At 45.7% G+C, this 144,179-nt stretch overlaps 1 protein-coding gene and 1 long non-coding RNA gene across 7 annotated transcripts; one reads left to right on the top strand and one right to left on the bottom strand.

Moving 5' to 3' along the window:
• Positions 1-33,458: 33,458 nt before the first annotated feature.
• Positions 33,459-46,278, bottom strand: LOC105876256 (uncharacterized). The gene is made up of 4 exons (XR_012915965.1): positions 45,969-46,278; positions 39,567-39,751; positions 36,115-36,314; positions 33,459-34,552 (listed from the first exon to the last, which is right to left on the bottom strand). It is a non-coding gene; the product is annotated as an uncharacterized LOC105876256 (long non-coding RNA).
• A 455-nt stretch (positions 46,279-46,733) lies between these two features.
• Positions 46,734-133,114, top strand: PRKX (protein kinase cAMP-dependent X-linked catalytic subunit). Of its 6 annotated transcripts, none has more exons than XM_075999401.1 (10): positions 65,070-65,158; positions 72,581-72,712; positions 77,054-77,222; positions 87,934-88,197; positions 101,652-101,771; positions 110,515-110,610; positions 116,108-116,165; positions 121,077-121,154; positions 123,338-123,486; positions 128,348-133,114. In XM_075999401.1, the coding sequence occupies exons 2-9, from the start codon at positions 72,691-72,693 to the stop codon at positions 123,461-123,463; spliced, it is 933 nt and encodes a 310-aa protein (XP_075855516.1). In that variant the 5' UTR covers positions 65,070-65,158; positions 72,581-72,690; the 3' UTR covers positions 123,464-123,486; positions 128,348-133,114. The 6 variants fall into 6 exon arrangements, with proteins under 6 accessions (XP_012629342.1, XP_012629340.1, XP_075855515.1 ...); XM_075999402.1 differs by having other exon boundaries at positions 65,077-65,158; positions 72,584-72,712; XM_012773888.3 differs by lacking the exons at positions 65,070-65,158; positions 72,581-72,712 and adding an exon at positions 46,734-47,120.
• Positions 133,115-144,179: the final 11,065 nt, after the last annotated feature.

Below are 144,179 nucleotides of genomic sequence, written 5' to 3'. Positions count from 1 at the left end.
AGTAAATATGCACCACATAAAAACCCATGCACACTACACATGCATGCATGCCTACCAACATGTGACATGCATGCATACACATACCTATGCACTATACATCCATGCACACATGTGCACACACTAAACACATACACACATGCACACATCTGCACTAGGTGCACAATGTACACACTCCATGCACACCGCACATGCACACACCACACAGGAGCACACATACACAGCACAGCTGTGCACACACTCATACCCACCATACACGTGCACATACATCCACCTCACATGCACACACATGTGTGCACACACATGTACACATATGCATATGCACACACTCACACACGTGCACCACCTCACCACTTGCCCCTGGGAGGGTGAGGGGATGCGATTTTCTCTGTGCCCCTGGGCACCGTGTGTGCAATGAACCGACACCCAGAGGCGGGCAGAGACGGGCACCTGCCCATCGGGAAACCCAAGTCTCAGCCGTCGCTTCACGCTCCAGGGGCACGGTGCCGCGGACACCAGACGCCCTCTCGGTTCTCACGCCCCCACCCGTCAGCGGTCCGGTCCTGGTTTGACACCCCGCAGGCCTACGCCCCGTTTCTGTTCTTGTTTCGAAGACCCTACGTGGAACCTGCTGCCCTGGGCCCCGAGAGGAAGAATGTCATGGTTAAGAAACCTTTCTCTTTGTGAAGATCAATTCCATGTCGCTACTCCAACTGTGCAACAGTTACCCGGCAATGCACGTGTAATTATGACATTCTGACTCTGCTAATGGACGTGCAGCAATTTTCAGTCTTATTAGGTTTTCTTTCTTCCCTGCGTTTAAAATTCACATTTGAATGAAAGGTCCCAGATGCCTATTGAAAACCAGAGGTGCTCTGTGGTTGTAAAGAGATGGGTGAGGACGACATGTACCTTTGACTCTCGTTTCTCCAAAAACCCTCACTGAACTACAAACACGGAAATATTAATACAAACACGCTTGGCAGTGAAAGTAGGGTGTGAGTGTGGGTGGGACGTCATTCTAAATCGGACATTTCTACTGTTATCTGAGAAACAGAAAGAAGAAGTAATTAGGTGAAATTTGAAGCCACGATGTTTGCATTTTTTATTACGCTCAATATTTACTTTTTTTTTTTTTCAAAGACAGGGTCTCACTCTGTCACCCTGGCTCACTGCGGCCTCCAACTCCTGGGCTTGAGCGATCCTCCTGCCCCAGCCTCCCGAGTAGCTGGGACTACAGTGCTCAAAATCACGCCCGGATAATTTTTAATACTGTTTTTTTGTACTCAGGCTGGCCTCAAACTCCTGACCTCAAGCGATCCTCCCGCCTCAGCCTCCCAGAGTGCTGGGATTACAAGGCGTAAACCAGGGCACCCAGCCTATAAACGTTTTGAGCATGCAGTCAATATGCCTACAATCACGATTGCCAATGAATATATTATCTATCAATAAGGCTTATTTTCTGCTCTTTGGTAAATGAAATCAATATACGTAAAACTTGTAATATTTTTCCATACCCAAATAGATCACCTATACTTCCCCCCAGGGGAGCATACCTCCTTCTTTATAAACCACTCATCTAGAAGAGTCTGTGAAAGAAAAGAGGAAGTAGCAGCCTCAACTTACCTTGAAGTCCACCCCTACATACCTACCACAAGATAGATCATTCCAACACCCAAAACACTCCCAGCCTCAGATGCTTCTACAAATGAAGGAACCCAACTATTGTGATGTTTTCCTCCCAATAGCCCCCAAAACCAACCACTCAATTGCCTGACCTCTGCCCAGCCTCACATTTCCTGCACCTCTCTCTGCATGCACTTCGGTTCTTCTCGCCCTGGTTTTGAGGACTGTGCCTAAATATCCCATACCGAGTATGTCAGAGGTTGTTCCGGGCACCACTGGTCGCTGGTATCGAATGGGAAAATCTGGATCCCGCCTACCCATCCCTTCTCCGAACACAGGCAACGATCTCCGTGACGACAGGACGCCCGGAATCCGCTCCGGTGCCTTTCCACGGTGGGGGGAGCAGGGGCTGAGAACCGCGTGTTTCTTCTTATCAGCCGACTTTTTGGTTGAAATCACGGATTCTTGTGGTCTTTGTCCAGACTGATGAATCTCCGGGCTGCAGGAGTGCCCCACACGTTTGCGATTCCAGCAGGAACCCAAACCGAGCCGGTTCTTATTTACAATAAAGGTGCGTAAGTGCTGGTCTACACTAGACTGCACTGGTGAATCAATAAATGACAGAACAAAACACTTGTCTGACTCTATCTGAGCTTATATGGTGTTTGTGTGAACACCCAGGGTGAGATTCGGTGCTTGAAAAAAAATTAGCTGATCCACATCTAGAGCCAAAATAGGAAAAAAGAAATAGTCCTACGTCTGGCAATTTTTCTCAAGAAAGAATTCAAAGCAAGAGGACACATCTAAGAGAATACCAAAAAATGTTAAAGAAAAAAAAAAATAGGCCAGGCTTGAGTGGTGGCTCAAGCCTGTAATCCTAGCACTCAGGGAAGTCGAGGCGGGAGGATTGCTTGAGGTCAGGAGTTTGAGACCAGCCCGAGCAAGAGAGAGACCCACTTCTCTACTAAAAATAGAAAATTTAGCCTGGCATGGTGACATGTGCCTATAGTCCCAGCTACTCAGGAGGCTGAGGCAGGAGGATCGCTTGAGCCCAGGAGTTGGAGGCTGCTGTGAGCTAGGCTGACGCCACGGCACTCTAGCTGGGGTGACAGAGTGAGACTCTGTCTCACAAAAGAATGAAAGAAAGAAAGAAAGAAAGAAAGAAAGAAAGAAAGAAAGAAAGAAAGAAAGAAAGAAAGAAAGAAAGAAAGAAAATGCTAGTAATAGTTGGAATTCATCTATATGTTCAACACTGAGGAAATATTTAAGTAATTTTTTTCAATCAGCAAATAAACATCGTATAGGTTTGTGATGTACTGAGTTATGTTATCCATAGAGGACTGGCTGAATGAAGCTAATTAACATATATAAGCATTACCTCACACACTCATCATGTTCTTTTTTAATCTACTCACCAATTTCCATTATTGTTAATTTTATTATTTTATTATTGTTAACTATAGTTACTATGTTGTTCTACGGTCAAGTTGAATTGCTCTATCATAGATGCCATCAAACACCATAAATATTAGGACTTGGATGGAACAGAGGAAAATGATGTGTCTTAGTGAAAGTTAGGAATCACAGCATTGGGGTAAGAGGTTAATATGTGGGTCACACGGATGGTCCTTCCAACGCCATATAGTACCCCACAAGCTGAGTGGCCTTGGCAAAGAAACATCTCTGGGCCAGGCATGGTGGCTCACACTTGTAATCCTAGCATACAGGGAGGCTGAGGCGGGAGGATCACTCAATGTCAGGAGTTTGAAACCAGACTGAGCAAGAGCGAGACCCCCGTCTCTATTAAAAACAGAAAGAAATTAATTGGACAACTAAAAATATACAGAAAAAAAAAAAAAATCAGCCGGGCATGGTGGCGCATGGCTGTAGTCCCAGCTACTCGGGAGGCTGAGGCAGGAGGATCGCTTGAGCCCAGGAGTTGGAGGTTGCTGTGAGCGAGCCTGATGCCTTGGCACTCTACCCCGGGCAACAAAGTGAGACTCTGTCTTGAAAAAAGAAAAAAAGAAAGAGAAAGAAAGAGAGAGAGAGAGAGAGAGAGAGAGAGAGAGAGAGAGAGAGAGAGAGAGAGAAAGAAAGAAAGAAAGAAAGAAAGAAAGAAAGAAAGAAAGAAAGAAAGAAAGAAAGAAAGAAAGAAAGAAAGAAAGAAAGATGAAGGAAGGAAGGAAGGAAGGAAGGAAGGAAGGAAGGAAGGAAGGAAGGAAGGAGGGAGGGAGGGAGGGAGGGAGGGAGGGAGGGAGGGAGGGAGGGAGGGAGGGAGGAAGGAAGGAAGGAAAAGAAAAGAAACATCTCTAAGCCACAGATTCTTTCTCTGCAAAGTGGCAGAAAATAATCACAGAAACTCGAACCCACTGCAAAATGACGGTCATCACGGAGCCAGGTGGGCAAGGGCATTGTGAGGGGGCAGGGGGGAGGGGGGCACGGGCAATATATGTAACCTTAACAATTGTACCCCCATAATACGCTAAAATGAAAATAAAAATAATAAAAAAAAGAACTTGAAGTATGAAAGTCGTGATGCTATTGGTCTCATCACATTTTACTCTTATTTCATTTTACTCTATTTCATTTCCATAACAGGATGGTAGGGTATGAGGGTTTTAGTTATGTTTTTGTTTTTCCCTTTGGTTTTGTTTATTTCTTTAAGAGATTTATTTTTTCATTGTTGTGGCTTTTCAAGAGACTTTCCAGATGAGGCGTCCATCCAGCTCATGTATTAAACATAAGAATGGTGTATCACAGGCTCATCAATGACTCTGTCATTTCCAGCAGGGCTGTGCATGTCACGGGGTCACTGTCAGTCAAGCGATGCTTGCCTTGGGCTAGAAGGGGTCCGGCCTCAATCCTTCCAGCTACACCTCAATCATAAAATGGGTAATAAAGTCGGGCAGGTTGGCATTTTCCCCGTTGCAGGCGAGACGGGAGTCTCCCCTGGCATCCTATCCGGCTCGCAACTGGGTCTCCTTTCCGAACACCTGTCACTGTTGATCGGCGCAAGGAAAATAACGGAATGGAGTGTGCTAGTCAAGCATGCCTCTCCTTTCTGCCAATCCTTAGTGCTGCAACCTCTGCAAACACTGTATGTCTATTCGAATATGCACACATAACAGATTTAAGTCATTTTTGAAACTTGGTCCCAGGAAGCTGTTTGCAAATACAAATACCTACCAGGCAGGTTACACTTCATATACACTGAGTACCAGGTAGGGAAGTTGCAATTGTCTTGTTAACTCACAGAAGGTTAACAGTTAGCAAAAAAAAAAAAAAAAAAGTTTCATTCTGTAGATGCACCCATAGAGACAGAAAATGCATGAGCCATGGCCAAGGTCTGGGGGAGACAAACAGTCTCCCTTTGGGGTGATGGAAATGTTTTGGAAGGAGACAGAGGTCATTGTTGTACGACACTGTGAATGTGCTCTGTGTCAGCAAATTTCACACTTTAAAAATCATTCATTTTGCATGATGTGACTTTCACTGCAATTAAAAAAAAAATCTTCTAAATTCCTGTATCCTTGTCTCAAATTTGATCAAAAGAGGCAAGTATTAAAACATAAAGCCAGCCATGCAAGAAGAAGAGACTAGATTGGAATATGTAAAATGTTAAGGAAAGAAAAAACATTAACCTAGAATTCTGTACCATGCTAAAATTATCCTTCAGAAGTAAAACAAAAACAAAGGAAAAATAATACTCGGCCTAAAATATAATTTTATATGTTGCATACTATTCCATATGGATGGCTTATAATATGTTTAATAAATTCCTTATTTTCAAAAAAAAAACAAAACAAAACATAAAGCCAGCAACATTTTGCTACCCCATATTGATGTCAATCGTCCCCTTGAATCATCTGTAAATTCAATATGGCAAGGGTGAGTGACAGCCCCAAGAACAGACCCCGAAACAGCGGGGCTTGTGGAATGGCCAGAATGCCCATCTGCTACATTGGCAAAAATATCAGCCACGGGCAGAGAGCCCGGCACTGCCTCAGGGAGAGGTCAGCGTCTCGTCCCAGCAAATGCACTGAAGTGAATGAACTTCAGCGGTGGCAGACATTGGTATATTTTATGTGCTCCATCATGGGGCAGAGTTATACCATGGACGCACCACTCCGTGGAACCAAATAGTCCAACTCAACTTTGCAATGACGCTTCGGCACTTCGGCTTCACGGCACTCTGGTTACAGATTAAAAAATTAAAAACAGGCAAAAGGCAAAACTATGGAGAAACAAAAGATCAGTGGTTGCCAAGGGCCTGGGGGAGGGAGGGAGGGAGGGAGGGAGGGAGGGAGGGAGGGAGGGAGGGAGGGAGGGAGCAGGAATAGGTGGAAGGTAAGTGATTTGGGGAGTGTTGAAACTGTTCCATATGATACTGCGATGACCATGCAAGCCATTCCCTATTTGTCGAAACCCACAGAACTGCCCAGCACTGAAGGTGAGCCCTCATGGAAACCGTGCACTCACTTGGGTTAATAGCAATGCAACAGTAGCAGCTCAGCAATTGCAACAAATGTATGGCACTGTTGCAACCTCTTCTTGACAGGGGAAACTTTATGTCTATATGGGAAAGGTGGGTACATGGGAACTCTTCGTACTTTCTGGTTATTTTTTCTATAAACCTGAAGCTGATTAAAAAAAAAATAAAAGTCTATTCGTTTTAAAGACAGAATAAAGCTGAAAAATAAATAAATACAATAGACACACACACAAACAAACAAGAAAAAAACCTTGCCCCACACATTTGACCTCCTGCGATTCTTTTAATCGCAAGCATTATGGGGCAAAAATAAAAGATGATTGAAAAAATGCATGGGGCCGTTATGTTTTTAGTGGGACCAAAAAAAAAAAAAAAATGCGTGTGACTTCATCTGGAGCTCTGAATATCTAAGCTCTGGGATTCTTGGAAGAGCCAGGCTGGACATCACCCAGGTGATGGAGTGCTTCTTCAGGACAATTTGTATATTCGTGCACACATTCACCTGCTTGAAATTTTCTGCTTTTGTCTGAACATCATGATTTCCACGCTTTGGATCATTGCACAGAAATTAACATATCAGATGCTTAGAAGTTTGAGGCCAATTTCAAAAACGAACAGACATCCTCAGAGTGGATATCTCTTGGCAAATATATCATTTAGGGTTCTGCAAATGCTGATTTTCTAAATAGCATCCATTTTTTTTTAAATATTAAACACTCAATGTGCTTAGCAAACAATGTCCTTACATTTTATAAGTGCATGCAGAGTGGTTCCTACATTTTTAGAAAAGATCTAGTTCTAATATTACTTTTTGAATGAGGAAAAAAAAATCCTTAAAAAGCAAAAAAAAACAGCAAAGGGTATTTATCTAAAATGATTGGATGCCCCAAACCAGTCTTCCTTATTTCTATACACTAGCCAAATGTGGGTTTTAAGACACAATGAAAATATATATTTTTCAGGCTGCATTCTCACTTTTCAAACCCAAAGGAAGCATGTTGCTCTGGATGCATGGTAGAATTTGGTAGAAATTATTTTAGTTTTGTTAATGACATAAATTCCTACCTAACCACATTCTGAAATATTCAAGCATTGTTTAGGGTTGGGGGGGGGAGTATCCATTTTTCAAAAGTGCATTATAGAGTGTTTAAGCAACTGATTTTTTTTTTTGGCCATTTATGTTCACTTTTAAAATCACTTAATCTGTCCAGCACATATTAAGCCACATTCAAGACCCACTAGGATGGAAACAAAGACACGATTCTGTGAAATTCATAACCATTGACTGTCGGTTGGAGGAAACACCTGGGAAATTAATAATCTATTTGATACCACTAATTTGAAACAGGCAAAAACATTGCTCTCCTTTTCTTTCTTCTGAGTCATTCCTCCGACATGACAACGTTCATTTTGGGGCAGACTCAAGCATGTTCAGTCAAAGAAAACCATTATGTTGCCAAGTTGTCTTCAATCCTCTCCTATCATTTCTCATCATTTAATAATAATAATAATAAAACCTCAGTTAAAAAGTTAAGGCGAATATCATCAAAACTTAAAACTTTATGTTTCAAGGGATATCACTAAGAAAGTAAAAAGCCAACCCACATGGTTGGGAGAAAACATTTGCAAGTCATATATCTGATAAAAAAAAAAAAAAAAAAACAAACTTGCATCCAGAATATATAAAGAATGCTTATAACTCAACAATAAAAATATATATTTAAAAAAAATCAATTTAAAAGTGAGCAAAGAATTGGAATAGTGCATTTCTCCAGAAAGGTACACAAATGAATTCAAATGTTGCATTGGACAGAAAGGGGAAGATATCCTACCTCTACGGAGACCTTGCTGTCTTTGTGATCTCTCTTCCCAGCCAATGAGCAGGACATATAGGGCCTTCCCTACTAGTGACTGGATTATTCTAAAAGACAGAAATAAAACCCAGATGATGACAGCATGAAACAGACATGTTAGATAAACCCCTTCGCTAACATTGAATAATATCTACTGATAGGCAAATTTAAATGCTTCTTTCCTGTATTCTATGCTACAGATTCAACTCTCAGATTTAAAATTGCTCTAATGATGCTCCATGCTGTATACTAAGGGTACAAGGGCCAGCGACCTGTTTTTGTAAAGTTTTACGGGAACACAGGTGTGCCCATCCCTCAGGTATTGCCGACGGCTGCTTCCTGCTGTCTTGACAGGGTCTGAACTGTTGCAACAGAGACTGCACTGCCTGCAAAGCCAAAAATATTTCGTCTGTGGCCCTACGCAGAAAAAATTTGCCCAGCCCTGCTAAACGACATGAACTGGACCCAGATTTTGCAGAAATTGCTAGCGTAAGAAGGAAAGAAAAACAAAACAAAACAAAACAAAAGAAATGGGCAGTTGTGAGTTCAGGGAGAGTCCTGCAATTTTGTGAGATCACTGACCAAAAGGGGTTCCCCGGCTCTGACGCCACCCCAGGCCTGGCTGGCTATCCCAGAGCACGGCGTGTTGCATGCGGCAGAGACTGAGTATAGAAACGGTAACCACTCAAGACCTGCAGCAACCAGCCGAGGAAATCAATCCACTGTCTGTAGCAACCGGTCCAGAAAGCCAGCCTACTGTTTATTTACAAGACAGGTGTGTAGTCAGATTACCACCTCCAGTGCCAGCCCAGAAACTAAACAATCACCCCTGTAACATGTTTAACACGTTTAACATTGTTAAACACTGTAGCAATGCTGTAACATTGTAATGACATTGTTACAAACGTTGTTACAAAATTGTTGCAAAAATTGTGACAAAAATTGTAACAACATTGTTAAACTATAACATGTTTAACATTGTTAAACGGTCCATATCATTGGTTAGTTACTAAATGCCAAACATTATGGTAAGCTTTTTCCATAAAATATCATGCCCCCAAACAACCATGACTTGTTGAAGCACTGGCAGCTTCCCTGATTTTTGTCACCGGTTCCAGCTCAGGATGGACCAGAGAAATGCAAATCTATGGTGAGACACCTACAGTTCTTGCACCACCAGCCTCCCATCAGGGTGTATCCAAAGACTTCTTTTTTCTCCACTGTAAGGCTTTCCCACACCCCTGGCTGCCTTTGATTCTCTGCAAGATTCTTTTCAGTGGGTGGATAGGTGGGTGGGTGGGTGGCTGATGGATGGATGGATGGATGGATGGATGGATGACTAGATAATAGATGGATGATGGAACGATTAATGAATAGATGATGGATGGATGGATAAGGGAATCAATGGATCCTTGAGTGGATGGATGATGGATGAATGGGCACATGAATATATGGTGGATCAATGGATGGATGGATGGGTAGATGGATAGATCAATGAATAGATGGATAGATGGATGATAGATAGATTAATGAATAGATAGATGATAAATACATAGCGAATGGATTATAGATGGATGAATAGATATGGATAAGTGCATGGATGAATGGATGGATGGATCCATGGATGGATGGGTGATGGATGAATGGGTGGATGGATATATAATGGATAAATGGATGGATGGATGGATGATGGATGGATGAATAGATTGTGGGTGGGTGCATGGATAGATTGGTGCCTAGGTAATGGATGGATGGATGAGTGGATGGATGGATCCATGGGTGGATGGATGGATATATAACAGATAAATGGATGAATGGATGATGGATGGATGAATGGATGAATAGATAATAGATGAATGAATGAATATATAATGGATGGATTAATGAATAGATGCTGGATGGATGGATAAATGAATGGACAGATCCATGGATGGATGGATAATGGATGAATGAGCATATGAATGTATAATGGATAAATGGATGGATGGATGGGTAGATGGATAGACGGATGGATGATGGATGGATTAATGAATGGATGGATGGATGGATGGATAATGGATGGAAGATAGGTGAATAGAGAACGGATAAGTGGGTGGATAGGTGAATAGATAATGGATGGATGATGGATGGATAGATGGATATATCATGGATGGATGGATGAATGGGTGTGTAAGGGAATATGTAGATGGATGATGATGGCTGAACCCTTGCTATGGCAATCTCTTCACCTGTTCTCATTTCGTTGGTGTTTTCTTGTTTCCACCAGGCAAAGCAGCAAGAACTGGCAATGGGCGCAAAATTCACAATTAGGTCAGCAGCTGAGTCTCGGACAGAGGTGGGAGAAGGCAAACGAGGGCTGTAATGTAGGACCGAGACGAAGCCCACCGAGAGAGAGTCTCAGGGGCCAAGTCTGACATCTATCTCCTAGCACATAGGTTGGTCCGTATTTTGAGAGTTCTGGAGAAGATGACAGAGCTACTCAGAGGGTGAGAAATTTCTGGGTTGTCAGCTACTGACATGTCCTGGGTTTAAACCATAATTCTTTCTACAGGTGGAGACCTGCATCTGCCCGGGCCCAGTCTGAGCTGAACACAGAGACAGAGGGCTGTGGTGTCTGTGGCTGGGAGGGGCTGAGAAAGTCAAAGACCATACGAAACAAACAAAAACGGAGGAAACCCCCCCACCCAGGGCGGGGGGTTGTTGATTCAACCACAGAGAAGCGAGAGAGAAGCCCAAGCTTAAAAAATAGAAATGCTTACAAAATAGTCCTTCTCTTTTTCTCTTTCTTAAAGGAACCGACTTGTTTTTGAAAGGAACTGAGAAATTGGGAAAAAACAGACTACAGCTTCGTTATAAACAGGAACATTGACAATTTCCCTAACCCCAAGTAAACTGCCTGTGTCAGGTATTACAACTTTTTACAAGCCAGCGAGGTGCTAAGAAGCTCACTCTTGATCTGAGTAACAGGGTACCCAGTCTGCTTTCGGATGACTACGCTTTGTATGATTTTACATTTTCACCACTCTTCATACTCATCTGCAAATAGATGGATTTTTTTTAATACCTTTTGACATGTGTTTAAATAGTGCCTAAACCTGCAAAATCCAGCCCAAACAGCACTGGCTTATGTCAGAGGGCATGTGGAACTAGGCATGGCAATATACTTAACCTTAACATTTGTACCCCCATAATATGCTGAAATAAAAAGTAAAATAAAAACACATAAAACATATATTTATGAATGCTATTCTTATATTACTATTAATTACTTACTAAGTGCCAAACATAAGAAAATGCATACAGTCCGTATCATTGGTTAGTTACTAAATACCAAACATCATGGTAAGCTCTTTCCATAAAATATCTCGTCTTGATTTCACAAAAATCTCCTGAGATGCAATGCCACAATCTAACCCTACATCGGTTGGATTTTAAGGCTCGTTTTCCCAACACTGGCAGTCTCATAAAAACATACATATAAATGTTATTCCTATATGTGTGCTTAAGTGTTGATCAGTTAACACCAATTTGCTGGTGAGACCAGGTGATGCTAGTTTTTCCATTCTTGGGATGCTTCACTTAGTAGAATGCACTCCAGCTCTATCCAGGATAATACAATAGGTGCTAGATCACCCTTGTTTCTTGTAGTTGGGTAGAACTCCATGGTGTACATATACCACATTTTATTAATCCACTCATGTATTGACGGGCACTTGAAATTTAAAAAATACATAAAACATTGGGGGGGGGGAAATGCTCCTTTGAGAACCACAGCTACCTTTGAAGAAAAAAGAATCTATTGCAATGGAAACCTTGGTGTTCTGTGGGGTGCCCCAGTGGGCTATGTGTTTTGGGGAGCAAAAGGCGGGGAGATGTGGGTGAATTCTCAAAATCAGTGGAGAAGAGATCAAGTAGGAAACCCCAGGGGCCCAGAGGAACCGGATAGAAACAGGATGGTGCATTGCAAACTCTTTGTCTGCCCTCCCTCTCCCGGCCCCACTTGTTGTGTCTGTAATGCTACACCAGGAAGCCTCCATGGGTGTGGTCTCTTTGCTTAGAAAGTTGCAGAAGAAGGCAGCCTTGGGGACAGATCCTGGGGTGTGGGTGGAAGCCTAGCCCTAAAGGAGAAGGCATCTATAACAAGCTAGCCTTCCTCCCCGCTGTCCCCACAGGGAATTCACAAAAATCGGAAAACAGATTGCAATCTCCATGAACAATACAAACAAAGGCTTGAGACAATTTTACCTCCACTTCAGGGGAGCCAGGTGTCCCAGCTGACATGGACACATAGATGCTCGTTTATCCACGTGTGGGCACACACACATGTGCATAATCTCTTATACGGTCTCATCTAACATTACACGTTGAATGTAAGATTCACCTACATTAATTACACAGTGGTGAGATATCAGTGTCAGGGCTAGACCTGGAACCTTTGGAATGTCAATTCTTTTCCACGAAGCCATCCATCTTCCATCACCCTTCCATCCATGGATCCATCCATCTTTCATTCATCTATTTATCCATCTATACATCGATTATCTAACCATTCATCTACCCATTATCTACCTATTCACCCATCATTGATCTATCCATCCATCCAACTATCCATCCATCTACCATTCATTTATGTATCCATCCATCTATCCATCCATTATCTATCCATCCACCATCCATCTATCCATCCATCTATCCATCCATCTACTATTCATCTATGTATCCATCCATCTATCCATCCATTATCTATCCATCCATCATCCATCCATCCATTATCTAACCACTGATCTACCCATTATCAATGAGTTGAATGGGTGGGTGGATGGGTGGATGGGTGGATTGATGGATGAGTGAGTGGGTGCGTGGTGGATGGATGGATGGGTGGATGGATGGATGGATGAGTGGGTGGGTGAATGGATGTGTGGGTGGATGTGTGGTGGATGGGTGTATTTATGGATGGGTAGATGTATGGGTGGATAGATGGGTGAATGCATGGATGTGTGGGTGGATGGATGGGTGGTTGGGTGTGTGTATGTATGGGTGGGTGGATGGGAGGATGGGCGTATGTTGAATGGGTGGGTGGGTGGATGGGTGGATGTATGCATGGATGGATGGATGGATGTGGGGGGGATGGGGGGATTGGGTAGATGGATGGATGGGTAGGTGGGTGGATACATGGGTGGTTGGGTAGATATTCTGCTGTGGTCCTATCAGAAGGAAAAGAGAGAGAGAGTATGTGTGTGTGTGTGTATGTGCATGGACACACCAGAGGAAATAGTGATTGAGCAAGAAACCAAAAGCTATCACCCTCCAAACAGGAAGTTAATAGACACCATCTAAAGCTAAGAAACACAACAGATTTCTGGGTTGGATACATGGTTACATGGTTGGTTAGATGGATGGATGGATGGGTAGCTTCCCCTTGGGGATATTTTCGCCTATCATTTCTTCAAATAAGACCACAGTCTCCCCTGGAACTCATGCTACATGGAGATCAGCACATCTGGATCAATACTTAGTGTCTCAATTTTGATTGAACACTTGGACTCTCTTTGTATTTTATGTGGAAAATTCTGAGAGAGTCCTGGACTTGATCCACAAGTCCCCAAGTTGAAAATGGGGGATCACGCCCACTTCTTCAGGGCTTTGCTACGCTTTCTGGTTTACCGAGAATTCTTCTTTGTTTAATTTTAAATTTAGTTTTCATGATTGTCAAAGGGGTACATACAAAGCTCAAAACAGGAAACGGGGCCTCAAGTTTATGTTTTATCTCAACGTTCATTCTTCTTCTTCCCCCTCCCCTAAGATTTACATTTCAAGAAAACATTTTTGCCCAGAAATCTGTTGTGTTTCTTAGCTTTAGATGGTGTCTATTAACTTCCTGTTTGGAGGGTGATAGCTTTTGGTTTCTTGCTCAATCACTATTTCCTCTGGTGTGTCCATGCACATGCACACACACACACACACACACACACACTCTCTTTTCCTTCTATTGACTAAATGAATACTACAGGCTACATTATGTGAATTCTGTAAATGCTGAGATGTGCTCAAGCTCCCTTCCTCGCATAATTCCTTGCATTTCCTGGAATTACCTCCTTTTCCTTGCTTGCCATTTAAAATTCTTTCCGCAGATTTATTCTATCAATAATACCGTGAGTCCCTCGCAGAGACACTCAGCCACATCTGGGTAGTCTCATGAGTTTGTTGCACACAGCGTCCGGGCACCCTACAACCTAAGGCTTTCTGAGACACAACCACAGCTGTTGTCCCTCGATTTCCCCTTTCCAAACTACCTGCATGTGCCCATCCTAGTTCCTTACAGTGCCTCGAATGGATGCCTCGTTCTCTCTGCAGCTCGGTGTCCTTGGCTTGTTGGAGAATGTGAATAATGATAGTCACGCCCATTAAACGCAAAAAAAAAAATGGGCATGAAATGTTAAAGACAGTTTCCTACTCACAGAGCACAGGATGTTATTTTTATTGCCATCCTTGAGAATTTCCTCCCAGAAAATTCCTCAAGAATTCCTTTATTTCTTTATCCTGAATTCCAAGTCTCTCTCATGCTTGGTACACCCTGATGGTTTTTGGACTGCGTTGGCCAGTGGATTCCCAGCAAGGGTGCATGGAAATTGGCATTATGAGTGAGACACCCTGCATCTGCAGAACACCAGCCTTCGTGTTCGGTCTCTCGTGTGGCATGCCTGGCTGGGTGTGAAGTCCTCAACATTTCCCGCCAAAATAGTGAAGGCATTCGCTGTTAGCTCTGAGCTTCCAGTGCTATTGTGCCGAAGTGCAGTCCCTTTTTCCCTCAACCCTTTGCATATTTATCTCTCCCCTCCCTCCTTCTCTCTCTCCCTCTGTTAATCTCTCTCTATTATTCTATAGCTTCTTCTCTTCATTGCAACCATGTAACACCGTAAGGCTCATTCCTCTCCCAATCTCCGGGGGTCCCAGAAGCCAAGAGGTTCTCCTCTTCTTGAATCTTGATCGCTTTTAAAACGTTCTCACGTCGAACCATTTATCTATCTCCTCTTCTCTCAGGCACATAAGCAAGCTTGATTTAATGTCTCCAATTTGCTAGGTAGCACGTTTGAGGAGGAGGAGGAGGAGAAATATTTGCACCTCTGGATGCTAATTAATGTTGACATTGATGGATCCTGTCTGCCCACTTAATGAACGAGAGCTCTGACAGCTCCTGTTTTAGGTCACCGTGCTAGCAGTCAGAAATAATTGTGTTTACCCTGGCCCAGCTCATAAATCTTAATGAGAAATGCAGGTTTATAAACAACAAAAAAAATTGAGCTTGTTGTTAAATATAGCTGATTTAATACAATCATTTATCTTTCCTCCCTCTGTGTGTGTGTCTTTCTCTCTCTCTCTCTCTCTCTCTCTGTGTGTGTGTGTGTGTGTCTTCTTTCTCTCTGTCTTCCCTTCCTTGAAACCTGTGTAGGCTGAAATTAAAGGCAAAGCCAAGGACAAAAAGAATATGTGAGAACACAGCATACAAAAGACAGGGGTGACATTTTCAAAGCTTGGAGGAAGATGGGTGCTTTGTCTGAAAGTTTGTGTCTTCCCCAAATTTCTATGTTGAAACCCTCTCCCTTAGGGTGATATTAGGAGGCAGGGCAGTGATGAGGTCCCGAGGGTGGAGCCTCGTGGATGGGAATCAGTGTCCTTATAATAAAAGGGACCCCAGAGAGCTCCCTCACCCCTTCTACTACGTAAGGACATGGTGAGAAGGCGCCGTCTGTGAACCGAGATGTGAGTCCCCACCAGACACAGCCCCTGCCACGCCGGGATCTTGCACTTCCACATAAGCTAGTACCGTGTGTCCCCCAAAATAAGACAGGGTCTCATATTTATTTTTCCTCAAGAAGACACCCTCGGGCTTATTTTCAGGGGGTGTGTTATTTTCCCCTCAAAGCCTCAGCCTGCAGCACGCACAGGACGGCCGGGACCCGACAGGGGGATCCGACCTTGCTGGTGGGGCTGCCCGCACCTTCCCGGCCACCTCTGGGACAGCAGCTGTCATGACGGGGCAGATGAGAAGGGCTGCTCGTGTTCTTTCCCGCTCCACGACGACACGCACGGGTTGTGCAGACGTGCTGCGCAGCCACGCCCGTCACTAGGGCTGATTTTCAGGGTAAGGCTTCTATTGCACACATGCTTAGAAATCCTGCTAGGGCTTATTTTATGGGGAAGTCCTATTTTTGCGGAAACAGGGTAGTAACTTGTCATGGTAGTAGGACAGAGATGACCGCAATGAACTAACAGCGACAGGGAAACCAACAAGAAACAAGCCCCAGAATTCTTGAAAAATATCAGGCATCAGAGGCAGCAGGTGCCTGTTGAGGGGCAGAAACAGGGCTGGACACAAGAAGTTTGCATGAAAGTCCTTGTAAGAAATCTCCTCCCACTCCTTGCAGCCCACTGAATGCATCTGGCCGACTTTGGCCAACAACTGGGAAGATGTTCTTTGCAATCAGTGATGAACAAGCACAGGTGTAGATTTGTGGATGCCAGGAAGGGTTGAGGGCAAAGGTAAGACACTGTGCTTAAAAAAAAAAAAAAAAAAGAGGATATTAAGAGAAAGCCTGATACTCCTAGATTATGTGATTCAAAGAACCAAAAACAGGGACGCAAAGAAATTCAGGTACACGCATATTCATAGCAGCATTGCTCACAATAGCCAAGACATGGAATAGCCCTAATGCTGAGAGACAGATGTTTAGATAAAGAAAATGTGACGCCTACACCCGGTGAAATATTATTCAGCCTTAAAACAGAATGAAGCACAGACACCTGCTACCATACGGATGAACCTTAGAAACACGTGCGGTAAAAGACACGAGACACAAAAGGTCACGTATTATAGGAATCCATTTGCACGAAATGTGAGGAACAGGCAAATGCACAGAGGCAGAAAACAGACTGGTGGTGACCAAGGGTTGGCAGGAGGACTGCTTAACAGGCACCAGGAATCCTTCTGGGGTGGTGGAAATGCTCTGGGTCTCTGTAGATTGGTTGTTGAAGAACATTGCAAATATACGAGATGAGGCGGGGCGCAGTGGCTCACGCCAGTAGTCCCAGCACTGTGGGAGGCCCAGGCGGGAGGATCCTTTGAGCTCAGGAGTTCGAGACCAGCCTGAGCAAGAGCGAGACCCCGTCCATCTCTCCTAAAAAACAGAAAGAAATTAGCTGGACAACTAAAAATATATAGAAAAAATTAGCCGGGCATGGTGGCGCACGCCTGTAGTCCCAGTAACTCGGGAGGCTGAGGCAGGAGGATCGCTTGAGCCCAGGAGTTGGAGGCTGCAATGAGCTAGGCTGATGCCACGGCACTCACTCTAGCCTGGGCAACAGAGTGAGACTCTGTCTCAAAAAATAAAAAAAATAGGCCGGGCGCTGTGGCTCACGCCTGTAATCCTAGCTCTTGGGAGGCTGAGGCGGGCGGATTGCTCAAGGTCAGGAGTTCGAAACCAGCCTGAGCGAGACCCTGTCTCTACTATAAAATAGAAAGAAATTAATTGGCCAACTGATATATATATAAAAAATTAGCCGGGCATGGTGGCGCATGCCTGTAGTCCCAGCTACCCGGGAGGCTGAGGCAGAAGGATCACTCAAGCCCAGGAGTTTGAGGTTGCTGTGAGCTAGGCTGACGCCACGGCACTCACTGTAGCCTGGGCAACAAAGCGAGACTCTGTCTCAAAAAAAAAAAAAATAAATAAAAAAATAAAATAAAATAAAAACTTATATGAGATGATTCAGCATCATTTGCTTTAAAATGGTTAATATTATCATATGTGAATTTCACCAGAGAGAGAGAGAGAGAGCATGTATGTTGTGTGTTGACATACCCAGCAACCTCCTCCTGCAAGGCATCCATGTGTCACGAATTCCTCTGTAAGGAACTGAATCAAGAGAGGAAGAAATGTTGCAGAGGTAGCAAAACATGGAGAATGCTCACGTGCTCATGATGCCGTCACCCAGGGCGTGGCGTCCACGGGCAGCAAGCCTTGGACCCGTCCACAGGCTCTGAAACAAGCATGTGCAGCAAATCACAGGCCATGTGAGGAAACCCCCGTGCAAAAGCAAACAGAGTAAAGGCAGGCTTCGGAGGAGGAACAAAAGGAGGTTGAGAAACTTCAAATAAAGCCAGGGATTCCCAAGAGAACTAAGAATTAAGCAGGCCGGGTGCAGTGGCTCACCCAGCACCTTGGGAGGCCGAGGCAAGAGGATCGCTTGAAGCCAGGAGTTCGAGATCAGCCTGGGCAACATAGAGAGACCCCCCCCCCCCGCTCTACAAAAATAAAAATGAAAAGAAAAACAATAAAGAAAAGCAAAGAAATTTTTTAAACATAATAAAAAAGAAAAAGCACAAATTGAATGATATTTTAAAAATTTTGGAAACCAAGAAGGAGCTCTTGGAATTCAAATGGAACAAGTATACACAGACTGGCTTGAAGACAGAGGTAAACAGAGATAGAAATAAATAGGACAGTGAAACGAAAAAGAAAAGAGGGGAGATAAGAAGAAAGACAGGTTGAGTCTGCCTAATAATAGGAGTTTCAGAAAAAAGAAAGAGAGAAACAGAGGATGGATGCGATCAAAATAACATCCCAAGAAAATATTTCAGAAGAGAAGGATTTGAGCTGCAGACTGAAGGTGCCCATGCAGAGACAGGGAGAGGAGAAATTAGGTGACAGGCACCTGTGCACAGGTAGACACTTGGGGCTCACGTCTTAGCCAGGTAAGCCTCGAGCTGAACACCTGTCCTATCAAGATAGAAAGCCTCGAGGATGCTTAGAAACCTGGTGCAGAAATGGAGATAAAATGCAGGTGATTCAAATATACCAGGTGTAAAACAAGCAAGCGAATACATCACCTTTGGCTGCATCATTATTTTACTTGACAGAAGACATGAAAGGGCGACTTGCTCAGTATTGCCAGACAGAGTAAAAACATCACAGTCTTTCTCAGCAATCTTTCAAGAAGGTTACTGAACTGTGTGCATATCCATTACCAGCCACAGTGAGACCAGGACAGGTCACCCTTCTCAGAAACTTTTCAGAGAATTTACAGAAGTGCCGTAAAGTGGAAATCACAGCTTGAAGTGGAGTGGTTCTGTGGGTGGGTTGTCTGCGTGGCGATTCTCTGAACACCCAGACTGTGCCCAGTCACTCTGGGTCTGGAGGTCGCAGAACACGAACGGCTGATCGGAAACTCGTGGAGTTTTTTCCTCCTAAGTTGTCTGAGAGCCTTGAAATGTGAACTGTGCCTTATATAAGGTGGTCAAAAGGGTTTTGCTTCGTGTGTAACTATTGAATACAAAAATAATCATGATCCACCAGGCGCGGTGGCTCACGCCTGTAATCCCAGCACTCTGGGAGGCCGAGGCGGGAGGATCGCTTGAGCTCAGGAGTTCGAGACCTGCCTGAACAAGAGCGAGATCCCCATCTCTACTAAAAAATAGAAAAATTAGCTGGGTGTGGTGGTGCACACCAGTAGTCCCAGTTACTCGGGAGGCTGAGGCAGGAGGATCGCTCGAGCCCAGGAGTTGGAGGCTGCCGTGAGCTATGAAGACACCACTACACTCCAGTCCAGGAGATAGAGCAAGACCTTGTCTCAAAACACAAAACCAAAAAAAAAAAAAAAAAAATCCCCCAAAACAAACAAACAAAACCCACCATTATCCTTAACATGAATGATCAAAAATCCCTAAAATAAAATAACCCCAAACCCCAAAAGTTAAGACAAAAGCAACTCAAAGGAGTTGGCTCTATTGTAGCTCTTGCATGCATTTCTACAACTGAGGTTGGATGTCTCAACATAATTTCTGGGGGACGTGCAGAAATGTTGCCTGACATTCCACGAATTCCATAAAAGCTGGGAGGAGGTGGCAGGGATGGGAGATCACAGATCGGATCTTAATCGTTCGGGAGGAATGACACCAAAAGTTACCCGCTGAGTTAGTCTGAAATAACGGTAGTTAGCAGCACGGTGGGTTCAAAGCCGGGACTGAAGCAACGCAGGGTCACGCACAGTCTGCCCGGGGAGCCTGACTGTCACATACCCGGCACACATGGCCCCGTCTCCCCTGTAAGAAGCTTCCCTGGGAATCCTCACATCTCACAGAATCGGGGAGTCTCCACCCAAGAAGAGCTTCCCCTTTTCGTATTAATATCTATAAGGCCAGCACAGACCTATGCATATCCTACACCCACAAATAATTTTTACTGGATTGACATGTTGAAAAAAAAATTCCCTTCTTGAAAATGCTTAACACATCGTTTTGGGGAGTAGCGTGGATGTCAGCATGTATGAAAAAAAAAAAAGCGAAGTCTATACTCAAAGTGGTGCGATTCAAAGGGAAATGAAAGATGAGGAAGGTTTATTCTAGTTCGTGGCTGTGTGTGAAATGCCTGGTGCGTTCATTTACCCCTTAACCAGGGGTCCTCAAACTTTTTAAACAGGGGCCAGTCCACCATCCCTCAGACCGTGGGAGGGCCGTTGGAGAGTGGGGCCCACATTCCACACATGCGCACTGTGGGTCCGGGACCAGTCGGCTGCTAAGCAGGACACCCGGCCAGATAAATGTCCTCGGCGGGCCGCATGTGGCCTGCGGGCCGTAGTTTGAGGACGCCTGCCTTAAACATTAACTGAACAGCTACTGCGTGCAACGAGGTGAAATCATAGGCAAGGGCTTTAATCTGATTCAATTCTACCTGAAATCTGTGCAGGAAGAAAAAAAACGACACACTGCCCTGACCTTACCCGAGCTAGCTAGCACCCAGCAGCTTTTAACTGCACACTCACCACTGTCTTTCCTTGGTGGAGACAGCGGGCTGCAAGGGAGGGCGAGAACCGTGTGTGTGCCTACACCGCAGGTGCACACAATTTTTTCTGGAAAGGGCTAGATGGTAAATGCAGGCTCCCTAGACCTGGGGGAGTCTTGCAGTTTGGTCTGCAAGACTCAGGGACTCCTAGCACCCTGCAGTGCGGAAGTGTTTTCCCCCCTGACAGAAGGAGAGAAAGCTCTTCTGAGTAATCCCAGGAGGACGGACTCTAGGCATACCTGGGAAAAACAATTCTGGCAGCTGTGGTGGGGGGAGGGGGTGGGCGTGTCACCTTTTAAAGAGAAACCTCCAGGAAGGTGGAGACACACCTGTGCTCAGAGCCCAGTGCTTGCGGTCCTGGTTAGGAGATGCAGCTGCAGAGATAAGGAGAGAAAGGTTCAGACGCCAAGGTTGCTCATATCAGCAAAGTCAAGGAAAAACAAAAGGAAGAAAAAGATAACGTCTAAATTAGGGCCTCAGACGGTGGGACAGAAATACAGAAATGTTTACTTTTCAAAGAAATATCTTGAGAAAGACAATTAGTTACCTGGGGTGCAGGGGAGTGGGTAGGGTGTAGAAATAAATTAACTTTTTTTTTTTTTTATCACTTTTAGGCCCTGAGATTTTACAAGCAAGCAATAAAAATTAAGAAAGCCTGCTTGAAAATCATGTTCTATTGGAAATATACAGACTTGCTTTAATACAGGGGACTCATTTTCCACCAAGACCAGACGCTATATGACTTACTTTGGTTACTAGAATTTTAGGTGACTTTATTAAATACATAAAAATAATGAAAATGGATGCATAAAATAAACAATAAGTTGTTGTCATTCTTCAAAGCACAAGCTATTCTAAAATAGCTTTGCATGACATGAGGTCTAGCTGTCGTCTTGCCCCGAGAAAGATCAGAGACAACACATTTGACAGATGTCCAATTGTACAGGGGATATATTGTTTAGCCAAACAGGAAAAAATACATATATTAAAAGGAAAACAAGCTGGTTTTCAACCTATTTTACCACTAGCTATAATTCTGAAGTTATTTTCTTCGTGGATATTTCTGTTCCTGCTGTGTTCTTATTTAGAAATTATGATGGACTTTTTGTCACATTTACTTGGTGTTAAAATTGCTGAAAAATCCTGACCACCACTGTTAATATCCCACTATTCAATATGATGTGCAGTAAGTGCTTCCATAGACAGGTTTAATCAGATTAAGGAAGCTTGCATTTATTCCTAGTTCATTAAATCATGAATGGATGTTCAATTGTATCACAGCTATGCTCTATATCCATTGATAAGAAATGGTTTTTTTTTTAAATTTTCTCCTTTAATATGTTAGTGTTTAAAGTACAATCATAGATCATCTAGTGTTGTTCAACATTTTCACTCTTAAAACACTGATCTGTAGGCCGGGCGCGGTGGCTCACGCCTGTCATCCTAGCACTCTGGGAGGCTGAGGCAGGTGGATTGCTCAAAGTCAAGAGTTCGAAACCAGCCTGAGCAAGAGCAAGACACCGTCTCTACTATAAATAGAAAGAAATTAATTGGCCAACTAATATATGTATAGAAAAAAATTAGCCAGGCATGGTGGCACATGCCTGTAATCCCAGCTACTCGGGAGGCTGAGGCAGGAGGATGGCTGGAGCCCAGGAGTTTGAGGTTGCTGTGAGTGAGGCTGACGCCATGGCACTCACTCTAGCCTGGGCAACAGAGTGGGACTCTGTCTCAAAAAAAAAAAAAAAAAAAAAAGACTGGTCTATAATTTCTTTTCTCATACTTGCTTTTCTGGGTTTGGTTATCAAAATATTGTTGGTCTCATGCAATACCTTACAGATGTTGTTTTTTTTCCTACTGTCTGGAGGTTTGGATAATACTGGTATTTCCAGTATTTTCTGGACCCTGATATTTCTGGAACCAGTATTTTCTGGAATACTGGTATTTCTGGTATTTTCTGGAACCTGATAGCAAAAAACCACCTGGGCCAGACATTTTCTTGGTGAGAAGCTTTTGAACCACCGAGTCAAGTTATTAAATTTCTATAATACTTTAATACTAATATTAAAGTATTAAAGTACTAATAGTAATATTAAATATTAAAGTACTAATAGTAATATTTAATACTAAATTATTAAATTTCTATAGATAATATAATAATCTATTTTGGATTTTCTGTATCTACTAGAGTTAGTTTTGCTTAAAACATACAGTTCTATGAATGTGTCCAGCTTTTTAAATGTTCTAAGACAGAGTCATTCATAATATCATCTTGTTTTGTTTATAAACTCAGCTACCTCTGGAGTTGAACACCCTTGTTCTTCTTAAAATTATTCACTGGAATGTTCTATTTCTTTTATTTCCAGACTTACTAAACTGTGTCCATTCTATTCATTATTTTACTTAGTTTATTTTTCATTGTAGTACAAACTAAAATTTTATTTAAAATACAAGCCAGGTGCGGTGGCTCACGCCTGTCATCCTAGCACTCTGGGAGGCTGAGGCAGGCGGATCGCTTGAGCTCAGCAGTTCGAGACCAGCCTGAGCAAGAGACCCCATCTCTACTATAAATAGAAAGAAATTAGCCAAACAACTAAAAGTAGAAAAAAATTAGCCGGGCATGGTGGCGCATGCCTGTAGTCCCAGCTACTCGGGAGGCTGAGGCAGGAGGATCGCCTAAGCCCAAGAGTTTGAGGTTGCTGTGAGCTAGGCTGACGCCACGGCACTCTAGCCTGGGTGACAAAGCGAGACTCTGTCTCAAAAAAAAAAAGAAAAAAGAGTACAATGAATGTATTAAAACGAAATGTTAAACTTTAAGTCAAATTAATTTTGCTGAAATTAAATTCAATCTAATAAAAGTTAACTTTACCAAAATTAATTTTAACCTAATGAAAATGAATTTTATTGAAATATAATTTATTCTAAAATCAATGTTATTAAAATTAAAGGCTTTTAATTTTGGCTACCTCGACCCTCTCTTTTTCATTCGTTTTCTAACTCAGTGAACTCTGCTGTTTTTTCGTTTGTTTCTTTCTTCCTACGCTTCTTTGTGTGTGTGATGCCGTTGTTCCTTTTCCGACTTCTCGAGCCGGACGCAGTAGAAGGCACACGCAGCTGTAAATTCCCCTCTGTGCCCCGAAGCTTCCGAAATGTTGACACGAGTTCCAAGCGGTCAAAAAAGAGGAGCTTCTTGCAAGTGTTTTCTTAGGAAGCCGAGATTGTCTGGGTCAACACCACCACCGCCAGGCGGGTCTAAAAGATAAACCCTCCGCTGCCCAGGAAGGCCACCCTAGGCTCCGTTCTCTGCAGTGAATTTGGAAAGAAGAACTGACAGTTTGTGCACTTTTAGGAGAACATCTGAGCACCAGCTCTGCAGAAGCCCTGAGATCCTCAGCGTACGGACCTCAGCCGTTCGATGAGCCACAGCAACAGGCAGGTGGAAGTGAGTCCCCTTAAGTCTGTGCTGAAAAGCATCCCTAAGCACATGGCGAAATGAGCAAACACGGCACGAACAAAACCCAGGAGGGAACACACTCCTCAGGGCAGGGGACGTCATGCCTGCGTTTTTTGCACTTGGATCAGACGATGCAGTGGAGGCTCTCCAAGAGTTGGCCAATTAATTTCTTTCTATTTTTAGTAGAGATGGGGTCTCGCTCTTGCTCAGGCTGGTTTCGAACTCCTGACCTTGAGTGATCCTCCCGCCTCGGCCTCCCAGAGTGCTAGGATTACAGGTGTGAGCCGCCACGCCCCGCCCTTGTCCACCTCTCTTAAACACAAATGTATTTAATCTAAAGAGAATAGCGTGTCTAACGTCATTGGAAGCTCTTCTTGGAGATATAAACACACACTCACATAAAGAAAATTTTACTTAATTTAAAAGCACCTATACTTTAAAAACCCTCTGTTGTTTTCCTTTTTTTTTTTTTCTTTTTCCACAAACCACTGCCACAGCACTATAATTACTTCACTAATGCAAGGGAGAAAACAGCACAAATTCCTTTCCTACAAAGAGTGTGTGCCCTTTATTTGGAAAACTTCTAATTATATAGACATTAGACTTGTGATGGCCATTTTATGATGCACAGGATTAGATGGCTGGTATAATTATAGCAACCGCTTAAGCCTGCATTAAAACCTCGCAATTGCCTGTTGGGCTGGGCGAAACTCAAGCGAGCTGATGATGCCTCCAGCTCATGGATGCTCAATCAATCCTGCCCAGATAGAGGCGTTTCAAAATAAAGGAACTGCACCAGCAGCAAAAAGCAGCATAGAACGAGGAAAAAGCCAACGTAGCACATGGAAAAGACAGCCATGTGACTATCCTCGCTGTTTCTCTCTTCGGAAAGAGGCAAACCGTCCAGGTGGCAGAAGTAGGACTGCATCCAAGGCTATCTGGAGAGAGGACTCATGCATTTTATTCCTTCATGAAAAGCGAATAGTACAGGCAAATTTCTTTGTCTCCTTGATAGAAAAATCCATCGAAGGGTGTGAGTATGACATAGCAGAATTCTAAGATGTCCTCAATCAAATGGTGTCCCTCCAAGCATATATCTCCCTGGAGTCTGGGTATGAGACCTTATTTGGAAAAAAAAAAACCAAAAGGTCCCTGCAGATGTAAATAAATTAAGGACTGCAAGGTGAGGCCATTCTGGATTAGGGAGGGCGCTAAACCCAGTGACAGGTGTCCTCGTGAGAGACGGCAGAGGAGACATAGACGCAGAGGTGAAGCCACCTGGAGACAGAGGCAGAGGCGGGAGTGACGCTGCAGCCACAAGCCCAGGGGCGCCTGGAGTCCCCGGGAGCCGGGAGAGGCGGAAAGAATCTTCTTACGCAACACAGCTAACCAACACAGCGGGGAAACCAAAATGACCAGATGTGAAACGTGAACGATTTTCCTCCACCTCTCACTATATGAAATGAAGGTGAGTGCCTCCTAAAAAGAGTTTTACGGACAACGTATGTTTGCATAGTACCTGTTCTCGCAGTTTCTCTATTTCAGGAACTTTGTTTCCAAAGCATAATATTGCAGGAAAACCCAGTAAGGAGGAAGGAGCCCTTCGACAGGGGGAGAGATTGCAACAGTGTTTCTCCGGAGGCAGCTCGGGAAATCATGTCGGTCGACTTTCAAGTGTTCATTACCTTTCGCCATGTGATTCCAGGTATGGGGAATTGTTGTAAGAAAATGTTCAGAAAGCCGAGCACAATGTATGTAACAGGCTGTTCAGCGCAGCATTAAGCATGATAGGGAGACACTGAAAAAATAGTAAATGTCCCAGCTTGAGGGGATGAGGAAATGCCACACATGCACACCCATGGTGGGACACTCAGCAGCTGCAAACCGAGGGAAAGACAGCAACAGAATACACACGCATATTAGATAAATAGATAAGATAGGTTGATGCTTAGAAAGACACAAAGCTAGAGGGACATACAGATTGATAGATACATAGATATATACAGATAAATGATTGATAGACACTAATACATTGATGCATAGACAGATACATATATAGATAGATGATTGATAGATGCATAGATACATAGATGCATAAGTAGATACATAGATAGATGCAATATATATCGATGATTGACAGATTAAACAGATGAAAGATGATAAATAGGTAGATAGATAAATAGGTATAGATTAGATGAAAAATGGATAGATACAGATTAGATTGGTAGGGTTGATGATGATTAAGACAGATGATAGAGAAATAATAGATAGATGGATGCTAGATACATATGGATAGATATATTCATATATAAATACATGATAACTAGATGGATGGATGGATGGATAAATAGATGGATGGATAGATGGGTGGATGGATGAGTGGATGGATAGATAGATGGATGGATGGATGGATGGATAGATGGATGGATGGATGGATGATGAATAGATGGATGGATGGATGGATGGGTGGATGGATGGATAGATGGATGGATGGATGATGAATAGATGGATGGATGATAGATGGGTGGATGAATGGATGGATGAATAGATGGATGGATAGATGGATGGATGGATGGATGGATGGATAGATGGATGGATGGATGAATGGATGGATGTGTAGATACATGGATGATGCTACCTGCCTCACTGCTGTCTTAATAAAAGTTGGCTCAGACAGTGCAGATGTTAATTAGACACTGTTTCACCATTTTAAATTACTTCTTTAAATTTAATTTATCAGCATAATAACCGCAATTCATTTCTGAACCTGTAAGCCGCCTTCTTTCTTTCCCCGAACAATGTTTAAATGGGATACTAAATAAACATAGACAGCAATGTTGTTTTTTCATGGAATTTGGGGATGTTTTGTCCATTGGCTTTATGTGTTGAAAGAACTTCCAGGTCAATAGAACTCAAACAAGTTAGATAAGAGACACTAAGCTGCCCCATCTGTTATCTCTAAGAGATAAGCGATGACATTAATAATAATAAAAGCTGATGACGTAAACTGAAGTTTAATGCCCAAAACATAGGAACTGAAGAAACACAAAAAGGACATTTGTGAGTCTGCGGACTCCACGAGGTGAATCAGCTCAAATCTCATTAACGTTTCGGCACCGCAGTCGAAATAGTTTAAAGAGCAATCTTATCTGTCACACTGTTTGTGTATAGAAAACCGTTCCCCATGGAGGCATCACTTCTTGGGAGGCAATCTTCACCCTGGAAAGAAAACTTTGGAAGTTTTGAAGCAGCAACTCTCAGTGAAAAGCTGTGTTTGATATCTTCCCAAAGAAAACTTAAGATGTCCTTAGTAAATCCAATCGCATTTTCAGGAATCATAGCAATGAGCTTTAGAGGCTCTTAGAGGTGTTGAGTGCAGTGTTTGTGCTAGTGAATTTATCTAAGAGCAACTTGCAAATGCAAGTAATGCAACATTACCTACATACGTGCCAGCAAAAATAGGTTGAAAACTCCTCCTATTTATCCCTTCTATTTATAGAGCTTTTACAACTTAAAATTACACAAACACGGCATTGTTTCCTCTCCCCCCGCCATGACTTTGGCATTGCATTTCTCAGCCGGTACAAGGTTCCACGCAAATATACTCTTGGCACCCGTCAACGCAGTCTCTCTCCTGGGCGAAAAAGACAAGCTTGGGATAAGTTTTATAAAACACGTCGGTCCACGGTCTGTAGCAGGAGAGATAGATTGTTATGGAATCCGCGTCTTTTCTGCGAAATATACAGCTCTGAAAATGATGTTGCGTTCTCCCTGGGGAGCAAAAATGACTTGCCTTATCCCCTTGCTCATAGAAAAATATTTACGCATGTCTCCACTGGCCTTGTAACGGATCTCTTTCTAAACATGCTTTCCCCCCCCCAAAGATCTGCACCAAGCACATTAGCAAGCACGGGGGCTCCCCTGTGGCAGGTGTTGGACTCTTACAAGGAAGGTCTCAATGTCTATCCACTTCCTCATTTGCATTGCAAAGTAGGACTTGATCCAGCTCTACCCGGGACTGACCTCACCACCGCTAATCAAAAAGCTAAGTCAACGCGTCTGCACTATTTTTTAACGCCCATCCCTCAGGATGATGGGAAGAAATCCAGCGTCTTTGCCAAATAATTCTGCCCGGCCCTTGCCTCGATTCTATCCTCAGCAACCTTGATTTTAATTTTCACAAGTGCACGTGGGCAACAGTGGAAGAAAAGGATGAGCAGAGTTTTTGGAAACAAGCCTGGCCCCTCTGAGCCCCGTAGAGCTAGGCTGAAACCCTGAGCATTTCAGCCTATGCCACAAGGGCCCAGAATAACAAACTCTCCACTGCGGGGGGTGGGGGGGAACACCAACGCCCCCCCTTTTTCATGAAGGACTTTAACTAGTACAGGAGAGGTGCCCTCTTTGTAGTCTGCATCTGGGATCCTACTGTTGGCTGTAGATGCAATTCTAGAAAAAACATTGAGAGCTAGAAAATTGGTATAGCATTCATGTAAGTATTCATGTAAGGGGTGTGCATTTTCCCAAAAACAATAATCACTGATACAAGGCTTATTTACAAATGTATATATGTATACATATATATGTATATATGTATTTATATATATGTATATATAAACATATATAAAAATATATGTAATATGCATATTAACTGATTCATTCTTCTTTTTTTTTCTGAAAGACTAAGTCTTTTTTATTCCAAGGTCATTTTTTAAATTAGATATAATTAATAGACACTATAGAAAGTACAGATTTTCCTAGCACTCTGGGAGGCCGAGGCAGGTGGATCGCTCGAGGTCAGGAGTTGGAGACCAGCCTGAGCAAGAGCGAGACTCCGTCTCTACTATAAATAGAAAGAAATTAATTGGCCAACTAAAAATATATACAAAAAATTAGCTGGGTGTGGTGGCGCATGCCTGTAGTTCCAGTTACTCGGGAGGCTGAGGCAGGAGGATCGCTCGAGCCCAGGAGTTTGAGGTTGCTGTGAGCGAGGCTGACGCCGCGGCACTCACTCTAACCTGGGAAACAGAGTGAGACTCTGTCTCAAAAAAAGAAAGCACAGACTTTAAATGTACAGTTTGATGTGTTTTAACAAACATATGCATCCTAACCATCACAGAGAACTTTTTCATCAAACCCTAAAATTTCCCTTTAATTTAAAAAAAAATTAAAAAAAAAATTGATCTGTAATTTACATTCAGCAAAAACACAAATTTTAAATTCACAATTCCTGAAGACTATTGTTTTAACCTTTTGTTTTTAGTTCACTGAATCCACATTGCCATTTTATGCTGTTATATACATGAGAACACTCATTTTCCTCTGCTAAGATGCCCTTTTTCCTTCTGATAATATCTGCTCACTTTCCGAGTTACAGTTTTAACAGCATTCCCTTTTCTACGCCTCTCTCATACCCACGCCTCCACCATTCGTTAACTTTTCTCTAATATCTTTAGTAATTGCCACTTTGTTTTGGTTTTTGTACCCATTGACCACCCTCGTTGCAGTCTCATGGCCATGGTGTGTGCAAAACCTCTTTGTTCGCTTTTCTCACTTCACGTCTAGCCTCTTCCTAGGCAGGCAGCTAGTGCTTGGGATTATGTTTGTTGAATAAACAGCTGCGTGGTGCCAAAGGCATAGGTTAGTGCCTTGCAGAGCATCCTCCAATATAAAGCAATTTCATAACACGGGAGTATATACAGAAGTGAGGAAGCTGAGAAGCTTCCTTATCGTTTGTTGATTGACTTCCTTGCTCCCTTCAAGGACAGGAAATATTGCTGCCAGGGTCACAGTGGGGGGGTCGACTGGGGTGAAGGTCAGGAATGGTTATGAGCCTATATTCATGGACCTCAACCAGTAGCAAAGGAACCTTCAGACTCCTGAACGTTGCCGAGTTTGGTGTGTCTAGGAGCAGGTGTCTGTTTTTTTGTTGTTGTTGTTTTTTTTAACGGGAAGAGGGTCTGTACATTGTATCGAATTCTCAGAGAGATCTAATCCAAGACAAGGTGGTGCGGTGGGCTCACCCCAAACTGGGCGGCTCAAGACAACAGGAATGTAGCCCCTCATGAGGCCAGAAGTCCAAAATCGAGGCGTTGGCATAGTCTGTTCCTTTTGGACCCTCTAGAGGAGACTCTCTGTTGCAGGCCTCCCTCCCGGCTGCTCCTGGCTCCTGGCGGTTATCCCTGGCGGCCCACGGTGTGTAGACCACGTCAGTCTGATCTCTGCATGCATCCCTACCCCTGAGCATTCTCTCCTGCAGGAGTTTCCAAGTCTGAATCATGCAAGGACACTGCTCATCCCTGCATTTAGGGTCTGCCTACTTCATCCAGGATGAAGATGTTAGGACGACTCCCTTAATTAAATTTGCAAAGACCCTTTTTTCCCCAAATAAGGTCACCTTTACAATTCAAGTGGGCATTTGTCTTTTTTTGTAGGGGGAGTGGAGAGAACTTTCAACCCACTTCATGGTCCCTTAACCACTTGGGCACGGCGCTCACTGGCTGCGACCCCTCGCCCACAGCCGGCACTCACGGTCCGCACGTGGTTTGTGCTGTGCATTGACGACGCGTCCGTTTTGCTCTTGTGTGATGAGGAAAGCTTGAAAGCCCTGAAAGCTTGTTTTACTTCACAGGCAGCTTTACTTGTCATGTAAATCAGAATAGGTAACATAGACATATATGTTTTCGTTGCGTTATTTTTTAAATGTTCACAATTGTATTGTGATAAATGAAAAATTAGAAAAAGTCATATCACGGCTGTCGGCTAAAGTCGCCGTGCGCGTTCATGCGTGGCTGTCAACTATAGTTGATGCTCGGACCGAAGTGGTTAAAGAAAAGATCACAACCTCATGTTCATTCACGTGGCAAATACATGAGGAAACCTCGACCACTTCCACCCCAGATTGTTGGATGCTCTGCCAGGAATTCACGAGAATCCAGACACCTTTTGATTTCTTCATGATGAAGGAATCTTTGATCCCTGATAAGCATTTTCAAGTCCTATAATTTTGGTCCACACTGTTAAGTCTAAATGGCTTCATGGTCAGCATTAAAATGCCTTCTATTTTCAAATCAAAAGCACAATGAGATATCAGCTAACTCCAGTGAGAATGGCTTTTATCAAAAAGTCCCCAAACAACAAATGCTGGCGTGGATACAGAGAGATACGAACACTCTTACACTGCTGGTGGGACTGCAAACTAGTGCAACCTCTGTGGAAAGTACTGTGGAGATACCTCAAAGAACTAAAAGTAGAACTACCACTTGATCCAGCAATCCTACTACTGGGCATCTACCCAAAGGAAAAAAAGACATTCTATAAAAAAGACATTTGCACTCGAATGTTTATAGCAGCACAATTCACAATTGCAAAGATGTGGAAACACCCCAAGTGCCCATCAATGCATGAGTGGATTAATAAAATGCAGTATATGTACACCATGGAGTTCTACTCAGCCACAAAAAACAATGGTGATCTAGCACCTCTTGTGTTATTCTGGATGGAACTGGAGCCCATTCTACTTAGTGAAGTATCACAAGAATGGAAAAACAAGCACCACATATACTCACCATGAAATTGGTTTCACTGATCAACACCTAAGTGCACATGTAGGAATAACATTCATTGGAAATCAAGCAGGTGGGAGGGGGAGGAGGGATGGGTAAATTCACACCTAACAGGTACAGTGCACACTGTCTGGGGGATGGGCACCCTTGTACCTTTGACTCAAATGGTACAAAAGCAATTTATGTAACAAAAACCTTTGTACCCCGATAACATTCTGAAAAAAAAAATGTATATTACATTCACATCTACAACAGGCCCAATAATAGAACTATACACACATTTTAAAAAATTGAAAATAAATAAAATGCCTTTCTCTTCCCTCACAGAAGATGCTGGATGCTCTGACGGAATCAGTCCCAGCCTAAATCTGTGCATCTGAGTTCCTGGAACAATCCCGTGAAGGATCTTTTGGAAATCTCAGATTCTTTCCACATTCTCCGGCCAGCCCAGAGGCTCCGTTCCCTTGTCATAGCTGAAGCTTGACTGTACACCGCTTGGTAAACATCAGCTCTGCGAATCTATAGACAGCAGGCTCCGTTCGCGTCTAAACTTGCTTCAGTTGGGTGTTTGCCAGGGACATCACACCGCAGAATGTCCCCATGCTGTGAAGGTCTCTTGCGTTTTGCATTTAACCCGCAAGTTTATCTGCAAAGTTTGCATCATCTTTCTCCTTGCCCAGGGTTGAAGCCATTTGGCGAAACCCAAAACAAATGACACCAAGCGCTCCCTTGGTATAAAACGTTCCTGCTTGCTACGTAAAAGCACCCTTCTACCAGTCATCGTTGTGGTTAGTCCCAGCTGCGTGCATGCCAAATACTTCCTGGTCTGGGTGCTATTATATTTCCATATCTGTCTGCATCTGACAGCATTCTTGCTCGCTGGGCATGCTCAGAATCTCTCTTTGTTCCTTTAACATCTCAGATGGACTGTTTCGGGGAGCACTGCGCAAACAGAATTTTCTGTCTTTACTTAGGACTGCATCTTTATCATGTAAGACTGCTCTGAATCATGCTTTCTGGGCTCTGAGGTCCTTCGCTGCTATTGATACTGACTCATTCACTGATAGTGATTTTTCTAATTGCCGTGTGCAGCCATGCCTTGTGCAACTTTCAAAAGACAAAAAAAAAAAAAACCCACAAAACAGAAACTCTGCAGCTCTTTCTTTCTTTCTTTCTTTCTTTCTTTCTTTCTTTCTTTCTTTCTTTCTTTCTTTCTTTCTTTCTTTCTTTCTTTCTTTCTTTCTTTCTTTCTTTCTTGAGACAGAGTCTCACTCTGTTGCCCAGGCTAGAGTGAGTGCCATGGCATCAGCCTAGCTCACAGCAACCTCAAACTCCTGGGCCCAAGCGATCCTCCTGCCTCAGCTTCCTCTCGAGTAGCTGGAACTACAGGCATGCGCCACTACACCCGGCTAATTTTTTGTATATATTTTTAGTTGGCCAATTAATTTCTTTCTATTTATAATAGAGACAGGGGTCTCACTCTTGCTCAGGCATACAAACCTTGGTCTTGAACTCCTGACCTTGAGCGATCCTCCCGCCTCGGCCTCCCAGAGTGCTAGGATGACAGGCGTGAGCCACCGCGCGCCCGGCCATCTCTGTAGCTTTTTCATTGCTACATCTTCTTCCCAAGAATACAAGAATAGTCTGCACATCTGGAGTAAAAGCATAGTTTTAGGCACAGGAACATCCTCAAAGATGCAGCACTATCTCCAAATTCCACATACATCTCAGCGGACACAGTGCTGCTCGGTCTGACTTCTAACAGGGACCACCTCAGGCACTGCACATGGGAATGTGTTTTATGACTTCTTCCAACAGGGTCGACTCTGTTGTAATGATACCCACACTGGGAATTGAGTTCTTCATATCAATCTAGCGGATGGGCCCAACCCGTACCTTTGATCTCCGGAGCTGCCCAGAAAAAGTTGCTGAATTAGAGAGATTGTCCAAGGTTTGTATGCCAAGTGGACCCACCCAGTTCTCCTCTGGCCTTCTGTTTGTCGGGGATACTGTTTCATTCTTTTGCCCTGCTGCTTCTACAGGCTCTGGAAACAAAAGCCTCTGTTTGGAAGTGTTATTTCTTTCCTCCTAGGTCAAATGCCTTGGGGCCCGGGGTAGTGGTGGGAGAACTTCACTACACACCCAACAGAGGATTCCAGAAATACTTTATTACAGTTCTTACAAAGATACGTCTCCCTCAGCTTCTGCTATACAAAGGTTGCTCACTTGCAAACTGACAAAATCCCAGTGAATCGGGAGTTTCCTCTAGCTTTGTCTTGCCTCCCCCAGCCCCAGATGCAAACCAAGGAGAAAACAAAGGGTTAGTTGCTTGGGATTATCTTCCAAGCACAGAGGCGGGTATTATCTTTAACACCAGTCAAGAATTTCCCTTAGAAGTTAGCAGGGTGGTTTATTTGTCTCCTAGTTTGACATTCCTTTCCCATACCTATCTCGAGGTATCTTGCAATGAGAACTGTTCACATAAATTCAACAATAAATAAACAGTCACTAGTGGAGTGAGTTATTCAAGAGCCTGTAATTTTTAGTACCGTGTGGGCTGGTCTAATTATACCCAAGAAGCTATGAAAAGTTAACACAGGGGAGAGATGTTTCACTTTGTCTGCTATGGAATGCATACCTTTTTCTTTTCTTTCTTTCTTTTTTTTTTTTCTACAGCGTCTTCATTTTATTTGTTCATCTTGCGTTTGTCATCTTCATCGATACACACAGAACTGCAGGAACAGCAAACACAAATCTGAAGTGTGTGTCTAGACCTACTTTGCACGGTTCATTTTTCTATCATGACACGTTGTCAGCTCTGTGGGATGATCATATCACTAATGCCATCTCTCCGCCTGGAAAAACACCACTGCCCAACTAGTTGGATAGCATGCCCTTGGAGACGTGTTTGTTTACAGTGGCGGTGGGATTTCTACCGTGTCATCAGTCTGCTGAGCCCTCATTTGTTTTATCATCCTGAGAAACTCTTGGAGACAGGTGGAAAGTGGGTCTCGGGTATCCAATACCAGACCATTACTAGCTTGGCAGGTAACACAATTCAAATACTACTCTGAAATAACATTTCCCAGTAGGAAACTCAAACCGAAAAGAAGAGAGAGTGAGATAAAAAGGAAAAGTTCCATCTGCTTCCCCGTTGGACCCTCTACCCTGATTTTTCTCCTTGGGAGATCCACTGAGAATTTTCTGTGACTACAGAATCCTATATGCTCTTGTAAAAATAAAATCCCAAGCAAACAAAATAAATTCAAATGAATCCTGTGGTGCCAATAAATACACTTGCAATAAAATAAATGCAAATCAATCCTATGGTGCAGATAAATACACTTGCAAGAAAATATTAATACATAAATCGATCCTATGATATGGTCTGTTCGTTTTCAATAAAATGTTGAGATGATTTCACAAATACATATATATATGTATATATATATACAGAAATCATCATAGATTTTTAAAAATGGCTACACAATAGTCTATGGTAAGGGCCTATACTGATTTATTTTTCTGTTTATTTAGTTATTTATTTTTGAGACAGGGTCTTACTCTGTCGCCCAGGATAGAATGCAGTACTGTCATCATAGCTCACTGCAATCTCACTCCTAGGCTCCAGCAATCCTCCTGCCTCAGCCTCCCGAGTAGCTGGGACTACAGGTGCTTGCCACTATGCCCAGGTAATTTTTTCTATTTGTTGTAGAGATGGGGTCTGGCCGTGTTTGCTCATGCTGGTCTCAAACTCCTGATCTCAAAGAATCCTACCACCTCAGCCTCCCAAGTGCTAGGATGACAGACATAAGCCACCATGCCACGCCTCTTTTTCAGTATGTGTATATATATATATATATATATATATATATATATATATATATATATATATATATTTTAATGACATACACTTTATTTCTTAGAGCAGTTTTAAATTTACGGACGAATTAAACAGAAAGCACAGACAGTTCCCATACACCCCACTCTCACCCTGCACACAGATTTCCCTTATCATTAACATCTTGCATTCTTGTGTTGCATTTGTTACAATCAATGAACTCACCTGGACACATCAGTATGACCCATAGCCCACAGTTTACATTAGGGTTCACTCATCAGTGTTGTATATAGTCCATGGGTTCTGACAGATACATAATGTCATCTATCTACCATGACAGTACATATTTAATTTACTTTATTGATGTTATTTTTCTCCCATAGCTCCAATAACCCTTTCTCCCCCACCCCTACCTGCTCTGAGGTCTCAGTTCTCAACATGCATCAGACTTACCTGGGGACATTGTAAAAATGTCATGCATGCTCCTTTGAGATGTAATTCAGATGGTCTCTGGTTGGGCTCAGGCTTGTGTAGCATTTTTTCTTTTGATGTTCCAGGTCATTTTCAGGGTTCATGGGGTAGGTAACAGCCACCACAGGGCTCACCTTTTGGCCTTTGCTCTTAACTCAGCAGGCAGACAGATCTTTGTGAAACTAAACAGATCAGATCACATTTCTGCTCAAAATTTGACAATACCTCTGAACTGGACTCAAGGTTGCCAAAGGAAGTACAGGACACCGGTTGAATTTGAATGTCACAAAAACCGTGAATGCTTTTTTTTTTTTTTTTTACTATAAATATGTCCCAAAGATTGCACAGAACATACTTCTGCTAAACTTCATGGTTTATCTGACATTCAAATTCAACTGGGCAATGAGTATAAGTATATCCCAAAGATTTATGAGCTATACTTCCACTAAAAATCAAATTCAACTAGGTTTTGGCATGAGGGTGCCCAAACATTGCACAGAACATGCTTATACTAAGATATAATAGTTATTTCTTGTTTACCTGAAATTCAGTTCAACTGTGTGTTCGGCACAAGTATGTCCCAATTATTACTTGGGACATACTTATATTTAAAAAATACATTGTTTATCTGACATTCAAATTTAATGGGCATCCTGTATTTTTATTTGCTCAATCTGGCAACATCTCTCAGAGTAAAAGGCAAGGATCTTACAGGAGCCTTCAGGTCCACCCACCTGCTCATGACCCTACCTGCCCCAGAGGTTGTTCCCAGCTGTCCAGGCAAGTCAGACATATACCCCCTCCAAGAGCCTTGATATCACCAGACACCTCCTCACTCACTTCTTCTTCCTTAAGGGTGATAAAATTTGCCCTCCGGAAGACCTCCTACCCGTCATGATTTCCATCCACCCATCCCTCCATATACCCATCTATCCATCCATCTATCCACCCATCCATCTACCCACCCACCCATCGATCTACCCACCCACCCATCCATCTACCCACCCACCCATCCATCCTTCACCCACTCATCCACAAACCCATCCACCCATCCATCCACCCACCCATCCATCCATCCATCCATCCTCCCAGCCATCCACCCACCAATCCATCCATCTATCCATCCATCCATCTACCCATCCATTCATCCATCCATCCATCTACCCATCCATTTATACATCCATCTATCCACCCATCCATCTACCCACTCACTTATCTATCCTTCACCCACTCATCCACAAACCCATCCATCCATCTAGCCATCCATCCTTCTAGCCATCCAGCCACCAATCCATCCATCTATCCATCCATCCATCTACCCATCCATTCATCAATCTATCCATCCATCCATCCATCCATCCACCCGTCCATTCATCCATCCATCCATCATCCATCCATCCATCCACCCATCCATCCACCCACCCATCCATCCATCCATGCATCCACCCATCCATCCGTCTATCCATCTACCCATCCATCCATATATCCATCTACCCATCCATCCATCCATCCATCCATCCATCCACCCATCCATCCACCCACCCATCCATCCATCCATGCATCCACCCATCCATCCATCTATCCATCCATCTACCCATCCATCCATCCATCCATCCATCATCCATTCATCCATCCACCCATCCATCCACCCACCCATCCATCCATCCATGCATCCACCCATCCATCCATCTATCCATCCATCTACCCATCCATCCATATATCCATCTATCCATCCATCCATCCATCCATCCATCCATCCATCCACCCATTCATCCACCCACCCATCCATCTATCCATGCATCCACCCATTCATCCATCTATCCATCTATCCACCCATCCATCTATCCTATCTTTCTTCCTATCTATGATCTGTCTACACCTGCGCTGAGGAGCTGCTGAGGTCCAAGTGCCTCAAATCAAGAGGTCTATGAACATAATGTTTATGGGACTGGCAGGGGATGGCAAAGATATTTTCCATGTTCACATTTGCCTTTCAAATTAGCTTCTGTACTTTAAAATTATGCACATTTCAAATGTGTATGCAGACATATATACAAACATATACACAAGCACACATAAATGTGTTTTAACATAAACATGTGTATATGTCGGCTTATATATCTTTAGGTTTGCATAAATATACACATATGTATTTCTGTTTATATATGTATATGTATGTACATATTTGCATGTGTGTTTTTATATATGTCTACATATATATTTATTTTTCCCCTAGGCTATATAGACACAAATGTGCCATTTAAAAAAAAATGGTTTCTTGGCCAGGTCTGGTGGCTCACGCCTGTAATCCTAGCACTCTGGGAGGCCTAGGCAGGAGGATCGCTCAACATCAGGAGTTCGAAATCAGCTTGAGCAAGAGCGAGACCCTGTCTCTACTAAAAATAGAAAGAAATTAATTGGCCAACTAAAAATACATAGAGAAAATTAGCTAGGCATGGGAGGCTGGAAGATCGCTTGGGCCCCAGAGTTTAAGGTTGCCATGAGCTAGGCTGACACCACAGCACTCTGGCCCAGGGAATGGAGTGAGACTCTGTCTCAAAAAAAAAAAAAAAAGGTTTCTTAGAAAAGGCTTCTTTTTCTAAACTTATATTATTTCATATAAACTTAATATAAAACATATTTAAAACTTATAATAATGCAATCTTATACTATAAATATATTTATTATTATATCTTTAAAGTCCATATATTTATTCTAATATATTATGGTTCCATTTTTTTCTCTCATTAGCGACACATCTTTCTCAACTCTTTTTTTCCTTAATTTTTTTTTGTTTGTTTCAGCATGTTACGGGGGTACACATTTTTAAGCATACGTTTTTACACATTGAGAGTTCATTTTCACATAAGGAGCCAAGAAGAAACCCAGGGTATCTACTTTTTCTTTAAATTTAAGTCACTAAGCAGTTGTCTGCAAGACATCGATTGGGTCTAGCTCTGTTCTCTCCAACTGTTTAAAAAGTCACAAGCCTTATGGATGCCTTCCAGACTGCAGTGCAATCCATTTCTCAATCTCCTTCTCTCCTCTCCGATAACCAAACGATTCCAAAATCCTGCCTACGTCCGGTCTCATGACAAATCTTATTTTCTAGAACTTTAGGATCCCTGTCTCACTCCCATCCTCCCAGATATACTTTAACTTCCCTTGCTCAAGTTCTGACGCGCCCCTTGATGGGATGACCCAGTGGTAAGTCATCTTAGAGGGAAGAATTCCAGAGGCAGACGTTTCTCTCCAAGGTCAGGGTATGCGTTTTTTCTTTCATCACATCTTCCTAAGGTCCTTTGGGAGTACTCAAGTTTCCCTCCTTGTGAGTCATCAATACCCTAATACTGATAAGTATTGATGACCGACTACCGTTAGTCAGCCATGAAACACTGGGGCTTGTGGATAAGACGTGATAAATGTTATCTTACCTTTCTCCTAGAAAGTGGCATAAACAACAGAGTCATCACTTTCTTCTAGCAGGGACTTAAGAGAGCTCTAACCCAATCCATCATTTTCCAAAAGCTGGTTTCCAGATCTCCCAGTTTTTCTCTCTCATGGAATCATTTATGTGTGTCCTGAGGTCTGCATGTTCGTGACAGTAAAATGATACATGCTTGCAGAGAAAAGGAGAATACAATTTAAAATGAAGACTTTTTTTTATAATCCAGATGCATTCCTGACATTTTCCTACCATTTTTATTTTTTAATTACTTTTAATTTTTTTTTTCATTTCAGCATATTCCGGGGGTACAAATGTGTAGGTTACATCTATTGCTTTTGCCCCATCTGAGTCAGAGCTTCAAGCGTGCCCATCCCAAAGACAGTGCCCACCGCACCCATTAGGTGTGAATATGCCCATCCCCTCCTCCTCTTCCCACCTGCCCGACACCCGATGAATGTTACTACTATATGTGCACTTAAGTGTTGAGCAGTTAGTACCAGTTTGATGGTGAGTCCATGTGGTGCTCATTTTAGGTCATTTTCTATATCATTAAGATTGGAATATACTATACAATATGGACTGCTGCCTGCATTTCTTAAAAATCTAACTATGATTTTTCCATTTTGTGCGCCACATTTAGGAAGAGTTTGAAGATTTCCTCATGTAAACATGCCAGTATAAATGTATGTGTTCTCCTAATTTTGGATGCTGAAAGGTATCTCTGTTTCTCTATCATCAAAACTGCCTAGAATATTGGGGTGACCATGAAGCTTTTGCTGTACTCTGGAATTTGATTTTGATAAATAAATTCCTACATAGAGAACGAGTGGACCAAAACATAGGATCATTGTTCACACCACAGGGCTTTGTACTAATGGACATTACAATCAAAAACATGTAATAACCTTCGTGCCAGCATTCCATCTTTTCAGTGCTCAGTGGATTAAAAAAAAAAAAAAGAAAGAAAACAAAACAATGAGCTGCTACATTTGTTTGAGCCACCACATTTTTTAGCTGCATTTCTTTGATTACTGTTTATTATAAACAATTTTTCTCTGTGTGCAAATGACCCATAGCTATGTCCTTTTAAAAGTTTTAAATGCATTTATTAGTATCCTTATTTTCATTATTTATTTTGGCTGTCCTTTTTACTCTTTTCAAAAATTCATCTATTACCATCCTTTCACCGTTCATGACTTTGACCATTCATTTCCCGCACTGTGCATGCTTGCCATAAAAGGGCTGTCAATTTACTTATATTCCAATAACTCTCTTGACCTTTTTTAACTAGTCAGGTCTAATGCATCCTTACCCCTGCAGTTCCAGCTCTGTGCAGCTTAGAGAAAGTCCTTCCAAGCTCACCCAGGGAGTGGACAACTGGCAGTATTATTTTCCTTTTAGTCTTACTGTTTTACGTTTCCCATCCATTTCACTCTAATACTACTGGTATTTATTTTAGTTCTTTTTCTTCTGATGCCTTTGTGGTATTTTTACATATAGTACAAGGTGGGAATCTAAATTAGCTTTTTTCCCCTAAAAATAGAGAACTGTTGATACTCGTTTGTTATTTATTATGTCTGCAGACATAATGGGACTTGATGTGTTATAATTCACCTCATGTTATACTATGTTGCACTTTATCTGTGCAACATCGATGTGCTATAATTTATCTCATGTTACTATGTTGCACTTTATCTCATGTACATAAAGTGACTTGATGTGTCATAATTCACCTTGTGTTACTATGTTGTACTTTATCTGATGTTACTATGTTGCACATAACAACAACATTGGTGTGCTATAATTTATCTCATGTTACTATGTTGCACTTTGAGTTACTTACAGCCTCCTGGGACCAGTTCAAAGCACACCAGAAAAAAGAAAGAGCAGAAACCACCTAATTCAGATGCATTCCAAGTGATAAAGTCAGCTTTGTATATTCTAGGATGTAGCTCCTTGGTTAAGGGCTTCTGCCCACTTCTTTGCCATCCCAGTGTCGAGATTGTAAAGATCTAATTAAAGGAAAGCTCATTAACAGACACTAAAGAACAGAATGCTAAAGTGTCCACGATTAACTTATTTTGAAGTCATTTTACTTTTTAACTTACTCCCCTACTCCTTAATCATTATCATTAGTCTTTGGGTAAAATGTTACCTTTGAGGTTCAAATCCAGAAATCCAATTACACAACAACCACATGGGCACATAACATTAACTTCCCTTTTGGAAGAAGGATTGTTCTTTCCTGTGCATTTGTTTACCTTTTGGGAAGAGCCATTCACCTGCATTCCTTCGATAGGTACCTTAGATTTTCCACAAACCTTGCCAGGATGCCAGAAAAAAAAACTCTCAGGTATCTCTCGGGTGAGGGCTAAACTCACCATCTGCTAATTTAATAATGAATGTTTACTAGCAAAGACAAAGATAATATCTTCCACGCTTTCCTATCGGTTTTTCTTTGGGATGACTTGAGAAAAGCCAATAATGTTTAGAAACATTATTTTTGGAGGTCAGCTCTGGACACAATGAATGAAATTGCCTTGCTTGTATCCTTCTACTTGTGCAGATTTTTAAAACTTCAATTTGCAGAGAGAGGGGCTTAGGGTTTTGTGTGGTTTTACCTACTGATGGATTGGTCGATTTTAACTGGATGACTTATCACCCAGCTATTTGACCATCCAGGGACAAATTCACTAAGGAGGAATTAGTCCTTTTAAGTCCATGCAGAAGAATTCAAGACCTCCCTCTAATTTGGAGACTGGCTGTCTTCTGTCCTGGGGAGCTTCATTTCACTCAAAACAGGGCTGTTTCTAAACCAGCCTCACCCTAGATGAGGTGAGATGCTGTCCGGCTTGAACACACACGTAGGGTCAGGACCCTTCTCCGACAAGTCACGTTGGGGAGCTGTTTTAAAAAGACGTCCCACCACCGGATGTTTTATCTCTAGAGAATCGGGCTCCGAAATACGGCACACAGAGTGCCTGTTGAAGACTGTGAAGAAGGATGGTGACTCAGCTGGGCTCTGGCCGCAGCCGGCCTCTGATAACTGTGCGTATGCTTATAATTATAAAATAAATCTCATCTTCCTACATTAGTCACGACCGGCATGACCTTATCAGCAGATACACTGAGCACGGGCAGCGACCCATTCCATTCCCAGGGTCGAGTAGACACTCAACGAAAGGCATTGCCTTAATCATGCTAAGATCTGACTACCGAAGTCTGAAACTGTCTCTCTGTAACTAAACATCTCTCTCACTCCCTGCCTGCCGTCCAAGCCCAGATCTTAAGCGCACACATCCTTAGGCAGGGATCAGCAGTTTCCCACCCAGGCTGGGTCCCCAGGGGACAGTTCCTGTCACTATATTTAGCTCTTGGAGGACATTCATGCTTGGTCATGTAACATGCTTGGTCAATTAACAACACCACGCTTATTTCCAAATATCTGTTTGGTTGGGTACGTGGCAACAGGAATATATATATATATATACATGCAAATATGCACACACATTCATGCTTGGTCAGATAACACTATCCAAATATCTGTTTAGGTGGGTAAGTGGCAACAGGCATATATATATATATATATATATATATATATATATATATATGCAAATATGCACACACATTCATGCTTGGTCAGATAACACTATCCAAATATCTATTTAGGTGGGTAAGTGGCAACAGGCATATATATATATATATACACACAAATATGCATACACATTCATGCTTGGTCAGATAACACTATCCAAATATCTGTTTAGATGGGTAAGTGGCAACAGGCATATATATATATATATATATGTATATACATATACACAAATATGCACACACGCTTGGTCAGATAACAGTATACTTATTTCCAAATATCTGTTTAGGAGGGTAAGTGGCAACAGGCATATATATATATATATACATATATATATATACACAAATATGCATACACATTCATGCTCGGTTAGATAACACTATCCAAATATCTGTTTAGGTGGGTAAGTGGCAACAGGCATATATATATATATATATATATATATATATATATGCACACACGCTTGGTCAGATAACAGTATGCTTATTTCCAATATCTGTTTAGGAGGGTAAGTGGCAATAGGCATATATATATATATATATATATATATATATACACACACATACATACACACACAAATATGCACACACATTCATGCTTGGTCAGATAACAGTATGCTTATTTCCAAATATCTGTTGTTTAGGAGGGTAAGTGGCAAAAGAAATATATATACATATATATGCACACACATTCATGCTTGGTCAAATAACAACACCACGTTTATTTCTGAATATCTGTTTTAAGAGTGTAAGTGGCAACGGGAATATATATATATATGTATGTATATATATATATATATATATGCAAATATGCACACACATTCATGCTTGGTCAGTTAACAATATGCTTATTTCCAAATATCTGTTCAGGTGGGTAGATGGCAACAGGCACATACATGCACAAATACAAACACACACAGTATATACACGCTCAAAGAAGCGTTCAGATGCCTTTCACAGAGTTCCAACTGGGATTTCCCTCACATCTAACAACTCCTGCACCTACCACTGTGTTGCATGTATAGTTCTCTCTGGCTAGGGGTAGGGCCTCATTCCTTCTGGATGACAGAGCTCGGGTGTTTCCTCACTCACTCCACCACCAAATAACACTGCATCATAAAGAGAGTAATGGCCCTTTAATGTCTAGTTTACAGGGATTTTCCTTTTTTGTCTCTAAAGTAATAGGCTGTGGTTTTGGACGGAGTTTTATGTCCTTCCAGATGAAAGCTGCTTTGCAAAGCAAGGTGCCGCCAAACGTGCTGGGGATATTTATGCAAAGAGGTAGGGATGTGGTGAGACTTAGGGTGAGAGAGGCGGACTACGACCAACCCGGCCACCCAAGCAGAGTGGGGGTACTGCAAATTCCTCTGTCACATTCTCCGTCCTGGGTGCAATGCAGTGGCACCCGGACATCTCTAATTAATTAGCTTGTGACCCCGGAGCCTTGACGAAAGGCCTTTTCATTAGCCAGCAACGTGGCATTAACAAGGTCAGATCCAGGCGAGGGGCGCGCGGGCTCTGCGGGGAGACGCCTGTGGTCACCAAACCGAACCCCAGCAGGGCCTGGTGGCCCAAGCCGCGCGGGGACGTGTCTTTGCCCAACACGTCCGAACCAGGCAGGGCTCAGGGGTATTGGGGCCCCGCAGGGGGCGCGCGCTTTTCCGCATTCCAGCTCACAATTTGGCAGAGAGAGTAAGAGAGGGAGTCAAGCCTTAGGGAAATGCCACCCACAAAATGCAGGTTGGGGGTGGGGCGCGGCTGGCAGCCTGGGGCCAGAAAGCCACACCCAGAACTGGGTTCAGACTTCCCGTCGCCCCCTCTTAGTGGGCTGCGCTACAACGATGGCGCGGCCTGGTCCCCTTAAAAACGCATCCCTTCTGACCTGGCCCTGCGGCCTAGCCTTTCTGAAAGACCCCCTGACCTGGGAGGAGTGAAGGACAGGACGCTCCCTCCAGTGGCAAAATCGCTGAGAATCCCTCAGAACGAGGTGGCAAGAAGCACTTTCCCCGAAAGCTGCTCCAAGTTTGGTCGCTGGACGCTCTGCAAGCCCGACAGGAGCGCAGCGCCTAGGCCGTCGCCAGCCAGGCCGGCTGCAGAACGCTCTGCATTTTCGCCGGATCCCCTGGCAAAAGGGTGTCCAGACGCCCAGTTCTATTTGCATTTCAAATAAACACGAGGAGGTTTTTTTTTTTTTTTTTAGGATCAGTGGTACGTGCAGATATTGCCTGAGACATACTTAAACCCGAAACAGAGAACATCTTTGTGTATCGGAACTTCAACCCCAAGTGGACCCATTGCATTGCTTTCTCTAACAGCGGCCGGTGTGTGTAAAACCAGCGGCGAGGCCGGGCGCGGTGGCTCACGCCTGTAATCCCAGCACTCTGGGAGGCCGAGGCGGGCGGATTGCTCGAGGTCGGGAGTTCGAGACCAGCCTGAGCAAGAGCGAGACCCCGTCTCTACTAAAAATAGAAAGAAATGAATTGGCCAACTAATATATATATATAGAAAAAATTAGCCGGGCATGGTGGCGCATGCCTGTAGTCTCAGCTACTCGGGAGGCTGAGGCAGGATCGCTTGAGCCCAGGAGTTGGAGGTTGCTGTGAGCTAGGCTGACGCCACTGCACTCACTCTAACCTGGGCAACAGAGTGAGACTGTCTCAAAAAAAAATAAAAATAAATAAAAATAAAACCAGTGGCCGGTCGAGTTGCAGGCCCCGCACTCCGTTGCTCCAGATCTCAAATCTGTCTCTCCCTATTAAAAATATATATATTCACTTTAACATGATTATAGACTCACAGGAAGCTGCAGAGGAACGTGTAGAGAAGTCCCCTCACACCCATGCCTCTTGCAAACTTCAAATCTTGAACCACTTTGCTCTTGCGCCAACAGCAAAACCAGGAAGCTGGTTTTTTATTCGTCCACTATTTTTATTCGCCAGACCTGACACCCCTAGCCCGGATTCGCGCGCACACGGCTCGGTTTACACAGGCTTCCACGCGCGTTACACTCCATTTTCAGTTTTGTATTTCAACTTTACTTTGCTCCGAGCCACGCCCTCCCCGTCCCCCAATCTTCCGGGCTGGGGCGCAGCGACCCGGCTGGCAAGCCCGAGCGTCCCCAGGGGAAAGTCCGCCCGGGCCCCACCCCGGGGCGCAGCGGGGCGCGGAGGGGGCGCGGGCGCCTCCCCAACGCCCCGCGTCCTGCCCGGGCGCCGGAGCAGCCCCCACGCGCCACCCTCACGGCTCCTGGGCGGGGTCGCGCCGGGGGCGGAGCGCGGCGGCGAAGGCGACGCCCCCAGCCCCGCAGGCAGGGCCCGGGCGGGGACCAACGCCAGGACACGCCCAGGCGGCTTCCGCCCGGCCCCCCGTGAGCGCGCGCCGGGCCAGCGCGGGTGGCGGCGGGCGCGGGACGCGAGGAATGAACAGGGAGCCGGGCGCCCGCGGCCGGGACCCCGCCTCGCCCCCGCCAGCCCGGGCCGCGCCCCCAGCCGCGGCCGCGCCGCCGCCCCCGCCGCCGCCCGGCGCTCCGTGCCCGCCCCCCGAGGCCGGCGGCTACTCCCACCAGCTGCTGCTGCTGCTGCTCCAGTGAGCGCCGCCCGCGCCCGCCATTGTCCGCGGCGCCCCGCCAGCTGCGCCCGGCCGCGGACCCGGAGCGGGGGGCGCGCCTGGGTGGCCGCCGCTGATGCCGCCGCCGCCGCGCCGCCCTCCGAGGCTGCGTCCCACGAAGCGCGGCCCCCCGAGCTCCCCAGCCCGGCCCGGCGCCCGGGACTGGAGCGCGCCCCCATGGAGGCGCCCGGGCTGGCCAAGGCGGCCGCGGCGGACACCGACCCCCGAGGGGCCAAGGAGGACACCCCCGACGGGGCGCCCGCGCTCTGCCCCAGCCCCGAGGCGCCCTCTCCGGAGCCGCCCGCCTACCGCCTGCAAGACTTCGACACTCTGGCCACCGTGGGTGAGTTCGTGCGGCGCGCGGGGACTCGGCCCGCTGGGGCGCGCGGCGCCGCCCGGGACGCTGGCGTCAGACAAAGGGCCCGTGTGCCGTCGCCCGGCCTTCTCCCGGGGAGGGCCCAGCTGGGCCCCTCCGGCTCGGGGTTCCCGCTCGGGGCTGCCCCTGCGCCCTCGGTCTCCCCGCTGCCCCGAGACTTGGAGGGCACCCCCAGCCCCGGCGAGACCCCACGACCGGCCGGCTGCCTTCCCGGGACCCCAATGGGTCCTCTGGGAAACCCACCCTCCTACCCCCAACACACACACCACGCCGGCGTCTGGGCTGCCGGACGTCACAAAACTTCCTGGCGGTCAGCTCAGGCTCCGGACTCCGTGTGCCCCCCGGGGCAGACAGCCCCGGGGACACGCGCGTGGGCGACGCAGGCACCTGCAGACCTCGCCCCGGGCCAGCCCTCTGCCTTCCTCTGCCCTGCGGCAGGTGCTCCGGAGTGGAATTGACAGATTGAACCCTGAGGTACGAGAGCCGCTGGGCTTTCGGGGGGACAAGGTGTCCCGTGGCGTTGGGGATGGATCATAACATTTCCAGGCCTGGCATGTGCTTTCCGCGTCTTGTGAGTCTGAAATTTGCCGTCTTCTCGTTGGACACTTTCCCATCTCTTTTGTCCTCTGTCTTAGAAATTGAGCCCAGCTAACTTGGCAGCTTGAAGGGGAGGGAGGTTTCGAGTTCTCTTGGGCGCTTGGATCCCTGCACGCGCTGTGGTGTTTATTACTGGGGCAGCCCCCGAGTGGGCCAGAGTGTCCCAGCCCGAACCGATGTGGACGCTGGGTTCAAACTGTTGGCCCAAGTCTGCCTGTGTACAGGCTTCTTAGCGGCTCTTTGTGGCCAAGGGGGTTTGTGCTGATCGTGTTGGTTGTCAGGAAAACAAACAGGGCAGGATTTCTCCGAGACGCTTTCTTCTGATTTGTTCCCTCTTTTTGGAGAGGAGGAAGCCAGCCTGGGGAACCCCAGGGCTCAAGGTCACGGGCGGTGTGTGGCTTAGTACTGGCAGCCAGGATGACATCGAAACTGCCAAGTAAGAGAAGGCATCTGGTTTTCTTTTCTCTCTGTTTCTGTCTCTGTTTCTCTTTCCCCTCTCCCCTCTCTTCCTTCCTCCCTCTCTCTCTCCTGCTACCCAGCATGTTTTGCCGGGAAGAAGGCTGGGCCAGGCACCCACACCGGGGCAGCTACCTACCGCAGTAGATGGAAACACAAGTCGGCATCGGAAAGTTGACAGAGGGCCAGCCCGCTGTCCCTTGGCACTTTGCACCGGCCATTGTGTTTCTGTGGGGCGCATTCTCGCACAGTCAGTCGGGAAAAAGTGCCCAGGCTGGGGGAGGCCAGGACAGGGAGCAGGGCTGGGGCAGGGCCGGGGAGGCCAGGTCAGGGAGCAGGGCTGGGGCAGGCTGGGGGAGGCCAGGACAGGGAGCAGGGCTGGGGCAGGGCGGGGCGGGGCAGGAGGGCTGCTGGAGTGACAGGGTGCCTAGGTGGTAATCTCGCCCTTAAAAATAGAATGTTGTCACTGTCTGTTGGGAGCCAGCAGGCTGGGCTGGGGGTGGGGGCAAGTGAGCGCTTTCTTCCTTTCCTCTCTCAAAGAGGAGGATGCTCCTTGCTCAGGGATAACTTCCTGTGGGCTCCAAGGGTGTGACTGGAGAGCCAGGTGTCCCCATGGTCCGGGCATTGGACCAACATGGGACCAGGGGTGTGTGTGTGTGTGTGTATGTGTGCGTCTCTGTGTCTCTGTATACTCATGACAGCATCACAGCTTTGGTGACATTATCAGCAGCCTGGTATCTGCCTGAGCCTCCTTCCTTCTTCACTGTGGGTTAAAGAGCAACAATGTGTGGGTGATTAGCCTGAAAGCGTAAGAACAAACTTTCTAGAAAAGTTCTAGGCCTTGTAGAGTCTTTGTCTCTGAGCCATAATCTATAGCAACTTCTGGTCCTGTTAGAAGGAGTAACGGACACTAATGAGGGGCAGGTGGAGCTCTCTGCGGCCGGCCGTCGCATGGTGGGTGGGGGCCATGAATTCTCTTCATCTAAGCTGTCACTGCTGGGAGACAGGTTCCCTGTTAAGTGTGTCCTCCCTCCTGCCCGCATTTCTGATTCCCACCTGCTCCAAACGGGCAGCCACCTGAGCTCCAGATTTTCTTCTCGGGTGTATGTCTGGATGCGGTTTCCCAGTTGAGCAGTGCTGTTCTCCACAACTGAAAACCCACCACCCAGGCCAGACAGAAACGAGAAACACCGCACAACCCTCTTAAACGTTACTTATCACAAACCCCATCTTTTGTCACCTTCTAGAACAGGTGATCTCAAACTATGGCCTGCGGGCCACATGCGGGTGTTTTTGCCCGTTTGTTTTTTTGCTTCAAAATAAGATATGTGCAATGTGCATAAGAATTTGTTCATAGATTTTTTTTAAAAACTATAGTCCGGCCTTGCAACGGTCTGAGGGACAGTGAACTGGCACCTTGTTTAAAAAGTTTGAGGACCCCTGTTCTAGAATGACTCTGGGTCTCTGGGCAGAGACCACCGGGTAGATGGGAGAGATCCGTGAGCAGAAGGTGGAGCTGGAAAAGCCAGAGGTCGCAGGGCTGGGGAGACGGCGTGGCCAGAAGGGAAAGACCGCGTGGTCTTAGGCATCCTGTGCTTCCCGGTAAACCGACTCTTGGATGCTGTTGGCACTCCCGATTTCCATAAATTCAGGTAGTTTGCAAGGAAGTGTAGCTTGTGGGCATGAAAAATCTAATGCTGGTATTTTTTTTTTAAGAACCTGAAAACATCCTGGAGCATGTCTGGCCTAAGCACCAATTTCATGGGTTCAGAAACCCCGGCTCACAGTGACCAACCACACTGCTCCTTAGAGAAACAAATGGTTGCAAACTGCCATTTCACATTTCTTGTCCGTATAACCAAGCTTTGCTTGTCCCCATGAGAAAGAACAAGGGTGCTTTTTTAAAAAAAAAAAAAAAAAAGAAAGAAAATTATTATGGAAATTTAAAATTTTATACTATGTGGAGCAGGGGTCCTCAAACTTTTTAAACAGGGGGCCAGTTCACTGTCCCTCAGACTGTTGGAGGGCTGGACTATAGTTTAAAAAACAAACTATGAACAAATTCCTATGCATACTGCACATATCTTATTTCGAAGTAAAAAAAAAAACAAAACAAACAGGCAAAAACACCCGCACGTGGCCCGTGGGCCGTAGTTTGAGGACGCCTGCAGTAGAGAGAAGAGGGTAATGACTTTTTCTATGAGAGGATTTGTTCAAGTAAAATTTGGGTGCAGTCAAAAGGCTGCACTCAAGAATGGCAGAGGGCCACACGGGACCCCCAAAACCGCAGGTTTCCCACCCCTGGAACCAGTGTCCCGTTCTTGGGTCTGAATTTCATTTTCCCCTTTTCTCAACCTCTCTGCTTCTGAGCTTATTCGTCTAAAAAAATGCAAACGCTAACAGAACCTGTCCTACACAGCTTATCGTGAAGGACGCTCCGGGATGCTTCAATCCCTGACTTTTAAAGGAAAGTTATTTTGAAATGATAACAGACTCACAGGGGATTCCGAAAACAGTACCTGGACTCCCGGGCGCCCTTCCGCCAGCTTCCCCAGGGTGACATCTTCTGTAGCATCAAAACCAGGACGTCAGTGTTGGTACATCCTTGCTAACGAGACTGCACACTTCGTTCGGCCTGTGCCAGTGGTCACAAGTGCTCATTTGTGTCTGTGAGCATGTGCGTGTGCAGTGAACACCTCTAAGCAGTGGTAGCCAGCGTATCGATTTTGGCAGCCGCCACCCCAAAAATCACGGGGCAGAACGAGTTCTCTCACTACAGACCACTCCCCCATGCACGACGCTTTCTTCTTCTTCTTCTTCTTCTTCTTCTTCTTCTTCTTCTTCTTCTTCTTCTTCTTCTCCTTCTCCTTCTCCTTCTCCTTCTTCTCCTTCTCCTTCTTCTCCTTCTTCTCCTTCTTCTCCTTCTTCTCCTTCTTCTCCTTCTTCTCCTTCTCCTTCTCCTTTCTTCTTCTTTTCACTTTCACCCCTCACAGCATCTGAAAGTTTTTATTTTCTTAAGAGCCAGCAGGTCTTTATGAATAATCCATGATCAACGGTCGTGCTCAGATCGAAAGTGCTCGCAATCATTTTCCTCTGTGCCGAGAGGTTTTTCTCCTGTGTCCTCAGGTCCCCTGAATCGGACATAATTTCCCTGCTCTGCTGGGTTATCCTTTATGCCTTGTCTTAGGTCACTGGGGCTGTAAGAGCAAAATGCCACAGCCCGGGCGGCTTATAATCAACAGGCGTTGATTGCTCGCAGCTCTGCAGGCCGGAAGAGCGAGATCCCGGCGTGGCAGGGGCTGTGTCTGGCGGGGACTCACCTCCTGGTTCACAGACGGCGCCTTCTCGCCGTGTCCTCACGTGGTGGAAGGGGCGAGGGAGCTCTCTGGGGGCCCTTTTATTATAAGGACACTGATCCCATCCATGAGGCTCCACCCTCATGACCTCAACCCCTCCCAAAGACCCCACCTCCTAATTCCATCTCCTTGCGGGTGAGGGTTTCCACATAAGAACTTCAGGCCAGATTCACAAACCCTGAGACCATCACACTCCTACCTTCTAACACCAGCCTAGCGCCAGAATGAATGGAATCTGACCCGGTGACATTTTACCCCGTAGATAAATATATAATCTTGGGGGTGGTGTTTACGTTGGCAATTGGCAGTCTTGTTTATTGCCTCACGACTCACAGAAAATCGAGCCCAGCCTTTTCATCTTATTTATCTTGAGTGGGTGCTCTATGGTTAAATTGGCAATCCCGTGTGTGTGGGGGTGATGGTTTCGACGTAAGGGCATCTTAGGAACTTCAGGAGATGAGATAAGATATTATATACGTCAGGGAACATTTCTAAGGATAGAGGTCTTGTTGGTTTTTCTCCTCTTCATTTTCTTCCCCCACTGAGCTGAAATTCACGGTAACGCAAAATGGATCATTCTGTAGCCAGCCGTAGCACTTGGTACCATTCTCAGTGCTGTGCAAACATCACCTCCGTCTACTCCCAAAACATTACCCCCGAAGGAGATCCCATCCTCGTTAGCAGTCCCTACCTCTCCCCGCCTCCCAGCCCCTGGAAACCGCCGGTGTGCGTCTGTCTCTCTGGATTTGCCGGTTCCATGGTCCTCTTCATGTTCCAGTCTCCTCTTCATTCGTCACTTTCCATCTGCAAAAGGAAGAGGACACCTAAGTTCCTTGTTCAAGAGGAGAGGAGAAAAATGGGCATGCCGGGGGGGGGGGAAAGGCTTTAAAAAGGCAGGAAACAAAAGGAATAATAAAACGTGGGATAAGAAAGAGTGGAAGAGAATGCATCAGAAACAGGAGTGTTGAGTCAGAGTGAGAGAAACAGAGAGATCTCAGAGGCATTTGCACAAATCCTGCAAGAGTGGCATGAATAGAGTCCCCCTGTCTCTGAAACCAACCAGGCTGCAGGAATAACAAAACGCCACAGCCTGGGCGCCTTATAAACAGCAGGCATTGATTGCTCTCAGCTCTGGAGGCTGGAAGTGCGAGATCCCGGCGTGGCAGGGGCTGTGTCTGGCGGGGACTCACCTCCTGGCTCACAGACGACGGCGCCTTCTCGCCGTGTCCTCACGTGGTGGAAGGGGCGAGGGAGCTCTCTGGGGCCCCTCTTATTATAAGGACCCTGGTCCCATCCGGGAGGCTCCACCCTCAGGACCCCATCACCTCCCAAAGGCCCCACCTGCAAACACCATCTCCTTGGGGGTGAGGATTTCAACACAGGAATCTTGGAGGAACACAAACATTCAGACCACAGCATCCCTCAAAATTCATGGTCACCCAGAAGCTCAGACCCTGACCTATGGGAACTAGGGTCTTGGCAGCAGTAATTAGTTAAGGACTGAGATGAGATCACACTGCATTAGCCGGGACCCTAAATCTAATGCCAGGTGACCTTCTAAGAGACGGCAGGGGAGACTCGGACGCGGAGGAGAAGCCACGTGGAGGCAGACGGAGGAGGCAGAGACGGGAGTGAGGCTGCGGCCACAAGCCCAGGGGCGCCTGGAGCCCCCGGGAGCCGGGAGGGGTGGGAAGGAGCCTCCCCTGGAGCCCGTGGAGGGAGTGCGGCCCCGAGACTCCCTCGTCCCACACTCCTGGGCTCCGGAACTCGGGGAGGGGACACGTTCCTGTTGTTTTAAGCCACCAAATTATGGCAGCCCTAGAAAACTAACGTCGCTGCTGCCAAGGAGGATTATAGAGCCAGCCCCTCTGTGGCTTTTCCTTCCCTGCAGCTGGCCATGGAAAACCCTGGAGCTGCCCCTTTTGGGCAGCGTTAGCACGCGGTGCATTGGGTCCCTGATGTGGTTTCCCCAAATCCTTGGAGGCAGAGACATCTAGTTACCAGTGGGACAGCGTCTTCCAGGAGAGACCTCATCCTAGAAAGCTTGGGGCGTGGTTGAGGCAAGAGAGCTCCGTGTTCATTTCAGAAGAGGCATCTGTAGCTCCCTACAAGAGAAAGGTCCTCCCATAGCTTGATAGAGCAGACCCAAGAACTTGCTTCTTCTCCCGCCTCTGTTTCTATTCCCTGATCTTCCCTCCATCCTCCCGCCAACGAGCAGCCAGGTGAGACAGCCACGATGTCATCTCTTCATGCCCCTTTGCAAATCCAGGGCTCCAGCTGGCTTCCCACCTGGCAAAGCCGAGGGCCGCCATCTTGAATCTGTCCCTAGCTTGGTTTTAGGGGTTGTCGTACCTTCCTTCCCTTAAATGCTTGCTTTGGGGGTGAAGGGGGCTGCCTTGCCCAGCAACATGTTCCTCTTGTCACCATCTGGGATGCCCAGGAGAGAACATTTCCCTCCTGCTGTCTGCAGACAACCCTTCCACTCCCAGCTCGGGTCTTCCATGCAGATGGGGACATGGCACCACCATGGTGGTCCCAGGCATGGTTCTGGATCAAGTCCCTCCACTGTGGGTGACTGTTTGGGAGCCCACCTGAAGAAAGGGGTGCAGGGAACCTGTCACAAAGGCAAAGGTGTCGGGTCAGTTCCACTTCCCCACCCAGGGCTCGCCATGAAGCTTCTAACCACATGGTTCTTCCAGGGAAAGGCAGTCCCGAGTTCTAAGTAAAGCGCTTCAGCCCTTTGCAAGGGATGACTTGGGGATTTTTCTGTATTTTCCCTAAGTTGTTTTTGTGGTGGTGGTGTGATTTTTTTTTTTTTAAACAACCACAGTCCCACCAAACATTACTGCCTTTTCAAAAGGGTTTTCTATCTTTTTTCTTTTCAACCCTACCTGTGCTATTTGGTGCTGCGGGGAGGAGAAAACTGCCGGATGCTGAAGGGTCATTCTTTGGAGAGCTGTGCCCGGTGGTGTCATCACCTTCAGTGATTTTCATGAGCACATCTGCGTGCACAAGGTGCGGGGCGGGGAGCTTGGCCACTGGGCTTTTGGGTTTTGTGTCTTCCTTCTCTGCAGTGTGTGTGTTTGCTGCAGATGACATTGCTTTTGTCATCCGATCCCAATGTCCCCACGCTGCCTACTCTGGATTGAGGGAAGCGTGGAGCAGGACAGACACGTCCTGTTTGCTAGCAAGCATCTTTGGCTGGAGGCACGAGATCCCGGCGTGGCAGGGGCTGTGTCTGGCGGGGACTCACCTCCTGGTTCACAGACGGCGCCTTCTCGCCGTGTCCTCACGTGGTGGAAGGGGCGAGGGAGCTCTCTGGGGTCCCTTTTATTATAAGGACACTGATCCCATCCGTGAGGCTCCACCCTCAGGACCTCATCAACTCCCAAAGGCTCCACCTGCTAACACCATCTCCTTGCGGGTGAGGATTTCAACACAGGAATCTTGGAGGAACACCGAACATTCTGACCACAGCATTCCTCGAAATTCATGTTCACCCAGCAAGTCACAAAGACCCTCTTGCACCTCGAGGACATCGGGCTAATGTGAGGTGTGGCCGAGCTTCTGTGCACAGAAGAACTAAAGTACGTAATGTGTGTTCGGTACTCAGCGAGGGTGCATGATGTAAAGGACAGCTGCCCATAATACCTCCATCCAGTCATTTACGTACTCACACACGGAGTGACCGGCTTGTCTCTATCTGCCTGGGACTTTCCCTGGTAGCACCGAAGGTTCCTCATCTCGGGACCCCAGGCAGATGAGGACAGAGGGTCTCTCTGCTCACAGCAGTGCAGGCTCTTGGGTGGCCGACCCGATCTCCCATGAGGTTCTGAGGGCTCTCGGTGGCACCTGTCCGCCGCACACACCTGTTAGGAGGCAGTGGTGGAGGGCGGTGATTTGAACCCAGGAAGTTCTCGGGGGAGGTTCTGAGGGCTCTCGGTGGCACCTGTCCGCCGCACACACCTGTTAGGAGGCAGTGGTGGAGGGCGGTGATTTGAACCCAGGAAGTTCTCGGGGAGATGGTGCGCGGCCGGATCCTGCGTCTGTGTTGGAGGTGGAATCCGTAGACGTCCCTGCAAGAACAAACGCAGAGGGCGATTGTCTTTGTTTGCTTGGGTGGCCTTAACAAAGGGCCACAGACGGGGCAGTTCATACGATAGAAGCTAATCTTCTCACGTCCTGCAGGCTGGAAGTCCCGGATCCAGGTGTCTCAGGGCTGCTTCCTCCTGGGTCCTCTCTCCTGGGCGTGTAGACGCCGTCTCCTCCCTGTGTCCTCACGGGGGTCATCCCTCTGTGCCTGTCTGTGTCCTCATGTCCTCTGTTTATAGGGACACCAGTCCTGTTGGATCAGGGCCCACCCTAGTGCCTCAGTTTACCTTAATCATCTCTTTTATTTATTTGTTTGTTTGAGATAGAATCTCACTTTGGTGCCCAGGCTGGAGTGAGTGCCATGGCGTCAGCCTAGCTCACAGCAACCTCCAACTCCTGGGCTCAAGCGATCCTCCTGCCTCAGCCTCCTCCCGAGTAGCTGGGACTACAGGCATGCTACTAATTTTTTCTACATAATTTTAGTTGGCCAGTTAATTTCTTTCTATTTTTAGTAGAGACAGGGGTCTCGCTCTTGCTCAGGCTGGTTTCGAACTCCTGACCTCGAGCGATCCTCCCGCCTCGGCCTCCCAGAGCGCTAGGATTACAGGCGGGAGCCACCACGCCCAGCCTATTTCTATTATTATTATTATAATACTGTAACATACAGTGAAATAATTACACAACTCATCACAGGTTGGGGCCCCCTGCCTTAGGTCTCAGGAAAGTTCTGGAAGGAAAGGCACAGGAATCCTGCCATCCCTGGCTCTTTTCCGACGCTAAAGGGTGTTGTTGAGACGGGGTGAGTCCCCGGCCCTCCGTGTTATGCTTTAATGGAGGAATCGCTGCAAAGGTGCACCTAATGGCTACTTATCCCATTTTATCCTGTTCGGATGGAATGAAAACACCCAGTGCATCTCTTTAAAGACCCACGTCCAAACACATCACATCCACGGTCTGAGGTCCTGGGGCTCAAGGGCCTCCACATATAAATTTATTAGGAGGACACAACTCAACCCAAATCCCTGTGACACTTTTAATGCATTCAGTGTTGCCGCAGCCTCCATAGGTTTCCCAGTGTAGTAGTTCCCCATCAAGCCAGTTTGTCTGAGCTCGCCACGGTTGAAGGCAGGACATGGAGGCCTTCCGTGACAAGGACAAAAAAGACTGTCATAGGAGTTAAAAAGAGCTATGTCCCTGCTTGGTACTGGCGTCAGCTCTGCCTGCCTCTTCCTTGCGCTTCACCGTCCACCCAGGTTCCTCTCTTCTTCCTTCCCGGATGCACGTGAAACTGCCGCGCGGAGGTGCAGCGGCTTGCGTGCTCGCTGCAAAGGGTCTTGGCGTGTCGGAGTGGCATGCTCGGGAGGAACCTGCACGGCGGGCATTCTCCCTTCTGGAGAAGGGACAGTACCCGGACGGGAGGGGTGTCGCTGTGTCCCCAGGATGCCGGTCCCTGGCGCCTGGTCCTCAGGGGTTGCGTGTTGCTATGGTGACATACACCCTTACCTGGACCCCTTCCAGGCATGGTCCCACCATGTCCTGCAGGGTCACCTTTCCTGGCCAGCGTGGGCAGGCAGGACGTTCCGCCTGCCTCGTGCTCTTCCTGCGAAAGGATTTTGTGTTGCAGTGAAAAAATAGTACATACGCATTAAATATATGTATATTCATATTCATATGTTCACATAATCCAGAAGTCACAATGAATTTATGTATTAAATATGCATTATGTACTCTTTATATTTATATAATACAGTAAATGTATCATATTTATATGTTAAATGTATCATATACATACATGATATATTATGTATTAAGTATATGGTACATTTATATATTAAATATGTGGTATTTATATGTTACACATACTATTTATATTTATGTGTTTATATAATATCGTAAATATACCACGTTTATATAATATAATAAATATATATTTATATGCTAAATGTATTCTATATGATATCTTTATATATTAAATATATTATATTTATACATTGAATGTATTATACAGTATTTCTACTTATAGTAAACATGTGGTTTACATTTTAGTAAACATACTTTACTATATATATAAAGTTACTATATATAGTTTATATGCATACTATATATAGCTTACTATATATATAGTCTACTATATATAGTCTACTATAAATGTATTATAATATACACATATGATATATTACGTACTAAATATGTGATATATTTATATATTAAACATATGGTATTTATATTGATGTATTTATATAATATAGTGAACATATAATTATATGCTAAATGTGTTATACATGATATAGTCACGTGTTATGTATGATACACTTATTATCAATGTCATATATTTATATGCTAAATGTATAGTATTTATATTACTATATTGCTATGATATATTAAATATAATATAAAATTATACAGTATTTACATATATCATACAATTTACCATTTTAACCATTTTTAAGTGCACATTTTGTTGGCATTAATTGCATTCCCCTTGTTGCACAACCACCACCACCATCCTTCTCCAAAGCTTTTCCGTCACTACAAATGGAAGCTCTGTCCCCGTTAGCTGCCTCTCCACGTTCCCGCCTCCCCCAGCCCTGGGCAACATCCAGTCTACTTTTTGTCCCTGTGAATTTCGCATTTCCTATATATTTCATGTGAGTGGAATCCTACAGCATTTGTCCTTTGTGGCTAGCTTATTTCCCCTGGCACAGTGTCTTGAAGGCTCATCCGTGTTGTACACCACATCAGAACCCCCTTCCTATTCCTGGCTGCATAATATTCCACCGCTCGCCTTTGCCACACTGAGTTGATGCACTCACCCGTCCCTGGACACTTGGGTGGCTCCCCGCTCTTCCCTATTCTAGACGATGCTGCTGCTGTGAAGGCCGGTGTACCAGTATCCCTTGCAGTCCCTGCTTCCCTTTTCTTTGGGGGTGGAACTGCTGGATGCTGTGCCACTTCCCTATTTTCCGGATGAACTGCTCTACCATTTTCTGTGGCGGCTGCACTGTCTTACCTTCCTGGCTTCCTTACTGTGTCGCTACGGGAGGCGTGTGCTTTCCGTCCCCTCCCCTGGATGTGTCTCCAGCTCTGCTCGTGAACACAGCTGCATGCGACTCACTGCCGACACAGGGTGGGGGTCTTAGTTTCCCCCGTGATCGGGACGGAGGCAGTGCCCTTCCTCCTGCCCTGCCCTGCCCTCTGCTTTCCCCGAGCGCGGTGTGGTTTAGTCATGGGAGCAGACCTGACTCCCTTCCGGTCGTCCCTTAAAGCCCGCTGGGAGGTCTCAGCAGAAACGCTGAGACTGTCTTAGTCCGTGTGAGCTGCTATCTCAAAATAAGCTGCTCAGGCAGCTTATACGCAAACCACAGATGTTGAGTGCTCGCAGCTCTGCAGGCTGGAAGAGCGAGATCCCGGCGTGGCAGGGGCTGTGTCTGGCGGGGACTCACCTCCTGGTTCACAGACGGCGCCTTCTCGCCGTGTCCTCACGTGGTGGAAGGGGCGAGGGAGCTCTCTGGGGCCCCTTTCATTATAAGGACCCTGGTCCCATCCACGATGCTCCACTTTTATAACCTCGTCACCTCCCAAAGGCCGCACCTGCAAACACCATCCCCTTGGGGGGCGGTGGTGAGGGCTTCCACATAGGAATTTGCGGGGGACAAAAACATTTATATCACTGAAGGACCTTCCCTCTGGTGCATGCAGGTGGCTCCTGTCTAGGGCCATTGAGCTTTGTGATGCGGAGTAGATCTCACAAATTGGAACTATTGGATTTTTCCATGCCCCGGGAGCCGTATCTTCCTGCCCACTTGGCAGGTGTGTGTGTGTATGTGTGTGTGTGTGTACACGTGTGTATGTGTACATATATAGGGGCATTATGTGTTCTTCTGTCCCTTGAGCATGAGTGAGGGGGTTCAGTTGCCCCTGAATACTACTGTAGTGCATGGCTACAGGCACCAGTGGAATTAAGAACATGCTAGCAAAGCCGGCATCATCACCTTCCTCATCTTCCTCCTCATCATCATTGTCGTCATCATTTTTTTGCCAGACAAAGCCCAGACTCCCCTCACTTTCAGGGGGTGGAGGGTGGTGTCATTTTTGTAGGTTAGGGGCTTGCTCTGTTCTCTAGAAGACCTGTCAGGAGGTTGTGGAGAACACCCCTTGCCTTCCACCTCCTGGGTTAGGGGCCTGGGGCAGGCTGGGGTGCCAGACGGAGCCCATTATAAGATTGCCTTCCTCGGTGGGCCTTTTGGGGGTCTCTCACAAAGTTGTTCACACTGTATTAAGTCTCCCATGGCAGCTGTAACAAATGACCACAAAGTTAGTGGCTCTAAAACCACACACAAGGAAGAGACGTCCGCGTTTGGTTCGGCACTGCTCGCAAGAGCGAAGATAATGGAGTCAATGCAAACATCATCCATCAACGGATGAGTGGCTAGAGGATGTGGTGTTATTTCCATATGTGCACATGAGTGTTGATGAAGTTAGTAGCAATTTGATGGTGCGTATATGTGGTGCTTGCTTTTCCATTCTTGGGATACTTCCCTTAGTAGAATGGGCTCCAGCTCCACCCAGGATAACACAAGAGGTGCTGGATCACCATTGTATTTTTTTGTGGCTGAGTAGAACTCCATGGCGTACACAGACCACATGGTATTAATCCACTCATGCATTGATGGGCACTTGGGTTGTTTCCACATCTTTGCGATTGCGAGTTGTGCTGCTGTACACAAGGAATGTGGTATGTACTAATATATACACACAATGGAATACTCTTCAGCCTTGAAAAGGAAGGAAGGAGCTATCATTCGTGACAACCTGGATGAAGTTAAAGGATGTTCTGCCGAGTGTAATAAAAGCCAGGCACAGAAAGACAGATACCACGTGCTGTCACTCATATGTGGAATATGAAAAGGTTGAACTCACAGGAGCACAGAGGAGAAGAAAGGTGGTTGGTTGGTTCCCAGGGGCTGGGAGTGGGGGAAATAAGTTGACGAATCAATCAAAGGGCACAGGATTTCAGTGAATCAGGAGGAAGAAGTTCAGGAGACCTATCGTACAACATGGAGACTGTCGCCGATGACAGTATATTTTTGAGAATTGCTAAAAGGGACTACAAAAAAAAAAAAATGGGCCAGGTGCGGTGGCTCACGCCTGTAATCCTAGCTCTCTGGGAGGCCGAGGCAGGCGGATTGCTCGAGGTCAGGAGTTCGAAACCAGCCTGAGCAAGAGCGAGACCCCGTCTCTACTATAAATAGAAAGAAATTAATTGGCCAACTAATACATATAGAAAAAATTAGCCGGGCATGGTGGCGAATGCCTGTAGTGCCAGCTACTTCGGAGGCTGAGGCAGGAGGATTGCTTGAGCCAGGAGTTTGAGGTTGCTGTGAGCGAGGCTGACGCCACGGCACTCACTCTAGCCTGGGCAACAAAGCGAGACTCTGTCTCAAAAAAAAAAAAAAAAAATGACAATCATGTGAGGTCATGCACACATTCCTTAGCTTGATATAGCCATTCCATAATGGGTGCGTATTTTTTAAAACAACCTGTTGTCTACAATAAATAAATACAGCTTTAATTTGTCAGTTAAGAAAAAAATTAATGTTTGGAAGACCAAAAAAAAAAAAACAAAACACATTTCTTATCATGCAGTCCTGTAGGTTCGTTTCCATGTCTGAAATGATTGTCACTGGATTAAAACAAACATGTCGACAGGGCTCTGTCCCTTCTGGGGGCTGTAGAGAAAATCTGTTCCTTGGCTCGTGGCTCGTTCCTCTTTCTTAAAAGCCATCAAGTTGGGTCAAATCCCGCTCCTGGTGGCGTCTCTCTCTGACTTAGAAAGTCGCTCGATTGCACTGGTCGCACCTTAGTACCTGAGGTTCAGGTGAGCTGACTTGTACCTGTCATTAGCACCTTCCACCTTCATTTCCTCTTCTACTGTGCAATCTGAGATGCCCACAGGTTGCAGGGATGGGTACCTGGGCATCTTTAGAGGGTCCTTATTCTGGGGACCGAACGTGCCATTCCTTTGAATGCAGTGGCACCGTTCTGGTCTCAGCCCTCTTCCAAATACCATGGACTTGCATGAACAGGGAAAGCATAGTATTAATAACACTAAAAAGCTCTTCCCTCGCTACCTGGGACTGTGAATCTTTGCATGTGTGCAGGTGTGCGGGTGTGTACGGGTGGGCTGGGGAAATGGTTAACTGAGTTAATTGAGGACTTTCAAGTCCAAATTCTCTTCTGCGTGGCTGCAGGTGCCACATCCTTTGAGCCCTTGTTGTGTGGAGGGAGAGGATTCTTTGCACAGAGACCGGAGCGTGTGGATAAATTTGTTAATATGGACACATTTTCGGGTAAACTGGGCAGGCCCCCCTCCCGTTTATTTTCCCCCTCAAACTGTCCACGTGGAAGAATAATCAAACTAACATCACGAATGTTTTTCAGGGGTGTTTTCCCTAAGGCATTTTCCTGGAGGGCATGTGCCTACCCACAACAATCTCTGATGCTAACTTTTTTTTTTTGTTTGCCTCATCCATTAGGGTACTTAAGTGGAAATGCAGTGGGTATTTTCATTCCATCCGAACAGGATAAAATGTGATAAGTAGCCATTAGGTGCACTTTTCCAGAGATTCCTCCATTAAAGCATAACACGGAGGGCCAGAGAGTCACCCCATCTGAACAACACCCTTTAGTATCGGAAAAGACGCAGGGATGGCAGGGTTCTCATGCCTTTCCTTCCAGAACCTTCCTGAGGTCTAAGGCAGGGGGCCCCAACCTGTGATGAGTCGTGTAATTATTTCACTGTATGTTACAGTGTAATAATAATAATAATAGAAATAGTCCGGGCGCGGTGGCTCACGCCTGTCATCCTAGCACTCTGGGATGCCGAGGCTGGAGGATCCAGGCTCGAGGTCAGGAGTTCGAAACCAGCCTGAGCATGAGCGAGACCCCGTCTGTACTAAAAATAGAAAGAAATTAATTGGCCAACTAATATATATAGAAAAAATTAGCCGGGCGTGGTGGCGCGTGCCTGTAGTCCCAGCTACTCGGGAGGAGGCTGAGGCAGGAGGATCGCTTGAGCCCAGGAGTTGGAGGTTGCTGTGAGCGAGGCTGACGTCACGGCACTCTAGCCTGGGCAACAGAGTGAGACTCTTGTCTAAAAAATAATAATAATAATAATAATAATAATAGAAATAAACTACACAGCAAATGTAATAAATGCTTTTGAATCATCCTGAAACCTTCTCCCCCATAGTCCCCTAGGTCTGTGGAAAAAGTGTCCATGAAAGCAGTCCCTGGCACCAGAAGGGTTGGGGACCTCTGATCTAAGGATGTTCTTATGTGTGGGAGGCTGTGGCCGGGGCTGTGAGGCTCCCTGCAGAGGAACTTCCCCTGGGACACCTCTGGGCAGTTCTTCCAGTTTATCATGTCCCCTCAGGTGCGAGGATGGCCAGGTAAGAGGATGGCCAGGTAAGGGGCTCATCCTTCTCTGATAAGGTGGAGAGAAGAGGAGAGAGGAGAGAGGACATAGAACTGTCCCCGTGGCTTGGTTGGACTTTCCAGGAGGAATGTCAGGGTTAGACCCTGGCTATTCCATGTTTGGGGGAAAAGAAAAAAAAAAAAAGAACCCACCTTCTCTGCACAATACCTTTTTCCGGGCATTGGCACCCGCTTTCCCCATGTAGAAATTCATACCGGTTTTTCCCCCCGGGATGTAGAGAAAGGAAATGGTGTCAGGCAGCCTCTGTTCGCCTTTGCAAGCCCGTGCAGATCATTGCAACCTGTGCCCCACCGCGGATGGAGCCGGGGCATTGTGTGTGCAGGGATTACACTAATCCCCCCCCCCCCCCCCCCCCCCGTGGTACTTACTTTGGACGTTTTTTTTTATTGGTTAGGCACCTCATCAAAGAGAGTTGGAGGCCAACCTGTAGAAGGCACTTTTAGAATCGTTTTGACAGTTAATTGGGCCAGGGAGGATGATTTCACCTTGCTGAGTCATGTTGGGAGTCAGCCTGCAGAACAAAGGGTTTGCAAGCAGGTGTGGCAGGCTGGGCTTGGAAGACAGAAGTCCTTTATTATGCTTTGAGGCCCCTGGAATCTCCTTGGAGATTGGGGTCTGTGTGCAAGGGAGCGTGCATTTTTGTTTGCATGTGCATGCCTAGGTTGGTCACCTGCAGCTTAGAAGGCAAGAGGGGAATGACAGGCAGCTTATGCTAGCGGACAATGTCCTAGGAAACCATCCCTCCAAAGACTGAAAACCCCAGCTCGAATGAGATTCCGGACATCGAAAGCATGTCGAGATACCAAACTCTCTACAATTTCCTCTTCATGGCTAACGTTGATTCCATTTATTACGACACCTTAAGAAAAAAAAAATAAAATAATGAACATGGAAAAAAAAAATCAGTGCCAACTCAAAATACTGCCTGGGTACTTGAATAGGAAAAGTTGTTGTTGGAGATGATTTCATTTACTAAGTCTTCCCTTTCGTTCATCCTTAAACGGTTTCATATTTTAAGTTTGACAACCCACCTTGGTGTACCAATGTCACCGGTCTTTGCAAAGAGCCAGCTTTTGGTTTGGTTTCCTTAATTTTTCTCTGCAGACTTCCTGTTTTCAATTTTATTGCTGCTTTTTTCTTTTTCTTTTTTTAAAGTCCAGTGTTTCTTTCTTTGCTTCCACTGGCTTTTAGGTTGGCGTTACTCTCTGCTTTCTCTGGATTAGGGAAGCTTTGCGTTTTTTTTTTTTTTTTTTTGAGACAGAGTCTCACTTTGTTGCCCGGGCTAGAGTGAGTGCCGTGGCGTCAGCCTAGCTCACAGCAACCTCAAACTCCTGGGCTCGAGTGATCCTTCTGCCTCAGCCTCCCGGGTAGCTGGGACTACAGGCATGCGCCACCATGCCCGGCTAATTTTTTTTATATATATATCAGTTGGCCAATTAATTTCTTTCTATTTATAGTAGAGACGGGGTCTCGCTCTTGCTCAGGCTGGTTTTGAACTCCTGACCTTGAGCAATCCGCCCGCCTCGGCCTCCCAAGAGCTAGGATTACAGGCGTGAGCCACAGCGCCCGGCCAAGCTTTGCGTTTTGATGCAGCTGCTTTGAGTGTCACAGGCCGGAGAGTTCTGGAAGAAATAGAATCTGAACCCGGGAAAACCGTTAAGGAAACTCCGTCTCTAACTGCGTTTTAGGGTCTACTGGGCAGGGCCACCGTGCACTGCCAGATTTTGGCTTTTCATAGCCAGGTGTGTTCTATAGCTCATGCCTCTTGCACTCTTTGATGGAGCTGTGCTTTTTTTTTTTTTTTTTTAAGTTTCTCCCTGCCAGCCGGCGCTGTTTCATTTCCCCTCTGGCTTCCTCCTCTCTGTCATCAAAACCCCCCAGCTGCCTCTTTTACCCGACAAACCGCAGCAGAAATAAGTGCAAAGAAAACAAGTCGGCAGCCACCTGCTACCCGAGAAGAAGCACCCAGGTTCCTAATGGATCGGATGCATTCCAGGACAGCTGTCGTGAGTTCCGGGAGGGAGCTTGTCTTTCTTCAAAGGGGGGAAAAAAAAATCAAAATAAAACCAGACGGGAACGGCGCAATCCAAGCGTTCTGTGCTGAGTGCCCGCTGGACGTTCAGACGTGGCATGCTCACTTAGAATTTGGGACGGTCGTCGGGAGGAGGTTGCAGGACGGTTGGCGCTGGCTGGGTGTGTGTGGTCCGGGGTGGAGATCCTCCACTTTTCTAAAAGCGAAACCCTTGTTCTTTCGAGTCAGCGGGGCCGTTTGTTTTTTTGTGGCTGTGCTTTTGCTTTTCTCCCCGCTGTCTGTGGTTCTGTGGTACGCTTGGGCGTGCAGCCCTTACCAGAAGATGTGCACGTTTTTTGCACACACACCCATGTGCATTGGATAGGTCTTTGGCGGATTTAAATCTCCCTCTTGCCCACCGAACACTCACCATCGTTCTTTTGGATTTTGGCAGGTGTTCAGGTAAAACCTGAGAGACTTGGCCCACCTCTCTGCTTAGGGAACAACGGCCACATTGTAAGGGAACGTCACCTGCTGTTCCCCAAGCTGCCGTTCCTGCCCAGTGAGCAGGACAGACCCTGCCCCTCAGGTGGACTCATGGGCGGCTCCAAAACATGCCTTTGTGAATCGCTCCTCTGGGGTTTGCTTGTTCCAGAAACAGTGTCAACCTGTGGCGGGTTGGAGTGCTCAGACTGCTCGAAGAGAACAGTGTGCTGATGAGTCCTGACCAAACATGGCAAGGTGATGGGAAAGTAGAAAGTAGGCTTGTTCTCGGGTCAGTAATCGAGACGAAGCAGTAATGCCAGGAACACAAGAATTGAGTCTCTAATTTAACAGGTCGGTGGGAGGAGAGCGAGTAGCTTTTATCAAAACACTTCAGGAATTTAAATTTTGCCTCTTTCTTTTTAAAATTTTATTATTTGTTAACTAATTATTTTTTGAAGACAAGGTCTCGCTCAGTTGCCCAGGCTGGAGCACAGTGGGGTGTGGTCATAGCTCACTGCAGCCTCCAACTCCTGGGCTCAAGCGATCCTCCTGCCTCAGCCTCCTGAATAGCTGGGACTGCAGGCACACACCACCACGCCCGGCTAATTAAAAAAAAAAATTTTTTTTTTTCAGAGACAGAGTCTTGCTGTGTTGCCCAGGCTGGTCTCAAACTCCTGGCCTCAAGTCATCCTCCTGTCTCAGCCTACTGAGTAGCTGGGACTACAGGTGTGCACCACCGTGGCCAGCTAATTTTTCTATTTCTTATAAAAATGGTGTCTCACCGTGTTGCCCAGGCTGGAGTGCAGTGGCGTGATCACAGCTCACTGTAGCCTGGAACTCCTGGGCTCTCAAGCAATCCTGCCTCAGCCTCTTGAGTAGCTGAGACTACAAGTGCATACCACCACGCCCAGCTACTTTTTCTCTTCTTTGTAGAGATGGAGTCTTGCTATGTTGCCCAGGCTGGTCTCAAACTCCTGGCCTCAAGCCATCCTCCTGCCTCAGCCTCCTGAATAGCTGGGACTACAGGTGTGCATCACCACACTCAGCTAATTTTTCTTTTTCTTTCTTCTTCTTTTTTTTTTTTTGTAGAGGTGAGGTCTCACTATGTTGCCCAGTCTGGAGTGCAGTGGCATGGTCACAGCTCACTGTATAGCCTGGAACTCCTGGGCCCTCAAGCAATCCTGCCTCAGCCTCTTGAGTAGCTGCGACTACCAGTGCAGCCTCCAACTCCTGGGCTCAAGCGATCCTCCTGCCTCAGCCTCCTGAATAGCTGGGACTGCAGGCATGTGCCACCACCATGCCCGGCTAATTAAAAATTTTTTTTTAAATTTTGAGTAGCTTGAGTAGCTGGGACTTGAGTAGCTGTGACTACAAGTGCACACCACCATGCCCAGCTACTTTTTCTCCTCTTTGTAGAGATGGGGTCTTACTATGTTGCCCAGGCTGGTCTCGAACTCCTGGCCTCAAGCAATTTTCCTAACTCAGCCTCAGAAAGTACTGGGATTACAGGTGTGAGCTGTGCCCTTTTTTTTTTTACTTTTTTTTTTTTTTTTTGCCAGCATAAATAGGTAGCATGTTGTTTTCCTTGGAAACAGATCTTTGACACACACTGACTTTGCCCCTGAACCACTGCACCCAGGTGAATGCTCCGTTCCTATATCTCCTTCTTGGCTAGGACAACAGCCATGAAGCTGGCATTTAGCAGCGGATTATACTGGGGGAGACAGATCAAAGTAAGTAAAGACCGGTGGTCCCAGAAAAAGGCAGATAATTCGGGGAAACTAAGAGAAAATTAAAACCAAAAGGGAAACAGAAGAGAAAAAAAAATTTTTTTTTTTTTAAAAAGTCTCACTTCAAGTAGTGTCTTCAGAGGAGTTTCAGGAGACGTTGTCTTTGTCCACAAAAATAGGATGTTATTAAATACAGTGGAAGCTTCCAATAGCATTGCCGAAGATTAAAATAGGGAAAGAGAGAAAGAAAAAAAACCCCAAAGGGTGATCTTATCCGTGCTTGTGACTTCAGTTTTCAACCTGGGGCTTTGGGCTCTCAAAGGGAGACAGGTGGAGTTTACACCTTTCTCTGGAGCGCTGAATGGTTCATCACTAACTCCTGCCTTGGGCGGGTCCCTCTGCCTGCAGACATTAGCAGGTCCCTTAGGTTGGTTTTCTGTGGCTACCATAAACAGTACTCCAAACTGGGGGCTTAAACAACAGGACCCGTGTCCCCTCCCAGTCCCGTGGGGTCTCGGGGCCGCGCTCCCTCCACGGGCTCCAGGGGAGGCTCCTTCCCGCCTCTCCCGGCTCCTGGTGGCTCCGGGCGTCCCCGGGCTTGTGGCCGCAGCCTCACTCCCGCCTCTGCCTCCTCTGTCTGCCTCCACGTGGCTTCTCCTCTGTGTCTGTGTCTCTCCTCTGCCGTCTCTCAGGAGGACACCTGCCATTGGGTTTAGGCTCCTCCCTAATGCAAGATAATCTCATGTCGAAATCATTAGCTGCAACTGCAAAGAGCTTATTTCCAAATAAGGCCCCGTTCACAGGTACCAGGGCTTAGTTCGCATTGAATACGTCTTTTCTCGGGGACGCCCTTCAGCCTACTGTCCCCGTCTCAACCTGAATGTGTCCAGGGTCCCCCACGGAATGTGTCCTCTTCATCCCCCAAACAGAACAACCCCAAGAGACCCTTCCTCGCCTGCCCATCTTGTCTTGTCAACGCTGGCTGCTTGCATGCCCAAACCCTAAGCTGCGGTCACCTCGGCATTCCCCGCCCCAGCCCGACGTAGTCCGTTCTCTGCCCATGCACCCTAAAAGCAAGCCTCCATCCCTCAGTCTATAACGCCTTCCCCATTTTCTTGGAAATTTTCCTTCCTCAGAAGAGATCTTCCGTGAAGCGAGGTTGGGCTCACGTTGGTAGTCTTCTACTCTCCTGTTGCCCCAAGTCCTTGAGCTTGAACAAACTCCTTAAACCTCTGCACGCTCGCCCAGGCTGTTACAGTTATTATAGTGCTTGCAGCCTGCTTGTCCCCAAACCTAACCAGAGCCGGGGACCAGTCTTTGGTTCCTTCTTGGGGTTCCTCAGACGCAGTAAAATATCAGGAGTGGTGGAAACGGCGCCACACTTCATTTTATCAGCTTCGGAGTTTTTCTTTAGAACGTCATATCTTGCACTCAGAACTGCTGCAAAAACATCTTCACTAGCAAAGGTGGTGCACCCTAAACGCTTTAGAATTTCCAACTGCATGCTCGAAAGATGGTGAGCCTGGGACTGTACGGCCAGCCAGCCAGCCGCAGGAAACTCCGCAAAAAATCCGTTTGCTTGGTTGTAATACCGTGTTTCCCCGAAAATAAGACAGGGCCTTATGTTTGTTTTTCCTCAAGAAGACACCCTGGTAGGGCTTATTTTCAGGGCAGGTGTTATTATTATTTTTTTAAAGTACGGTACAACCGTCTACATTCATTCAAACAGAGTGAAGTCGTCTTCTTCTGGAACATCATCCTCACTCTCCAAACCCCGAATCCCATCCTGAATGTCTTGCGACTCTGTTTCCTTTAGAGCCACCGGCCCCGATCTCTCCTGTGGAGCACTAGAGCTTTCACAGGGCGGATGAGAAGGGCTGCTCCTGTTCTTTCCCGCTCCGAGAGGACACCCATGGGTTGTGCAGATGCGCTGCGCAGCCACGCCCATCACTAGGGCTGACTTTCATAGCCACGCCCATCACCAGGACTGATTTTCATAGCCACGCCCATCACTAAGGCTGATTTTCATAGCCACGCCCATCACTAGGGCTGATTTTCAGGGTGGGGCTTCTATTGCGCACATGCTCAGACATCCTGCTAGGGCTTATTTTATGGGGAGGTCTTATTTTCGGGGAAACACGGTAGCTGCATGTTGAATCCTCCATTAGGCGCCTGTGAGTTTGTGGCCGGTGGGTCGAAAAGCACATTTGCAGAACCTTTCTACGAATGCAGGAAATCTTGCCTGGCGGTGCAGGCTCTGAAAGAGAGGGTCTCAGCTGTGAGCCATTCTGTCCCTGCAGGGGACGCTTGTCAACTGGTCTGGGGTCAGTTTTGAGTTGCCACATTGGAAGGGAGGGTGGTTACTATTGGCGTCTGGTGGGGGTGCAGCCAGGCATGCTGCTAAACACCCCACAATGCCCAGGATGCCCCACCACCCCACCACCGGGAACGTTCAGCCCCACATGTCCACAGTGCTCGTAGGATGTAGTCCCTGATATCAAGGGAAACCCTTCTGTGTCATTTGGAGGAGTGCAAAAGGCTCAGCGAAATGTCCAAGTTGCAGATGCTGTGCTTGTGTTAAGTGCTGAAACAAGGAGTCAGAAATCACGAGCAAACGTTTCTCTGGCTTAATGTTTTAGTATGGTAGAAGGATATGAGAATTTTTTCATTTCCCTTTTTTGCTTTGTGATTATAGACATTATAATGTGTTTTTGGTGAGAGAGAGTCCAATTTCATACGTGTAAACAGGGGATGTGGGGTTCTAAAATATCTTCTCTGTTTCTATCTTTTAAAATAAGACAGCGGAAACTGGAATGCTGTTTGGCTCAGCAAAAAGCGGAGGGAGTTATATGTTCGCTATTTTGTTTTTGTTTTTGTTTTTTTTCAAGTCGTCTAGACAAGTGAACTCACAAAACTAACCCCGTCTACCACGCAGTGCTTAGCTGAATTGGGGTTGATTTTTTTCAGCTGAATTTTGAAATATTCCAAGTTTAAAAAAAAAAAGTCTTTGTAAGATTATCCAAAATACATTCTTTTTATGCATTTTTTTATTGAGATATCATCCCCCATAAGATATGCACCCATTTTAAAATGTGCATTTGCAAGGTTTTCTGTTTATTCACAGTTAGCACACATTCTTTTAAAAATACCATTTAAGTGCTTTTTTCCCCATGAAATAGAAAGTCGACTATCTTTGCTTGCAGCAGTCATTTCAAAAACCAACTTTTTAAAGGAGAACTGCACGTTTCAGATACTTGTTTGAATACGCTGTGTTTGATCTTCTTTTATTGATTTTTACCCTGCGTGAGAAGGTATCCAGGAAAAGAACCGAATTTGAAAATGATAAATGCATACACTAGGGTGTCCTTATTTTGAAACGATGATTTAATGGAATGCATCCATTGGATGTATCAACTTAGCGTAATCTTAACCTGTTATAGATAAAATATTCCTAATAGTTCACAAATCAAAAAAAAAAAAGTTGTACAGTGAAATGCATCCTTATGTTTCCTTCCCGTCTGTTCACAACCTGCCCTGCCCTCCCACCCTGAAATAAACATGTGCATAAAACACCTAACCCCTCACGACCCCACCTCTTCCTGATCTTCGTTTTTTTAACTTTAAACCGTGATGGTTTAGGAGACCCTGCACACAGCATCCCAGGTGCTAACAAGACAGGGCTCCCTTTTTAACGCGCCTTGTGCATTTCTCCAGATGTCCTTTCTACATATAGAAACAACTTTCCCTGAGGAGAACGGGGTGACGTTTTAGCGACACGTTGCATGCCTTCAGCGTCCTTAGGACTTGCATGTCGTTTGCTTGTTTGTTTATTTATTTCAAACATTTGCAGTCGGTTACATCAGCCTGAGCCCTGCAGGAGGTAAAACCTTCCGCTTAGCTTAACCAGATGGAGGAGAAGCGATTCCTGCCTGAACTCTCACAACCAGCTGTTCTTGGTGATGATGCATCATTGCAATGATGCATAATTGCTCGCAGCCGGGACAGGGAGACATTTAGCCGTGCCCCCCCTCCCCCGCCCCCCGAAAGGTGAGGGGTGTCGGAAGGGGACCCCCGGTTCTCTTAGCATGCTCCGGTGAGAGGGCTGAACCTGAGCACCCGCCCTTTAGTGCCAGCCTCAAGTTGCAAAGCAGAGGACTTTGCAGGTTGAAGATTCAAGGGGTACGTCCTGCTCTCCGAAGTCGCAAGGTGTGGCATTTCCGAAATCAGAGACGGCAGCCAGCGGATGGACGGATGGACGCAGAAGACAAGAGGCGTTGAAATCCTCACGCGATCTGGGATCTGAAGTTTCTCCTGCCACTTCCTAGCTGCCCCCGTTGGGTCACCAGCTCTCTCCGAAGGTTTCCTGTTGGACGGACACTCCTGAACACAACCCGTATTCAATAATGATTGTGTCGTTTTTCTTTCTAACCCTCCTGTCTGTAGACACAAGTCTTGGGGACCGTGCCCATTTATGGGGTTTCTTTTCCTGAAATGCATTTTCCACGTGCATTTTCCTGTCTCGGAGCCTGTGTGAGGAACACAACGCTCTCCCTTTCTTGGTGTCTCAGCAGGACCGTGGTGACGCTGTGCTCTTGCAAAGATTTACCCTCTCTCTTTCTCTCCTTCAGTTTCAGGGAGAATTCGGTCTCATGCACCCTAACGCTCTCTCGCCCGTTGCATTCGTGTGTCCTGTTTTGTTGGCATCTGCAATGCCCGAGTGCAAGGCTCCTTAAGTAGCAGAGCTTAAAGCAAGAAATGCAAATTTATTCTTTTATTTTTTAGTTTAATTTATTATTTTTTTTAAAGCCTACAGCCCCTGATATTCCTAGGAGGTCTCCCATCCAAATACTAACCAGGTCCGACCCTGCTTAGCCTCCGAGATCAGATGAGATCGGGCGTGTAAGAAATGCAAATTGAAGAGGCCAGGGAGATGTGTTTATTTCAGCGATGGTTATAACAGTTGGTTTTGAGTGTTAGGAATCTTTTTTTTTCCCCGAGACAGAGTCTTACTCTGTTGCCCAGGCTAGAGTGCTGTGGCGTCAGCCTCGCTCACAGCAACCTCAAACTCCTGGGCTCAAGCAATCCTCCTGCCTCAGCCTCCTGAGTAGCTAGGATTACAGGCATGCACCACCATGCCTGGCAAATTTTTCAATATGTATAATTTTAGTTGTCTAGCTAATTTCTTTCTATTTTTTTTTTAGTAGAGATGAGGTCTCGCCTCTTGCTCCTGAGTTCAAATGAGCCTCCCGCCTCGGCCTCCCAGAGTGCTAGGATTACAGACGTGAGCCACCGCGCCCGTCCATATTTCTAAATGTCTGAAATAAGAAGAAAAGGTGATTTCTTTTCTAATTAAATGATAGTTAAAATCTCTAATTTCAGCAGAATTCAGGAAATATTATTCTTATGGGTGGAAATATGAATGTGTGCTCGCATGTACCAAGTGTCATTTCAGCATCAATGGTCATTTGATGCACTAGAGCAGGGGTCCTCAAACTTTTTAAATAGGGGGCCAGTTCACTGTCCCTCAGACCGTTGGAGGGCCGGACTATAGTTTAAAACTATGGACAAATTCCTATGCACACTGCACGTATCTTATTTTGAAGCAAAAAAACAAACAGGCAAAAACAAACACAGTAGTTTGAGGACGCCTGCTCTGGGGCTTATAATCGTCCTGTTATTTTATGTCTTTTTTTTGCCCCCTTTATTTGTAAAATAGCATATCTTAACAATCCTCAGACGTTTTGTTCCGGCTCCTTTTTTTTCCATCAAAGCATGAGTCGTGCACCGTTTACTATGGGGTAGTTTGTCATTGCAACATCACAAAAGAAGTGGGTAAAATAACATAGCAGAGTCTCTGCCGATGTAAATTAATAAAAAGAGTGGCGTGTGTCTCTTCGAGGTGAATGTGTATCAGGGGCCTCTAGGAAAAGTTACAGGGCATGGCTGTCGTCCGAACATTTAAGCAGCAAACCAGACCTTGGTGTCAATCAATGGGTCGGTCTAATTACCAGCCTTGGTCTTTGGAGACATTCTGCATAGCAGACGCACAAAATGCTGAGTGACTCAGACATGAAACGTAAATGCAATTAATAAAAAGGACGGTGGGATTCCGCTTGCAGAGTTGGTGAAACGTACTCTTTGCAGCTTTCAGGAGAATCTCCTTTTGAAATGTTAGCACCTTATTCTAGAAGATCTGGGAATGTTGCTGGCATTCTGGGCTTATTTTCTTTTCTCTCTTGGAACAGAGTAACGGTTTCCGGGATTCCTTTGGAGAACTTCATCCTTCTTCTCAGTACAGACTGTATTTTTTAAAATTTGTTGCTGAATTCCCATTGCTTTTCCAACTTTATAAACATCCGCTGCCTGGGCGAGGCAGATCTCATGCGAGTGGTTTGGTCTTTAAAATGTACCCAGATTTACAAAGCCACATCGATGTCTTGAAGACTTGACTGGGGAGCCCTTTTGGGTCATTTGCAAAAATATTGGGTTTTCATTTCCAAAGATATCTTCAAACGGGAGCAAGATGGCAATTGATAACCGTAGCAGATTCTGTGCAAAACCTTAAGTGTCAGATGACACTTCATGACAAGGGAGCTGGAGGTTGTTCCTGTCTTGCTTGGAAAGCTCCTGTTTAGAGGCCAAATGGAGAGGTCCCTTTTGTAAAGCGAGTCGCTTCATTTCTGAAATGTCTTTTTTTTGAATTTTTGGATAATGCACATTTTCAAAAGGGACGATTGTGGAACAAGACAGAAGCACGTTTGCGTTGGTGGTTGTCTTGCGTGAAATTTATATTTGCCTTTCCACCTGCGATGCTCTGAGTGATTGTAAGCGTGGGAAGAACTGGGAGAATTCTCTGCCTCCCTCGTAACTGGAGGAAACCAAGCTTTCGAGAGTGTGGGGTGTCTTGGGCCGCATTCTGGGGCGAATTTCAGAGGCTGGTGGATCCTAACCCAGCTTATTAACTCCTGTGTTAGTGAACTTGCGCTTTTTTTTTCTCTTTTTTTTCTTATTTCCTCCAGAATGTGTCTACCTGGGGCGTTTAGGCACGATCTCTTTGCTATCGAAGTGCTTTTAGGTCTGCGTGCTGCATTTGCATTGTGGGAGCTGCTATTTTGAGTTCCTAAGTGCCTTTGGCTATTTTATTGCTTTTCTTTTTCCCCCTCAGTTGTACCAGTTTTCATTGGCAGGGTATTTCCAAAGTGAGATTCAGTAGAACTCTAGCCTAAGGGATGCTCTTAAAAAAAAAAAAAAAAAAAAAAAGAATTCCTTGTTTCTCTTGAAGGACTCACAAAATAGAAGACTTTGGCTTCAAGTCGAGAAGTAAGTTTAACTTTGTTTATTGCTGTGGACTAAACTGTGTCCCCCCAAATTCATATATTGAAGCCCTGACCCCCCAGGACCTCAGATTGTGGGTGGGTTTGCAGATGGGTCTTTAGAGAGGTGATTAAGGTAAACTGAGGTCACCAGGGTGGGCCCTGATCCAGCAGGACCGGTCTCCCTATAAGCAGAGGAGACGAGGACACAGACAGGCACAGAGGGACGATCCCGTGAGGACACAGGGAGGAGACGGCGTCTGCATGCCCAGGAGAGAGGACCCAGGAGGAACCAGCCCCGAGACACCTCTCCCTCACCCTCGCTAAGAAGAAATTTCCCTCTCAAATCTCTGGTGTGCCGAGTGCAGCGTGGTCCTCCCCTCGCCGAGTGGTTCGTCCTTGTTACTCACATTTCTGCTTAGATGCTTTGGAGACTTTCGGACACCTGAGTGTCTGGGAGGCATCCTTGGAGACGTTCTCCCCGAACAAGCCGCCGGAATCACCCCCGGCTACCCTCCGCCACGCCAGCCCACTCTTACGTCTTGGCATTGCATAAGGCACTCTCTGGTGTTCTTCTTATCCTCTCCTTTGCCCCATAAAAAATGTCCACAGCATGAGAGTAGAGACCTGATTCCCTCCTGGGATCTCAGAGCCCTGGGCAGCAGGGAACACAGATTTACAGAATCAATTGTACCCCAGGCGTCCAGCAGTGTTGAGAAGTGTCCGCATATAATCTGAACTTTCGCGATGTACCCTTTTGGAAAAGGTTCTCGTACGTCTGTGTCTGACATGGACCTAGGAATGCTCACCCATGCTTTGCATCTCGGAAGAGAAGTTCCCCTCAGTCCCCACCTATCAGGTTGAGGCATCTCATTTTTGCCTTTTCCCACGGCACGCTGAATGCACTTTTGAAGCTGACTTTAGTCCTAGGTTTCCATGCGTGTCTCCCCAGATGAACTCCCAGGTGCAGACGGAGTTTTGTTCTCTCTCCTTTTTTCCCCCCTAACCACTTTATTGAGATATGATTGACATAGGGAAAGTTGTACATATTTAATGTATAAAGCTTTGACCGATTTGGAGATACCTGCACACCTGTGAAACCATCGCCTCAATCTATGCAATAAACATACCTGTCGCCTCCTCTTTTAGCTCAGACTTAGCCTGGGTACCTACCACTCTGCTCTCTGCTTCTGTGAGTTTGGGTGTTTTAGACTTCTCATATACATGTGGTTATGCCGTAAGTCCGTCTTTCTGTGCCTGACTTATTTCAGTTAACATAAGGTCCTCTGCGTGTATCCATGTCGGCACAAATGACAGAGTTCCCTCATTTTTGAAGGCTGAATAGTATTCCAGTGAAGATATAGACCGTATTTTCCTTTATCTGTTCATCCTGCGTGGGCACTGGGGTTGATTCTGCATCTTGGCTATTGCAGTAAACTCGCGAGTGTAAACAGTAAACATGGGAGTGCAGGCATCCGCTTGAGGTCCTGGTTCTCTTAGGGTTTGCATCCTAGCCTAAGGTGGGCACTGCAGACGTGTAGGATATCAGCAAATGAATGAATAGCTCAATAGTGATTCGTAAGCTTCGCTCATTACAAAGCGATTCCTTAGAAAGAGTCACTTCCAAAGCATCCTTTCTGTTTATTCCTTTGTGTTGTCTGGAGCGGAAGTAATCACATAACGGAAGCTGGCGGTATTTGTCGCAGTTGCTAATCTCTGTCTGGCGCCGTGAAATGGGTTGTTTAAAAATATTCCCGAGGAGTGACGTGTGTCACTTCCAGGGGCTGCTGGCACTGGGGTGAAGGCAGGTGGAAGGCAATTTAGAGAGAGTTCAGAGATCCCGTATGATTCCTACGAAGACATTATTTAAGAAAGGTGTGTCATAAGCTCGGGTACTTTCCGGAATCCGAGTTGGGAACAGGTGCAGGCTGAAAGGTAAACCTTCTTCCCCCCTGGCTGGTCATGTTCTTATTTCCTCTCTCTGTGGGTGTCTAACAACCATTTCATGCCAATCTGTGCCAGATTTTTAAATAAAGAGAATATTTAGCACGTATCATACGTGGGAGAGTTCATGTGTTGGATGTGTTTTGGGGCCAGGTCTCCGGGAAGACGCATTTGCAGAAACGATGGCCCGTTTCCCCCAAAAGGAAGATCCTCTCTGTGATAATGTTCGCGTTCAGTTGCAGACTCCACGCGAGAGCCTCTCTGTACATACCAACCCTCCGCGTACCTCGATGCCGAGACTTGAGGTCCATAGGCTGTGTTTTGAGGTCTGGGTGCAGCCTCCTGCCCATTGCATGGTGCGGGTGGTTCCACCATCAGGAGACCTGATCGCTCCTTTCTGTTCTGTCCCCCTCCCAGGCACTGGGACGTTTGGAAGGGTGCACCTGGTGAAGGAGAAGACCACCGAGCATTTCTTTGCGCTCAAGGTGATGAGCATTCCCGACGTCATCCGCTTGAAGCAGGAGCAGCATGTGCACAATGAGAAGTCCGTCCTGAAGGAAGTCAACCACCCCTTCCTCATCAGGCTGTGAGTCCACTCCCTGCCCGGATGGATGGATGGATAGATACATGGATGGATGGATGGTTGGATGGATGAATGGATGGTTGGGTGGATGGATGGGTGGATGGATGGTTGGTTGGATGGATGGGTGGATGCATGGTTGGGCAGATGGTTGGATGGTTGGATGGATGGTTAGAGGGATACATGGATGGATGGATGGATGGATGGATGGATAGATAGATACATGGATGGATGGATGGATGGATGGATGGATGGATAGATAGATACATGGATGGATGGATGGTTGGATAGATGATAGATGGTTGGTTGGATGGATGGGTGGATGGATGGTTGGTTGGATGGATGGGTGGATGGATGGATGTGTGGATGCATGGTTGGGCAGATGGTTGGATGGTTGGATGGATGGTTAGAGGGATACATGGATGGATGGATGGATGGATGGATGGTTGGATGGATGGATGGATGGATGGTTGGATAGATGGATGGATGGTTGGATGGATGGATGGATGGTTGGATGGATGGTTGGGTGGATGGCGGGTTGGAGGGATGGATGGATGGATGGATGGATGGATGGATGGATGGATGGATGGATAGATTGATGGATGTATGGATGGTTGGCTGCCTGACTGGCTGGTTGGCTGGCTGGTTGGATGTTTGGGTGGATGGATGGATGGATGGATGAGTGGGTGGATAGATGGTTGGATGGTGGATGGATGGATGATGGATGGATGGATAGATGACATAGATACATACAGGGATGGATGGATGGATAGACAGATGATACACACACACACAGATACATAGATTAGATAATTAAGATTTTTGAGAGAAACAGAACGGGGGGGGGGAGAGATTTTAAGGAATTGGTTCTTATGGTTGTGGTTGTAGGCTTGGTGATTTTCAAGAGTGTGGGGTAGGCCAGGTAGCTGGAAAGCAGGAAAGGTTTCTACATTGTAGTCTTGAGGCAGATGGCTTCCTCCTTGGGGGCAAACCGAGTCTGCTGTTAGTAAATGTTAATCCCATCAAGAAAATAAATAAACAATCTTCACAGCAACATCTAGACTAGGGTTTGACCAAACCAGTGGATGGCGTAGCCTGACCACGTTGACTCTTACAGTTCGCCATTGTACCAGGCAAAAAGGCAAGACAGGTTAGGAACGGGCCACTCCATGAGATCCACAAGTGACCATTCAGTGAGTCAAGAGACTTGCCTGTCCTAAGAATGATCGCTAGATACTGAGATAGGGGAGAGGTAACAGCTGGTAGGTGGATAGATACCATAGATCAGGCGTCCTCAAACTACGGCCCGAGGGCCACCTAGCACATTTATCCGGCTCTCTGGGTGTTTTTGCCACAGATGCCTGTCCAGCTTAGCAGCCGACTCGTCCCGGGCCCACAGTGCGCACTCTCCAGTGGTCCGAGGGACAGTGAACTGGCCCCTGTTTAAAAAGTTTGAGGACCCCTGCCATAGATATTGATACAGAGGATAGATACTGAGACAGATTGATACGGATGGTAGATGACTGATAGACAGGTCTAGATGACACATGATCAGTAGAGAGATACTGAGGGAGATAGGCAAGAGGCAGCTAATAAATGCTTGATAGATCATATATAGATGGATCTTACATGCTAAAACGAGGTTTCTCGACCTCGGCAATACTGACATTTGGGGGGACCATTCTCTGTGTGTGTGTGGGGGGTGTCCTGTGCACTTGGGGGTGTCGAGCAATGACCCTGAGCTCCACCCACCAGATTCCAGCAGCGCCCACACCTCCAAGTAGTGACAGCCACAGTGTTTCTGGACATCACTGGCCGCCGCCTAGGGACAAACTCAGCCCACCATCAGAACCGCTGTTGTAGAGGCACAGACAGGGCTACCTGGGGAGGGGTGGGGGGTCCCTTTCTCTGTCTTCTGAGCCTGGAGTCCCAGCCGGTGGTTGTTACTGATTAGCCTACGGGCTGGACAGTGGGTTCACTGCCATGGCATTCCTCCCATGGTAGCAGAGCCAGGCTGACGGCTTTGGTTTTCCGTTGCGGCTTTCAGTCAGCTTTCTTCCGCAGGTTTTGGGAGGCGAGAGGTCTGTCCTTGTAGTTCCTGGTTGGATGACAGCTTGTATCTCCGCTGAGAGAAATTCACACCTCAATCTCTTCTTAGCGGAGAGGGAGTGTTTCCCAGGAAAAAGATCTTTTTGGTTTTTTTTTGAGTCAGAGTCTTGCTCTGTCACCCAGGCTAGAGTGCCGTGGCGTCAGCCTTGCTCACAGCAACCTCCAACTCCTGGGCTCAAGCCATCCTCCTGCCTCAGCCTCCTCCCGAGTAGCTGGGACTACAGGCATGCGCCACCATGCCTGGCTAATTTTTTGTATATATTTTTAGTTGGCCAATTAATTTCTTTCTATTTTGTAGTAGAGACGGGGGTCTCGCTCTTGCTCAGGCTGGTTTCAAACTCCTGAGCTCGAGCGATCCTCCCGCCTTGGCCTCCCAGAGTGCTGGGATGACAGGCGTGAGCCACCGTGCCCGGCCCAAAGATCTTTTTTTTTTTCTTAGCATCCACAGACCTGAGTGTGGTCTCCATCTTCAGCGGTGCTTGGAACTGGAGGAGTCGGCACCAGAACCATTCCTTTGTTTTCCCGGGAGTTAAGGAGGAGAGACCACAGAGTTCTGACTTCTTATTTTGATTTTTTTGGCCCTCTCTCTGTTTGAATTTTAAAAGCAGAAATCTAGAAGTAGCTCTGTCCTTCCTCTTTTGTTATTGCCTGCAGAGCACAGCTGCCAGGGGAGGAAGGCGGCCACCTCCCCGGCCCCCCGTTCCTGTTCCTTGTCTGAAAATAATGAAATGTATGTTTGGGGTTTTGTGCAGGGTGCAAGGCAAACGCTTCCAACAGGGAGGTTTAAATTCTCGTGATAGGATGAAAACCTACTTGAATCATCTGGAAACCGTCCTCCACCCCCAGTCCTTGGAAAAATTGTCTTCCGTGAAAATGGCCCCTCATACCAAAAAGGTTGGGGACCTCTTACTGCTAAGGGACCTCCCAGAAATAGAATTATATATAGTATTTGTCCTTTTATGGATGGCTTATGTCTCTGAGTATAATATCCTCAAAGTTCATCCACGTCATAGCAGCTGTCAGGATTTTCCTCCTTTGTGAGCCTGAGTAATAGTGTGCTGTGTGGATATGGTACACGGTGTTTATCTGTTCTTCCGTCACTGCACACGTGGGTGGGTGGCTTCCACCTTTTGGCTGTTAAGGTAAAATGCCGCAATGAACACAGGTGTGCACATCGCTGTTCAGTGCCTGCTTTCAACTGCTTGAATGCATCTTTAATATATAATTGTATCTCCTTCCTGCTGGTGCAGGGGGCCGATGCATTGCTCTATTCCCATTATTTCAGCATGTCCCAAGTGCATTCCCTGCTACGCACCCTCCTCATTGCCACCAGGTAACCTCATTCGGCAGCCTGCCGTGCGTGGGTCCTTCTGCACTGGGTGCTTAGATAGCCACATGCTAACCCACACAAGCACACGCACGGTTTTTGGCGTCATGACACCATAACAGGCAGAATTTTGGCCTCCTACTTTCTCTGAGATCCCTCTTGGGCATTTTGGGGAGGAGACGTCCGTTCGGGATGGTGGGTGGTAAGGACAGGCCCCCTGGTTTTCCACTTCAGGGAAGCTCAGCTGTGCAAGACAGCATTGCAGAGGACGGGAGGGTGCACGTGGCTTTGGAGACCAGGGTGTGTGCCTGTGTGTGTGTGTTCCTCAGTGACAATTTCCCTAGGCCACCCTCTCCTCCCACACAATGACATCAGATGGTGCCCGCCCTGTGTTCACCTTTGCAACCTTGCTTGGCCTCTGCCTGTAGCTCAGACCTGCACCTGCCGAGCTAGACGCAGGGACCCACCGCCCACTCCGAGACTCAGCCACCCCGCCCACGCGTCTCCCAGGCAACGGGGGTCGGGCGGGGGTCATTCCACCACCAAATGAATTCTTGACCTCCTTCTGTAATCAGTTCCTCCATCCCACTTCCCCATTCCATAAATAGCCATTCGAGCTCCTGGGTCCCGCCCGGGCAACACAGTTTATTGCCTTTCCTTCGGCTCTGGATTCACTCCAGCCCCTGTGTACTGCGTTTTTGGATTTTTCTTGTTTATTTATTTATTTATGGGAGAGACAGGGTCTTGCTATGTCGCCCACGCTGGAGTGCAAGGGAGTCATCGTAGCTCACTGCAACCTCCAACTCCTGGACTCAAGCGATCTTCCTGCCTCAGCCTCCTGAGTGACCGGGACTACAAGTGTGTGCCACCATGCCCGGCTCATTTTTCCTATTTTGTTTATGTACACATGGGATCTTGCTATGTTGCCCGGGCTGGTCTCAAACTCCTGGGCTCAAGAGATCCTCCCACCTCGGCCTCCCAGAGTGCCGGGGTTACAGGCGTGAGCCTCCGCGCCTGGCTGCACTTTTGAATGCTAAGACACGTTGACAAGCCGGGCGCGGTGGCTCACGCCTGTAATCCTAGCACTCTGGGAGGCTGAGGCGGGCGGATTGCTCGAGGTCAGGAGTTCGAAACCAGCCTGAGCAAGAGCGAGAGCCCGTCTCTACTATAAATAGAAAGAAATTAATTGGCCAACTAATACATATATATATAAAATTAGCTGGGCATGGTGGCGCATGCCTGTAGTCCCAGCTACTCGGGAGGCTGAGGCAGGAGGATCGCTTGAGCCCAGGAGTTTGAGGTTGCTGTGAGCTAGGCTGACGCCACGGCACTCGCTCTGGGCAACAAGCGAGACTCTGTCTCAAAAAAAAACAAACAAAAAGACACGTTGGCAAAGTCCATTGGCTTCGGTGGCATTTTCACAGAAGCCACCGTGGCTCATCCGGAACCCCGGCCCTTCTCGAGATCTATTTCCACGGGGCTCACCTCTTCCTCCCGCCAGTAGCCGGGGTGGTCTTCTTTCTGAAAGGAAAACTGGACCACGTCCTCCTTTGTTTTCCAATGCTGTCAATGCGTTTCCTTCACATACACGAGCAATACCACCTCTCCACCCCCAAGGCCTCCGGGTTTGTCTCATGCCTCAGTTTCCAACCTTTTTGGCATCTCTTCCCGAGTCTTCCTGCGACCGGTAGCCACGCTGACAGGTTTGCATTTTACCTCTGTACTTCCACCTTGCACCTGCCTTTGCCCGACTCCTTCCAGACATCCTTCCGGGTTCATCATGTAGCGTCTGTTCCCCACCTAACCCGCAAGGTGCATAGTGGTCAAAAGAGAATCTGCCCTTTCCATGATTAAACATCCAGAGTGTTGCCTGGCGTGGAGCACGTCCTTGTCCAGGGTTTGTGGAGGTCTATAAAGGACGTGGTTCGTGAGCTATTGGTTGATGAATTGACCGACAGATTGATTACCGAGTGCAATAGGAACAGGGGGCGTTAGATCTGGACAACACCTGCTTTCCTCATGTCCATCGGGATAAACCTTTTTTTTAAATCTCATTTTACTCCGAAACTTTTGTCTTTTGTGGACTCCATGCAAGGGCTGAGGGAGTTTTGCCATTTATGGGAATCGTTTAGCCGGCAGATTGGCTGATGCAATTAATGATCCTCTTTCTGATTTTCTAAAGTCAGGTTTGAATTCTCCTGTGGCCACCGAGAGGCACCATCCCGTCATTCCGTAGTTCCGACATGGTGACTTGACTTTATAAACTTCTTTGCGGGGGATCGTAAAGTCAGTAATCGCTCTCAACATTTCAGTCCTAATCTTTCACGGCACCCAGCTCTTTACAAATTCTGTCCGTGTAAGAAAAATCTTACAGATGGAGATTTTTTTTTTGTCTTAATAAACTAGTTTATTTTCACTGGACATATTTCATCTGCTGCTGTAATCAAACATGATTCGATTAACTCATTATCAATAAATATCTTTCCTTGCTTGGCTAACAAATGAGCCACTCAGAAGAAACTTATTTGGTAGTAGTTATTCTGTAGTCTTGTTTTGTAGTCTCATTTTTATTTATTTTAGATGGAGATGTGAAAGAAGACGTGCTAGAGCAGCCGCCCCCAACCTTTTTGGCACTGGGGACGGGTTTCATAGAAAGCAATCTTTTGTTTCCCACGTTCTGGGGAGGTGGGGGCGGGCTGGTTTCAGGATGATTCAGGCACATTGTGTTTGTCGCGTGCGCTCTTTATTTCTGTTATTTTCACATTGCAATGCAGAATGAAATAATTATGCGGCTCACCGTAATGCGGAGTCTAACGCCGCCACTGATCTGGCAGGAGGTGGAGCTCAGGCATTGTTGTGAGTGATGGGAGCGTCTGCTTCATCCCTCACCTGCTGCATGGCCCGGTTCCTTAACAGGCCCCAGACTGATACTGGTCCATACCCCAGGGGTTGGGGACCACAGCGTCTGAGGACTCTTTTTTTTCCCCTTGGAATATTTACTTGACTTTAGTGATTTGGGAAAAGGCAGGGAAACTGGAGTCTTGCAGATTTTTGTTCTCTCTCTCTCTTTTTTTTTTTTCTGTATACTAATATATTTTTCTTCGCTCTGGGGTACTTTTATTTGCAAAACGTTACTACTCCATGTTGCTGATGAGTGTCACACGTTCCTGTGTAAGTGAAAATGATGCGTCCAGCTATAATGATGAGGTGGCTTTCTTGAGCGTTAGGGTTTGTTGATGTCTTGTTGGATTTTACTGAGATGCTGGTGGAATAAAAATCTATCTTCGTGTGTTCTTGTATATCTGGGTACTTCTCCCTACTCAACTTTTTCTTTACTTTTGTTTTGTTTTGTTTGGTTTGGTTTCATTTCCTTTCCTTCCCTCTTTTGACACGAACTCACAGCTCTCTTCCTCAATGGACCAACTTACCTGTGAATGAAATTGCAACTTCCCCCGGAATCCAGGTGGCCGAATCTGAGATCTTCAGCTGATCCCTGCGGCTCCCTGAATCTCCTGGTCTCCGCCCACGCTAATTGGGGCTGGCATGTTCCACAGACTTGCCCAGTCCCGAAAGTGCAAATCCTACTAGTCTCCCACCAGAGCCAGCCATCTCTGCTGGACCTGCAGGGTGACCCTGGCTGCATTGTAACAACGTGATGTGTTGTTTTGAAGAGTATCGGGGCTGGCGCTGGAAAGATGGGCGGGATATATCCAAGGAGTGTGTTCGTAGTAATTGATGGGGAGAGTGTGTGTGCACATGCGTGTATATGTCTCTTGTGTGTTTGAGCCTCAGAGCGAGAGAGGGGGTTATGTATATTCCCTTTGACCAAACTGACAGTTGTAGACATTTGGTTTTCCTTCTTGCTTTGCATGGTTTTGACCATTTAGGGTATTTTTAAGAACTCCATGCTTCTGAGACTTCAGTTAGTAGAATGGGCTCCAGCTCCATCCAGGACAACACAAGAGGTGCTAGATCACCATCGTTTTTTGTGGCTGAGTAGAACTCCATGGTATATACAGATGCCACATTTTATTAATCCACTCATGGATGGATGGGCACCTGGGTTGTTTCCACATCTTTGCGATTGTGAATCGTGCTGCTATAAACATTGAGTGCAGATGTCTTTTTTATAGAATATCTTCTGGGTAGATGCCCGGTAGTGGGATTGCTGGATCCACTGGTAGTTCTACTTTTAGTTCTTTGAGATATCTCCATATACTCCTTTCCATAAAGGTTGTACTATCTTGGTGAAAGGCACACTGATAACTTTGACTCAAAACTATACAAAAGCAAACAGTGTACCCAAAACATGTGTACCCCTGTAATAGTCTGAAATTTAAAAAAATGAGCTTCTTGCTTTCCCCAAATCTTATGAGATCACACCTTTGTTGGTGAGTTCCAGCTAACTTTGCCAGCAACCCTGCCCTGAAGAAATCTAGAAAGTGACCGGCTACCATAGAGGTTGGTGGTAAAAGTTCACCAGGAAGACATATCCCTTGGACCTTAGCACACATGAATATTTCCCAGCCGGAACAGTGAGACCATGGTGGGAGTTCTAAGCCCACGCACAGAAGCACAGTTTGACCGTCACGCGTTTGAAATACCGTGTGCTTGGCAAGGCAGCGTTGCGGAAAAGCGACATTCCTACCTAACCAGTCACGGCACAAACCACTTAAAATGGGGCATTTGGCCAGATAAAGTGACGCAAGACCTCGACTTTAACATGCAAAGCCTGCGGTGTCTGGTGAGAGCTTATAACTGGGTGAGGTGGCTTCGTTCGGATAGTAACAGCGGCAGCAAGCCCCCCCTGTCCTCCCCAAGCACTCTTCCTGCATCTCTTCGTGGCCAAAAGCCACAGATCTTGGACTTGCAGAGCTGTAAGAAGTGAGTGGGGTGTGGGGAGAGAGACGCAGAGCCTTCAGGTAACAAAAGCGACCAGTCGCCCAACCCTGAGCTCCCTTCGAATCCGACCGCAAGATCGAGAAAGGAAGGTGTTGATACGGCCGCTGTTTGTGGCTAGCTGAGTCCGTTAAATGCATGGCGATTGCAAAGACTCTGCAAATGTAAATGTGCATGAGGGGAGAAAAGCTTTTTGTGCAGGAGACCCATACTTCCGCTGATGCGTATAAACATCGGTGATGAATAGCTCGAATGTGCGTTTGAGATTCAGAATACTGTGTTGTTTATATGTGGCTTCTCCTTTTCACGTCGATTACGATCGGGTCACCGTTCCTCCCTACAGCCCTATCTTTTTACTTATCTTTATTTCCTCCTGCTATTCCTGACCACCGCCACCTGATTATATTTTTATGATGTTCCCTTCGAGTGAGTCTCTGCGTCCTGCCAAGCCATCTCCCCAAATCCTGGGTCTTCCTGCCGCGTTATTTTAGAGCTAGAACCTGAGCTTCTAGACAAGACCTCCTGATCAACCCGGAGCATCCTCCCGGGCACTGTTTGGTTTTCTTTGGGGACCAGGTAGACGTAGCTCCCCGGGGGTCGGCCTTGGAGGGGAGCCATCCGTCACTTTGTCAGGACCAGACAAAAAGCACGGATGCACGTGTGGACGGTTTTGCTGCAGGTCGTCCAGGTCTCTGGCAGGCTGGGGTCTTCTAATTCCTTTCAGGGCACAAAGCTGTTAAGTCTAGATCTTGTCTCCCTTTCCCCCTCATCCCCTTTATGTGAAAACATTCTTTCATCATCAACGCTTACCTCCCGAGAACGTGTTTGTTTCTATTCCTTTAGCTAAGCCGTCTAAGATAGAGGTGAGACCTAGTGTCTCCTCTCTTCTTTCTTTCATTTCTTCTCTTTCTTCCTCCTCAATTCCTCTTGGCTGCCTTTCTCGCCTCGGTAGAGCTAATCAACACCTTTGCAAGGAGGACGCACCTTTTCTGTCTCGCAGGCAAGCTCCTACCAGTAATTGCTTAGAGAAATACCTTACTCGGGGCTTTTTTGAACGGCTGCCTTTTCCCCAGCAGGCTTGGGATGCGCTCTGTTAATTTGCTGTTAATTTCTAAGCCTGATGACAGTTCCGGAGCTGCTGAAGCAGGTGTGAGCTCTCTGAAGATCTGCGTGTGGGTTTGCAAGGGCTGCCGTAACCAAGTCCCAGAGACTCGGTGGGTTGAACAACAGATGTCTGTTTTCCTGACAGTTCCTAGAGGCTGGAAGTCCCGGATCCAGGTGTCTCTCAGGGCTGGTTCCTCCTGGGTCCTCTCTCCTGGGCGTGTAGACGCCGTCTCCTCCCTGTGTCCTCACGGGGTTGTCCCTCTCTGTGTCTGTCTGTGGCCTCGTCTCTCCTCTGCTTATAAGCACACCGGTCCTACTGGATTAGGAGTCAACCTTTATAACCTCGTTTTAACTAAATTACTTCCTTAAAGGTCCCATCTCTGAAATAAAGAGCCACATTCTGGGGCACTGAAGGTTGGTAATTCAACATACGAATATTGGCCAGGGGGCGGGGGGAGGCATAAATCATCCCATGACACACTGTTAACTGGGTTATTACCAAAACATTATAGTTGCTCTTCATTCCAAGGCTGTTCAACAGGACATAAACATCAGTTGTTGTGTGACTATGTCACCCCCCCCAATTCCTGTGTTGAGATCCTCACCCCCAAGGAGATGGTGTTGCCAGGTGGGGCCTTTGGGAGGTGATGGGGTCCTGAGGGTGGAGCCTCACGGATGGGATCAGGGTCCTTATATAATAAAAGGGACCCCAGAGAGCTCCCTCGCCCCTTCCACCACGTGAGGACACGGTGAGAAGGCGCCGTCTGTGAACCAAGAAGTGAGTCCCCGCCAGACACACCCCCTGCCACGCCGGGATCTCGCACTTCCAGCCTCCAGAGCTGCAAGCAAGCAATGTCTGTTGTTTACACCCAGCCTCGCTCACAGCAACCTCAAACTCCTGGGCTCGAGCGATCCTCCTGCCTCAGCCTCCTCCCGAGTAGCTGGGACTATAGTCACGCGCCACCACGCCCGGCTAATTTTTTCTCTATATATTTTTAGTTGGCCAATTAATTTCTTTCTATTTTTAGTAGAGACAGGGTCTCACTCTTGCTCAGGCTGGTCTCGAAGTCCTGAGCTCGAGCGATCCGCCCGCCTCGGCCTCCTCCCAGGGTGCCTGGATGATAGGTGTGAGCCGCTGCGCCCGGCCCTAAATTGTATGCCAGCATCTATGTGTATACACATCTCGTCCGTCTTCGCCAGTGTACCAACGGGTATGCCGACGCTTGTCCCCTCGCCGGTCTCTGGCCGGGCCGCCAAGCCTGTGCTGGTCTCTTGCAGGTTCTGGACTGGCCACGACGAGCGGTTCCTGTACATGCTGATGGAGTTCGTGCCGGGCGGCGAGCTCTTCAGCTACCTGCGGAACAGGGGCCGCTTCACGGCGGCCACCGGGCTCTTCTACTCCGCGGAGATCGTCTGCGCCATCGAGTACCTGCACTCCAAGGAGATCGTCTACAGGGACCTGAAGCCGGAGAACATCCTGCTGGACAGAGAGGGCCACATCAAGCTCACGGACTTCGGGTTCGCCAAGAAACTGGTGGACAGGTAGGAGCGAGGCCGGCTTGGCTGGGGCGTCGGAAGGGGCCGCGGCAGTCGGGAGGGGTCTGGCCGCGGCAGGACGTGCGGCCAGGGGTTTAGTGCACCTGGCTTTTCAGGTGGGCTGGGGTCGTTGTTGGCAGGATACAGCGGGTAGGTAGGATAGGTAGGAAGTCACTTTCTTTCATTCCCACGGTGGGTGGATGCAATCAAGTCGTGACATTCCCCTTGTTGGATTTGAATGACGATGGCGTGAGTCTTATCTGAGTCTGGGTGGCTCTAACTGTAAAATGGATCTGCAGGGATCGAGGTAGAAAGTGTCTTCGAAAATTGTGTTTGCAATACACGCATACACGCACGCGCGTGTGTGTATATATATATACACACACACATATATATGTATATATATATATATTTTTTTTTTGAGACAGAGGCTCACTTTGTTGCCCAGGCTAGAGTGAGTGCCGTGGCGTCAGCCTTGCTCACAGCAACCTCAAACTCCTGGGCTCAAGCCATCCTCCTGCCTCAGCCTCCCGAGTAGCTGGGACTACAGGCACGCGCCACCACGCCCGGCTAATTTTTTCTATATATATTTTTAGTTGGCCAATTAATTTCTTTCTATTTTTAGTAGAGACGGGGGTCTCGCTCTTGCTCAGGCTGGTTTCGAACTCCTGACCTTGAGCGATCCTCCTGCCCCGGCCTCCCAGAGTGCTGGGATGACAGGCGTGAGCCGCCGCGCCCGGCCCTAAAGAATCACTTTATGAGACCAAATCTTACTACAAAATGCCTTTTGGCTTTCATTCACCCGCGGTGATCCAGAACGTTCCGTTGAACTGGGGTAAATGGTTAACTGGACAGCCGTTAGCAATGGGAGGTTAATGTCTTTGTTCTACTGCGGTGGCATCGAATGCCAACGCCAGTGCACAGGTCTCTAGAATGCGTGTTCTGCTGTTATAAAAACTATGCAGCCCTTAATATATAGGAGAACAGGAAAACTCTTAATACTTTAAATCGCATGCGTTTAAGACAGGAGAGAGAATACCTCTTGCATGAAACACCGAGGGCTTGTCTTGGCATCTAAAGATTTGTTTTGAGTGCAATCCTAGATTTTTTTTCTTTTTTAGCCCAGTGAAGAGAACAAGAGAGGTGTGGCATTTTTTTTTTTTTTTCTCCTTAGCCTCGGAAGTTAATTTTCTAGACATTTCTCTGTATTTGTTTTGCATTTGAGTTTTTTTGCGTTGGATTTTTTTTTTGTCGTTGCTTTTTTTTTTTTTGTCATTACCCCTAATAAAACACAAATCTTTGTTCACTCCTGAACTCTAGATTGCCTGATAAATTAATTAGCTGTTAGAGAGACACACACACACACAGGACTGGAGAAAGATTTAAATATATTCTTCCTAATGCCATCATAGCCGGTGACAATGCGTCATCATAAAATAGTCTGTTGAAAAAGACAAGGGTGGATGTTTTATTTCCTCTAGACAATTTCAGCAATTTGTGCTCCTAAACTTTTTCTTTATCTAGCGCAGCATCATCTGCTAGAAACACAAACCCTATTCCTTGTTTAACATTTTCTCGTAGCCATGTTTTAAAATGTGAGACAAAGAAGTGAAAAGAAAATTTTAATGATGTATTATAATAACTATAATGTGTTATAGTAATAATAATTTATCCCGGTAGCTGTGTAGACCCCCAATCTTTTTCAATATCCAATCGCTACAAAAATTGAGACATTTCAGATGAAGCTTTTGCCCGCTTGCCTTTTGAAATCCCACGCGTGTTTTGCAATCACGGTTCGTTTAAATTAGGGTGCTAACTTTTCGTCAGAAATCCTTGATTTTTTTTATTCAGCGTTCATAAAACTGGCAGTCGCAAAGAGTCAAGCCACATGCCCGAGCTGCTGAAAAAACGCTCAGAAAAGATCATTGCTATCAGTTTGTAGACGTAAATCAGACAAATTCAATTTGGATTAGGTGGTAACGTCCGCTTTTCAGGAGGCTAACCACATTTCAGAAGCTCAGCACCTGTGGGTGGCTGGTATTTTCTCATTCTTTGGTGAGGTGGGCTTGGGTGAGGTGATAATTATACTCCTAACATTGTATAGAAACATCTGCTTTTTTGAGAAACTTGATTTGGGGGCAGTTTTATACTCAACGACTCATCTCTTCTTCCCTGGTGGCTTTTGGAAAAAGACCGTCCATTGAACACCTTCTGAAGCAGTTAGATTCGATCTGATTTTCCCCTATAGAATTTATTAACGTCTATTACATTTCTAAGAAAATAAAGCACGTAAAAATCTGTTGCTTTCTGTGTCAAATAGGGAAGACCTCAATTTGTAAAAAATATTGGTTCATAACATTCATAATATTCGGTACTGCCCTCTATTGGCAGCATGTGGTATATTGATAGGTCCTTTTTTCTTTTTAAGTCATTTTTTTTTGTTGGATGTCTAATTCAAACAAACCAGAAATGAAATGATTCACTTGTTTATAAATTTGCCAAACCGTATTATTCTCCGGCGAGTTCACTGTGCCCATTTAAGACTAAATGGAGGAAGATGATTTTGTACATAATATGGAGCGATTATTTTACTTAATGAACATGCCAAAATCTTAGAGAATGCCTCATTACTGTCTTGATACATTGCTTTTACAAAGAACTCCGTCTTGGTTGTTGCAGGTAGTGTACCTTCTGAAGAGCTTTTTTCCTTCCTTCCTTCCTTCCCTCCCTCCCTCCCTCCCTCTCTCTTTTTCTTCCCTCCCTCCCTCCCTCCTTCCCTCCCTTCTTCCTTTCCTTTCCTTTTTCCTTTCCTTTCTTTCCTTTCCTTTCCTTTCCTTTCCTTTCCTTTCCTTTCCTTTCCTTTCCTTTCCTTTTCTTTTTCCTTTCCCCTTCCCTTCCCTTTCCTTTTTCCTTTCCCTTCCTTTTTCCTTTCCTTTCCTTTCCTTTCCTTTCCTTTCCTTTCCTTTCCTTTCCTTTCCTTTCCTTTCCTTTCCTTTCCTTTCCTTTTCCCCTCCCTCTCTTCCTCTTCCCCTCCCTCTCTTCCTCTTTCTTTCTTTCTGTCTCTTTCTTTCTTTCTTTCTTTCTTTCTTTCTTTCTTTCTTTCTTTCTTTCTTTCTTTCTTTCTTTCTTTCTTTCTCTCCCATCCTTCGTTCCTTCCCTCCCTCTCTCCTTCCTTCCTTTTGTTCTTTCTTTCTCTCTCTTTCCCTTCCTCCCTCCCTCCTTTCCTTCCTTCCTTCCTTCCTTCCTTCCTTCCTTCCTTCCTTCCTTCTTCTTTCTTTCTTTCTTTCTTTCTTTCTTTCTTTCTTTCTTTCTTTCTCTCTCTCTCTCTCTCTCTCTCTCTCTCTCCCATCCTTCGTTCCTTCCCTCCCTCTCTCTTTCTTTCCTTTTGTTCTTTCTTTCTCTCTCTTTCCCTTCCTCCCTCCCTCCTTTCCTTCCTTCCTTCCTTCCTTCTTTCTTTCTTTCTTTCTTTCTTTCTTTCTTTCTTTCTTTCTTTCTTTCTTTCTTTCTTTCTTTCTTTCCTCCTTTCCTCCTTTCTTCCTTTTTCTCTCTCTTTTTCTCTTTCTCTCTCTTTTTTCTCTTTCTTTCTTCTTTCTTTCTCTCTCTCTTTCATTCTTTTTCTCTCTCTCTCTCTTTCTTATTATTTCCCTCTCCCTCTCTCTCTGTGTTTCTGAGAAATAAAGGGTGCTGAGCCGTAGTTGCTCCTGTGCCCACACCCTAGCAAGACGCACAGGAGGCCCATGTCCCTCGGTGAGTGACGTGAAGGCGGGCTGCCCTGGGGGCCCTGTGGTGCCACCCTGCTGCGCCCAGTGACCCCGCAGCTGTAGCTTTAGGACCCGCCGTGGTCTGCTTCACTCCAGCCCCGCCACCCTCTTCTGTCTACCCTGAAATTCTGTGCCTGCAGGGGACACTGAGTCACGCTCCTTCCTTAGTCTTTGTTTAAGGTTTTGAGAATCATGAACTGAGCCCTTAGTAACCTAGAAAGGTGCAAATGACTTTTTTTTCTTCGTTTTAGTATTGTTATAAACTCAGAACTCTATCAGCATCTGCTGTGTTTTTAATTCAATGCAATCTTTTATTGGGGGGGGTATAGATTAGTATCTTAATTCATGGGGGAGGGAGCAGCTGCTGGCGGATATGGGGTTGTCTTGGAAGTGCAGAAAGCGCTTTGGAGCTAGAGCCGGAGATTGCACGACACTGTACGTGTGCTAATGCCGCTGACCTGTGTGCTTTAAAATGGGTAATTTTATATTATGGGACTTTCATTTTAATTAAAAAAAAAAAGTCCCATCTTTATACGAGGCTCTTTTAGTTCAGCTACCTCCTGTACCCTTTTGTCTACATCCTATTAGATTTGATAATTCCCTTGCTTTTGTTTCACTACAAAAAAAAACAAAAACAAAAACAAAAAACAAAAAAAAACCCCAAGACCCATTTTAAATTTCGTATCCTCAACCTTACAATCAGCCATTTCTTGAGGGAACCCCTGACCCTTTCTGCGGGAAATGGTGTTTAGAGACCAGCCTTTCCTGCCGGGCTCTTGCAGTTTCTAGGAATTCTTCCTGCACAGAATGAAGGAATACATTTCTTTATTTTAAAGAGAGGATTAAATGACACGTCTGAACTTCTCAAGTGGATATTTAACTTTAGCTCTGGGGTTTCACTTGATTTTTTTTTTTTTTTTTTTTTTGAGACAGAGTCTCGCTCTGTTGCCCAGGCTAGAGTGAGTGCCGTGGCGTCAGCCTAGCTCACAGCAACCTCAAACTCCTGGCTCAAGCAATCCTCCTGCCTCAGCCTCCCAAGTAGCTGGGACTACAGGCATTCGCCACCATGCCCGGCTAATTTTTTGTATATATATTAGTTGGCCAATTAATTTCTTTCTATTTATAGTAGAGACGGGGTCTCGCTCTTGCTCAGGCTGGTTTCGAACTCCTGACCTCGAGCAATCCGCCCGCCTCGGCCTCCCAGAGAGCTAGGATTACAGGCGTGAGCCACCGCGCCCGGCCTGACTTGATTTTTTATGAGTTCTTCTTCTTCTCCTCCCTCTGTTTGCCCTGGACATCTAGTGTAGCCACCTAATTCATTTTTACGTGAGTTATTTGCAAACACCAAATGGAGAGCTTGCAATACCGTAGTGCGTGTGATGCTGCAGTCGAGGTGTGCTGGCCTGGCCTTCAGGTTGTAACCTTTTCATATAACTTTGTGCAGGGAAATAGTTAAGAGCACTGGCACAAGTTAAATCGTGAAATTTGAAAGGGCCTTCTTTGGATAAAAAAAAAAACCAGGCCGGGCGCTGTGGCTCACGCCTGTAATCCTAGCTCTTGGGAGGCCGAGGTGGGCGGATTGCTCAAGGTCAGGAGTTCAAAACCAGCCTGAGCAAGAGCGAGACCCCGTCTCTACTATAAATAGAAAGAAATTAATTGGCCAACTGATATATATATAAAAAATTAGCCGGGCATGGTGGCGCATGCCTGTAGTCCCAGCTACCCGGGAGGCTGAGGCAGAAGGATCACTCGAGCCGAGGAGTTTGAGGTTGCTGTGAGCTAGGCTGACGCCACGGCACTCACTCTAGCCTGGGCAACAAAGCGAGACTCTGTCTCAAAAAAAAAAAAAAAAAAAAAAAAAAAACCAAAAGAACCCCAAGTTGTAAAGGGCTCTAATATGTCCCTGAGATATTTATGACAGGGTTTGAAATCAGTTCCACTCTTTCTAATACTTTCCATTATATCTGGGATTCCACACGGCCCATTGGTTAAATGCAGCCTGGGGTGCGCTTGTTTTTGTTTTTTAAATAAAGTTTTATTGCAACGCGGTGACGTCATTCGCTTACATCTTGTCTTTGGGGGCTTTGGAGCTGCGGTAGCCGAGTTGAATAGTTACAACAGAGACCCTATGGCCCACGAAACCTACAATATTTGGCATCTGGCCCTTTACAGAAAAAGTGTGCACAGCCCTAAGCCAGGTCATGTGCTTTGTGCACTGCTTAAAAATTGACCGTGGAGGTCTGGCCATGCAGTGGAATATTACTCAGCCGTTCAAAGGAATACAAGTTTCACACACACTACACGGCGTTGACGTACCTTGGAAACATTAAGTTGGCTGAGTTAAGCTGCACGCCAAAAGTCACCTCGTGTCTGGTCCCAGTTATCTGAGGTCCCTAGGGTTGTCAGATCACAGAGATGGACAGTAGGGTGGTGGGTGCCGGGGGAGGAGGAGATGCTGTTTAAGGAGGGCAGAGTTTCTGTGGGGGAAGATGAGAAAGTCCGGGAGGTGGGTCGTGGTGATGGCTGCACAGCGGTGTGGATTTCCTCAAGGCCACCAAACTGCACACGGCAAGATGGCCGGAACGGGGAATTTCGTGATGCGTGTATTTTACCACAATAGGAGAAATTATGTATGTATGTAAAATCATACATAATTATTTAGTAATTATAAGTAATTGCATATATAAGTATATGTATAATTATAATTATAAATATATGCATTTAATAACAATAAGTATAATTATAACCATAATTGTAATTATAAACAATTACATGTATAAGTACAACTGTAATTATTATAAATTATGATATAAATAATATAAGTATATATTTATAAAGTTATATATAATTATAAAATTATGCATAATTATATGTAATTATATGTAATTATCCATAATCATATAACTTCATAACTATACATAATTTTTAACTTTAAAATATAAATTTATATATTGTCATATAACATACATATATTTTTAAATTATAAATTCGTATTTAAACTTAATATATTCATAAATACATGATTTTTATGTTTAAAATTTAAAATTATAAGTCATTGCATATAATTATCCATCATCATGTAATTTTATAAGTATATGTTTATAATTTTTAAACTCTTAAATTTAAATTGATATATTATAGATACATTTTTGAATTGTAAACTCAAATTTAAACTGGCATATTTATGCATACACGATTTACAAATTTTACAGTTTAAAATTATAACCAACATATAATTACCCGTAATTATGTAATTTTATAAACATATATATAATTTATTAAAACTCAGATTTACGTATTGTGATACATACTATACATGCGCTTTACATTATAAATTCTAATTTAAACCAGCATGTTTGTGAACATGTAAGTACTGACACACACACCCCCCCACATATACCGGGAAGGTCCACTCTCTGGTTACCTTAGACCTTCCCGCCCGGGTTTTTTCTCGGCCTGTTTATTGGCGGTCCCGCAGGGAGCAAGGTGCACAGTGCACTGTCACCCAGGCTGTGCACTGAGCAACAGCGCTTTCCCTGCAGCCCCGTCTGGATTTCGCCGTGTTTGGTGCCAGCAGGTGCGAGGTGCTGTGCTGGGGTAGGTGAAACGTGTTCTTCCCCCTGCGGGCGGGCTGCATCTGGGAGCCCCCGCCACGGAGGAGGAAGCCTCTTTCATGCCCCGATGAAAGTCCTCCCAGGACGTGGGACCGTCATTCAGAAACCGCGCCTGCCTTCAGCCCGTGCCCCTTCTCCCCTCGTGGGACTGCCCTGCTCAACCACGTGGTTCTAGTAACCAAAGACAGTGCTGGTAACCCACGGCGATCCTATTACAAACAAAACAAAACAAAGCAACAACTTTTTTATGAAACAGCCCACACCTCATTGTAACCCAAGATCTATCCGACGCGAAGAAGGTGCCTGGACACTTGAGCAGAAATCCGTTTCCCGAGTTACCAAACCCGGACGCAGCCACCAGTCGGACACGCTCCTGAGAGAGAGAGAGAGAGAAACACAGTCGTTCCCGCAGTCGGGCATGAAGGGCTTTCACACGCTGCCCCGCCCCTCTTGGGCGGGTGACACGCTTGTTGTCGGGTAAAGAAACCAAAGTGATCACAGGTCACTTGATGACACTCACCTGCCAGGATGTAGCAGAGACCGATGGGAAGCTCAGCTCAGAGAAGTCATGCACCTCCCTCTCTCTCTCTTTCTCTTTCCCCCTTTAGTATGTTAAAATGCATTTAACATAAAATGTAGCATTTCATTTTTTTTTTGAGATAGAGTCTTGCTCTGTCGCCCAGGCTAGAGTGCCGTGGCATCAGCCTGGCTCAGAGCAACCTCAATCTCCTGGGCTCGAGCGATCCCCCTGCCTCAGCCTCCCGAGTAGATGGGACTACAGGCATGCGCCACCACGCCCGGCTAATTTTTTTTTTTTTTTGTATATATATTTTTCGTTGGTCGATTAATTTCTTTCTATATTTTATTTTAATTTATTTTATTTTATTTTATTATTTATTTTCGAGACAGAGTCTCACTTTGTTGCCCGGGCTAGAGTGAGTGCCCAGGCGTCAGCCTAGCTCACAGCAACCTCAAATTCCTGGGCTCAAGTGATCCTCCTGCCTCAGCCTCCTGAGTAGCTAGAACTATAGGCATGCACCACCACGCCCGACTAATTTTTTCTATATATATTAGTTGGTCAGTTAATTTCTTTCTATTTTTAGTAGAGACGGGTCTCGCCCTTGCTCAGGCTGGTTTGAAACTCCTGACCTCGAGCGATCCACCCGCCTCGGCCTCCCAGAGTGCTGGGATGACAGGCGTGAGCCGCCTCGCCCGGCCAAAATGTGGCGTTTGAACCATCTTAAAGTGCACCGCTCAGAGACACCGAGTGCATCCGTCGCTGTTGTATGACCATCTCCTCTCTCCAGTCCCGAAACATTCGTCAACCCAGAGCAAACCGTGCACCTGTTAGGTCATTCTCCCCCATGCTAAGCCAGGGTGACTTCACCTTAACTTGCTCACACCTGCAAAGACCCCATTTTGCAGATGAGGTCCCGTTCCCAAGCACCCCGGATCGGGACTTCTCAGAGCTCCCAATTCAACCCGGTGCAGGCCTCGTGGGAGCCAATGGGAAGTTAAGAACACAAGCCCAGTGTGACATTTTTAAAAAATTTTAGTGTATTATGGGGGGTACAAGTGTTAAGGTTACGTATATTGCCCACCCCCCTCCCCTCTTGAGTAAGAGCTTCAAGTGTGTCCATCCCCCAAACGTTGCACATCTCACTCGTTGTGGTTGTGTACACCCGTCCCCTCCTCCCCTTCCCACCTGCCTGACACCCGATAAATGTTACTCCTATATGTGTGACATTGGTACTTCGCAGGGAAGTGCTCTGTCTCCTCAGCTGACATCCTCCCCTCCCTCTCCTTACCCCAGGGCTATAGTGAAACTAATAAGGGTGAGAACAGCAGGTGTCACCTTCCTGCTACCCCAAAGCCAGGTGAGCCTAAGGAGATAAGAACAGGGAACTGGATAATTCGCAAGCTGGGCAGGTCATCTGGATGTAACGTCCAGGGCGGGCCGACCTGGCTCGGTGCTGAAATCCGAATCCCTGGGTAGCACCGTGCGGTGCCTCTTTGCAAGGCCAATCGGCACCGCGGCTTTTTGCGGGAAGGCGTGGCTGTAGCCACGCACGAGGCTCCTTAGAATTAATTCAGCACTAGGCGTGTGCTCCTGACTGCAGGCGGAGCCAGGGAGGCTTTGCAAAGGTAAGCGGAGGAGAAGGCTTGCCCATGCGTAGTGCGCGTTACCTGCGGCCGCCTCTGCTCGGCCTGCCTTCCAGCTGGTGCCCGGCCGCCTCGGATGGGCCCCCAGGGGTGCAAATCCAAAACGAATGTGCCGAGAAGCGCATCGTCCTGCAGAATCACAGAAGTGTTGTGGGTCCGAGCCAATGGGGTTGACTTCACGTGGATTCTGGCAGGCAGAGTAAGCTGACCCTCTTCCCACTCCCCGAAGCTGTGGGAGAATGACTCAACTTCTCTCCTCGTGTCTGTTTCTCGCTCGTGTTTGGTGGAGCGCGTGGTAGGTTTATTTCACGGATGGTTGAGGGATTCCTTCTTCCAGTGTCCTCCACGCTCTCTGTTTGAGCCAATCCGCATAAAACGACCTGGTTGCTTGCTTCAACAGAGTTTGCGATTTGGTTGGCGACCAATTTGTCGTCGTCCGCAGGCCTTTGCCGGTCCATGTGGAGGATTCTGTTGTCTAGAAAGAGATGGAGGTTGGGCAGTAGGTAGCAGTGGTAGGGAACGGAGGGAAAGAGAACAGCAAGGACATTCAGGTGGGTTCTGGAAGCAGGAAGCTGAAAAGCCCAGCCCAAGGTGGCTTGCACGGTGGAGAGGGGCGGGGGAAGGAGGCAAGATGTGCTTGGTATGAAATAGGTCGTGTCGTGGCCGGGTGAGGTGGCTCACGTCTTTGATCTCAGCACTTTGGGAAGGTTGAGGGCAGGAGGATCACTCGAAGCCAGGAGTTCAAGACCAGCCTGGGCAACGCAGCAAGACCCCATCTCGACAATCAAATAGGGAAATTAGCCAGGCATGGTCATGCACACCTGTAGCTACTCGGGAGGCTGAGGCAGGAGGATCGCCTGAGCCCAGGAGTCAGAGGCTGCTGTGAGCTACCATGACACCACGGCACGCCAGCCTGGGCGACAGAGTGAGACCCTGTCTCAAAAAAATAACAATAAGTGATTAAAAATAAATAAATAAAACAGGCTTCATGCTTGGCAACGTGCAGAGAACGTGAGACACAGAGAGGACGAACTTACCTGTTTCCTGACTCTTTAGTGGGATTAGCTGTTGGACACTTGGGTTTTTCCCCGCCTCTTGGCTACTGTGAACCGTGCTGCCGTGAGCGTGCGTGTGTGCACGTACCTCTTCGAGACCCTGGTTTCCAAGTCTTTCGGACGTACATGCACCCAGACGTACGACCGCCAGATCCCACGGGAAGCCTGCGTTTAACCTTTTAGGAGCCGCCGCGGTTCTCTTTGGCGCAGCAGGTGCGGCACGTACGGCCACGTCCGCAACGTGCAGGGCGGCTCTGGTCTCTACGTCCTCGCCCGCGCTTGCCGCTTTCTGTTTTCCTGGTGTTGACAAGAGTCTTCCCAACGGCCGTGAGGCGGCTGCCGCTGCCCTTTGACCTCCTTCTTTTCATGGGCCAGGGCTCAACCTGGGGTCCGGAGCTGCCTTAGCCACAGAGCCGCCAGCCCTGGTCTCAGCCCGCGAGTGCATGGTCAGACGCACGACCTAGAGAAGTCGGCGGAGACTCTACACACCTGTAGGTTTCAATTGAGCATCGTGGTAAAGATCCAGAGAATTCTCTTAATTTTTTTGTTTTTGGAGACAGAGTCTCGCTTTGTTGCCCAGGCTAGAGTGAGTGCCATGGTGTCAGCCTAGCTCACAGCAACCTCAGACTCCTGGGCTCAAGCGATCCTTCTGCCTCAGCCTCCTGGGTAGCTGGGACTATAGGCATGCGCCACCATGCCCGGCTAATTTTTCTATATATATTTTTAGTTGGCCAATTGATTTCTTTCTATTTTTAGTAGAGACGGGGTCTCGCTCTTGCTCAGGCTGGTTTCAAACTCCTGACCTGGAGCGATCCTCCCACCTCGGCCTCCCAGAGTGCTAGGATGACAGGCGTGAGCCACCGCGCCTAGCCCAGAGAATTCTGTTATAACTGGGTTATATAAGGATGCAGTGAGTATTTTTTTTGGTTTTGTTTTAAATTGTTCTTTCCACTGTAAGGAAATAGAGTTCCCACAGAAGGAATTTCGGCGGTGGAGGCTGAGCTTCTGGGACGTCCACACATACCTGGTGGAAAAAAATCAATTGTGCTGTCCTTAATATGAGTGTGGCTGTGCCCAGTCGACAGGCTTCATGATATGGGTGAGAAACAGGGTCTCGCTCTGTCACCCCAGCTGGAGTGCAGTGGTGTCATCGTAGCTCACTGCAGCCTCAAACTCCTGGGCTCAAGCGATCCTCCTGCCTCAGCCTCTGAGTAGCTGGGACTACAGGTGCACACCACCATGCCCAGCTAATTTTTTTTTTTTTGTAGAGATGGGGTCTTGCTGTGTTGCCCAGGCTTAACTCAAACTCCTGGACTCAAGCGATCCTCCTAGCTCAGCCTCCCGAATAGCTGGGACTGCAGGCGTGTGCGCCACCCCACCTGGCTAGTTTTCTGTATGTTTTGTAGAGCTGGGGTCTTGCTGTGTTGCCCAGGCTGGTTTCGGACTCCTGTCCTCGAACGATCCTCCCTCCTCAGCGCCTCCCAGAGTGCTGGGATTACAGGTGTGAACCAGTAACACACGACCTCCATTTATCCTTTTAAAGAGAATTCTCCTTATGTTTAAAAAGAGCCACACAGTGTTAAATGAAAATTTGTAGATGCATAAAGTTTTCTGCTGACCTCTCTAAGTTGCATGCTATAAAAAATCGATGGAAAATGCCACTTAGGGAGGCACAAGGAATGAAAGGTGACAGATGACAAACCAACCAGAGAGCACCACTTGGGGATGGACACGTCCCCAAGGCCACCCCGCTGGACCTCTTGACTTTCAGAATCTTTTCCTTCTAGCCAGCCGGCCTCCAGCCGGCGCCGGGAGCTAGATTTCCCACCGGCCTTGACTCCTCTTCCCGGGAAAATCTTTCTCCGAAGCAGCTGGCCCCATTGAAACACGTGAACGCCGCCCGGGTCCTTCCTTTCAAAAGTGCTGTTTTAGATCGAGACAGGGAGTGTCTTTTTTTTTGCTTTTGCTTTTGTGTATCCATGGTAACGATAACAGCAACACCACCGGAAAAAAAAAAAAACAATTATAATGAAAGCAAATTGAGCAGATGTGTGGGGTTAAAGGGATGGGTTCTAGAGTCCTTGTTTTCCATGCTATATTTGTTACTAAGACAGATACCGTGTAGTTTTCGTGTTTTGTTTGTTTGTTTCTGAGTAACAATAGTAACAGTAACAGTAGCAATGGCTTAGATACTGTGGGGCTTAGCACATGTTTCTAAGGAAAATAGCCAGGAAAGACAGTGTTGCTATCTTGACCCAGTGACACAGAGTGCACAGAGTGAAGGGGAAGGGGGCATCGTTTTCATTGCAATCAGCTAAGTTATTGTCACACTCAAACCTTCTGCAGGAGGCCGGGCTCAGTGGCTCACGCCTGCAATCCTACCACTCTGGGAGGCCGAGGCGGGCGGATTGCTCGAAGTCAGGAGTTTGAAACCAGCCTGAGCAAGAGCGAGACCCCCGTCTCTACTATAAATAGAAAGAAATTAGTTGGCCAAGTAAAAATATATAGAAAAAATTAGCTCTAGGTCAGGAGTTCGAAACCAGCCTGAGCAAGAGCAAGACCCCTGTCTCTACTATAAATAGAAAGAAATTAGTTGGCCAACTAAAATATATAGAAAAAATGAGCCGGGCATGGTGGCGCATGCCTGTAAGTCCCAGCTACTCTGGAGGCTGAGGCAGGAGGATCGCTTGAGCCCAGGAGTGTGAGGTTGCTGTGAGCGAGGCTGATGCCACGGCACTCACTCTAGCCTGGGCAACAGAGCGAGACTCTGTCTCAAAAAAAGAGAAAAAAGCTCTTCTGTGGAGGATGCATCAGCCGGGCGCAGCTGAGTCACACGGCGGGGATACCTGTCTCTGTCCCCCGTACAGGACGTGGACCCTCTGCGGAACGCCCGAGTACCTGGCCCCGGAAGTCATCCAGAGCAAGGGCCACGGAAGGGCCGTGGACTGGTGGGCCCTCGGCATCCTGATATTCGAGATGCTCTCGGGGTAAGTAGAGCCGGGGCCGGGCCCCCTCCACCCCCTGTCCCCAGGGCTCCACTGTGTGTGCGCGCGTGTGTGTGTGTATGTGTGTGAGAGAGAGAGAGAGAGTCACCAACACTCATTGTCACATCTCCCTCCAGTGATGTGAATCTGCAAGTAAACTTGTTTGCCTGAGAGTCAAAAAACAGGAACAGGTGAGATGTTGGCAGCAAAACACCCCGTCCCTGTCTTCCTCGAAGAGACTGTTACAGCGCGATTCACAAGTTTGGGAACGCGCGGCGTGCAAGGAAGGAGGGAGCGTGCTCTTCCCCGAGAGCGAGTCCGTGCAGCTGGGTGGCACGTGGAAGCCGGGGCATCCTGCGTGTGCCGGGGACATGGTGCAACATGGGCATGCGTCTCTCAACGCAAGGCTCTTCTCTGTGGTGCGGCCCACGGGGAGCCAGGCCCCCGGCGGGGATGCTCAGGTGTGCCCCGCCATGCCAGACCCGCCGCGGCCTGCCTTCTCTGTCTCTTCCTCTCTCCTCCTCTCTTCCGCTCGCTGCCGAGTCCCGAACACGCAACCGGCGTATCCCCTGAGGCCAGTCCGCGTTGCAGCAAACAGCCGGACCCCCTCCCTCGTCTCTGATTGCTCAATGGTGGGGGGCAAAGCTCAGAGGTTTTTTTTTCCCCAAAGAAACTTCCCTGTCCATGGGAGGCAAGGCTGGCAGACAGGTGTTCTCGTGCTAGCAAGGCACGTCCTGGGCACCCTGCCCACGGGGACGGATGATGAGCACCAGGATGCGCCACCATGATGTCCCCCCTTGGTAAAATCCAGGGAGTTGCCGACTTCACCCGGGGAAGGGGACAGTGGCCATTGCCACCTATGCTTATAGCAGCTCCTTTCCTAAAGAAAGTGGATCCTTTCATGCCTGGACCGGTTTAGGGACCGGAGCAGCAGGGAGCAGGTCGGTGGAAGGATTCACCAGGAACCTGGGAGATGAGATGGGAGAAAGGACAGGGGGAGCTGTGACAATTTGTGTGTATGTTTGTGTGTGGTTAACTGTAGATGTCATCTGTCCATCTGTGCACCTGTCTCATCTATGTCTGTCTACCTGCCCATCCATCCTTCTGTCTGTCGTCTGTCTACTTACCTGTATCACCTATACTTAGCTGTCTGTATCTGCCCATCTACCTACCTATCTATATATCCATCACCTATTTACATATTATCTGTCAGTCGTTATATGTCTCCATCTATCCATCTAACCTTCCATCCATCCATCCATCCATCCACTTGCTTACCTCTCTCTACCTGTCCACCTGTCTACCTGTCGCTCTTTTGAATGTTCCATTACTCTCAACTCAGACATGTCTACCGTGTTTCCCTGAAAACAAGACAGGGTCTTCCATTTATTTTTCCTCAAGAAGACACCCTAGTAGGGCTTATTTTCAGGGGATGTGTTATTTTCCCCTCAAAGCCTCAGCTTGCAGCACGCACAGGATGGCCGGCACCTGACAGGGGGAGCCGACCTTGTTGATGGGGCTGCCGGCACCTTTCCGGTCACCTCTGGGACAGCAGCTGTCACGATGGGGCAGATGAGAAGGGCTGCTCGTGTTCTTTCCCGCTCCGCGACGACACGCATGGGTTGTGCAGATGCGCTGCGCAGCCACGCCCGTCACTAGGGCTGATTTTCGGGGTGGGGCTTCTATGGCGCAAATTCTTAGAAATCCCGCTAGGGCTCATTTTATGGGCAGGGCTTATTTTCGGGGGAACACGGTAGTGAATCACATAGAACCAATCATCTCATGATACGATCCAGCCCATGATGTTCTAAGCAACACAAAAGGTTAAAAATCGCATGTGCCCACACCTGTCCTATTTTGCATTTTAATATTGCCCTTCATTTAGTGAAGTAGAATCAGTCAGTTTATGCAATTCTGTTTTAACCTGTGGGATTTTTGTTTTGTTTTGTTTTCTTCCCCTCAAAATTTTGCTCAAAATTTGAGCAAAACCTATGAAAGTCTCAGCCCCAAGGGTGGTACTGTTGGTGAGCCCCATAGACCAATACATAAACTATGGGGGAAAAATGAAATTCCCTGTTTCTGCCTGTGAAAATTGAGGGGCTGAATGAGAATTGTGCTATTTCTCTATAACTGCATTCATTAGAGGCAACTTTCCTAATGAAAAAGAAATGTTTCTCTTAAAAGCTAGAAAAATTGCATGCAAATTTTTGTCCATTCACAACTCAGTATTCTGGAGAACACTAACAGTCAGTACTTTTGGCTTGAGTTATTTGAGACCATACTTTCAAAATGAATTTTAGATACATGTTTGGTGTTTTGATCTTGTCAGAGACAGTTTCAAAATTTGATTCAGTTTATGTTTTGTTAGGTTTCTAGATTCCTGGGGATGATAAAAATGTGCCAGGTTTTGAAAACTTTTGATAAGCCTCTCCTACCTGTTATGCACTTTTCAAAATAAATATTAAATTCTAAAAAAAAAAAAAAAAAAACCAAATAATAACTTGCACCTTTTCCTGCCATAATACCATTGACCACCAGAGGGCAGCGTTGTCCGCTGATGGTCAAATCCTTGCATTTGGATGGTTTTTAAATAGAGTAACATTTATGTTCTCCAATGTATGTCTTTATTCTTGGGACAAAATGTGACTTAGAATAGTATTAAAATGCAATATGCTGTTAGAACATAATACATTAGAGTAGAAAATGATTGGGATAGGATAGAATTAGAGTGGAATATTAGGCTATGTTAAAACTATTATATTAAAATTATATAAAATTACCAGAGTCATTACTAGGATGTAATGTAGCAGAATATTAGAATACATTAGGACATTAGAATGCAGCTGAGAAAATAATATGATTATAATCTATAATCAGGCGCTATTTTTAGAATACTTGATCATGAAAAATAAAACCCTCTGCTAGTGCAAGTTCAGTGTGAATTTCAGACAAGGAGGGAGCTATGCATTTGCGGTGGGCATGTTTCTGTTTCCCACTTTTCCAGTTAGAGCCCACTTTCTGGGTGGGTCTTTTTTTTTTTTTTTTTTTTTTTTTTTTGACAGAGTCTCACTCTGTTGCTTGGGCTAGAGTGCCGTGGCATCAGCCTTGCTCACAGCAACCTCAAACTCCTGGGCTCAAGCGATCCTCCTGCCTCAGCCTCCAGAGTAGCTGGGACTACAGGCATGTGCCACTGTGCCCAGCTAATTTTTTTCTATATATTTTTAGTTGGCCAATTAATTTCTTTCTATTTATAGTAGAGATGGGGTCTCTCATTCTTGCTCAGGCTGGTCTTGAACTCCTGACCTTGAGCGATCCACCTGCCTCGGTCTCCCAGAGTGCTAGGATGATAGGCGTGAGCCACCGTGCCCGGCCTCTTTTTTCCTTTTCTTGCACGTGCCTTTCTGAGGCCAGCCCACCTTGGGCAGGTAAAGCGGTAGCTGACAGTTTAGGGGAGGGTACTGTCTCAAACTGGGGTGTTTCTGCAACAAAGAGGCAGCACTTTGGTTCACAGCACCTGTGGTACCTCTCCTTCCCCGACAGTACATTTCACTGGAAGATTGAGATGGGTAAAATGTTTACCTTACAATTTTCCTGACTCTCATGTGAGTTGGATTTAACTCACGGTAGTTTTGAGCCCGGGGCCTCGTGAAGCATATGTAACTCACATGGTCTCTTTCCCTTGGGAGCCACAAGAAGTATTTTCCAAGTTGCATATAACTCACACACACAAAACAATTAAAAAAAATGTTTTTTTTTTCATTACATTAGAAAGGATTGTTTTGTTTTTGAAGTTTTAAAAATTGTTTCAGAATAGGATGAGAGCACAAATGTTTTGATTACATAAATTGCTTTTGTACCATTTGAGTCAAATTCATAAGTATGCCCATCCCACAAACAGTGTGCATTGTACCCACTTGGTGTGAATTTACCCATCCCCTTCTGCTCTCCCCACCTGCTTGATTTCCAATGAATGTTACTTCCATATATGCACAAGAGTGTTGATCAGTTAGTACCAACTTGATGGTGAGCCCATGTGGTGCTTGTTTTTCCATTCTTGTGATACTTCACCTAGGAGAATGGGCTCCAGCTCCATCCAGGATAACATAAGAGGTGCTAGATCACTGTGGTTTTCTGTGGCTGAGTAGAACTCCATGGTGTACATAGACCACATGTTATTAACCCACTCATGCATTGATGGGCACTTGGGTTGTTTCCACATCTTTGCAATTGTGAATTGAGCTGCTGTAAACATTCGAGTGCAGATGGTTTTTTTTTTTTTTTTACAGAATGTCTTTTTCCCCCCCTTTGGGTATCACATGTTTGTTTTCGAAGTTTTTATTCTATTTTCATAATATAACACCGTGGCCCCAAGGGTCAAAAAAATTTTTTTTTCCTTATATGTGGCAGTCAGCGTGTTAAATAATAGTGACAGTGACAACATTGGTGTGAATTTTTAAGATGCAAATCTTGAGGCTGCATGCATGCCGATTGTCTTTCCAAGTCCAGCTGTCACCAGAGACAACTGTAAGTTGCTTAAAATGCCAGGTCCCATAGAATGAGCGCTTGCGAATGCATTTCCCACTTGCTAGTGGAGACAGAAATTTGAGGGTTTCAGAGGGAAATGCCCTGCCATGCACACGCTCTCTGCTTTTGCCTTCAGGCGAGACGAGTTAGTGCTCACTTATTATTCTTTCCACTGACGGCACACCTTTCCCATGATATTGCCATGTAAACGCCTGCTTTCCAAGAGCACCTTGTTTAATAGTCTCCGTAAATGGTTCTAGGTGTGTAGGACACATTTTCTCCTGGAGTTTTAATGTTCCATTCCCGAATTTGTCCGTTGCCCTGATGAGATCAGACAGCGGGGACTGTCAACGCCCAAGGCTTCTTGCCTGGGGAGGATCGGGTGGATGTCTCCACTGCAGACTTCAACTTCTGAATCTGGTCTAGGCGGTTTTTCAACACAAGAGAGCTGGTACCTCCGGAACCAACAGCTCCGAGGGACACAGCTGTCCAAAGACCCGCCTTCATGCCACACTGTAAAACGAAGGAACTGAAAGGTTCTTTAAGAATTAAAAGCTATTAGTGCCATATTGCATCCTTGCATTCAGCTGAGATAATGTAATACCTTTCATTTCCCCCAGTAGGGTTCCTCTTCTGTCAACTTCCACACTGATTCCAACTTTTATACGTCACCTTTATGGGTTTTTTTTGTTTTGCTTTAAACTGTTCTACTCTCACGTGTCTTGTGATGTGTGTGGAGAGTTGATGTGTATGGTGTGTGCACGAGTGTCTGGGGCTGCCATAAGATGTAACCATAGACTCAGGGGCTTAAACAACAGGAATTCATCCCCTCCCAGACCCGGAGCCCGGGAGTGTGGGACGCGGGAGTCTCGGGGCCGCGCTCCCTCCAAGGCTCCAGGGGAGGCTCCTTCCCGCCTCTCCCGGCTCCCGGGGGCTCCGGGCGTCCCTGGGCTTGTGGCCGCAGCCTCACTCCCGCCTCTGCCTCCTCCATCTGCCTCCACGTGGCTCCCCCTCCGCGTCCGCATCTCCTCTGCCGTCTCTCACGGGGACACCTGTCCTTGGGTTTAGGGTCCTCCCTAATTGCGAATGACTTAACTAATTACATCTGTAAAAATCCTACTTCCAAATTAGATCCCACTAGCAGGTTGTTGGGGTAAGACCATAAATGTGGGCTGCCTTCATCCTACCCATCCTACCCCTTTTTACTTTAAAATAAAAAGAGCCAGAAGTTTACCTGGAATCAACCAGAGAATTATTTTCTGCTCACTGAAATCGGTGGTCAGGGTTCAGGAAATCATTTGAAGACTTTGTTTTATAAGACATCTGCGTTGCTGATATTCCTGAATTAGAATATCTAACAGAATTAGAATACCAGAGCACAAGGAGCTGAATAGAAAATACACTTGTGGGTCAAGCGTCTTTGCCTTGGGCAGCGTGAGAAAATATCAGAAGAGTCACTTGCACCCAGGAGCCTGCAGGGACCCAGTGTGTATATTTATTTGACTTCGAGAGTTTCTTGGGTTTATCTTGGTCTCTGCAGCTTTAAATATGTTTCTTCTTTAGATTACTTCAGAGTCTTACAGATATTTCCAGATATTCGTAGAGACGAGTCTGTCGTTTTTCTCCACCAAGGCTATAGCCTTTACTGTGATACCAGCAACACGGCATAGTGTGAAAGTTTTGCTTTTAAATACTTGCTGCTAGATTCAAGGCTGTGCATTCATGTGTCCTCATATTCTCCTACTCCAGAAGTCAACAAATATATATATATATACATATATATATATATTTTTCTTTTTTTTGCAAAGAGCCAGAGAGTAAACACGTGCATCTTTGCAGACCACGAGGGCTCAGGTGCAACTACCAGCTCGGCTGTGGTAGCTCAGAAGCAGCCACAGCACAGACACGACACCAATGAAACGAAGATGGTATGAGTAAAGGAAGGGGTGTGGCTGTGTGCCAATAAAACTTTATCGACAAAAACAGACCGTGGGCCATAGTCTGCCAACCCTGGGGCCAGATCTCCGTTGCCTAGAGGTCCAAGCTAGAAAGCAACCTTGACTCTCTGTGTCGTAGGTGAATTATCCAGCAACGGAGATTCAGACATGGGCTTCCATAATGTCATGGGCCACCCGAGCCACAAAAACATGACAAGGTGTAACTCGGGCTCTTTCATCTGTCCTAATCACATTTATGCAGCACCTACTGTGTGCCACGTACCGCTGTATGGTTGAGGACTGTAAAGAAGTTCCCTCAACATTTATTGGGTGGGGGGGGCGGGGTGGCGTTTTTGATGCCGTGCAGAATGATTGCAATATGGTGCCACCAGCCCTACGCCAGTATTGCCGGTGGTAGAGACAGCAGAAAGTCTCAAGAAAGATCCCTTTCTCGGCCGGAGTGGTGCATTCTCTGCAATAAAATTTATTTTTAAAAATTGATTTTTTTTGTGGATAATTATACCTATTCATGGGGTGAACAAGGATGTCTCAGTACATATGATGCAGAGTGATCAGATCAGGGTAGTTAGCGTGTCCATCATCTCGAACAGTTATTTCTTTGTGGTAGGAACATTCCATATCCTCCTTCAAGCTGCTTGAAACTAGGTAACATTGCACTGTTAGCTGTAGTCTTGCTACAGTTGCTGTCGAACACCACAACTCACTCCTCCTCTCCAACTGTGATTTTGTGTTCTTTACTGAATCTCTTCCTATCCCTCCCTCCCTCCCTCCTACCTTCCCAGCCCCTAGTATCCTTTGCTGTACTTTTTACTTCCACAAGATCAACTCTTTTTTTTTTTAGCTTCCACATGCGCGTGGGAAGATACAGTGTTTAACTTTCTCTTCCGGGCTCATTTCACGTAACATAGTATCCTCCACTTCCATCCGTGTTGCTGCAAGTGACAGGACTTCATGCTTTTTTATGACCAGATAGTACCCCACTGTGTCTGCACACCACGATTTTCTGTGTCCATTCAGCTGTGAAGGGACACCTACATTGATTCCGTATCTTGGCTCTCGTGAACAGTGCTGCAGTAAACACGAGGGCACAGATATCTCTTGGATATACTGATTTTTCTTTCCTTTGGGTAAATCCCCAGCAGTGGGATTGTGGTGTCATATGGTAGCTCTAAATGCAGTTTTTTTGAGGACGCTCCACACCCTTCTCCGTGGGGGCTGTACTAGTTTACATTCCCACCATGTACAGGGCTTCCCTTTTCTCCACATCCTCACCAGCATTGGTTGTTTTTTATTTTATTTTATTTTTGTCTTTCTGATAGTAGCCTTCCTAACTGGGGTGGCACGGTAGGTACCTCCTTGTGGTTTTGATTTGCACTTCCCCCCCGATGATCAGTGATGTGGTGGGCATTTTTTCATGGACCAGTTGGCCATCTGTATGTCTTTGTTTGAGAAATGTCTGCGTAGACCAGTTGCCCACTTTTTTTTTTTTTTTTTTTTTTTTTTTTGGAGTCAGAGTCTCGCTTTGTTGCCCAGGCTAGAGTGAGTGCCGTGGCGTCAGCCTCGCTCACAGCAACCTCAGACTCCTGGGCTCAAGCAATCCTCCTGCCTCAGCCTCCCGAGTAGCTGGGACTACAGGCATGCACCACCACGCCCGGCTAATTTTTTCTCTATATATTAATTGGCCAATGAATTTCTTTCTATTTATAGTAGAAACGGGGTCTCGCTCTTGCTCAGGCTGGTTTCGAACTCCTGACCTCGAGCAATCCTCCCGCCTCGGCCTCCCAGAGTGCTAGGATTACAGGCGTGAGCCACCGCGCCCGGCCAAGTTGCCCACTTTTAAAATCGGATTGTTTGTTTCTTTGCTGTTGAGAGGTTTGAGTCCCATTCTTGGTCATGCTGGTGAGGGTGCCACAGGAAGCTTCAGGAAGCATCGATGCACTAGGTGTTTGGTGTACAGTTAGTGCTTCTGAATGAGATGTCCTGTTCAGCCGGTCAGCGGACACCTCCCAAACGATTGTCCCCTCCTGTCCCGGGGACCCTGTCCCACCCGTGGGTCTCACGGCACCGTGCATTGCCTCTTAGAACCATCTGCGTGTCTCGAGATAGCAGTGACTTCGGCGTGCAGAGGAAAGACTGCATGTGAAATGAATCACTTTCTGCGTATGTTCAGCAGCAACGGCAAACCGTTAACCAAAGCGCAGAATTTTTTTTTTTTTCCACGCCTCGGTCTCCGCTAAAAATAGACGCTTTTGTTTTGCTAACAGGTTCCCTCCGTTTTTTGATGACAACCCATTTGGCATCTACCAGAAAATTCTTGGAGGCAAAATAGATTTCCCCAGACATCTGGACTTCAGTGTGAAGTAAGTAGAGCCCTCGTCATGCTCGCCGGGTGTGTTTATTTTTAAAGCGTGTGAGATCACGGCTGAGGGATTCGATCATCGGGACACCACATTGCATGGTTACCCGGGCCGCGTTTGAACTATTCCGGATCCCTCATCTTTTCCACAGAAAGGAGGGGGAAAAAAAAAAAGGTTTTAATTATTCTTCAGTGAGATTTCACATCGTAATGACTCTTGGCCGTACTTCATTCCTTTGGAGATAAATGATGCTTAGAATGAGCGAATAACGGAATGTGTTATCGTGCGTTGTGAGCCGGCAGTCTTGGTGGGTTTTTTGTTTGTTTGTTTGTTTGCTTGTTTTTTTGCTAAATTTAAGTTCGGTTCTGAGCATGAGTATTTGCATTTGATGAATATTGGTAACGTTGGCCGTGCATCTCATCAAAGTTGTGGCAGTAGGGAAGAAAGTGTGTGTGTGTGTGTGTGTGTGTTTTTTTTAATTTTTTAAATATGAGGATGTTTTTGCTTTTCCAAACACCGTCCTCCGTCAGGCCACCTTGTAGCCGTTTTTACCATAGCGAGTCCTGATTTCTGTTTTTCTCCACACCGGGATTTCGCAGATGGCTGGGTGAGTGCAGGAACCCCCACCTAATTGCAAAGTGGAGCTACATGTGTTTATTGGAGAGCTAAACTTTTCTCTTCTTTGAGCTACTGTCTTTGAATAGCAAAGGGGAACTACATTCAGGGTAAAAAGCAAAGTGGAAAGTAATAGCACAGTAATAGCAGAGTAATAGCAAAGTGGGAACTACATTCAGAGTAAACTTCTTTTATGGCAACACACCAGGTTAGCATGGATGTGCCTTTTTTTTTACTCTATTTTATTTTATTATTTTTTGAGACAGAGTCTTGCTATGTCACCCGGGCTAGAGTGCCATGGCATCATCATAGCTCACAGCAGCCTCAGACTCCTGGGCTCAGGCGATCCTCCTGCCTCAGCCTCCTCCCGAGTAGCTGGGACTACAGGCACGTGCCACCGTGCCCTGCTAATTTTTTCTATTTTTTTAGTAGAGATGGGGTCTCGCTCTTGTTCAGGCTGGTCTCGAACTCCTGACCTCAAGCGATCCTCCTGCCTCGGCCTCCCAGAGTGCTAGGATTACAGCAGGCGGGAGCCACCGCGCCCAGCATTAGGGACATGCCCTTTAATGGGACAACTGTCTCTGCCCAGTTAAGTGTCTTAGTGGTGAGCATGCCTCACTCATCCTAACAAGCTCGACAAGAATTTTAGCAAGAAAAGGAGACTCCATTTAACAGTAAATGATCTAGAAAGGGTCATCCTGTCCAGCGAATGTTAAGACTAAAGTTCGAAGGTATACACTGCACTCGAAAGTCAGTCGCTCTGGAAAGAAATGAAAACGATCCTATGGGATTTCTCTCCCAGGGTCCAAATGCCCTCCGAGTCCAGTGGCATTCTTTGAAATGCACATCAGAGCGCTTTCAAACTCGAGATATAACATGTCTATCTGCTGTTCCCCAGCAATTTCATTCGATTAGGGGCTATCGGTACCCACTGACAATTGACAGCCAGGCTGTCCTGCCTGAAATTCCCCTGGAACAAGCTCCAGGGTGTGTGCGGGCATTGCTGGCCCGGCACCGCTGCACGCTGGGGGAACCCAGCTCGTGGTGGTGGTGGGCGTGGGGTGTTCCCCTCCACAGAACTTGCTTCTAGCGCAGTCACCCTGGGCGATTCTGGTGCGTTCTCTCCAAACCGCCTCTTTCTTCCGTAGACTTCCAAGGGGCTTGGGGCATCTCAGAAGATCGTGCATTGTATTTCTTTTCCTCTTGCCGGGAATGGCTTCAATTCTTGCAAGAGAAGGGACTATCCTTATGTATTGGATCATATGTTCCCTTATAGGTGTGAAGGTCCCATGTCATTTAAATTAAGTATTGAATGGGTTTGTTTTTTTTTTTTTAATTTTTTAGGGTGTAGGTTTCCAGTGTTTTGTAGAGCGAATAGAAGCCTAATCGAAAGTCCAGTCTCTTGCCATGTCTTCTTTTTCTCCTACTTTATTGTTGTTGAGAAGAGAAAAGCACCTTGGTATTGTTTGTTTTTTATTCTTTACTTTTGTTTTATGTCAGAGTAATTATGGGGGTGCGAACGCTTTGGTTTTACATGAAGTGCCTTTGCACCTCCCAATTTTATATATATAGCCATTATATATATATATATAATATATATACACACATACATATATACACACATATATATACATATATATGTATATAATATATAATTCACATATATATGATTAAAAAGGAAAGAGAAAAAAAAGGGAAGCAAAGCTTTGGGGCTTGTTGCCAACTTAGTAGAGCTATTATCTATGAATGGTTTTTGTTCGCTTGCTTTTCGTTTTTCTGTGCCTAGAAGTATGTGCATCAGGCAGCTGGCACTGGGGTAGTCAGGAAAATTTGGAATTTTGTCCTCAGTGGATGAGGAGATGGCCGGCAGACACAGAGCCCGTCCTGCGGGTAGGTGCCCGCCCCGAGGCATGTTCCTTTAGGTGGCCTTGCGTTACAGTAGGGGGACTCCTTTCCATTTGCAGTCTTTGCTTTCTACGCTGTTCTGCAAGAGCTCACTTGAGTATTTTAAATCAACCTTTGTTTTCTTATAATCCTCGTCCATCCAGCTTTAGGCATATGCACTGATACAGCCAACAGTGCTGCGAATAACATGAAAATTAAACATTCGCGCTCCCATAATATGCCGAAATAAAAAAAATAAATAAATAAAATCGAATCAACGAAAACAAAGAAAAAGACGTCCTGTGTTGGCAAATGCAGTCCTTCAGTGTCAGTTTTTATATTTCTGAGAAGTAAGATTGTACTCTCCTACATCATTTAATCTCTCCTCCGTTTACAAGGATGATCATGCATGATGCTCTGTCCCTCTGTTTTGGCCAGTTTTCTCAAACCAGTAACATTCTGGGGGGATGCCAAGAAAAGAAGAAAAAAAAAGAAAGAAAGAAAATTAAAAACAATAAAACAAACCTGCATGTTTATTTGGGAATGTCTTGGGGTGGGGGGTCTTGTCCTAACGTTTCAGCGATTTCATATTTTAAGCGCTGTGCAAAATTCCCCCTCCTTCACCGGACGGCTGCAGAATCCCAGCCTTAGCCGGGCCGGTGGGCTCTGAAATTTCCCTTGGAAACAGGCACAGCAGGGAATTCCAACAGGCATCCTCCCCTCTCGAAACTCAGAACATGCACAGTGTCGGGAAACTATAGCAATAGGTCCTTTTTGCCAAAACGTTTCAGTAGGGACCCGCAAAATCCACAGCCTGTCCTGGGAATGGGGCATCCCCTGAGTTGTCTAAGTCAGGCATCCTTGAACTACGGCCCCCGGGCCACATGCCACCTTCCTAGGACATTCATCCAACCCGCCGGGTGTTTTTCCTCCCGCTGCCTGTCCTGCTTAGCAGCCGACTCGTCCCGGGCCCACAGTGCGCATGTGTGGAATGTGCCCGCACTCTCCAACGGTCTGAGGGACAGTGAGCTGGCCCCCTGTTTGAAAAGTTTGAGGACCCTTGCTCATCTAAGTCTTTTCTGCTGGTCAGAGAACCCAGGCGCGGCTGGAGCCCAAGTTAGCGCTACGTACCCTGGTGGGTTAGAGTTTATGCCAGGACGGCTTAGACCTAGCCTGAGCTTGGATCACCAGTATCGGATTGTTTGGGGCAACTTTAGTATATTATATTATTGTAGTTTATATTATATTACAGTGTTATATTCATAATATAATATATAGCATGCATGTTAATACTACATCATATACATCCTGTATATGTTATGCATATCATGTATTGTGTCTTTGCATTTTATTTATTTATTTAATTTTATTTTTGAGACAGAGTCTCACTCTGTTGCCTGGGGCTAGAGTGCCGTAGCGCCAGCCTTGCTCACAGCAACCTCAGACTCCTGGCCTCAAGCGATCCTCCTGCCTCAGCCTCCAGAGTAGCTGGGACTACAGGCATGCACCATCACACCCGGCTAATTTTTTCTGTATATATTATTAGTTGGCCAATTAATTTCTTTCTATTTTTTAGTAGAGACGGGGTCTCGCTCTTGCCTGGAACTCCTGAGCTCAAACGATCCTCCCGCCTCGGCCTCCCAGAGTGCTGGGATGACAAGCGTGAGCCACTGCGCCCTGCCTTTGTATTTTATCACACTACATATTCCATGCACACACACACACACACACACGTTATCCTTTTCACTCCACAACTTTCCATCTCAGAACTCCCCTCATCCTCTGGAAGTCTTCAGGCTCCTCTCTCCAACTTCCCATCCTCACTGGACCGCTGCCTGGTTATTTCTGATGCCATCTGTCATTTAAAAGAAAAGACACTGGCCGGGCGCGGTGGCTCACGCCTGTCATCCTAGTACTCTGGGAGGCCGAGGCAGGCGGATCGCTTGAGGTCAGGAGTTCGAGACCAGCCTGAGCAAGAGTGAGACCCCATGTCTCACAGGCATGGTGGCGCATGCCTGTAGTCCCAGCTACTCGGGAGGCTGAGGCAAAAGGATCGCTTGAGCCCAGGAGATTGAGGTTGCTGTGAGCGAGGCTGATGCCACGGCACTCGCTCTAGCCTGGGCGACAGAGTGAGACTGTCTCAAAAAGAAAGAAAGAAAGAAAGAAAGAAAGAAAGAAAGAAAGAAAGAAAGAAAGAAAGAAAGAAAGAAAGAAAGAAAGAAAGAAAGAAAGAAAGAAAGAAAGAGAAAGGAGGGAGGGAGGGAGGGAGGGAGGGAGGGAGGGAGGGAGGGAGGGAGGGAGGGAAGGAAGAAAGAAAGAAAGAAAGAAAGAAAGAAAGAAAGAAAGAAAGGAAGGAAGGAAGGAAGGAAGGAAGGAAAGAAAGAAAGGAAAGGGAAGGAAGGAAGGAAGGAAGGAAGGAAGGAAAGAAAGAAAGAAAGAAAGAAAGAAAGAAAGAAAGAAAGAAAGAAAGAAAGAAAGAAAGAAAGAAAGAAAGAAGAAAGAAAAGAGACAAGCGAGCAAGCCGACCCTAACAGACGCATCCTAACTTGTGTGCTCACCAGAGACCCGGCATTTTAAAACAGGAACGCCATAAATAAGCAGACCCTCAGGCCAAAATGTGGTTGTTTGTTTTGGTGACAGCAGGTGTCTTCCGTTCTGCAGGGACAGTCTGACAGGTGTATTTATGGGACGTGCCCGTGTGCTCCCCTCAGTCACATAAATTTCTCACGCCGCCCCGTTCAAATCTGCATTTTCTGCCTGGAGACAGAATCTGCCTCCTCTCCTAGGTCTGGGGCCGCGAGCACGGCCTCGCCTGAGTTATCTCAGAACCGATAAAACAGCTGAGAATTAAACGTTTTGCCCAGCGGGAAACCGAGCCTCGGCACCAACGGGGGTGTCGTGGTGTGTGGACTCTGTGTTTGATGATGATGATGATGTCCCGTGTGCGCTCAGGGTGACAGTAACGTCTCTGTGTCGTTTCTGTCTCCTTTCCCCTGGACAGAGACCTCATTAAGAAACTGCTCGTTGTGGACAGGACCAAGCGGCTGGGAAACATGAAGGTGAGTTTTTCGTCGCGCAGATGGGAAGGGGCGTCTGATCCCAGCTGCCGAGGTTGGCCACCAACGTCCACGTTTCTGAGACGGAAATCAAAGCGTGTGCGTATATTTAGTCCTCGGCCACATTTCAAAGCTGGGTTGCTGGGCGCTCAATATCACCTTGTCTCCCCAAATCTGCACACAAGCTGATGACGGCGCCACAGCAGTTCATAAGTTATCCCTTGCTGTTTTGTTTATTTTTGTAAGCATCCTTTCTGAGAGAGCCTTCACACGCCCTATAATTAATTTACCCGTCGAAAATGTGCAATGCAGGCTGGGCGCAGAGGCTCATGCCTTGTAATCCCAGCACTCTGGGAGGCCGAGGCGGGCGGATTGCTCGAGGTCAGGAGTTCGGAAGCAGCCGGAGCAAGAGCGAGACCCTGTCCCTACTATAAATAGAAAGAAATCAATCGGCCAACTAATACATATATAGAAAAAACTAGCCGGGTGTGGTGGCGCATGCCTGTAGTCCCAGCTACTCGGGAGGCTGAGGCAGGAGGATCGCTTGAGCCCAGGAGTCTGAGGTTGCTGTGAGCTAGGCTGATGCCACGGCACTCACTCTAGCCTGGGCAACAAAGCCAGACTCTGTCTCAAAAAAAAAAAAAATGTGCAATTCAGTGGCTTTTCGTATTCACGGGATTACGTGCAATCATCTCCCGGATTAGTTTTAGAACATGTTCATCACCTCCAAAACAATCTTCCATATTCTTCATTGTTCACTCTAGTGCCTTTCTGTCACCTCTTGCCCTGAACAACCACGAGTCTATTTTCTTTCTCTTTAAGTTTCCCTGTTCTGGGCTCTCCCCTAGAAATAGAACTGCACAAAGCATGACCTTTTGTGCCTGGCTTCTTCCACTTGTGTGCCGTGGCCCCTTTGCAGGACGGGGGATGAATGCAAAACACAAAAGAAAGACACAGACACACCCAAAGACGGTTACAAGACTGCAGTGCAGAACGCACCGGTCGTTTTATTTTTATACCCTCCCCCAAAAATCAAAGTTAGTTCCTTGTAGGTGACCACCCAGGCATTGCAGCGATAGCCGTAAATTCCGGAACACGTAGCCTTAAGGACACAGATGTCCCCTGACTCAAGGTTTCCAGGCGGTTGCTCAAAGCGCCAGGCATATGTAACAGACCGAGACAAGCAAGATTAGGCAAGGCAGCCACGGGGGACACTTTATGTACCTAGTTCCTCCTGGCTGGCCCCCCGGTGGCTGTGCATGTCTTAGGTCACTCCTCCCTGAGGAATCTTACCTGTCATTGACTAACCAGCCATCGTATGGGGCTGAGCAGCAATCCTAGGAAAAGTGTTTTATCGTGTGGCCTCCAGACGCCCACTGCTGTGGGGCTGGGCAGTTCTTGCCTATTTGCAGAAACTCAGGTCCTTTGTTATGCCTCTAGGCAGCAACCTTGTTCGTCACAAGGACCCTGTCCCAAACACATTACTCTCAAACGCTCTGGGCAGAGCACGTACATTACTCATTAAGTTTAACTCTAAACTGGGTAAGTGTTTTATTAGTCCCCAACACTTGTGTTTTCTGGGTTCATCTGTGTAGTGACTTCATGCCTTTTTATGTCCGATGACTGTTGAATTCTACGGAGAGGCCCTTTCTGTTTGTCCAGTCATGCTTCGATGGAAGTGTGGGCTGTCCCCACCTCTGCGCACCTGTGACTAGGTCTGCCCTGAACAGAGATGCATGCAATTTTTATGGGATTAGTGATTATTTTAGAAGGTGCACATCGAGTGTGATTTCCACATGCTTTTCTTGTGAAAGGAAACATAATTAAGGAGCTGACTGTTCCATAAATTGGATGCTGTCTCATACGCATGTTTCGGTTCTGTTTTGGCATCTCCGCATTGGATAGAATTCATGGATTTTATGTCAGCTATTTCTACTTCCAGGCGTCCTTGGAGTTGCATGAACACAGCTGTGTGCACCTTGACCCTGGACATTGCAATGCGGAGAGACCCAGGCAACCAGTGTGGGAGGCTAGAGCCACGTAGATCTCTCAGGGCCCCCTGTGTGTGTCTGTAGGGGTTTCTTGTGGCTGCCATAAGAAACTTAGGAAGTTAAAGCAACAGAGAGTCACCCTCTCCCAGTCCCGGAGCCCAGGAGTGTGGGACGCGGGAATCTCAAGGCCGCGCTCCCTCCATGGGCTCCAGGGGAGGCTCCTTCCCGCCTCTCCCGGCTCCCGGGGGCTCCAGGCGTCCCTGGGCTTGTGGCCGCAGCCTCACTCCCGTCTCTGCCTCCTCCGTCTGCCTCCACGTGGCTTCTCCTCCGCGTGTGCGTCTCCTCTGCCGTCTCTCACGAGGACACTTATCATTGCATTTAGGGCCCTCCCTAGCGACTTCATCTCCAAATGGTAGTCATTTATCTTTATCAAGTATTATGTACGGTACACAGTTGTGTGCGTGTACTTTTATACAGCTGGCCGTGCAGTAGGTTTGTGTACACCAGCACCATCACAGACACATGAGGTATGTGTTGCGCTAAGATGCTATGATGTCTACATGTCACTAGGCAATAAGAATTTTCCAGGTTCATCATAATCGTGTTGGACCATCGTTATATAGGCAGTGCATTGTTGGCTGAAACACTGTTATGTGGTGCATGACTGTGTACACGCAAATACACACACACACAGGCATCATATCCTATATATATTTGTAGCAGATAAAATTCTAATTTGGATGCTGTGTATGTACGTATTTACTTTATATATACAGTAAAAAAAGTATGTGCGTATACAGTATATAAAGTGTGTATGTGTATGTGTGTATATATACATACACGCACAATATCCAAACTAGTATTATACTACAACTTATATACTGTATATGCAAAATATATAAAGAATCTAGATGTGTGTGTACATATATAAATACATGTATATGAGTGTATAAACATGCACATCCCTTAATATAAAAAGTATACTTAGTGTAATTGTATCACTTAGCATAAAAAGTGTGTGTATATACCGTATAAAAAGGGTTTATATAAAGTATATATACACATACACACACAGGATCCAAACTAAAATTTTACTACCATTTATATACTGTATATATAAAATATGTGTGTGTGTGTGAATATAGGTATGAATATATAAACACATCTATCCTTTAATATAAAAGGTATAGTTAGTATAAGCATAATTTTATCCTTAAGCATAAATATATATAGTATATAAAATATGTATATATACAGCATATAAAGTATGTACATATAGTATATAAAGTATGTGTATATATATTAAGTATATATAGTATATAATGTATATATACAGTATATAAAGTATATATATACAGTATATAAAGTATGTATATATACAGTATATAAAGTGTATATATACTGTATATAAAGTGTACATATATACAGTATATAAAGTATATATACAGTATATAAAGTATGTATATATAGTATATTAAATATGTATATATAGTATATAAAGTATATATATACAGTATATAAAGTATGTTTATATACAGTAAGTGTGTATATAAAGTGTATATACACACAAGATCCAAACTGGAATTTACTACTGCTTATATACTGTATATATGAAGTATATGTATGTGTGTGTCCATATGTAAATATGTATGTGAGTATATAAACACACCCCTTGGTATAAAAAGTATACTTAGTATAATTTAATCCCTTAGCGTAAAAAGTATGTATATATACAGCATATAAAGTGTGTATATATAAAGTATAAAAAGTGTGTATATGAAGTGTGTATATACATATATATATACACACACACAAGATCCAAACTAGAATTTCACTGCCACTTACGTGCTGTATAAAGTATATAAGATATATGTGTGTGTACATATGGAAATATGTTTATGAGAATATAAACACACGCATCCCTTAGTATCTAAACTAGAATTTTATCTAATCAGGGGTGAAAGTCTCAGTTCCATTCACAGCATAACTCATGACAAATCTCAACAACAGTTTGATATTTCACTTCGCTATAGATGGGAAATACCATTTTCCAATAGGAAAGGGAAAAGTTTTCTCAACAACAGGATGGGGAGGGGGGGAAACCAAAAGAAATTCACATCACTCTTTTTTTTTCCTATTCCGAGACAGGATCACGGCACAGATTCTTTGTTGAGGACGAGAAGTTTAAAACCTCACAAACACGGGAACGGATTGACACGTTGCAAGCGTAGCGGTGAATTCCCGTGCAGTGGGTCCCGTTGGCAGCGAGCACGTGTTTATGTCTCCTACCGTCTCGGGTTTAGCTGACAGCAGAGTTTCCATACGTGTAATGAAAAGGAAGGAGGGTGCGGTCCACGCCTGACCCCGTGGCACGGGCGGTCCCTACTGACAGCCCCGGGCACGGAGCAGGCGGCCCTGAAGGCCCTGGCTCAGCTGCAAGCTCACGGGGCGTCCTCGCCAACATCTCCCGGGGTGGACGTGCACTTGGTTTGAGCCCCACTCCGGTGTTAGCTCACGTGCCGGGTCACCGCGACCCAGTCACACCGTTCCTCCGGAGCACCCTCCTTTCAGAGTGCATAAAACACCGAACAGAATTGTCAAGATGAGCCCGGCAGACAAACCCACAGAAATCACCACCGTGCCCAATTTTATGCCTCGGGGCTAAGCGGTATTTATCCTTTAGCCTCCGGTGCCGAGCCGTGTGCACCTGAGCCTCCGGGCTGGGTTTGCGGCCACCACGCAGAAGAGCAAACAAAACACAAGCCGCTGGCTTGCCCGCTTCCCCGGGAAGCTCCGAGGAGCACCATCACTGCCAAGACAGCAAATGCCTTTTTCTGTTTGTTCCTGCGCTAAACGACGGAGAGATTCTCTGCGATCCTTCCGAGCCCCGCCCGCTGACCGTGCACGTTTTTTTCTCTTGCAGAACGGCGCCAATGACGTGAAGCGGCACCGCTGGTTCCGATCCGTGGACTGGGACTCCGTGCCGCAGAGGAAGCTCAAGGTGTGTGAACAGGTTCTGTACGCACACTGGCCAAAAACCAAGTCGATATTTAAAAGGTGTATGTATGTTGCCAATTCTGGGTCTTATCCACTCAGAGCCACCTGTAGGTGATCACTTTTTATTAGACTTTCCTGCAGTCCTTCCAGAGTTTATTGATGCTAATAAAACCCCTTATGGAGAGACGTATTTTTATTTTCTCCGTGCACTTATAGAGAACCTGGACCACTACGTACAATACTCTATTCTCTCTCTCTCTCTCGCTCTCTCTCTGTCTCTCTCTCTTTAGAGACAGAGTCTCACTCTGTCACCCAGGCTGGAGTACAGTGTCGTCATCACAGCTCACTGCAGCCTCCAACTCCCGGGCTCAAGTGATCCTCCTGCCTCAGTCTCTCCGTAGTAACTGAGACTACAGGCGTGCGCCACCACACCTGGCTGATTTTTCTATTTTTAGTAGAGACAGGGGTCTCGCTCTTGCTCAGGCTGGTCTCAAACTCCTGGCCTCAAGCGATCCTCCCAGAGTGCTGGGATGACAGGTGTGAGCCACACCGCACCCGGCTAGTGTCCTGTTCTTGTTTCTCACACTTGACAGTATGCTCTGGAGGCCTTTCTCCATGCCTGGATAGCTTTCCCATTCCTTTTAAAATGCATCGTATTCTAGCCCGTGACTGTGCCCTGGTTTACGTGAACAGACCTCTTCTGCTCCAGTGAGCAGCTTCGTTGCATTTCATTTATGCGAAGAAGAATTTGCAGAAGTGAGATCCTTGGGGCCAAAGATACATGGGTTTGAAATTTTGGTAATTTTGTAGCCTCTCTCTCCATAAAGGTTGTATCCTTTTACAACAAGAGAAAGGAGAGCCGTGAAAAGTTGCACAACTTGTAGCTGTTTGCCAAGCTGGTGGTTAAAAAGCAGCGTCTCAGTGTAATTTTGTTGTTGTTGATTTTTGCAAGTTTACCAGGCGGCTGAGACTGACACACTTCCCTGTAGTCATAGACCCGGCCAAACATTTCCCAGAGGCGAGAATGCCGTTCTTTCTGGTTCTGGATTTATAGAAATAGCTCATCTATTGAGGTGGAGACATAAAGGAAGGAAGAAATGATGCTATCAATGTGACTCTACTTAAAATGGCTCTTGGCTGGGCGTGGTGGCTCACACTTGTCATCCTAGCACTCTGGGAGTCTGAGGCGGGAGGATCGCTCAAGGTCAGGAGCTTGAAACCAGCCTGAGCAAGAGCGAGACCCCGTCTCTACTAAAAATAGAAAGAAATTAATTGGTCAACTAAAAAAAATATACTTATAAAAATAATTAGCCGGGCGTGGTGGCGCGTGCCTATAGTCCCAGCTACTCAGGAGGCTGAGGCAGGAGGATTGCTTGAGCCCAGGAGTTTGAGGTTGCTGTGAGCGAGGCTGACGCCACGGCACTCACTCTAGCCTGGGCAACAGAGTGAGACTCTGTCTCAAAAAAAAAAAAAAAAAGGGGCCGGGCGCGGTGGCTCACGCCTGTAATCCTAGCACTCTGGGAGGCCGAGGCGGGCGGATTGCTCAAGGTCAGGAGTTCAAAACCAGCCTGAGCGAGACCCCGTCTCTACCATAAAAATAGAAAGAAATTAATTGGCCAACTAATATATATAATATAAAAATCAGCCGGGCATGGTGGCTTGTGCCTGTAGTCCCAGCTACTCGGGAGGCTGAGGCAGGAGGATTGCTTGAGCCCAGGAGTTTGAGGTTGCTGTGAGCTAGGCTGACGCCACGGCACTCACTCTGGCCTAGGCAAGAAAGCGAGACTCTGTCTCAAAAAAAAAAAAAAAAAAAAAAGGCTCTTAAAAAAGTCTTTGCAAATTTTTTTTCACAGAGCTACGTCTGAATCTCCCAGACCCAGCAAGACCTGGGCGTCCGCACTTCCCTAAGCAGTCCGGGAAGTTCTTATTCTAGAACGTAAGATAGATGCAAGCTCTGGGTCCCCACCGTCCTTCCTCCCTTAATCCCTCAAACTTCACGACCAGCCGTCAGACTGACGTTTGGTAGACTCGCTCATTCACAGTGTTACAGCTCCAAGTTTTCCCATGCTCATAACGAAAGGGAGACAGCTTTAGTCTTTTGCAAGTCATTTCCTCTTTTATGCAAAGCGAGGGAAGCAAAGCGACCTACACCCTTTCTGACCACAGTTTGATGTTTCTGCCCTGCAGCCTCCCATAGTGCCCAAGATATCCAGCGATGGCGACACCTCCAACTTCGAAACCTACCCCAAGAATGACTGGGACGAGGCCCCTCCCGTGCCTGAGAAAGACTTAGAAATCTTCAAGAATTTCTGACCACAGGAACTCTCATCTGCAAGGTACTCACCTTTATGTTTAGTGATCGCCAAAAAAAAAAAGTGAGGTTGCCTCTACCCCACATCCAAGCAATGTTGGGTTTCACGGGTGGGGCTAACCTCATCTATTTGGACATCAGCACTTTGGAGGGCCAAGGTGGGAGGATCCCTTGAGGCCAGGAGTTCCAGACCAGCCTGGGCAGCATAGCAAGACCCCATCTCTATTTAAAAAAAAGAAAAATAGAAAAATTAGCTGGGCATGGTGGTGCACACCTATAGTCCCAGCTACTTGGGAGGCTGAGGCAGGAGGATCGCTTGAGCCCCAGGAGTTTGAGGTTAAGTGAGTTGTGATGAGACCACTGCACTCAAGCCTGAGCAACAGAAAGTCTTTAAAAAGAAAAAAAAAAGTATTTCTATATTCCTTTTTGTTAAAAATAAATAAACAAACATAGCATAGTATGCCTCGTATGAAATTTGCTAAGCTTAATTTGAGGTAACTAAAAAATGATTTCGCTCAGTTGTACTTCTTGAAAGAGACCTTTTTTTCCGGTAGCATCCAAGCAAAGCAAGAAGAGCGAAATATCGTCCGTGATATGTCTACTCATTGACATAACTCGATGTATTTTTTTTTCCTCCCATTTTGATGCCCATTCCCACAATCCTCCCATAGTTTTCCCAGCTTTGTAAAGTGGGAAGCTAGCAGTTTCAGGGCCATCCGTGACCAGCGTTAGACCTCGGAGCAGCTGCTGAGGTTTGGAAGAGAGGGACCTGCCTGCTGAGAGAGATGTCCCACAGGAAACCTCCACCCTCTGCTGGTATTTGCACGGATGATGCATCGAGGAAAAAATCGGATAGAAGTTAAATTTTCCTCACGGCTACGTCCGTGAGAAAAATAACGTGTCTATGTGGCATAGTTTAATCTCTCAGCACACGTTACCAGTGTCTCAGAGCCCCTGCATTCCACTCGTGGGTCTTACAAAAATCCTAAGACGTTCCTGAAGCTCTGTACTTTTTTTGTTTATTTGTTTTAGCATATTATGGGGGTACAAGTGTTAAGGTTACTTATATTGCCCATGCCCCCTCCCCTCTTGAGTAAGAGCTTCAAGCATGTCCATCCCCCAAACGTTGCACATCTTACTCGTTGTGGTTGTATACACCCATCCCCTCCTCCCCCTCCCGACACCTGATAGATGTTACTCCTATATGTCCACTTAGGTGCCGAGCCATTAATACCAATTTGCTGGTGAGTCCATGTGGTGCTGGTTTTTCCATTCTTGAGATACTTCACTTAGTAGAATGGGTTCCAGCTCCATCCAGGAGTATACAAGAGGTGCTAGATCACCACTCTTTCTTAAAGCTGAGTAGTATTCCATGGTATACCTAGACCACCTTTTATTAATCCACTCATGAACTGATGGGCACTTGGGTTGTTTCCACAGCTTTGCAATTGTGAATTGTGCTGCTATAAACATTCGAGTACAGGTGTCTTTTTCATAGAGTGACTTTTGATCTTTTGGGTAGATGCCCAGTAAGTGGGATTGCTGGATCAAATGGTAGATCTACTTGTATCGCTTTGAGCTATCTCCATACTGCTTTCCAAAGAGGTTGAACTAGTTTGCAGTCCCCCCAGCAGTGTAGGAGTGTTCCTATCTCTCCGCAACCATGCCAGCATTTGTTGTTTGGGGACTTTTTTTTTTTTTTTTTTTTTTTTGAGACTGAGTCTCGCTTTGTTGCCCAGGCTAGAGTGAGTGCCGTGGCATCAGCCTCGCTCACAGCAACCTCAAACTCCTGGGCTCAAGCGATCCTTCTGTCTCAGCCTCCTGAGTAGCTGGGACTACAGGCATGAGCCACCATGCCCGGCTAATTTTTTCTATATATATTAGTTGGCCAATTAGTTTCTTTCTATTTATAGTAGAGACGGGGTCTCGCTCTTGCTCAGGCTGGTTTCGAACTCCTGACCTCGAGCAATCCGCCCGCCTCGGCCTCCCAGAGAGCTAGGATTACAGGCGTGAGCCACCGCGCCCGGCCTGTTTGGGGACTTTTTGATAAAGGCCATTCTCACTGGAGTTAAGTGATAGCTCATTGTGGTTTTGATTTGCATTTCCCTGATGATTGGAGATGTTGAACATTTTTTCATATGTTTGTTGGCCATTATTCTGTTTTCCTTTGAGAAGTTTCTGTTCATGTCCTTTACCCATTTTTCGATAGGGTTGTTTGATTTTTTTCTTGCTGATTTTCCTGAGTTCTAAATAGATTCTAGTTATCAGCCCTTTATCAGATGTGTAGCTTGCAAAAATTTTCTCCCATTCTGTGGGTTGTCTGTTTGCTCTCTTGACAGTTTCTTTGGCTGTGCAGAAGCTTTTTAATTTCATTAGGTTCCATTTGTTTATTTTTGTTGCTGTTGTGATCGCCTTTGGGGTCTTCTTCATAAATTCTTTGCCTAGGCCAGTGTCTAGACTCTGTACTCTTTTGTTGTTTCTGTGCTCTACTCCACAGCTTAAATTTTGTCTGATTTGCCCATAACGCTTTTATGAATTATGCATATCCCGGAAACCTTTAAGAGGATGAAAATGCCTCGTTTTGTATGTATCTAGAATGAAGGCCCTTTAATTGAGACATGACAAGAATAGGACCTTCCCCTAATAGAGAGACCCCTGAAGTGTGAAATTTACTTAAACAAAGAGCCTTCCTGGGGTGGATTTTACCCTATACTCTGAGGATAGTTTTACCACGTCCTGTTCTCAGTTGTCCAAACCATCCTATAAAGACATTCTGCAGGTAAGAATAACCCTTCTCAATGTGGGGTATAAATTCTCGGGAAAGCATGTGTAAATAGAATTTTTGCCAAGTCGAATCATTTTTAACACACTAACTGCCACGTGAGTTATATTTAACTCGCACTGATTTTGAGCCCGGGGCCTCGTGAATCATATGCAACTCATGCATCTCTTTATCTTGGGAGCCGCAAGAACTATTTTTCAAGTTGCATGACTCATGTACAGAAAACAATGAAAAAAATTTTTTTCGCTAAATTAGAAAGGATAGTTTTGTTTTCAACGTTTTTATTCTATTTTCACAATAAAACACCATGGCCCCAAGGAAGAAAAATTTTTTTTCTAGTGTGGCCATCTTAATATACCTTGCCCAATGGTGGGGGCTCTGTCTGATGCAATTCTTGCTGAATCTGTGGAAATCAAGAGGTTGTTTCGTGATCAAATTGCTTTCCATTTACACAACACATTTGGATTTTGCTCTCATCCTGTAAAAGCCAGACATGTTAATATTTTAATCTGTCTCATTCATTTTATCGGAATTCATTCGCACATCCCTGATGTTTTAAGCAAAAAGGGATTCAGTGCGAAAACTCCACACAAGAAGATGTTTCTTCATGAAACCAAACCTTCCCCTTATAGGTAAGACACTGGTTAAAATGAATACCGCACTCAATTAAATTTTTTTTTTCAATTTTTTTTTTTTTTGAGACAGACTCTTACTATGTTGCTCGGGTTAGAGTGCCATGACATCATCCTAGCTCACAGCAACCTCAATCTTCTGGTCTCAAGCGATCCTCCTGCCTCAGCCTCCCGAGTAGCTGGGACTACAGGCATGCGCCACCATGCCCGGCTAATTATATATATATATATATTTATTTATTTATTTATATGTATATGTGTGTGTGTATATATATTATATATATATATTTAGTTGTGTATATATATACTATATACATATATATATATATATATATATATATATATATATATATATATTTAGCTGTCCAGATAATTTCTTTCTATTTTTTAGTATAGACGGGGTCTCACTCTTGCTCAGGCTGGTCTCGAACTCCTGACCTTGAGCGGTCCTCCCACCTTGGCCTCCCAGAGTGCTGGGATGACAGGCGTGAGCCACTGCACCCAGCCAGCACTCGATTAATAGATTAAAGCTGTTATGAAACTGCATGCCTTCAATGCTCACTTTTGTTTGAAATCACCTTGCGTGCCTTCCAGCACGTGCCAGAAGAATTTAGGAGAACCGTCCGGGAACCCTTAGCTCACTTTCTGCCTTTTATTTTACTTGGTAATAAAATATTTTCTGCGTTTCCATAATGTTCTCTGGGGCAGCACATTGAAACGGGGATCTGGTTTCAATTCGTCGTCTGTAGGTGGATAAATTCGCCTGTGTATGGTTGAGAATATCACATCACATTTAACACGTTAACTGCCCTGAGAGTGGTATTTAACTCACTCTGGTTCTGGCCCTGGGGCTGCATGAAGCATGTACAAAATCCTACTTATTGATGTTCTTATTGTTACAATTAACATTGACACTTTAATTCTAAAAATGTGGATTAAATGGATAGAAGGCAATACATTTCATTTTTCTATTTATGTTTACCTTTTCTATTTATGTTTATCATTTTCCTATTTATGTTTACCTTTAAATTTATGTTTACCTTTACCTTTATGTTTACCTTTTCTATTTATGTTTACCTTTAAATTCTATTTTTCTATTTATGTTTACACTCAAAGTTTTTATTCTATTTTCATAATAAAACACTGTGGCAGCAAGGAAAAATTTCTGGGTTTTTTTTTTTTTTGTGTGTGTGTGTGTGCATGGCAGTCAATATGACAAAAAAAAACACAAAAAACCCAAGTAAACCTGCTTTTAAAACCCCATTCAATTTCTATTTATAAGACTACTGCTCTGTCTCCCCCAGTTAGAATTCAGGCTTGTGGATCTTTGGGAAAAGAATTGCAAAGGAAAGGGTTGTTTTGTTGTTGCAGTGCATTAAAAGGAAACAGTTGCATTGTTGCTCAGGTGGTGATGACAAAACGTATCCAGTTATTTAGAAACTAACGAAACCCTTGGTCTCATTGCTTGCTAGAATCGGGAAGACTGGAGTCTGCCTGGGACAGTGGACTTCACGGAGCAGACCAGAAGAAATGCGTTCTTCACGTGACAGGGACATTCCCACGTTTGTGTGCGTCGTGTGTGTGTACGAAACCACTCGGAAGCCTTTGAAGTCCACAGACCTGGCATTATTCAAGCAACTGGAGTTCTGCCGCACTGCAGGAAGTTCTGAAAACTTGTTTGCTTGTGGAGTTTATCCTTTGGGGCTGTGATCCTACTGTGATTCCTTCGTTTTCCTCAGAGACTTAACTTTATAAGTTGGAGCTGGACTTACTCGGTGATGACCATAGACCGTGTACGTGTGTGTGCGTGTGTGTGCGTGTGCAGGCGTGTGCGTGCATGTAGAGGAGAAAATTCGACAGGTGCACAGACATGGTGCAGTGATGGAAATGTTCCTACTTCGCAGAGCCTGTGGGGTTTTTTTTATGTTTCCATTTTTTTTTTTTTTCTGAAAATTTGTTCTCTTGGGGACAAAATCTAAAGACTCTGTTGTAGGCATTTGTTTGTCACCTTTTATGCATTTTATAGTTTTCAAGGAAGAAAATAATGAATGGAGATCTTTATCCAAGATCTCTAGTGCATTCTACCTGGTAACCTGAGACCTTGAAACAGGAAAAAACAGGCAGAAGCTATGGGAGTGAGGAGTGAATTCGTTCCAAGAACTGTCCGCGACGTTACAGTTGTTCTGCTATACCCAAGAAATTTTCAGGCCGGGCATGGTGGCTCACGCCTGTAATCCCAGCACTTTGGGAGGCCGAGGCGGGAGGATTGCTTGAGCTCAGGAGTTCGAGACCAGCCTGAGCAAGAGCGGGACCCCACTCATCTCTACTAAAAATAGAAAGAACTTAATTGGCCAACTAAAAATATATAGAAAAAATTAGCCAGGCATGGTGGCGCATGCCCGTAGTCCCAGCTACTCGGGGACTTGAGGTTGCTGTGAGCTAGGCTGATGCCACGGCACTCTAGCCGGGGAAACAGAGTGAGACTCTGTCTCAAAAAAAGAAAGCAAAAGAAAGAAATCTGTGTCACCTTCAAGAATTCCGTATTGCGCAGGGTGACGGCTACCTAATGGAATTTCGGCTGAAACCTCTTGAGCAAAATGCACTTCCCAAAGCTCACGAGTAACTTTTAACCTGGGCTCCCCTGTGAGGACAACCATCGTGCAAAGATTTTCTTCCGCCTTTCCTTTTGGGGAAAGCAAAAAGCAAATGGTCTACAGGATGTGAGCCCGTGGCAGAGTCCAAATGACCCTGTCTCGCTGCTTCTCCTGGTAAACGTTCTCAGTTTGTGTCTAGCCAGTATTCTCCTCTTCCAGATCCTAATTACTGGCTTGTGTAGCATATTCAATGGGTGAGATTTTTCTCTGGGAAATTGATTAGGAAAATATGGTGAAGGGCATCTTCTAAGATTTTTTTCCCCCCTGGGGGATGACATAATGACAACCTGTTGGTGACTTGGCCAGGACGTGCCTATTGCCAAAGACAGCTCATCACACGTGTGCGTGCTAGACATGGTACACGGCAGGGGTCCTTGAGGTCTGGATTGTATAGAACTCATTTCCTTCACTCTTTCGCTTCAACCTTCCTGATTCTAAACGTGTCTGGAAAAATCTAAATGGGGGCGGCACCTTCTCTGTTCACCCTTGTGTGGCAAAGCGTCAATGGAAATGCATCCGCCTCTCAGATTTGACCCGGGTCCCCACAGATCAGAAGGCAGTGGCTTTGGGCCGGGCGCGGTGGCTCACGCCTGTCATCCCAGCACTCTGGGAGGCCGAGGCGGGAAGAACGCTTGAGCTCAGAAGTTCAAGGCCAGTCTGAGCAAGAGCGAGACCCCGTCTCTACTAAAAATAGAAAGAAATTAGCCAAACAACTAAAAATAGAAAAAAATTAGCCAGGCACGGTGGCACATGCCTGTAGTCCCAGCTACTCGGGAGGCTGAGGCAGGAGGATCGCTTGAGCCCAGGAGTTTGAGCTGATGTCGTGGCACTCTAGCCTGGGTGACAGAGTGAAACTCTGTGTCAAAAACAAAAGAAAAAGAAGAAGAAGAAAGGATTGGCTCCGTGTATTTGACAGCAGAATGCAGAAGACTTGCATCCTAAAAAGACTTGAAAAGACAGTGAAATGAAGAAAAAAACACATCCCCCTCCCCCTTTTCATAAATGCCCTTTTCTTCACTTAGAATTCAACTCAGTAGATGAGAGTGATTAGAAGGTATGGCAAAGTAATCTACACGGAATCGCTCAGTGGAAAATGATGTTCAGATGGCGAGCCCCAGTGGACGTGTTTCCGCAAAACCATATTTTCAGTGTTTGCTTCTCAGATAACGTTCTGTTTGCACTAAAAGTTGCGGACCAAAATTGGCTAAAAATATAGCTTGCAGGTTTCTGAACCGTTTCTTCGGTGCATGTTAGAAGGTTAAATGGTACGCCGGGATACAGACCTAGAAGGAAAAGCTTAAGTCTCATGTCTGCTGACAATAAAAATAAGTTATTATTATTGAGCCTTCTGCCTAAAAAGAAAAAAAAAAAAAGAACAAGTAAATGAAACACCTTCCTTGAATATAGTAAAAAAAAAAATTGTACACAGATGCATTAGTCCATATGCCTACTTTTGAGTTTTGTTTTTATTATGCAGGATTTAAAACTGAGATGAAAATTAACCTCAAGGAAGCCTCAAATGCTTTGCCTTAATTTTCAATGAATACGCAGGAAAATCAAATGTGTGAAGGCACCGTTCCCCTTCACTCTTTATGGACCTAGTTGTCAGCCGCCAGCCGTGCAGAACAGATAAAAAATGCAAAGGGATTCCAAGCACTCGCAATGGTGTTAAACCCACTTCGAACTGTCACGCACATTTCGGTTTCTGGAGTGGCGCAGGCTCACATATCCACTGCCCGTGATGGGACCTTAAATTAAACGGCATGGCGTCACGCAAAGACCGGTTTAATCGAAAAACGAGTCATCGACTTGGAAACAATCACTATTCTATAACTTAAAAATAGTTTTCGCCTTGGCGGGGTGTTCTGAAGTTTTCACAGGGAGGATCAAACACGATCACTTGCAGAATGTCGAGGGGGAAAAAAAAAATGATCACAACATTTGTACAGGGCGGGGGGGGGGGGAAGTGACAGCTTTATCTTGCTTCATTCAGTTTTATGAGTTGGCAGTATTTTCTTAAGTAGGAATACTGTAAAAGAAATATCCTTAGCATATGCATATATCACAGCAAGACGTATATCTGGTCTTGTCTTCCAAAGGGGGGTAGTGCCTCCAGCTTGCTTTGATACGGGCATTGGGTAAAGCCAGAAAAGAAATAAAATCACAACAAGTGACTGTATAGCATCTCTATCATAGACTGGCACTGGTCCGTTTCTAATTCCTTCACAGCAGAAGTCTAAATCCTGCCCAGGGTGGCACACGTAGGGCCAGTGATGGACAGATTTGTGCTGTCCATACGACAGAATGAGAAACAAACGCTTCTGTTTCTTATTCCACACTGGGACTGCACGATCCATACCATCAGAATGCCCCGACACCCCATGCCCATCCATGCCCGGGGAACAATAGTTAGCAAATTTCCAGTAGTTTTGTTTCCTTCTGTCCATCAACAATTAACGAGTATACGTGTGAAATCACGACTCATTTAAAAAAAAGAAAAGAAGCCAGAAATCACCCACAGAGCCCAAACAGTTGATTGGTTTGGGATGCTCTTGCCATTTCTACGTCTGACCTACAGTTGCCTCTACTTCTTTGGACCATTGTAACTGTGAAACTCTAGTTTGATACTGTTAAAACCCCCCCCCCACGCCCCAAGGCACAACTCGATAGGCTCTGAGCACATCAAGCTGCACAGACCTCACCCCAGAACGTCGAAATCATCGCCGCTCCGGCTCCTGGGTTAGCTAGCAAGGTGCGAGGGAATAACGTTGGCTGGGTTTGACTTTTCGCAGCCAGCCCCGGCACAAAATACCTTGCAGCCCTAAAATTGTTCCAGTTGTCGAGATTCGAGCTGCGGTGCCAGGTTCCTTCAGTCGACCCAGAGTGCATTTTACACGCCTTGCACACGTCTCAGGAGCCCTTTTCTCCCTGTTGCTGACAGAGGTGGGGGAGGGTTTCTGTGTAGTCTGACTTCGAAGCAGAAAGAAAAGCACACGGACAGGTGTCTTGATAGTGCATTTGAGTGGTTTCTTTGGAGTGTGTGCCTGTGTGTGTGAGATTTGGTGAAGGTTGGGGAGGGGTGTATTTTCACCCCAAGTGTGTGACGTCGTCATATCAGATTAGCTCTGCAAATCCTATGGCCTTGCTTCCTGTAGAGCAGTCCTTCCTAAAAAAAAAGCAAAAACAAAAAAAAAAAGGAGGAATGCTCTGTGATGGTTTTTTTCTATAAATTATTTGTGTGTTCAGGAGTTCTCTTGAGCCTTAGTTTGGTCTCCCCTGGTGGACGAGTCTGTTCTATAAGTAAAAGTTGTTTCGTGTGTGTTTCTCGTCCGTTCTTCTGGTCTGCACAATGGGTTTTAATTTTTTTTTTTTTAATGCGCTGAATACTGGGCAGCCTCACTATGTTGCCTACGAGCTTCTGGGGCCCATGGGACTGTGGACGGATGCCGCGTGCATGCACTGAGGGGGAGGAATTGCCTTTGTGGGTGTGTGCACCCCCCTGCTGAGCCAGAACTGGGACCTCCTTTGGGGTTTGAACTGGCTTGTCACTGGGGTGGGGGACAGGGAGGAGAAGCCTGTTTCTAATCCTGTCAGTTCCTTGCACAATGGAAATCACTGTGATTTGTGTATATATATATATATATATATATATATATATACACCCCAGGAAGATTTTACTGCTGTCTAATTTATGTAATAATACTATTGATTCCAGGTTTGTTTAATAAAACTTTGTATCTTTTAAAAAGTGTTGGCTCTGTCTGTGGTATGCTTCCGTCACCAAACGAGCTCATGGTCTCTCTGCTCTCGTGTCTTCTAGGAGTCCACGATCGTAGTCTGCAGAGGTCCGGAGGGTAAAAATTTTTTGGCTTTGCGGGATGCACAATCGATGCCCCTCAAAGTGCAAAAAAAAAAAAAAAAGCCACCGCAGACAGTCTGTGAAGAACCGGCACGGCGGTGTTCCGATAAAGTTTTATTGACAAAAGCTGTTTGAGTGCCGGATGTGGCCCCTGGGGGTCAGCATTGCCCACTCCCAGTGGAGTCGTGCATAAGCTGGACTTTTAGCAGGTTGCCTTTACAAGCCGTTAACAATGTACTGCCCTCATCATCGCTAATAAATAAAATAGTTCATGGCTTAACTCTTAACTCGACACCCCGGTTTGAGTCCAGCCTGCTGGAAACTCATGCCTTCGTGCACATAAATAACTTGATTTGTGATTTTTAAACACTTGCTGTTATCGGGGAACTGGAATGTCACTCCCAGCCGAGGGTCCACACAAGCCCATTTCCTTGTGACCTGGTTCATTCTACTGTAGACAGGGCATCCCAAAAGTCACAGCACATGGGGAAAATGTAACTTTACTTCCAAAAGATACTCATGACACAGTTTTCCCTTTGTCGTCTCCACACATTCTCCGCGGATGGAACGTGGATGGAACCGGAGGAGGACATTCCTTTAAGTGAAGTAAGCCAGGCTCCACCGAGAGTTAAACACCGCCTGTTCTCTTTCGTAGGTGGAAGCTAAAAAAAAACCCACAGTTTTATCTCATGCAAGTAAAAAGTAGAACAGAGGATGCTGGAGTCTGGGAATATTGCATACGCAAGAGGAAAGGGAGAGATGTGTTTTCCTTCGTAGTCTCCATACAAAGGAAAAATTTTGTAAAACTTTGTGATGAATGTCTTGCACATAAAGGCACATCTAGCTACAATTTCCCATTTTCCCGATGTATGGCAACTTTTGGGACACCCTGTATATTACACACACACACACATGCACATGCACACACGCACATATATATATTTTTTAACGCACCCTGTTCTTAGAGTGTAGTATTTTCCTAGAAGGCAAGCCTGTTCGGCATTCTTGCTGAGCGGATCGGATAACTCTATTCCGACGATGAAAAACGTAGGTGGGTTGACCCTGTGCGGTCTCCCTGGGAGGCTGCCTCAGGTGTGGCTTGCAGAAACAAAAGGGAATCATTTTTGTTTTGAGAGCACCCCTTCCACGCAGGAGGTGGGCTGCACCGTTTTGCAGGTTTTCGTTTAATACTTTAATGTTAGGGTGGAAAAAACTAGTAGGTGCTCTCGGCATGGGTGGAGAAGGATTTCTCACACAGAGATTAAGATATAAAAGTAAAACTAAATTATTCTTTAGAAGGACAGAGATAATGAGAGAGAGAGAGAGAGAGAGAGAGAGAGAGAGCATGGCATCCCAAAGAAAGAGAAGGCAGATGCCAGCAGCAAGGCTAAGTGGCTCTCTGCTTTTATGGGGTAAAGATAAAAATAGTAACAGTTGTGGAGTGATTTGCAGGCAGTTGCTAGACATCCAGTTGTCTGTCTTTTCTGCTTTTTCTGTTCCCGGAGACTTGGTTGTCTCTGAGATGCAGTCAGGCCTATCCCAGGGGATGCGGTTTTGCCCCTGAGATAGGGTTTGGGGCAGGAAACTAAGAGCTGGAGCCCCTCCCCCTGCTGTCTGTTCGGGGAGCTTCTCAGGGACACCTGGAGGCTGTAGAAAGAAACAGATTGCAACAGCTGTGAGCTGGTGCAATGTAAAGAGAACGATTTGCATTTCCTTTCTCTGGGCTCTGTTCAGGTATTTGTGAAAACAGAGTCCCCCCACAGGGTGTCTGCTAGTTTGGGAGGAAAAGATCAAAAGAGTAGGGACAGCTCAGGAGTAATCTTTACCTGTTGTTTAATGTGAAAAAGCAAAGAGATGCAAGCCCTACATTTTTTTTTTTTTTAAAAAGAAGTGTATTTCAAACACTAAAGAAGACCCGAGAGAGGGTCATGGATTCCATTTGGTAGGTCTCTACTTGTATGCAAAAATAATTTGAAATGAAACAGGGCTCCACATAAGTATTAATAACTTTGTATTTGTTAATGCCGTTTCTATACAAAAACTGGGAGATTCAAGGCCGCCCTAACACGCTTAATGTACACAACACCTGCCCAATTCCAGGGTAGAATAATGGAGGCTAAAAAAGACCAAGCTGTTTATGCAAGAACTCACAGTGGGGAAAAAAAAATCACAGAGCTAAGATTTAGAGTCCACCAGCATCCTGCTCTTGCCAAGGCACTAAGAGACATTTCAATAATTATAATCAATGTTGAGACCTTCATTGAAGAAAGGAAGAACAAGATTCTCTGTTTTCTGATGGAAATACTGGACAATGGGTATAAAACCAGCCAATGCTGTGGAGAGTTTACGGAAGAGAGAATTCGGCATCTGATGTTTTGTTTTGTTGTGAGGCAGAACATCGTGATCTACTTAAACTGGCCAGTCGACCCTTCTGTGGGTCAAATTTGTTATTTTTTTTAATTATATTTTAATTGACAAATAATACTTATACATATTCATGGGGTACCTAGTGATGATTCAAAAAATACAATGTATAGTGGTCAAAGTAGTTAACATATGTTAACAAATACATCATCCCCCAAACATGTGTCCTTTCTTTCTCTTGGGAACATTTAATATCCTTTTCCTAGCTATTTGAAACTATGTAACATTATTGTTAACTACAGTCATCATACTAGACCCATCTGTCCTGTCTAGCTGTAACTTTGTATCCTTTGACAAATCTCTCCCTGTCCCCTTCAATACATAGTGTTCTCAGACTCTAGTATCATCTCTTGTACTTTTTACTTCTGTGAGATATTTTTTTTTCTTTTTAGCCTCCACATATGAGAGAGAGAACATGTGTTGTTTAACTTTCTGTGCCTGGCTTATTTCACTTAACATAATGTGCCCCAGTTTCATCCACATTGCTGTGAATGACAGGATTTTATTCTTTTTTATGGCTGAACAGTATTCTCCTGTGTCTATGTACCACATTTTTCTTGTCCATTCATTGTTGGCAAATTTATTTTAATAGGCAAGAGGCCTTTAAGAAGTCCACGTAAAAGACCATTGCCTACATGTGTAATGTTCCAACTCAGACAAATTTTTTTTTTGAGACAGAATCTCACTCTTTTGCCCAGAATAGAGTGCCGTGGCATCAGCCTAGCTCACAGCAACCTCAAACTCTTGGGCTCAAGCGATCCTTTCTGCCTTAACCTCCCGAGTAGCTGGGACTACAGGCATGTGCCACCATGCCTGGCTAATTTTTTTCTCTATATATTTTTAGTTGTCCATTTCTTTCTATATTTAGTTGTTAATTTCTTTCTATATTTAGTAGGGACGGGGGTCTTGTTCTTGCTCAGGCTGGCCTTGAACTCCTGACCTTGAGCGATCCTCTCACCTTGGCCTCCCAGAGTGCTAGGATTACAGGCGTGAGCCACCTCGCCTGGCCTCAGATAATTTTTTGCAATTGTGGTTAAAAAGTGCAAAAGGAGAGCAACCTTCTTAACAAATTTGTAAGTGTCTGGTACTATAGTATTCACGGCAAGTGCTGTCATGTAGCAAATCTCCAGGTATTTTATGTCTTACATGACTGAAACTTTATACCTGCTAAACAGCTACTCCCCAGCCCTTGGAATCTACCCTAAATCTTTTTGCTCCTTCCTCCAAAACTCAGAGAGGGCAGAGGCCCGCACACCTGTCTCTGGACTTTAATCCGAAACATTTTTTTTTTTTTTTTTTGTTCTCAAGCACATCACGGAGAAACAGATCCACGCTTTCGCATCGAGTTATTAATAACGTCTGGCTTTCCGCCGGCTGCAAACTCAGCTTTCACAGTCCTCTGGGGGGCAATGTCTCGGAAACCTGCTGGCCGGAAAACAATTCTTCGGAATGAATCAGGATTTGTGCGGAGGCGGTTTAAAACGTGTGCCTTGGAAAACGGGGGGAGAAAAAATCTACAAAAGGCAAGAGCTTGAACAGTGATGTCACTGTAATATTAGTGGAGAATGAACAAAGGCAATATGGTCTGCAGAGATTCGAGTGCTGGCAGAGAGAGCAGCGTCTGTTACTTGTAAAAGCCAACTCCTGTCCCCAAACGAGCCATTACATTGTGGGTGGATGTGTAGGTGCCTTTTCTTTGTCTTGTTTTTGTTGTTGTTGTTGTTGTTTTCTCTTTTGCACTGAACCCCACACCAACCCTTTTTCTAAGGAAAGTAGCTGATGGTGAGATCCAACATGGGAAATTTATGCTTCCCTACAAATACACTCTCAAAAATAAGCTTAACAAGAGATCCTCTAAGCCAGTGTGTTTTTTCAGAGTCTCACTGCGGCCACAGTGAGAAGTAGTATATTGGGCACATTTTACAGAACTCACACACGCACGCAGACAGGTACGTGCCTAAAAGTCAGACTGAATGAGGCAAGGCCAACACTGCAATATTAATAGCGCAGAGAAACGGCGTTATCAAACTCAAAGTTATTAATAGTTACGCGGAGCCCTGTTTTATTTCAAATTATTTTTGAATACAAGTAGAAACCTGCCAAATGGAATCCATGACCCTCTCTCGGGTCTTGTTTAGTGTTTGAAATACACTTCTTTTTTTAAAAAAATGTAGGGCTTGCATCTTTTTGCTTTTCCACACTAAATCGGGAGTCAGTATTGGTGGTTTCACGAGGGACTTGATGCCAGCTAGAGTTGAGAAGAAACTTGTTACTTCCTCACGACGTCTGTGAATTGAACCCATTTCTTTCTTCATTTGTATTTTTTAATACAGCATGTAGCAGCTGTCTGGCTCACAGCAGCTTTTATTACAGCACATTTATTAATGTTCTGTCATGATGGGAGTACAATTTTCTGTTCTCTGTACATTTGTACGTTGACAAAAAGTTGGTCCAGCTCTTTGATTTTTTTTTTTTTTTTTCTTTTACAATGGCTGGGCCAAAAACTGCCACGGCCATCCCATTGCAGGTTGCCGTGACTTTTTACGAGCTACTCTGGGATGGCAGTTGGATGGGTTTTCTTTCCTAACGGCCAGTCGTGGAATATCTGTGTCAGCTCTTGGCAGCGGTGGCCACACGGCTGGCCCACGTGAAGGACCACGCCAGCTCCCCCGGAAGGCGGGGACAGACGCTTCTGTTCCCTATGAGTTCGTGTGTTCTCCTTTCAAAGGGGCAGGCGGCAGTGCTGGTGGGATTGCGTGTGTCTAACCCTGAGCTATTTCACACCAGAGCTTTAGTCTTCGTGGCTGATGGATTCAGGAAGATACAAAACACCTTGCTCTTTTAACCATCCACCTAGATCTCTGTTTTGTACTTTTATTTTCTTGCCCCTGGTCTAACTTTGCAAGGCCCTAAATTTTCCTTTCCTTTTTTATCTTCGCTGAAAGTTGGCTTTGTTTTTCACTTTTTAAAAGTCTGCTGCAGGCCGGGCATGGTGGCTCCCGCCTGTAATCCTAGCACTCTGGGTACCTGAGGAGGGCAGATTGCTCAAGGTCAGGTAGTTCCAAACCAGCCTGAGCAAGAGCGAGACCCCATCTCTACTAAAAATGGAAATTAATTGGCCAACCAAAATTACATAGAAAAACTTAGCTGGACATGGTGGCGCATGCCTGTAGTCCCAGCTACCTGGGAGGCTGAGGCAGGAGGATCGCTTGAGCCCATGAGTTTGAGGTTGCTGTGAGCTAGGCTGGTGCCATGGCACTCTAGCCCAGGCAACAGAATGAGACTCGGTCTCATGAAAAAAATAAAAAATAAAAAAAATAAAAGTCTGCTGCAAGTAAAAAAAAACCCTCTTCGTTATAAACTTCAGGTATAGTGGTAGATTTCCTACTTTTAGCCAGGCAAAATGAATGTTGGTGGTGCAGTTTTTCAAAGGTCTGTATTTTTGAGGGGTGTGGTTACCTCCCAAGTTGGTAAGAGTGTTTAAAATAATTCATCATTTAAAACAATCTAAAACATCAAAATATGTACATATTGTAATTTTTCACATTATAAAAATTATGTTTATAGTGAAGAAAATAAGTCTTTTTAAAAAAATTTCACCATATTACAGGGGTACAAATCTGATGCCCCACCCAATTCAGAGCTTCAAGCATGTCCATCCCCCAGACGGTGCACACGGCACCCATTAGGTGTGAATATACCCATCCCCTCCTCTCCCCTCTCATAACTACCCAAAGGAACAAAATACATTCTATAAAACAGACATCTGCCCTGGAATGTTTATAGCAGCACAGTTCACAATTACAAAGATGTGGAAACAACCCAAGTGCCCGTCAATCCACGAGCGGATTATTATAAACCAGTTTTTCATTATTCCTTCAACTTCTGACCTTTGTAGCTAATCGCATAGTAAAGAGGTTTCACATGAGGTTAGATTATGAGAGGCAAATAAAACTTTCCCTCATTTCACTTTTTCATGAGTGCGCCCATTTTATATTTTTGTTTTACAGTCTGCGTATAACATTCGAGCGCATACGTTCGCAGATGTGGATCGGACGTACCTCTGTAAGGTCTGAAGATAAATTGACAGAAGTCTTGAAGTACTTTATGATCTCTCTTGCCGATTATTCTGAATAATAGTGAGGTTATGGTGTGTTTTATTTCTGTGTTGAGAATGTCCTTTTGTTCCAAGGTTTTCCTTTCCACCTTGTACTTGAGTCAAAGCAACTCCTGGAAGGCATTTGTCTGCTGCAATTTACATTTAGGCTACTGGGTCATCCATCTGCCTACATTTCAGAAACCTTTTGGCAGCTCATGGCTTTTCCTAGAGGCATTGTGGACTTTCACCCCACATTTATTTTTTTTGGTGTATTCACCCACTCTCACCATCCTCATCACACCTTGAAAACCATCCTGTGTCTAACAAGGTGAAAAGAGCCCCTTAGATATTACACAGACTCAAAGATGATAGAAAACTCTATGTAGCTGGAAATATAAATAGTTTTAAGAGGTCTCTGGAGCTGCAATTCTGGTCAGCCAGTTTTCCTGGATAAAATAAATCCCTGATCTGTTGCTGTTGCCAATTTCTCTGGTGTAAATGCCCCCAACCGGACTGATTTCAAGCTGCCAACAGTGTAACAACTGGCTCACAAAATGTTTTGAAATGTAACGATCGCTTCTCAGGAGTTGAAACAAGCCAGGAGGCACCATGGATTGGCTTAGGGTCCCCAAAGAAAGAAAGACCCATTCACAAGCCTCTTCCTCTTTCTCACCTCCTCACCATAGATCTGGGAGCTGTGGAGCTTCAGTTAGGGTCTTCTTGCCTCTTGCTTAGACTGCCTTGCCTGCTAGGAAGCTCAGGAAGAAACAGCAAAGCCAGCCAGCACCCTGCCCCAACCAGGAACCTCAGGAACGTGGCAAAAATGTGGCTTCTCCACCACTGCTTGACGTTCCAACTCTGGAATTTTAAATCTAAACATTGACACGTGAAAAGAAAATAGATGCATGCCTCATGCTTCACACTGCTTATAGTTATTTTACACTTTGACAGACATTGGCAAATTGCTCTCTAGAAAACATGCCTCTTGTTTATGGCACAGTCAATAGTTTGAGAAAACCACTTTCCCTCAGACATTTGCTATCAATAAGTACTAGCAAGCGTTTAAATTTTCTTTGCCAATTGTGTAGGTTAAAAACCACTTCACTTTGATTTGCGTTTTCAAATGAATAAAATGTTTCATCCGTGGCATTTCTTACACATTGCTTTTTAATGTGTGAAGTAATTGTTTATATAATTTCCTCATTTCACTAATTAGGTCTCTTTCCTAGTTGACGTTTTAAGATATGTATTTATGTGACAGACACTTCAAAGTACTAATGGGTCATCTTTCCCTCTTGGTTTATATTTGCGGAATGCATACAATAAAGAGATGATGCCCATGTTGTTTGAGTTTTCGTACCATGTGCATACACTGCTTATTTTTGTTTTTATTTAATTAATTTACTTTTTTAGAAACAGGGTCTCACTCTGTCTCCCAAGCTGCGGTGCAGAAGTGAGATCGCAGCTAACTGCAGCCTCGAACTCTCTTGTGTTCAAGCAATCCTCCAGCCTCAGCCTCCCGAGTAGCTGGGACTACAGATGTGAACCACCACACACAGCTAATTTTTTAATTTTCCGTAGAGACAGAGTCCTGCTATGTTGTCCAGGGTGGTCTCGAACTCCTGTCTTCAAGACATCTTTCCTCTTCAGCCTTCCAAAGTGCTGGGATTACCGGTGTAAACCACTGTGTCCGGCCACACTACTTATTTTTAAATTGGCCACAGCAATTTCTGAGTGATGGGATTATTGGATGTATTGGTTTGTTTTACTGTTCTGTATTAAAAGCACTAAAAAACAAACTGACAACCAAAACCAGGGGGAAATGGCCTGAGAAATAACCATAAAATTAGGTAGAGATTTGAAAATTAACTACAATGCGTCCAATGTATGAAATAAGCAGTAGTTTAAAAAAAAAAAAAAAGCTATGGAAACCTTCTATTTTGGGTCAAGGGAGGATTTCTAAGACATGGATATGTGAAAAAAATCAACTTGCTGTATAGTTCAGTCCAGTGTGTGTCCTTTTAGGTAAAAATAACACACCTGGGGAAACTATACATTTTTCGGTGTATGTGCACGGCCCCAAATTTATGGAAAATCTCTGAAAAATGTACCCAGCAGAGGGAAACTTAAGAAGATGGCAAAAAGTCACATTTGATTTATTTACCTTTATTTATCCCATTACTGTTTATATTTTGACAGCAAAGCTAAAATAAATATTGCCAGTATCACTTAACACATGAGCTGCCCTGCGAGTTATATTTAACTCACGCTCGTTTTGAGCAGGGGGCCTCATGAAGCATATGTAACTCACGGGTCTCTTCCCCTTGGGAGCTGCGTGAGCTATTTTTCAAGTTGCATGTAAGTCAGGCACAGAAAACAAATATAGAATAACGCATTTTTCATTAAACTAGAAACGATCCTTTTGTTGTCGAAGTTTTTATTCTGTTTTCGTAATCAAACACCGTGGCCCCAAGGGGGAAAAAAACCAGATTTTTTTCTAGTGTGGCCATGCATGTGTTAAAATACCATACACGTCTAAGTGCTGATTTCACCCATTTATATTTCCACCGCGTGGCTTCCTCGTGGTTCATTTGGTGTCCGGGACTCATGCTTCCCTCCCAGCCCCTACGTGGCCGGCGTCTTTTATGCATAGGATTTCCCAACTTGTCCATTCCTTGAAACAGCCTCTAGCCTTAAACGTCCTACGCTTGCACTTGACTATTCATTGAGTCAGTGAGGGCAGAGTTAGACCAGATTCCTGACTCCACGCTTGGGCAGAGACAAACATCTGGTAGACGTTACAATCACCTACGCCAAAGGAACGACCGAGAACAGGGTAAGTTAGAATTCTTAGAAACAGGTCTGGGACTCCTTTTAAAACAAAATACTTGGAAACTGAGCATTATGCAAAGAATTCAGTCCCCAATAACTGTGGATTCCAAGAAAAAGCACGGAATTGGAACATGTTACCTGTAGCCAGGTAATTAACTGTGGGTCAGCAGGAGTGATTATGCACTTTGGTTTTGCCTAACTTTTAAAAGCATACTAATTATTATTATATGTTTTCATGATTTCTTTTTTTTAAAAAAAAATTGGACCTATCAAATGTAAATTCTGTTCGTTATTTCATAAATGCCTCAGCCCAGATTATTTTAGAATCTATGTTAGGGCTGTAATTTGGCATCTGTGTTGTCTGATAGATGCAGATGTTTTCATTTTATTTCAGAAAACCCAAGACGTTAAAGGCAACCTTTATTTCTAAAACACATTTTAGTTCCACGGCAAGGCTCCGCTCCCATGTATGAAAGACATGTTCTTAATCTCGGAGACTTTAAATGGCTGAGGTCTTATTCCAAAAATGAGAAGTTTCTATGTCTAGTTAAAAGTGATTGGTGTGGACCGTTAAATTGCAGATGCCCACACAGTGAATGATGGCTCTTGAAGAGTGAAGACAGGTCCCTAGCCAGACTTGGAAAACAACATCACGTCTGGCTTCCAAAAGTATCTTCAGAAGGCCAGCGATGAAATATTTCTTCATGACAAAAATGGTATTATTGTCGGACCCTATGCTACTTTAAAAAAAAAAAAAAAATGAAACCAAACCAAAACAGTGAGAGTTGAAGCTCATAAAAGAAGGGTTGGCAAATAAAACACAGGATGAAAGTAAAATTTAGATTTGGGGCAAACAATGAGGTTTTTTAAAATGGAAGTACATTATTCTAAGCAATGTTTAGTGTATGTCCCAAGTAAAGTTTAATATAAATATAGCCCAGGCAATACTTAGTATATCTCAGGCACTGTTGAGTATAAGTGTATCCCAATCGATGTTTAGTATAAGTTTACCCAAGGCAATGTTTAGTATAAGTCTATTCCCGAGTAAGGTATATCTCAGGCAATGTTTGGTATAAATATACCTCAAGGAAAGTTTAGTATAAGTGTATCCCAAGCAATGTTTAGTATAAGTATACCCAAGGCAAGGTTTAGAATAACTATATCCCAAGTAAAGTTTAGTATAAGTATACCCCAGGCAATGTTTAGTATAAATGCATTCCAAGCAATGTCTGGTATATCCCAATGTTTAGCGTAAGTCTATCCCAAGCAATGTGTAGTGTAAGTGTATCTCACACAGCATTCGGGGTGGGTATCCCACATGTTTTATTTGCTAAACTGAGAATGCTACCTAAAGGGCACTGTTGCAGATTGTTTCTGACAGTTGAGTAATCACCTAGCACTGTCCATATGTTTTTGCTAAAACAGAAGTCTAAGTA

This window comes from Microcebus murinus, chromosome X, assembly GCF_040939455.1.
Source record: "Microcebus murinus isolate Inina chromosome X, M.murinus_Inina_mat1.0, whole genome shotgun sequence".
Classification (NCBI taxonomy): domain Eukaryota; kingdom Metazoa; phylum Chordata; class Mammalia; order Primates; family Cheirogaleidae; genus Microcebus; species Microcebus murinus.
This window is presented reverse-complemented; position numbering and strand designations above follow the sequence as displayed.

Coding starts and splice junctions, on each gene's coding strand:
- PRKX (XM_012773885.3), top strand. CDS start 64,930: ATGGAGCTGTGCTTTTTTTTTTTTTTTTTTAAGTTTCTCCCTGCCAGC. Junction 88,198..101,651: donor GCCAAGAAACTGGTGGACAG/GTAGGAGCGAGG, acceptor TCCCCCGTACAG/GACGTGGACCCTCTGCGGAA. Junction 121,155..123,337: donor TGCCGCAGAGGAAGCTCAAG/GTGTGTGAACAG, acceptor TCTGCCCTGCAG/CCTCCCATAGTGCCCAAGAT.